Source organism: Lygodium microphyllum, chromosome 20 (genome assembly GCF_053477565.2).
Source record: "Lygodium microphyllum isolate KBCC chromosome 20, Lygodium_microphyllum_v1.1.10, whole genome shotgun sequence".
Taxonomy (NCBI): Eukaryota; Viridiplantae; Streptophyta; class Polypodiopsida; order Schizaeales; family Lygodiaceae; genus Lygodium; species Lygodium microphyllum.
The window spans coordinates 15,998,783-16,142,961 of NC_141154.1; the positions used below are offsets into that span (position 1 = coordinate 15,998,783).

At 44.3% G+C, this 144,179-nt stretch overlaps 1 protein-coding gene across 9 annotated transcripts; it reads left to right on the forward strand.

Moving 5' to 3' along the window:
- The first annotated feature begins 579 nt into the window (after window positions 1–579).
- CLC-D (chloride channel D) lies at window positions 580–114,150 on the forward strand. Of its 9 annotated transcripts, none has more exons than XM_087660930.1 (23): window positions 580–1,262; window positions 1,634–1,706; window positions 76,316–76,537; window positions 76,623–76,669; window positions 76,913–77,011; window positions 88,536–88,610; window positions 88,696–88,784; window positions 90,336–90,476; window positions 90,567–90,637; window positions 90,858–90,937; window positions 91,033–91,182; window positions 91,427–91,486; window positions 101,976–102,050; window positions 102,602–102,753; window positions 102,842–102,977; window positions 103,061–103,192; window positions 103,272–103,349; window positions 103,526–103,581; window positions 103,680–103,772; window positions 112,829–112,985; window positions 113,123–113,224; window positions 113,339–113,385; window positions 113,474–114,150. In XM_087660930.1, the coding sequence occupies exons 1-23, from the start codon at window positions 1,104–1,106 to the stop codon at window positions 113,508–113,510; spliced, it is 2,331 nt and encodes a 776-aa protein (XP_087517056.1). In that variant the 5' UTR covers window positions 580–1,103; the 3' UTR covers window positions 113,511–114,150. The 9 variants fall into 9 exon arrangements, with proteins under 9 accessions (XP_087517056.1, XP_087517059.1, XP_087517052.1 ...); XM_087660933.1 differs by having other exon boundaries at window positions 113,339–113,380; XM_087660926.1 differs by having other exon boundaries at window positions 580–859; window positions 990–1,262; window positions 113,339–114,150.
- The last annotated feature ends 30,029 nt before the right edge of the window (window positions 114,151–144,179 follow it).

Sequence of the window (144,179 nt, forward strand, 5' to 3'; positions counted from 1 at the left end):
CTTTTGATTGGCCAATTCACCCTAAATTGAGCGGTCCTTATCAAGTGTGTAATAGCCTTAGCTAAGAGCATATTATCCTCTTCGTTTGTTCAACATATCACAACAGGGTGAGGAGATACTATGAATGTGTATACCATCCTCTCCAAATGTACAACATTTTTTGTTGGGCACATCATAGCAGGCTCTCTAATAAGCAATGAGATTCTATAAATGTTGTACAATTGTAAAGATGCCTTTGGGAGGATAGAAATGGGAAGAAACTGGAGAAGGAAGGAGATGCTTAGAGTGTTGTAGAATTATAAAGATGTTTTTGGGAGGCTAGGAACAGGAAAAAGCGTAATGAAAACTTGTTAAGTTTTTTGAAAAGAAATATAATTACTTTGGATTATTCATGATTTATTTCATAAAAATTTTTGCATCTCTTAAGAGAAAGGCACATGAGAACCGCTCAATCAGGGGCTTTGAACTCTCACCTCTTACTATTCACGCATCTATTCTCACAATTGGAAGGTGAGAATTTTGCCACCCCTAAAAATTACTAGCCTCAAAAGCTTGGACCTTTAGACTTTATGGCTGCTGCCAGGAAATGTCACGTGTGATCAAGTTCTTTGGACACAAGGGACTGCGACCATCGACCGAGAGAGAGAGAGAGAGAGAAAGCAGCTCTGGTGCAGCTTCAGGGACGCTCATGATCGAATACCGCTCCTGCCGCGAGCTGCTGTAGCCTTAATTGGCTCACAGCCTCCAATCCCACCTCCCGCCATCGCTATCAGCATCACCTCGTCCCGGAGAGACCCGCTGCCGCTGAGATGGAATATGGATCACTGAGCAGGAAGTTATTGATTTGACGGATCTCCAGGTTAGGGTTTCGAGGAAACCTTGTTGATTCTTGAGTGCGTATAGCGGGATCTGTCCTACGGATCCATCCATCCCGCCAGGCCCCGCGTTTTTGCTATTGGCTTTGCCTGTGATAGATTGTTTGCTCACAGACCATCAAGGCCCTTCCCAGGGGGCTGAATGCCTTCATTGCAAGCCGGCTTGCTTCCATCAGCACCGACGTTGGTGCATCACTTGACTTGCTGTCGTTGGTGCAGCTCGGAATTATGGACGCCGAGCATGGTGCACGGTGGCCACGCTGGTCCCCACTCCGGAACTCAGATGCGGCCTTCGATGCCCTTAACAATGAGGATGAATCAGCATCTACGTGCATGGAGAGCCTTGATTATGAAGTCATCGAAAATGTTGCATACAGAGAAGATCAGGTGCGAGAATGAGAATGAACACATGCACACATGGATGCACACAGGCACAGCACATGTGTGCATTGGCACACAGAAAAGCACGCATATATATGTGTATACCCCACACCCCCCAACACACACACACACACACACACACACACAAATACATATGTTTATATGTATGCACATATTTTGTATGTGTCTCTAAGAAACCATTATGGAGGTTCATGGATCAGGTAAAAGGTTAGTTAAGATATCACTACTTTCTGGCTGATGCATTTGTGAGAGATGATTAGTATCTCAGATTAATTAGAGGATCGAGCATTTATGCAAGATTTACTCAGCTCATGCTTTTCTACATCTAAGATCTATATGTTTCTGAATTGGTGCAGGCTACGAGAGGAAAATTGCACTATGTTTCATACGTTACTCTCAAGTGGGTTTTTGTCCTCATCATTGGTGTAGGTGAGGGCTAACAGATTCTGAATTTGTTTTATTTTTGAAACTGCTTGTTGAGATAGCTTGATCTGGAAAACTCTGCATCTGACAATAGACATCAAAAGAAACCAAATGCTGCATTGCTTAATTTGGAGAATATATTGTAGAAGTTCAAATTCCACTTCTACATGTGTATGTATGTGGAAAAGCTATTGCATTAATGTTGAATGTACAAAAGCAAGTAGAGACTTGGGTGGACCGCTGCTCTAGATAATTAAAAAAGAGTTCACAATCCTCAACTGACAAGATTGTCGACTACTGATTGGTGCAAAAGCATTTTAAAGAAAGTGCATCCACTGAAAATAGTAGCTTTGAAAAGTTGCCAAAATGTGAATGCTTTAGACAGTCCAATGTGACTAAGAGTACTGCCCAGAGAAGAACTGAGCATAAACATTCATTCTCACACAGATGAATCCAAAAGATGGCTGGATCTAAATGAAAAGAAATGTGAGATGTTAGTCTGAAATGGCACTAATACAGCTCTTAATTTTCTCTTTGTGCATATCTGGCAAATGAGGTTACTGCAAAGAGCCTTAATTGCAACTACTTATCAAATTTACTCTTGATTCTACAAGTAGTATGGATTTATCAATAACCGCACACATTGTCCTTGCTTCATTTAGGAATTGTTTACCATTATGATATATTGACTTAATTTGTGATGTTTCTTACATGAAGAATTTAAGTGCATGGTTCCTCTTTTTCCTCTTCTCAAGTCTACTGCTTGCAAGTGGGAAAGAATGTCACCACATATTACTTGGAGAGAGATTCTTGGATGAAGAATACTTGCGAACACTTGAAGCTAAAAACCTATACCAGTGTGTCATGGTCAATTCCCTATTCCCACATGAATATGCCTAGTTTCCCTCTAGTGTGAAATTCTACTATCCTACAACACCCATATATTTACCAAAACTCAGAAACAAATGTACATTAGAAACCTAAAGTGGGTGACCACAAAAGCACATTGTGATGTGCTTGCCATGTTTTCAAGCAATTTCTACCATGGTGACCATAAAATATTTTCATGTGAAACACATTTTAGGTGATACATGTGTTAGGTGAAACATTTTTTAAGTGAAACACATTTCACCATGAAACATTAGTGTGCAACATTTCACCTCCCCATTCCACTTGAAGAGAGAGAAATAGTATTTGTATCCAAAATGTGTTGAATGTATATTTCTAGATGTGCTATTTTCTTGTTTTGTGTAGTGTTTCACTTATGATCTACCCAAGGGTGAAACGTTTCATGTCGATAGGCAAATGGGTGAAACGTTTTGTGGTTACCTCGATTTCACATTTCTACCAATTTGAGTATATCAACCAAACCTAGAGTGTAGTAGAGCATATAGTACATATAGACTTTGAAGTGAACCTACTTTGCCACTTAGAGCCAAAGTTTTCAGTTTATTTGAGTAATACTGCCCTTTTGAAGGGCCATTGATACCATCACTAAAGCTAGGCCTACACTACAAACTGATGGGATGTGGATGATGGTCTCAGATAACCAAACTATCACAAATAGGTAATTGTTGAGGATGCCAGCTCCATAAACAAAGAAGATGGTGATTGCCACCAACATATATCTTTAAAGTTGGTAGAATAGCTTTGGGACAGCTCACAAGAAGCTAATGCTGTGTAGTGAAGAAGCCACAAACATGCAACTATAGACTCATAGATGAAAATGGTAGTTGCCACCAAATTACACCTTTGGAGTTTGTAGAATGGGCTCATGACAGCTCACAAATCCAATGCTTTGTAGAGAAGAATCTCCATAGTCGTTTTGCAACATGTAGTTTTCTCTTCCCCAAGCCCATGTTGTGGGGATTGTACTCTATAAATTGCCTTTGAAGTTTGTGTTAGAAGTGGTGCAACATTGGAAGCATAAACATGTGTTGAAATAAATTGCTGAACACAAGACAAAAGAGAAGAAAAGAAAGAGAGAACACAATACAGATGAGAAACAGTGAGTCACTGGCTGTTTGGGCACCAGCACCGGCTCCTCTCTCCACGGAACCTCTGGGTGGTCAATTGATTGATTGAGGAGAAGGAGCCCAGAATATATAGGCATGAATAATGCCATAAAATATGTCAGGTCAGCCAACATTAATGCTGGCTGACTGGCATTAATAAATGCTATAAAGCATAAAATGCTACACAATAAAAATGCCTAAAATATCTACATAATGTGCCTAGCCCACAATACATACTCAGACTCACACATGAGCTGACATACTCTGCTAATAGTTTGATGGTGTTGCAAATGCCTTAGGAGCTCAAACATTGAATTCTCTCGTCAGTTTTCAATCTAACCTTCATACTACTTTAAAAAGGGGTGACAAATAGAAGAATAAGGGTCAATGCTACCATTGTGAAGGGGCATCTCTTTAAGGGTTGCAAGAAGCGAGTAGTGTTGTGAAAAGAGGAGGAGGAGAAGAAGAAGGTCAAGAACTCCTTCGGACTCTTCATCATCCTTAGTTTTTGACTTTGATTTTGCCAAGGGGCTTCCGACCTATGACCTCGATGTTCCTTCAAAGAGGGTTGACAAGCAAAAACAAAAGAAGATAAAGATGAAAAAGAAGAAGGGTCAGTGCTACCATTGTGGCAAGAAGGGGCATTTGCGCAAGGATTGCAAGATGCTAGTGGCATTACGAAAAGAGGAGGAGGAGGAGAAGAAAAAGAGCAAGGACTCCTTCGACTCTTTGGCATCCTTAGATTTTGACTCTGATTTCAGCCAAGCAATGAAGGTTGTGATATCCTCATCAATGTCGTAGCCTTAGTGATACCATCATTCCTCAATGCGAGAGGGAGTGCCAGTGGGCCGTGGTGGTGGAGGTTGGGGCATCTATGTCAGAGTGCAGCGATGCGGAAGCATAGGACAAAGACCGAGAGAGAGTGAACATAGAGAGAAGAGAGAGAAAAGGAGACAGTGTAATGCGGAAAATCTACAGTGTAGTATGCTGTATAGGAGTGCAGAAATATACACGGGGATAGAGGAAATATTTGCATGTGTCTCCGCCTTGATGACCTCGATCTCCGTCGGCTTGAGCGCAGTCAATCTCAGTAGACCAACTCTGACAGATCTCAAGATCACAATGAATCAGTGTGCCCCCAACTGGCTATATATAGCCAAGAAACAAAAAAATATCCTGCACTAGGTGGGCTGCAGTAAATGCAACCGACTGAAATAAAATAATGAAAAATTGTCCGACTGCAGTTGTTGACGTGGCACCTGCTAATGTGGCATCTTGTTGACATGGCACTCTACTCTGTTGTACTCTACTGATGTGGCACTGTGGCTGTACGACTGTCCAAGAAATGACTGTCTAACACCCCCTCTCAGATCCTGGACAGATCAAAAGACTTAGGGAGCGGGAATGCTGCCGAAGAAGAGCTTGGGAAAGTGCCTTCGTAAACAAATCTGCAAGATTATCCTTCATCTTGCGGTACTCCACATCATTGGTTCCATCCAGAAGCTTCTCCCGAATGAAGTGATACTGGATCTCAATGTGCTTCGTCCGGGCATGGAATACAGGATTCCGTACCAAGGCAATGCAACTCTCATTGTCGCACTGCAGAAGACTAGGACGAGTTTGGGGGCTGCCAAGCTCCTCCAACAATCTCCGAAGCCACACAACCTCACATGTGGTGGAAGACGCAGGCCGATACTCCGCCTCAGTAGAAGAAAAGGCTACCGTGGGCTGCTTCTTGCTACTCCAAGAGATGACACCTGTACCCAAGGTAAAACAATAGCCTGTAGTCGATCGGCGGTGGTCAATATTGCCAGCCTAGTCCGAGTCACTCCAACCTGCAAGAACAAGATTTGAAGCATATGTACCTGCTGGATAAGAAATCCCGAAGTCAGAGGCCCCCCTCAAATACCGAAGAATCCTTAGGGCAGCCTGCCAATGCACCTGTTGGGGTTCACTCATGAACCGTGCCAAAAGACCCATAGCAAAACAAAGATTAACATGAGTGTTGAGAAGCCAAATCAAGGATCCAATCAACTAACGGTAGTAGGAAGCATCCGTCTCGGGAGAATCGGAGTGTGAAGTGGCTTTCCAGTTTGGATCCATTGGAGTAGAAATGGTCCGATAAGTCTCCATCTCAAAATTCACCAAGAGCTCTTGAATGTATCTCTGCTGAGAGATGAAAATCCCCCTTTGAGATGGATAAATCTCGTGACCCAAGAAAAAATGAAGAAGCCCCAAATCCGTCATCTCGAACGTTTGATGTAAAGTTGTCTTGGTCTCGCGGACCTTTTGTGCACGATTCCTTGTCAGAATCAAATCATCAACATACAACACAAACCACACACAATCAACCTCGGAAGTGTACACATAAAGTTGCGAATCGGCCTTGGAGCGCCGATATCCCAACGTCGACTGAAGAAACGAGTTAATCTTCTCGTTCCATGCATGTGGAGCTTGCTTGAGGGCATACACGGCCTTCTTTAACTTGCAGACTTTTCCATTCGAGGACCCAAAGCGAGGAGGCTGCTCAACATAGATGTCCTCTTCCAAGTCACCATTGAGAAAGGCCGACTTCACATCCAACTGATAGACAGGCCATTGGCTATGGCCAGCCAAGGCAAGAACAGCCCGAATAGTCGCCATACGAGCAGTGGGGGCAAAAGTATCATGGAAGTCAATGCGTGGCCGCCGCTGAGCAAAACCTTTAGTAACAAGGTGAGCCTTGTGCTTGTCCAAAGAACCATTGCTAAGGTACTTGGTTTTGAAGACCCACTTGATGCTAATCACCTTCTTGTGAGAGGGACGATGCACAAGAGACCAAGTGCTATTCCTCTCAATAGCCTCCAACTCCGTTTCCATAGCCTTCCGCCATTGATCAGACTGTAAAGCCTCCTTCACTGAAGTGGTCTCTCGATCCTACATAACATGGGTCATTAAACAATAGTCAGAGCAAACAAGCTTCGTAGAATGTACCTGGTACCTCGGTGACTTCCGCGGTCCATCCTGTGTAGGGAAAGGATAGGCACGGAGATCGAGGTAGACAGACCTTATGCGCAGTGAGAGAGACAGAGTGTGTGTGAGTGAGTAGAGTAGAGAGTGAACACGTTTTTCGGTACAATGACAAGAGTACCACTTTAGGTTTTAGATAGATATATGTATGAAAGTACAATGTGCTAAGGGTGTGTTCACACCCGTGCACATATAAAAGGCACGATGGCCCTTTATTCCCAACAACCTTCCACCTAAAGGCAATGTGCCTTAAGAGGAGAAAAGAATTAACTAAGTCTAAGTATGTACAAAGCTGAAATAAATATATCTATCCAACTTCCATCATCTGTTGGCAATGAGCAAACCGCTTTGTTGGAAGACCCTTCGTAAGAAGGTTTGCAGGATTATCATCTGTATGCACTTTGACAAGCTCAATGCTCTTGCTATCAAGTACATCTCTAATGAAGTGATACTTTACCTGTATGTGCTTTGTCTTTGCATGAAAGACGGGATTCTGTGCTAGCATGATAGCACTCTAACTATCACAATGGAAAACAGGTAACTCTGTGATACCAAGCTCTCCCACCAGACGTGAAAGCCATAAAGCCTCCTTGTATGCCTCAGTGGCAGCTACATACTTTGCCTCTGTAGTAGACAATGCAACACACTTTTGTAGCTTGGAGATCCAAGAGACTGCTCCTCCTGTGAAAGTAAACACATACCCAAAAGTGGACTTCCTACAGTCTGCATGACCAGCATAGTTTGCATCCGTAAAGCCAACAACAGATGCCTTTTGCTTTCCAAAGCAGTTGCACAACTCCTTTGTGCCTTTGAGGTATCTCATAATACCTTTCATTGCATCCCAATGCTTCTTGCCAGGGGTTGCATATGTATCTGCTAACCACTCCCACTGCAAAAGCAATGTCAGGACATGTAGCAACCATAGCATACATCAAACTGCCAACAGCTGAAGCATATGGTATCTTGGCTATTTCAGCCTTCCATCAGATATAGGGCTGTTCTCTGCACTGAGTTTCACATATGGAGGCAATGAAATCCCAATTGTTTTCCCCCCCTCCATATTGAAACATTGCAAAACTTTGGAGATATACTCCTGTTGAGATAGATAGAGTAAGCCTTTAGATCTATCTTTGAGTATTTGCATACCAAGAATGTGATTTCCATCACCAAGATCCTTCATGTCAAAGCTGCCATGAAGACTTTGCTTCAATGAATCCAAGGCATGAGTATCCTTGCCAGCAATTAGCATGTCATCAACATACAAAACCAAGATAATCAGGCTGTCATCTGCTGCCTTCTTGGTATACAAGCAGTGATCCACTTGACTTCTATGAAAGCCTTGGGACTGCATGAATGTATCAAACTTATGATATCATTCTCTTGGTGCTTGTTTCAGCCCATACAAACTTCTTTTTAGTTTACGTACCATTTTTTCTTTCCCTTGTTCAACAAACCCTTCAGGCTGCTGCATATATATGTCTTCATGCAGATCACCATGTAAAAACGCAGTCTTTACATCCATCTGTATGAGCTCCATATCCTCAACTGCAACCAAGCCCAAAATGGTTCTCAATGTAGTCTTCTTGACTACAGGAGAGAAACTCTCATCAAAGTCAATTCCATGCTCCTGCTTGTACCCTTTTGCAACCAATCTTGCTTTGTACTTTGCTGAGGAACCAGAAGTGACCTTCATTTTGTAAACCCATTTGCATGGAAGGGTTTTCTGCCCTTTAGGCAACTGCACCAAGTCCCAAGTGCCATTTTTTTCAAGAGATTCCATCTCTGATAGCATGGCTTTATACCATTTCTTGCTGTCGTGTCTGTCCATTGCTTCCTTGAAGCAAGACGGTTCACCATAGTCTGTCAACATGACATACTCAACCACATTAATTGGACCAGGAACAAATCTGTCAGGTTGTCTAGTAGCCTTAGACGATCTCCTAACCCAATGGTCATTGTTTGTGTTAGCAGTCATGTTTGTCATGCCTTGTCATCTCCTGTGTGTGAGCCTCAGTCTGAGTCAGATGAGGACTTTAGGAGCTCTGACTTGTCTATCACTTGTTTTGACGGAGGAGGTAGCTCATTCTAGAGCACTCAGTTTATTGCATTTCAGTGCATTTTCTCCTCCAGTCGAGATTTTATGTGCATTTCCCGGGGCAGTTTCTGCATTCTTCAGCTTGCCTCACCTACCGGACATTGTCCACCCTTTCCGGGATTTTTCTGAGCATTCCTGGCATTTTTACCAGCATTAAATGCTGGTCGGACATATTTATGGCCTCAAATTTCAGGTTGGCCAGTTTTTGGGTTTTTTGGCTATTTATAGCCATTTCCCACTTGGCAGTCAGTTGTATTATCAACTTCCCTCCTTCTTTGGTAGGTGCACACTCCGACTCCGTCATCTTCCTCCGTCTTCGGTGTTGCCGTCATCATCAGCCTGATCTGGTGCCCTCGCTGACGCTTTGGGCTGCGTGTAGGGGCTGATCAGTCTACAGTTTTGTATTCAGCATTCATTACAGTCAGTGCAGATTTTCTTCCTTCATTTTCTGCTCTCTCTTTCTCCTCCTCTGTGTTCATGTTCTTCTTCCGTTGCGCACTCTCACATGGTATCAGAGCCTGATTGAGAGCACGGAGGACATACCCACTGAAGAGAGATACCTCACTGCTGCTGTCATCTAATCAGCAACTGCCCAGGCGGCCCCTGTTGGAGGCTTTTCTTCCTGTGTTTGCTGTAAACGCTGTCTTCAGAGGCTGCCACGTCATCCAGCGACACATCATCCCTGCGTTTTCCATCAGGCTGTCCCTCCTTCTGCTGGGCGACTCATCTTCAGCCTGCGTTTTGCAGTTCTGCTGGTCGCTACCACTCCAGGCGGCACATTTCCTGCTGGCGACTCATTTTCTGGCTGTTTCCTGGTGCTGGTGATCTCTTTTCTGGTGATCGTCATCAGTCATCTTTGCGTTTTGCAGATCCAGGTGTTTGTAGGCATTCTCAGCCTGCGTCTTGGTGGTTGGTGACCAAACTGCCGGTCATATTTCGACATCGGCACAACTTTCTTTGGTATTTTGCAGATTGGAAGATGTCTTTTCATCAGTTTACGGGCTTTGATGACTTAGATGACGAGCTTTTGTCTCGACACTCATCTGAACGGAGGCGTGATTTCTATCACGAGGACTGTCGTCCGGAGTCTATTCCTCTTTCCCGTCCTCCTTCTATTCATGTATCTCGGCGATCCCCTTCCAGTGGGCCGATGATGCAGCCTTTGGTACCCCCTGTACAGGTACCTGTACTTCCTCAGCTGCCCAAAGAGGACCGGTTGGATGGCTCCAACTTTTCTCTATGGTCCTGCAAGGTGGAGTGTATCTTGGACTCCTTCGATCTTTGGGAGCTTGTTTCTGTTCCTATTCCCCGGCCTCAGGTGGATCCCGCAGATGGGACATCTATGGATCGTGCAGCATTATGGGATCGGCTTAATTCTAGAGCCAGATCTTTCCTCTTTTTGAGTTTGCAGGATTCTGTCCTTGTTCATGTTCACAGGTTGAAGACTGCAGCAGACGTGTGGAGAAAGCTCGCGTCTCTCTATCAACAGAAGACGTTTTCCCACCGGATATCTCTCGAAAAGAAGTTGCGGATGCTCGCTATTGATGATAGTCCTTCCATGAAGGACCACATCAACAGATTACAGGATATGAGGGATGAGCTTGCATCCCTCGGTTGGACGATATCTTCTAAAGACATGGCTATGATTCTTTTGACTCAGTTGCCATCGCCTCGGTTTGATGTCTTCTACACTAGCCTTCTTACATCGAGGACCCGTGAGAAGCTTCTATGGGAGGAGCTATCCCTGCTTGTCTTGGAGCATGACGAGCGACTCAGAGAGGTCAGTGCTAGTGGATCCGACTCCACTAGAGCCTTTGTTGCAGGTTCGGGAGGACAGAAGAAGAAGAAGACGAAGTCAAAGGCTAAGAAGAAGGACAGTTCTTCAGGCTCTGACTCAGATTCAGAGAGACCGAAGTGCCCACACTGTGGGAAAGGGACACATCCCGAGGAGAAATGCTGGAAGAAGTACCCTCACCTTCGTCCGGGAGCGAAGGGTGGATCTACATCGGAGCCTTCTTCTACCTCTACACCAGCAGTTATCCATGAGTCAATGTTTCTTCATATCCATGCTTTGGAGGAGGATCCTTCTTCCATGGCTGCAGTGTCTTCTGGGCAGCCTTGGTTAGTGGACAGTGGTGCTTCGAGTCATATGACTCCCCGAGGTGATTTGTTATAGGATCTCCGTCTATCAAAGGGTTCAGTCACTGTTGATGACATTTTATCGGTGCCTATTAGTGGTGTTGGCACATTGCCTTTGTTTACCGACCGACCTTCGAGCTCCTTTTCACAGGAGCTACATGTTCCGGATTTGGGCCTTTCCCTCCTCTCAGTTTATGGCCTTACGAGGCTTGGCACACGAGTGATCTTCACCGAGCATGCCGTTGTTATTGAGGATTCTTTTACAGGAGTTGTCTTATCTTTAGGTTGGCAGGAGAACGGGCTTTACAGGCTCCATTCCCCTTCTTTGATGCAGGGTCCTCCAAGGCAGTCTATTGCTACACCCGTTCCGCTTGTGCACCTTCGATTCCACAGGTTTCTTCCCATCCCCCACCTTCTCCTCCGGTGGTTCCCTCGTACCCCCCATCCCTTTCAGAGGGGGATGATCTCGGTGATGTGGCTGTGGATTCCCTGGCCCCTAGTGTTTTAGAGGGGGATTCCCAGGATCGTGAGGAGCTCCTTCATTGGCAATCTTCATCGACAGACTTCATCGACCTTGGCATTCCTCTTGCCACCCCAAGATCCGTTTCTCCCTTGGCCTTCAGCCACATCCAGGATCTGAGAGGGGGTGTTAGCAGTCATGTTTGTCATGCCTTGTCATCTCCTACCTGTGAGCCTCAGTCTGAGTCAGATGAGGACTTTAGGAGCTCTGACTTGTCTATCACTTGTTTTGACGGAGGAGGTAGCTCATTCTAGAGCACTCAGTTTATTGCATTTCAGTGCATTTTCTCCTCCAGTCGGGATTTTATGTGCATTTTCCGGGGCAGTTTCTGCATTCTTCAACTTGCCTCACCTACCGGACATTGTCCACCCTTTCTGGGATTTTTCTGAGCATTCTTGGCATTTTAACCAGCATTAAATGCTGGTTGGACATATTTATGGCCTCAAATTTCAGGTCGGCCAGTTTTTGGGTTTTTTTGGCTATTTATAGCCATTTCCCACTTGGCAGTCAGTTGTATTATCAACTTCCCTCCTTCTTTGGCAGGTGCACACTCCGACTTCGTCATCTTCCTCCGTCTTCGGTGCTGCCGTCATCATCAGCCTGATCTGGTGCCCTCACTGACGCTTTGGGCTGCGTGCAGGGGCTGATCAGTCTACAGTTTTGTATTCAGCATTCATTACAGTCAGTGCAGATTTTCTTCCTTCATTTTCTGCTGTCTCTTTCTCCTCCTTTGTGTTCATGTTCTTCTTCCGTTGCGCACTCTCACAGTTTGCTGGCTGTTCTTGCAAATTTCCATTTTCAGCATGCTGTCCTGGCATTTCAGCCTGCAAATCAGCATTAACAGCTTGCTGTCCTAGCTGTTCCTGCACATGTAATGGCTCATTTTCATGGGCAATAGCTGGCTGATCATTTCCAGTATCATTTCTTGCATTTACAGGTTCATTTACAGCAGGTATTTGCTGCTGTACAACGGGCACATTTTGCTGTCCAAAAGGTATTTCTTTCCAGAATACAACCCTACGGACCTCCTCAGTCTTTTCGGGCTGTTTGTGCATGCGATCTTCTCGGAAGATAACGTCATTGCTGCGTACTATTTTCCTTTTCTCGGGATCCCACAATTTATACCCCATTTCACCCTCGTCACCATATCCTAGGAAAATGCATTTACAGGACTTTGGTTCAAGTTTGCTGCGCTTTTCTTTACGAATGTTCACAAAACCCTCGTAGCCAAACACTTTCAAATGAGCATACGAAGGTGGCTTGCCCGACCACGTTTCTTGGGGAACTACCCCCCCCCCCCCCCCCCCCGCCCCCAACACCCCAAAGACTTGTTTGGTGACCGATTAATCAAGTGAACGGCTGTCATAACAGCCTCTGCCCAAAAATCTGTGAGAGTGCGCAACGGAAGAACACGAACACAGAGGAGAGGAGAGAGAAAGCAGAGAATGAAGGAAGAAAGTCTGCATTGATTGAGACGAATGCTGAATACACTGAAATGGACAGAGCAGTCCCTGCACGCAGCCCGGAGCGTCAGTGAGGGGACCAGGACAGACTGGAAGCAATGGCAGCACCAATGCCGGAGACGGAGATGACGGAGGCAGTGCTGAACCTGCAGAGCACAATGCTGTAATGACTGGGGGGGTTGCTATATATAGCCCCCAGGCCAGAAAACTGGCCGACCTGCCAAATCTGGCCGACCTGGCCAGATTTGGCCGACCAGCCAGATCTGGCTGACTTTGGCCAGATCTGGCTGACCTGCAGAAAAACAGCCCAGTTTGGGCTGTATGACACCCACAGGCTGCTGACTAACCAGGACAGCCACTAAAATGACTGACAGAGCTCCTCTGTCTCCTGTCAGACTCTGACAGGAGCTCACAACCAGGAGATGACAGACTGAGAATGATAAAGAGCAGGCTAACACCCCCTCTCAGATCCTGGGAGAGTCTGAAGACCCAAGAACCGCAAGTGATGAAGCAAAGAAGCCTGAGGCAAAGGCTTCGTAAAAAGATCAGCTGCATTGTCCGCCGTAGGACAATAGACCACCACCAGCTCCGAATCCACGATCCGCTCTCGAACATAGTGATACTGAACCTCAATGTGCTTCGTGCGAGCATGAAACACCGGGTTCTTGGCCAGAGCAAGAGCACTCTGGTTATCCACACGCAGCTCCGTAGGTCCAGTCTGGGAAAAGCCAATCTCCGCGAGTAAGCGAGGGAGCCAAACTGCCTCCATAGCGGTCGAACATAGGGCCCGATACTCAGCCTCTGTAGAAGAAAGTGCCACAGTAGGCTGCTTCTTGCTGCTCCAAGAGACAGCACCGGATCCAAGGGTGAAAGCATAACCTGTAGTGGATCGTCTCGAATCCACATCACTTGCCCAATCAGAATCACTCCATCCAAAAAGGGTAATCCCATCTCCATACATGACCCCGAAGAATCGAGTCCCCTGTAAATAACGAAGAACCCGCAAGGCTGCCTGCCAGTGATCCTGGGTAGGAGTCTGCATAAAAGAAGACAATAAAGCCACCACAAAAGAGATATCCGGCCGAGTGTGAAGCAGCCAGATAAGAGAGCCGACAAGGCACCTGTAACGGGTGGGATCTGGAAGGGGAACTCCTGCTGTCAAAAGCTTGGACTCGGGGTCCATGGGGCATGAAATATGCTGACACTCAGCCATATCAAACTCCGAAAGAAGCTCGGAGATGTACCTGTGCTGCGAGATAAAAATGCCCTGTGTCATCTGATAGATCTCCAGGCCTAGAAAGAAGTGAAGGATCCCTAGATCCGTCATGTCAAACTCCTGCTGAAGAATGGACCGTTATGCTCCACCTGCTGAGTGTCGCTCCCTGTAATGATAAGATCATCCACATACAAGATAAGGAACACTGAAAGAGAATCCACAACTCGTAGGTAGAGGTTGGGATCATAAGCGGAGCGTGCAAAGCCACTCTGTAGAAAGAAGCGGTCAATCCGCTGGTACCAAGTACGAGGAGCCTGCTTCAAGCCATAAAGAGCCTTCCGCAGCGTGTAGACATGATCCTCCTTCCCCTGCACAAGAAAACCAGGAGGCTGTGAAACATAAATCTCCTCCTCAAGAACTCCATTCAGAAAAGCAGACTTGACGTCCATCTGATAGACAGGCCAACGGTGGTGAGCAGCAAGAGCCAAAAGAACTCGGATAGTGGACATCCTGGTTGTAGGAGCAAAAGTCTCGAAGTAGTCCAAGCCTGCACGCTGTGCAAAACCCTTGGCAACAAGCCTAGCGTTATGCTTGTCCAAGGAGCCATTTGCAAGATACTTGGTCTTAAAGACCCATTTCACACCAATCACTTTCCGTTTCGCGGGACGCGGAACAAGCTCCCACGTATGGTTTCGCTCGATGGAATCGAGCTCGGCCTGCATAGCCTGCCTCCAAATATCTTGTGCAAGAGCCTCCTCCACAGTGGAAGGCTCGGAATCCTGAAGAATCTGTGACATAAGAGCATAGTTCACACATAGTGAACTGTCCTGCTGGGCCTGTAAATGTGCTGATCGACGTGGACCTGTAGAAGAAGCAGGAAAGTGAGTAACACCTGAATCCTGCATGAGTCGGTGATACCATAAAGGAATCCTGAGAGACTCCTGCTGCTGTGAGGGAGACCGGGGGGTCTCGAGAACCTGCAAAGTACCCAAATCGGAGAGGGACTCCCCCTCACCGAGTGAAGGTAGATCCTCCGCATCTGAAGAAGGCTGTGTATCCCGTGAAGATCCCGAAGTGGCGGTAGAAGAGCTCGTAGAAGACGGAGTCACATCCACCAAAGGGGAAAGGGAAGCCGAAGGAGGAGGAATAGGGGGGGTGCTAAGGGGCATCCTGGAAGGAAGTGAAGGGAGAGAAGGTGGGGGGGGGGTCCGTCGATGACGAAGAAACATCTGTAATGGAACCATCAATCGGATCCTCAGAGGCCAAAGCCTCATCAAAGATCACATCCCTGCTCACCTCAACCTTCTACGTCGTCGGGTCGTAGAGCCGATATCCCTTCGTGGTCATACTATAACCAACGAAGATAAGCTTTCTCGACTTAGAGTCGAACTTCGTCTTCCTCTTCTTCTTGTCCACATGGACAAAAGTATCGTACCCAAAGATGCGAAAATGGGACACGGAAGGCTTCTTTCCAAAGAAAGCCTGATACGGAGTCATGTCCTGTAACGCCAAAGTCGGAGAGCGGTTGCGAATATGCACCGCTGTAGCCACCGCCTCACCCCAAAGGAAATGAGGAAGACTCCTATGCTCCAGCATAGATCGGGCCATCTCAACCATGGTCCGATTCGCACGCTCCACCACACCATTCTCGGATGGTGTGTTCGGATGGGAATACTCCACCCGAATACCATGATCCCTGCAAAACTGAGAGAAAAGGTGAGAAGTGAACTCGCCACCGTGATCAGCTCGAACGCCACGAACCTTGGAAGTTATTTGGGTCTCCACAAACACCTGCCACTCACAGAAACGGGAGTACGCCTCGCTCTTGTACTCCAAGAAATAAGGCCACACATAGCGACTAAAGTCGTCCACAATCAGCATCAAATACTTGGCCTTCCCAAGGGAGGCCGTGCCCATAGGTCCGCAAAGGTCGGTGTGAACCAACTCAAGCGGAGAAGTAGCCCTCCTAGAAGCAACCTGCGGGTGAGGCTGCCGGTGCTGCTTGCCCCTCAAGCAGCTAGGGCACAAAGTGTGAAGAGAAGGGAAGTCAGGAAGTCCCTCCACCATCTTCCTCCTAGAAGCCCGGCGAAGAGAATCGAGGTTCAAATGACCATACCGAGCATGCCAAAGCGGCCCAAGCTCATGGGAAGTCCGCGCAGCCAAGGCTGTGAGCGTATAAAGCCCACCCTCCTGTGTACCTGTCCAAAGAGCATCACCTGTAGAAGCATCCTCCATTGTGACTGCATCCTATGTAAAAATGACTCGGGTACCTAACTGAGTAAGGCCATGCACAGATAATAGGTTAAAACCCAAATCAGGGACATAGAGAACTTTGGTGGAGGAAGACCGCCTGTCAGAAAACATAGGTAAAGTCCCCACGCCTCGAACAGGGACGGTAGAATTGTCACCAATGGTGACTGTACCCCCTCTAGAACGAAGATCCTGAAGCCAATCCTGACGGAAGGTCATATGTGAAGATGCTCCACTGTCGACAAGCCAAGGCTTCTCCTGTGTGGTAGAAGCTAGGGCTGTATCCTCCTCAACAAAGACATGCACAAACGCAGATTCTGTTGTGGCTGGGGCGGCCTTCGAGTCCTTCTCCTTAGGCTTCAAATGGGGATACTTCTGCCAACACTTCTCCTCGGGATGAGTGCCCTTCCCACAATGGGGACACTTGGGCTTCTTCTCCTTCGCATCCTTCTTGTCCTCCTCCTTCTTGTCCTTGGCCTTCTCCTTCTTTTGTTTCTTCTTCTTGCCGCCACCTGTGCCGGCCGTAAATGCCTTGGTGGAGCCACTGGCTCCCACCTCTTTGAGTCTCTTGTCATGCTCCAAGACAAGCGGGGAAAGTTCCTCCCATAGGAGTGTCTCACGGGTCCTCGAAGTGATGAGGCTGGTGTAGAAGACATCATAACGGGGTGATGGCAGCTGAGTCAACAGAATCATCGCCATATCCTCAGACGATATCAGACGACCAAGAGAGGCTAGCTCGCCTCGCATATCCTCCATCTTCGTGATGTGCTCCTTCATGGAAGGAGAACCATCAAGACTGAGCATCCGCAACTTCTTCTCCAAGGAAATCTTGTGGGCAAATGTCTTGTGCTGATACAAAGACGCAAGCTTCGTCCACACTTCCGCCGCGGTGTGTAACCTGTGAACATGTACAAGAACAGAATCATGAAGACTCATAAAAAGAAAGAAACGAGCTCGAGAGTTGAGCCGATCCCATAAGGCTGCACGGTCAAGAGAGGTGCCATCGGACGAATCCACGGGGGGACGGTCGATGGGTGAAGAAACAAGCTCCCAAAGGTCAAATGTATCGAGGATGCAGGCCACCTTGCATGACCAGAGGGAGTAGTTGGAACCATCCAACTTATCTTCCTTCGGAAAGGAAGGGAGAATCGGCACCTGAATAGAGGGAATCAAAGAAGGCATCCGCACATCTGAAGCAGTCTTCACGGAAGAAACCTTTACGGTAGATGGAACCCTTTGAGATGCATGGACTGAAGAAGGACGAGTGCGAGGAGGTTCTTCCCGATGTCGAACCTCACGATAATATTGCCTCCGCTCAGAGGAATGATGAGAAAGAAGTTCATCCTCTGAGTCTTCAAAGCCTGAAAACTGGTAAGATATCTTCCAATCTGCAAAATACCAAAGAAAGTTGTGCCGATGTCGAAATATGACCAGCAATGTGGTCACCAACCACCAAGACGCAGGCAGAGAATGCCTACAAATACCTGGATCTGCAAAACGCAAAGATAACTGATGTCGAACACCAGAGAAGAGACCACGAGAACCAGGAAACAGCCCGGACAGAAGTCGCCAGCAGGAAATGTGCCGCCTGGAGTGGTAGCGACCAGCAAAACAGCAAAACGCAGCCTGTAGGGAGGTCGCCCACCAGAAGGAGGGACAGCCTGGTGGAAAACGCAGGGTTTCTGCGTCGCTGGATGATGTGGCAGCCTCTGCAGTCAGCGTGGGCAGTAAAACGCAGGCTGAAAGGCCTCCTGTAGAAGTCGCCTGGCAGTTGTTGATCAGTTGGCAGCAGCAGTAGGGTATCTCACTCCTGAGGGTATGTCCTCCGTGCTCTCAATCAGGCGATGATACCATGTGAGAGTGCGCAACGGAAGAACACGAACACAGAGGAGAGGAGAGAGAAAGCAGAGAATGAAGGAAGAAAGTCTGCACTGACTGAGATGAATGCTGAATACATTGAAATGGACAGAGCAGTCCCTGCACGCAGCCCGGAGCGTCAGTGAGGGGACCAGGACAGACTGGAAGCAATGGCAGCACCAATGCCGGAGACGGAGATGACGGAGGCAGTGCTGAACCTGCAGAGCACAATGCTGTAATGACTGGGGCGGCTGCTATATATAGCCCCCAGGCCAGAAATCTGGCCGACCTGCCAAATCTGGCCGACCTGGCTTTTTGTGAGAAGATTTCAAAGAAAGAGGAGAAGATTTCAAAGAAAGAGACTTTTTGTGAGAAGTCTGTGCATGTTTTCCATAAATACAATGATCACAATGCTCAAAATCAGCATAACGAAGACAAGGCAAGTAACCCAAACGAGAAAGCACTTTCATTCCTTTTTGACTCATGTGTCCCAACCGGCCATGCCACAAAGAAATACTTGGCTGCTCGGTCACGACAACAACATGGTTACACACACTAGATACATGAAGTGGATACAACGTATCACTCTTGCAACCTTTGGCAATAACCCTGGACCCCTTACAGATTTTCCATTTTCCATCACCAAGGGTGGTATGAAAACCATCATCATCTAGCTGCCCTGTGCTAATCAAGCTCTTCTTGAGCTGAGGTATATGCCGTATATGTTGAAGTGTAAAGACAGAGCCTTGCTGAAACTGTAACTGCACACTGCCAATACCTGCAATCTCACATGCATAGTTGTCCCCAAGATGGACAACACCATGTCGACCCCCTGTATACGCAGAAAATCACTCACGATGAGGGGTGACATGAAAGGAAGCACCTAAATCAAGAATCGAGGTATGCATGTCATCATCTATATTTGCAAGTAGAGCATGTGCACCAAAATGTGAAGAGACAAAGAGTACATCACTCCCACTATCACTGTCATGAGTGACTACATTCACCTATTCAATTTTTACATTGCTTTTCTTCGGCTGACTGTCCTTATTCTCTTCCTTGCAGTCATCTATCTTCTTGCATTTTCCTTTCTCTTTCTTCCATTTGTAGCAGTCACGTTTAAAGTGACCCTTCTTGCCACAATGATGGCATTCAATATCTTTTCCATGTGATTTACTGCGTCCCTTGCCATCATATTTGCCCTTTTGCTGTGATCTGCCCCAGTATGCAAAGCACTGGAAGACTTACTGGATGCATTGTTCTGCCGATTCATCTCTTCCATAAGTAGAGCACTCGCTACATCAGCATACAAAAGGATCACATTAGAACTGCTCATAGCAGTTCTAAATGTATCCCAACTCTCTGGTAGAGTGCAAAGCAAGAAAGTAGCCTTAAATTCCTCATCAATCATGAACTTCAAGGCAACCAGCTGGCTGATAATGGAGTTAAACTCACTCAAGTGAGTAGACATTGCTGTACCTTCTTTCATACGCAAATCCATAAGCTTTTTCAGCCAATACACTTTACTTGCAGCACTCTTCTATGCATATAGTTCTTCCAGTCTAGTCCATATGGCATATGTAGAATCCAAACCTTCAATGTTGAAGAGCAAGGCATCAGAAATCGATAGCTCTATGGTTGAGCGTGCAAGCTCATTCAACTCATCCCAATCGTCCTGATCCATGTCCACAGGCTTTGCTCCTTTAGTTTTAATCGACTTTGCCTGCTTCTTTTGTAACAGGATATTGTAGCATTGTTTTTGCCACACTGCAAAATTATGTGCGTCTTCAAGCTTCTTTATATGCATCAAATTACTGCTGTCATTGCTACCAGCCATGGTTTTCGGCTCAAATGTGACAAAAAAACCAGTAAATGCAGGCCCAAATTGTCACCCAAGTGACCAAGGTACAAACAAGTACCAATCAGCAATAAATGACCATGCAGAAGTACAGATTTCAGATCTGTAATTCAGTTTTCAAAAGCTTTAAACCAAGTGCTACAGCATTATGCAACTGATTACAGCTGTTCCAAAGGGCATGTGCATCACATTACATGAGAAATCCCAAAATTTCAGCTGCAATTTCTGTTGTACGCGTACTCGTGGGCATAAAATTCGACACGAACGGTCAAAAGCCCCAAAATTTTGTGCTCAAAAGCGTCAAACACACATCTGCATTTTCTCTGTCATGCATAGGACCACCGTCCAATTTTGCCAAAATAAAGCAATTTCAGCAAAACCCCCAAATTTCACCAAGTGTTGATGTTCAAATTGCGCGGAATTCAACCTGCATGTACATAAAATGACCAAATGTTGCACAGATTTTACCCAAATCGCAAAAGCCCCAAATTGCACGGGGTTCAATGTGTCTCAATGTCGAGAAATTGGGTCAATTTCAGCCCAATTTGTGCATGTATATGAAAAGCCCCAAATGTCGGGGACAAAATGTCACAAATTTCTGCAATTTTTGAGACAAATATCACTGCTGCATCTTGTTCGCATGAAATCTGGACAAATCCTCAAATTTTCCAAGTCCTGCGTGCACTAATTTCAGTGAAATTGAAAGAATTTCACTAAAATGTGAAAAGCCCCAAAATTCCCGGGCAAATGTGCACCGACTTTGCAAATTTTGAGTCAGATTGTCCAACTCTGTGTTGAGATCCCCAGATTCGAGAAAAGCCCCAAATTTCTGATCCGATTTTGCATAGATCTGAAGTGTTGTGCTTATGCGCGCGAAACCCCGTCAGTGGGTGAAGCAAATATTAGAGAAAAAAAAAAGGGTTTTTTTTTTTTTTTTTTGGGGAAAAAAACAATCTGATGGGTCAACGCCATCAGCCGTGCGCTTTGACGCCCGCTGGACACGGCCCCTATTCGCCTGTCCCTCGCACCGCGTCAGCTGGATGCCCTCGTCGCCCGTCGTACAATCGCTGTTCCCTGCAGACGTCGCACCCTCTGGTCCATGCCTGCCACGCTGTCGCCTGTGCCCGTGTAGCTGTCGCGTCCGTTACCAGTTTGCAGTCGTGCTCGTCAGCGCCTGCTGCAGTTCCCCAAATGTCGTCAGCAGCTGTCGCTTGGTCTCTAATGGACTTGCCGCCCAATCGTGAGCACCTGCGCTGGTCTTCTTCACGACTTGTTCGTTGGCTATTTGTATGCGACTTCTTCCTGCGACTATAGCCTCTGGTCAACAGCTTCTCGTCTGTCAGGCTTGCAACTGGTGACTAATGCTTGTGGCCTAAGCGAACCATTATGGCTTTGATACCAGTTTCTAGGGAGAGGACAGGCACAGAGTTCAAGGTAGATACACCTTACGCGTAGTGAGAGAGACAGAGAGAGTGCGAGTGAGCAGAGTAGAGACTGAACACGTTTTTCGGCACAATGAAAAGAGTACCACTTTAGGTTTAGATAGATATATGTATGAAAGTACAATTTGCTAAGGGTGTGTTCACACCCGTGCACATATAAAAGGCACAATGGCCCTTTATTCCCAACTGTGAGAGTGCGCTGCGGAAGAGGAAATACGAACACGGAGGGAGAGAGAGAGAGAGAAAGCAGAAAATAAGGAAGAGAAATCTGCACTGACTGAAATGAATGCTGAATACACTGAAATGGACTGATCAGTCCCTGCACGCAGCCCACAGCGTCAGTGAGGGCACCAGATCAGGCTGATGATGATGGCAGCACCACCACGGAGGAGAAGGAGTGTCGGAATCTGCAAGAAGATAAGTGACCAAGTGGGGAGGGGGGCTGCCAATAAATAGGCAACGGACAAACCCTAACCCTAACCCTAAAATGGGCGCAAACCCTAAAATGGGCGTAAACCCTAAAAGTGCCCTAAAATGGGCGCCCCACAACAGTGACCAAAAAGTGGCCGGGCAGCCAGTGGCTGCCCACTAAAAGAGGCCAAAAAGAAATACACATCCTAAGACAGCCAGTCAAGAGTGACTAGCCTCCCCCATCATCACACATGATAGACATGTCAGAGCTCCTAATGTCCTCGTCTGACTCAGACTGAGGCTCACAGGCAGGAGATGACAAGGCATGACAAACATGATTGCTAACACCCCCTCTCAGATCCTGGATGTGGCTGAAGGCCGAAGAAGAAATGGATCCGGGGATGGCAAGAGGAATGCCAATGCCGATGAAGTCCGTCGATGTAGACTGCTGCTGAAGGAGCTCCTCACAATCCTGGAAAGCCCCCTCTAAAACACTAGGGGCCAGGGAATCCACAGCCGCATCACCGAGATCGTCCCCCTCTGAAAGGGATGGGGGGTACGAGGGAACCACCGGAGGAGAAGGTGGGGGATGGGAAGAAACCTGTGGAATAGAAGGTGCACAAGCGGGAACGGGTGTAGCAATAGACTGCCTCGGAGGACCCTGCATCAAAGAAGGGGAATGGAGCTTGTAAAGCCCGCTCTCCTGCCAACCTGTAGATAAGACAGCTCCTGTAAAAGAATCCTCAATAACAACGGCATGCTCGGTGAAGATCACTCGTGTGCCAAGCCTCGTAAGGCCATAAACTGAGAGGAGGGGAAGGCCCAAATCCGGAACATGTAGGGCCTGTGAAAAGGAGCTCGAAGGTCGGTCGGTAAACAAAGGCAATGTGCCAACACCACTAATAGGCACCGATAAAATGTCACCAACAGGGACTGAACCCTTTGATGGAGGGAGATCCTGTAACAAATCACCTCGGGGAGTCATATGACTCGAAGCACCACTGTCCACTAACCAAGGCTGCGCAGAAGACACTGCAGCTACGGAAGAAGAATCCTCCTCCAAAGCATGGATATGAAGGAACACTGACTCATGGGTAACAGCTGGTGTAGAGGTAGAAGAAGGCACCGATGTAGATCCACCCGTCGCTCCTGGACGAAGGTGAGGATACTTCTTACAGCATTTCTCCTCTGGATGTGTCCCTTTTCCACAGTGTGGGCACTTCGGGCTCTCTGAATCTGTGTCAGAGCCTGAAGAACTGTCCTTCTTCTTAGCCTTTGACTTCTTCTTCTTCTTCTGTCCTCCCGAACCTGCAACAAAGGCTCTAGTGGAGTCGGATCCACTAGCACTGACCTCTCTGAGTCGCTCGTTATTCTCCAAGACAAGCGGGGATAGCGCCTCCCATAGATGCTTCTCACGGGTCCTCGATGTAAGAAGGCTGGTGTAGAAGACATCAAACCGAGGCGATGGCAGCTGAGTCAAAAGAATCATAGCCATGTCTTCAGAAGATATCGTCCGACCAAGGGAGGCAAGCTCATCCCTCATATCTTGTAATCTGTTGATGTGGTCCTTCATGGAAGGACTATCATCAATAGCGAGCATCCGCAACTTCTTTTCGAGAGATATCCGGTGGGCAAACGTCTTCTGTTGATAGAGAGACGCGAGCTTTCTCCACACATCTGCTGCAATCTTCAACCTGTGAACATGAACAAGGACAGAATCCTGCAAACTCAGAAAGAGGAAAGATCTGGCTCTAGAATTAAGCCGATCCCATAAGGCTGCATGATCCATAGATGTCCCATCTGCGGGATCCACCTTAGGCCGGGGAATAGGAACAGAAACAAGCTCCCAAAGATCGAAGGAGTCCAAGATACACTCCACCTTGCAGGACCATAGAGAAAAGTTGGAGCCATCCAACCGGTCCTCTTTGGGCAGCTGAGGAAGTACAGGTACCTGTACAGGGGGTACCAAAGGCTGCATCTTCGGCCCACTGGAAGGGGCTCGCCGAGATACATGAATAGAAGGGGGACGGGAAAGAGGAATAGACTCCCGACGACGGTCCTCGTGATAAAAATCACGCCTCCGTTCAGATGAGTGTCGAGACAAAAGCTCGTCATCTGAGTCATCAAAGCCCGTAAATTGATGAGAAGACATCTTCCAATCTGGAAACACCAAAACACAACAAGGGAAGGTTGCCGGTGCCGAAACACAAACACCAAAGGCTCCTGAGCTGGCCGCCTTGCACAGAACGCAAGGATGATGTCAAACGCAAATGCTAACGATGCAGTCACCACAGAAAAACAGCCTCCTGCCTCAAAACGCAGCCTGGGAATAGGTCGCCAGCAGGAAAAGAGCCGCTTGAAGATGGAACAACAGCCAGAACAGCAAGGCGCAGGCTGGAGGAGTGTTGCCCAGCTGGAGGAGGGCGGCCCAGGCTGAAAACGCAAGCAGGAAGAGGTTGGTGATGACGTGGCAGCCACTGGAGAAGGCGCCAGCAGCAAACGCAAATATGTGACACCAAAACAGGCCGCCTTGATCAAGGAGATGGTGCAGAAGGTGACGCCTCAGCTGTTGGAGACGTCTTGACCAGCAAACGCAAAGTTGTGGGTGTTCTCCCGCGTAAAACTCAGCTCCGTGTACTCTCCTTCGGCTCTGATACCATTTGAGAGTGCGCTGCGGAAGAGGAAATACGAACACGGAGGGAGAGAGAGAGAGAAAGCAGAAAATAAGGAAGAGAAATCTGCACTGACTGAAATGAATGCTGAATACACTGAAATGGACTGATCAGTCCCTGCACGCAGCCCACAGCGTCAGTGAGGGCACGAGATCAGGCTGATGATGATGGCAACACCACCACGGAGGAGGAGGAGTGTCGGAATCTGCAAGAAGACAAGTGACCAAGTGGGGAGGAGGGCTGCCAATAAATAGGCAACGGACAAACCCTAACCCTAACCCTAAAATGGGCGCAAACCCTAAAAGTGCCCTAAAATGGGCGTCCCACAACAGTGACCAAAAAGTGGTCGGGCAGCCAGTGGCTGCCCACTAAAAGAGGCCAAAAAGAAATACACATCCTAAGACAGCCAGTCAAGAGTGACTAGCCTCCCCCATCATAACACATGACAGACATGTCAGAGCTCCTAATGTCCTCGTCTGACTCAGACTGAGGCTCACAGGCAGGAGATGACAAGGCATGACAAACATGACTGCTAACACCAACATCTTGCGGTTCCCACTCCTCAGGGACCCCCTCGATCCCTGTATCTCGGAGTGTGTTATGGGCCCAATGAGGAGGAGGCCAGATCTCTCCCTGTCGCTCTCTATCTACTGAAGACTTGGGAACATCCACTGGCGGCAGCTCCACTGGGGTGGCCGGTGGAAGAGAAGACTCGGAATCAAAAGAAAAATCTCCATCAAGAGGCTCTGGCGCCAAAGGAACTATCTCGGGAGCCCAACTCTCCCCTGGATCTCCAAGGACGGGGTGCTCCTCACCCCCTATGTGGCCGGAACTTCCACGAACCACACATCTCGACTCGTGTAGACATTCCGCTTGACGGGATTTAATAGACGATAACCTTGGGATAGGGAGTTGTAGCCAACAAAAACCTGTCATTGGGAAGCGGCCTCAAACTTGTCACGCTGTGTCTTCGGGATGTGGACATAAGCGTCACACCCAAAGATTTTGAAATAAGAGACATCAGGCTTCGTCCCAAAGTAAGCCTCAAAAGATGTCATCCTGTCAACGGCCGAAGTGGGAGATCGATTGAGGATGTGAACGGCGGTAGCCACTGCCTTTGCCCACAGAAACTGAGGTGTCTGTTGGTGCTCCATCATGGTACGCGCCATCTCGATCACACTTCGGTTCTTCCGCTCCAAAATGCCATTCTCTTGAGGAGTGTTGGTGTTAGTAAATTCCTGGTGAATGCCCCTATTTGCACAAAAACGAGCAAACTCATTAGACATAAATTCACTGCCCTTGTCTGAACGCAAGGTCTTCAGTCACCGGCCAGATCGGTTTTCCTCAAAGAGAAGCCAATCCTTGAAGTGAGAGAAAGCCTTCGACTTCAATGTTAGGAAATAGGCCCATGCCATCCTATTGTAGTCATCTACGATCAACATGAAGTACAAGCTCCCCTTCAGGAACTTGGTCCTTATCTGGCCGTAAAGATCCGTAGATACAAGCTCCATAGGTGAAGTAGACCGCCGCGAAGCTTTGTTGGGAATCGCATCCCGATGCAGTTTCCCACAAATGCAGGAGACACATGGCTGATAGCTCACCACTATGTCCGGCAAACCTTGGACAAATGATCCGTACGACGCCTTTCGACAGTACTCATAGTTTAGGTGGCCAAACTGAGTATGCCATAGCATGGACTGTGTCCGAGAAGTAAGAAGAAGAGAAGTAAGAGCTGTAGAAGACTTCAATTTGTAGATGCCATTCTCCTCACACCCTGAAGAAAGATTCTGCCTTGATCCACGATCAAGGATTCGAACAACATCACTGTCAAACTCCACCAAGAGACCAAGAGAACAAATCTTATGGACCAAAAGTAAATGATACCCCAAGCTTGGCACATGCAACACCTCGGAAGTGTGGGTACCACCACGTCCATCTGGAATAAGATGCATCTCACCTCGCGCCGCAATAGACACAGAAGAGCTGTGTCCAATAAGAATTTGCCCTTGCGAAGGTCGCAAATGGGCAACACCAACGAAAGAAGAAGTCATGTGCCGTGAGGCACCATTGTCCACGATCCACTCTCGAGCCTAGGGAGCTGTCATCGTAGCATCAGAAGTCTTCGATGAAGAGTCCTCAATGATTGCTAAGTGTAGAAAAGCAGCTGATGAGGGTGTAGTCACGGCTTCAGAATCCTTCATGTCCTTCTTCTTGGTGTCCTTCTTGTCTTTGTCGGGGCAATCCTTCTTCCAATGACTAGTCTTACCACAAATATGGCAAGTCGATTCCTTCTCCTTTCGTTCTTGGATTTGTTGTCCTCCTTTTTCTTCTTTTGGTCCTTCCCCTTCTACTGAGAGGCTTGACCAACCAGTGCCTCCGATTTGGAAGCATTCTGTCCCTTTAACTATTCCTCTTGGTCCAAGACCATAGGAACCAACTCCTCCCACCGAAGAGTTGACTCCCGCCCTGATGCAATAAGAGCGGAATGAAAGGTACCGAATCGTAGTGGCAACTGGGACAATAAAGTGATCACCATGTCTTCGGAGGAAATAGGTTTTCTCGTATTTTGAACCTACATTTAAAGTTGCCGAAGCTTGTTGATGTGTTCTTGAAGCGAAGAAGACTTATTCATGGACAAGGTGCGCATTTGCACCAAACCCTCTTCATCAGGGTCATCCGGTTGTACATCTGGTCGAGCTCCAGCCATATCTCTAGAGCCACCGTCAAGTGCTTGATGCGAGCCATCACGACTGTGGTGCAAGACAGACAAAAAAAAGAACAAATCTTGGCATTCAGTTTGTCCCAATGAGGCTGGGCCTTGGTCAACTCTGCACGAGCATTGGAAGAGAGTTTGGACTCATCTCTAATCGAGGGCCTGTTAATCTCCTCCATCACCAGTTCCGCCAAATCATAAGACTCCAAAATGGCCAACATCATTACCCGCTAGATGTGGTAATTGTCACCATCAAGCTTCTGATCCAATGGAAGAGCCGGCAGGACAGGCACCTTCCTGTCCATGATTGCCCAGAACTCCAAATCAGTCTCTGTAGACATGTTCACCTGCAATGCCTGCACAAACGCAAAATCAGCTCCCTTTGACTGTGTAAACGCAGCCTTCTAGGGTTGGTTCCTCCGCTGCCGAAACCTTCTGCACCTACCGCAGGCAATGAAAAGGTAAAATCTGCAATAGAAGGCCTAAAACACAGCCTTTCTTCCCTTCGAACAGCAATAACCTGCAGCAAATTCACTAGTTGGACTCCTTTCTTGCACGCCCACGCTCGCTTCAGCCTTGATCCGATGCGCAGCCCTCCCGCTCGCCCTCGAATCCTGGAAACACAGCCTTGTGTCTCGCTGAAATCTCCTCTTCAGGTAGGTTCAGCACTTGGTCAGTCCATCTTCACCGCTTTGATACCATGTCAGAGTGTAGCGATGCAGAAGCATAGGACAAAGATTGAGAGAGAGTGAACACAGAGAGAAGAGAGAGAAAAGGAGACAATGTAACACACAAAGTCTGCATTGTAGTATGCTGTATAGGAGTGCAGAAATATACACGAGGGCAGAGGAAATATCTGTGTGTGTCTCCGCCTTGATGACCTCGATCTCCGTCAGCCCGAGTGCACTCAGTCTCAGCAGATCAACTTTGACAGATCTCAAGATCACAATGAATCAGAGTGTGTGCCCCCAATTGGCTATATATAGCCAAGAAACAAAAAAATGCCCAGCCTCAGGTGGGCTGCAGTAAATGCAGCCGACTGAAATAAAATAATGAAAAACTGTCCGATTGTAGCTACTGACATGGCACCTACTGATGTGGCATCCTGCTGACATGGCATTGTGGCCGTACGATTGTCCAGGAAATGACTGTCTAACAATGTGAGCCTCATCTTTATGTAGGTGTGGTGGGCACGATTGTGGCTTTCTACATGCACTGACTAAGTCTGGCAAATTCAAATTTTGAACGTGGTTTGCCTTTTAGGTTCATCATGGGATATTTGACAAAGAGCAGTCTTTGCTCCTAGTTTGTTTCCACATGAGGTGACACTTTGGTGGTTTGGCCGAAGGTAGGGAATCCATGGTTATGATGGTGCTTTCTATGGAGTTGGCTCATGACAAGCATTGAGATTCAACAATCTCTATTCTATGTGGTCAAGGATTGTTATGATTGACATCAATAGTAGTGTCTTTTCAAGGCACCTTGGTGGCGTGATCACCCACTATTTGGGTATCTGTGGTCCTATCTTATTGCCATTGTTGTATGTACTATGGTGCACCATTTATCATTGTATTTTTTATTGTACTTATCACCCATGATTTGAGAGAGGGTTTTAGCGAATGAAATGATCAAAGATTGGAAATTGGAGGAATCTATGCACACAAGAATGATGGACAAAGTATTATAGTGACAAAGCTCCTAGTGGCCTCATTTGACTCAAATTGAGGCCCATCTTCTTTATGTCGTTATTTTGGTCCTTAATGGTTTGGAAAATTTTAGCAGAGAGTTTTTGTAGAAGCATCTTGAGGGTCATTTGATGTGCCAATATTTGAGCTTGATAACAAGAAGACAATTTGGTCTTGACATTTGGTTGTAGAGTGAATACGCTTGACATGCACAAGCATGGAGTTGGGCCAATTTATGAAGGGATCTAGGATGCGTTCCACCTTGCATGACAACAGGGCACATTTTGTGCTTTCCAATTTCTTTGTCTCGTGAAGATGTGGTATGATAGACACCTGTATGAGAGTGGGGCCATAATAACAAGAGGAAGATCCTATGAGAGTGCACAACGGAAGATTATGAACACGGAGAGAGAAGGGAAGAGAGGGGCTGATATAAATGCAGAAAATAGAAGGAAAGAATCGGACTGATCTAAAGGGAGTGTTGAATACAGTGTGGATTGATATGTTTGCAATCATGTGTGACTTGTGTGGCCATCTCCTGCTTGTGAGCCTCTGTCTGAGTCATATGAGGACATTATGAGCTCCGACATTGTATTTGTTTGTCATTTTATGTATTTTAGACACTTTAGATGGAGGACACATTAGTGCATTTCTTTTTGTGCACTTTTTTGGCTATTTTTTAGTGGTTTGACCACATTTAGGGTTTTGCCTCTTTTTTGCTTAAACATAGGCAGCATGCCCTCCCACTTTCATTATCCAGTATCCGTCATTGATCCTTTGTGATCAGCGGCCCTCCTCATTCTCTCATCCCCCTACTACTGTCTAGTGCCCACACTAAAGCGTAGAGTTGCGTGTTGGGGCTGATTGTTGCAGCCTTGTACCTTCAGCTATTGCAGTCACATTGTTTCTTCTCTCTCCTGCGTTCTCTCTTTGACTCCTCTCCGTGTTCACTTTCCTCTTTCCGTTGTGCACTTTAACATGGTATCAAAGCAACATGTGGGAGCCAGAGATCTTGAAGAGGAGTGTGTTGTCCACAATGAAACTTGCTGGGCGCCTTCTACACGTGCTACAAATCTTGCATTTGGAGTCAAACAGGGCAGGATGGCCTGTTTCCATATACCGGTGCAGGTTTTCATTTTAGGCCTGGGGCAGCTGTTGGCAGGCTGGGTGGCTGCACTTGGGCAGCTTCTACTAGGCTGGGTGACCTGATTTTTGCCCATTTAGACTTGTGTTTCTGAGGCAAATCCCGTCTATTGCATCTTTTGGTTTGCCAGAATAGGCCCTTATATCACCTGCGTTTTCTTGCAGACAGCCCCTGGAATAGGCCCTGCATTTTTTGCAGGCAGTCGCCTCTCCCCCCCCTTTCTCGAATCTACATTTTGTTATTGGGTAGCCTCCTTTCTGCTAGGCGGCTGCCTTTAAGGTTGGGCGGCATCTCTTCTTAGTTGGGTGGCATTGTTCTCTGTTGGGCGGCTTGTTTATAGGTGGAAAACATCCTTTCTCTGTTGCATTTCGTACTGGTTGGTCTTTGCTGACTAGGTGACTTCTTTTTGGTGTTGGGCGGCCTCCATTGTGGGCCCACATTAGGGCAGATTTGTGTTTATTGCAGGGACTCGATTTCGAGGCACTCATGGTCCTTTACTAGCCCCTGAATTGGTTGTATTTCCTGGTTGAAGACTTGTTTTCCTCTGTATTTACTTCTCTTTCTCTGCCTGGCATTGTGTTTCTCCCTCCTCATCAGATACTCCTTGTCTATCTTGCCTTAGTCAATCTTCTTTTGTACCATGGCCCGATGGACCTTGATTATCTTGAGGATACCTCTTATTGGTCACCTTTATTCTAGTGGTAGTATCTTCTTTGTTTTCTTGGAGGTACTTTATTGAAGGACATCGATGGTTGATGTGTATGCTATGGAGGATCACGTGGTTCGGAATCATTTAGACTGACCACTAGATTATTACTCTTTCTCGTCATATTCTTCCGAAGCTTCTAGTCCTCAATTGGCATTGATGGCATCTCCTAAGTATGTGCCAGTCCTACCCTCTCTCTCGGCGTTTGACAAGCTACTAGGACGAACTACCGTCTATGGTCGTGCCGCATGGAGTGAATCCTCCATGATTGCAACCTTTGGGATTTTATTACAGTTCCTATATCTCGACCTATTGTGGATCCTCATGATGGTGTGACTGCGGATTTAGTAGCTTTATGGGATTGGTTGAATACCAGAAGTTCGCTCTTTTCTCTTATTGAGTTGTACAGATTTTGTGCTCGTGCATTTGATGTATTTGCACCACTGCAACGATTTGGAGGAGATTGGCATCTCTCTTCCACATCCAAATATTTGGACATCGATCATCTCTTGAGTTGGAGTTATGATAGCTCTTTGTCATAGATTCCCCTATGATGAGGGATCACATCCATAGGATGGAGGAGATTCGGGAAGAGCTTTCATTCCTTGGTATGGACATTTCCTGAGAGGACTTGGCTGTGGCATTTTTCTCACATCTTTTATCATCTACCTACGATGTATTCTACACCAATCTTCTCACTTCTCGTAGCCAGGAGACTCTTACTTGGGAGGAGCTAGTCCCATTGGTGCTTGAGTAGGATGTGCATCACAGTGAGACAGATTCTTGTGGAGCTTGTGCACATGGCCGTGCTTATGTGATTTTATCTATAGGTATAGGATAAGTCAAGCACAAGAAAGCGAAGAGGTAGAAGTTGGAGTCATCTTCCGACTGTGATACAACTTTTTGTGGGGAAGCGTAGAGGATATCTCACATGTCCTTATTGTGGGCAGACCTCGCACCTTGAGGAGAAGTGTTGGAGGATATACCCTCACTTGTCTGGGAGTGAAGGTTGGATCTACATCGGAGCCTTCATATACCTCTACTTCGCCACCTACTATTACCATGGCGTCCTTGTTTCTATACATTTATGAGGTGGAGGATCCTTCTTTGCTTGTCTTGTCTTCTAACTAGACTTGGCTCCTTTGATAGTGGTGCATTGAGTCCTGACTCCTTGAGGTGATTTGTTACAGGGTCTCTGTCCATCAGAGGGTTTTGTCACTGCTAGTGACATTTCTTCGGTGCCTATTAGTGGTGTTGGCACCTTGCCTTTATTGTCCGTCCGTCCATTGAGCTCCATTTTTAAGGCCCTACCTATTCCGGACTTGGGCTTCTCTCCTCTTAGTTCATGGCCTTCCTAGCCTCGGGACCTGTGTTGTCTTCACTGAGCTCGTTGTCTTTGTTGAGGATTCTTCTACAAGAGCCACTTTGTGATAGGTTGGTTGGAGAGGGGGATTATCTATGCTCTATTTCCCTTCCTTTGTATAGGGCTCTTCAAGGCATCTTTCTACAGCCGCACCTGTTCTCGATTGTGCGTGATTTTTCCCACAGGTTCCATTTCATCCCTCACCATCTCCTCTAGTGGTTTCCTTGTACCTCCCATCCCTTTCAAAGGGGGACGAGATTGGTGATGTGGCTATGGATTTCTTGGCCCTTCGTGTTCTAGAGGGGGACTTCCTAGGATTTGAGGAGTTGCTTCAAGGTTTCGAGTCTACTTTGGGCCTTTCTTTTATGTGACTACCCTTTTTATTTGTCATTGAGCCACCATCTCCTGCTGCTTGGCCCTTGATCCATGGTGTTTCCATGCAGGTTATGGTGCCTTCGATAGTTCCTCGCTATCATCTCATAGTTGGGCTTGAGGCTTGGCTTACCCATCCTTGGCTAGAGTTTTCTAGCATGATTCGTTCGAGGTCTCTGTATTTCCTTTGCCCTTTTGTGGGCTTCCGTTTGATCGGATTTTTCTATGGAGGAGGAGTCTTGCTCCTTGGCCGGCTTTCTTCATCGATAGACTCTATCAGCATTGGCACTCTTCATGTCACCCTTGGATCGGCATCTCCCTTGGCCTTTCACCATATCTAGGATCTGAGAGGGGGTGTTAGCAGTCGTGTGTCTTGTGTGGTCATTTCTTGCTTGTGAGTCTCAGTTTGAGTCAGATGAGGACATTAGGAGCTCTAACATTGTATTTGTCTGTCATTTTACGTGTGTTTGGCAGAGCACATTAGTGCATTTCTTTTTGTGCACTTTTTTGGCCATTTTTTTGTGGTTTGACCACATTTAGGGTTTTGTCTCTTTTTCGCTTATATATAGGCAGCCTGCCCTCTCACTTTCATTATCCATTATCCATCATTGATCCTTCATGTCAGCCAGCCCTCCTCATTCTCTTGTCCCCTTGCTACCGTTTGGTGCCCACACTGACGTGTAGAGCTATGTGTTTGGGCTGACTGTTGTTGCAGTGTTGTACCTTCAGCCATTGCAGTCACATTGTTCTTCTCTCTTCTGTGGTCTCTCTTTGTCTCCTCCTCTCCGTGCTCACTTTCCTCTTTCCGTTGTGCACTCTCACGTGATCAGTCCGTGCATGTAGCCTGAAGCGTCAGCGAGGGCAGTGGATCAGGTTGAGGATGGAGTGTGGGCTGAACCTGCAAACTGCTGGATGGGAATATACAGCCAAGCGAGGAGAGGGGCTGCTTAAATAGCAAGCACCCGGAAATTGGCCAACTGCTGCATAATGGTGCCGAAAAAACTGGCAGACCAGCATTAAATGTTGGTTGCGTGCTCAAAACAGACCGACTGATGCATGGGCAGCTGGATTTAAGCTGTGAATCCCAAATCCGAAGGCCAGCTGACACAGTGTGAACACACGGTGGACAGCCTAAAATTGAAATGCACTAGCTGGAAATAGAGGATAGCTAGCGTAAACACACTCCCAGACAGTCCCAAACTGGAATTCACTTTCATACAAGGGCTGGAAACAGTTAGAGCTCCTCCATCTCCATCCTACTCTAATGCATCTCACAATTAGGAGATGACAGCATGAAATAAAGCAGGTTGACACCCCCTCTCAGATCTTGGGGAGTGTTTGAAGACCGAACAACCATATATGATGAAGCATAGGAGCTTCAGATAAAGGCTTTGTGAAGAGATCTGTTGCATTGTCCTCCATTGGACAGTAGACCACAGCTAGTTTGGAATCCACAATCTGCATCGTACATAATGGGTTCCTCCTCCAAAGCTTCTAATACTATAGTTATCCACGTGTAGCTTCGTGGGTCATGCCTGTGGAAAGCCAGTCTTTGCCAACATTCAATAGAGCCGAGTTGTCTCTTCAATGGTAGAGCAAAGGGCATGATTCTTAGCCTCCATAGAGGATAAGACCATAGTAGGTTGCTTCTTGCTACTCCATGAGAGAAACTTGTAGTGGAGCATCACGCGTCAACATCTCAGTCACTCCAACCTACTAGAGTGGCTCCCTCTCTCTACATGATCCCATAGGGTCTCGTCCCTTGTAAATAGCACGTCTTCCTAAACAATCTAAATCTAAAATCCACTTTAATACAAGATTTGGAAACAATCATAGCTCCTTTGTCTCCATCATAGTCTAATGGATCTCACAATTGGGAGATGACAACATGAAATAAAACAGGTTGACACCCCCTCTCAGATTCTAGGGAGTGTTTGAAGACCCAACTACCTCATACGATGAAGCATGGAAGCTTGAGACAGGCTTTGTGAAGAGATCTGCTGCGTTGTCCTCCATGGGACAGTAGACTTCAGCTAGCTTGGAACCCATGATCCACATTGTACATAATGGGGTTCTCCTCTAGAGCTAGGATATTATCCACTTGTAGCTTTGTGGGTCGTGTTTGTGGAAAGCCAATCTTTGCCAACGTTTGGTAGAGCCAAGTTGTCTCTTGAGAATGGTAGAGCAAAGGGCATGATTTCTTTTTTCAAGTAAAATGTGGCTGATTATATTACTAAAAAAAAAAACGATTACAACGGAGTGCTCATGCTCAATAGACGAGTTGGAGCTGATGCAAAGTCACAAATACATCATGTATAAAAGTCTCTCAAGGCGGTTTGGGGGGGGATGGGGGCAAGAAGCCATGGAGGGGCGGTGTATCACCATCTGGGGTTGCCTGCCTGCATCACAAAAAATAGGTCCTGGCCGCCCCAAGTGCGCATGAAATGACAACGGAGCTCCTGTCAAGCTCTAGACTCGCCCTGCACTTGATCCCATTGGCTGCGGAGGGAGTGGATGATGGAGGTCCAGAGCCCTGCTAAGGTCGCCTGTACTGAAAGTCTCCGCCGAAAGCCTCTTGACACCGCGCTTTCTAGATATGCCATCCAAGAAGACTCCCTATGATCTCCCATACCTCCGAGCGGTCTATTGTGGGCTACAGTACCTGGGGGATGGGTAGAGCCTCCAAACCGACCATTGTGCACGACCTTGCCTCGATAATGAATATCCTGTCCTGCATCTCGGCCTCATACAGAAGGTGATGGCCCTGACTGACTGCCTGCGAGTAGAAAGCTCCCCATGAGATACATTCAAGGCTAGGTACTATACGGTGAAGGATGCGGCATGCTCCTCTCCACACGAGCTGCGCCTCCTCACATGACTAAAGGCAGTGCTTTGGGGTTTCCAGAGGTTGCTGTGTGCAGCGCTTACAACTTCCCTCCTTGTGCATATGGGCAAGCCAACTTCCCACCGCCAAGCCTCCATGTGCTACCAGCCACATAAGAAATGCGACACCCTCCTCGGCCTCCGGCTATCCCATAGGTGGCACCAGAAAGTTTGTCAAAAAGGCTTCGTGATGCTATGCTCACCCAGTGCCTGCTACGTGAGGGCGCTTAATCCATATTCTTCTGCATCAGTACGTGTCTGCCAATCTTGGCAGTGTATTCCAGGAACTTGGGTGGCTTCTTGGTGACCACAATGGCCGGCCATAGCCACTCTCTTGGATACCCCTCCAGCTCATCAAGTGGTCAGCCTCCCAGATCCAAAGGCGCCACTCCCTGAGCTCCTTCCAGAAAACATAGGGGTCCAGTCGCCATGTCTTCCCTTGAAGGCTCACCACCTGAATGCTCCTCTACGAAAGGGCGGCTATCCCCTCATCCTATTGCCCCCTGTCAAGGACCAGACGCCCCCTCTTCTGAACGGCGAAGAAAGTCCCCTGCAGGGTACCGCCCACTCTACTTGCCACCTGTAGCGGGTGGCTGCTGGTGAAAACCTAGCTGCCCATACCTCCCCGAGCCTCTATCGGCTCTCATATCGGGGGAGCAAGCCACTCCAGAGGTATTGCTGTGTCTATCTCCCTTCTCCTCAACTCCACTCCTCTCTGGCAGCTTGATACTCGCTGCAGTACCTCCTTGTCCACCATCCTGTATACCTCCCGTCATGTCCTGATGGTACGCGCCGGGCCGATCTCCCAACCAACCCACTGGATGTGGGGGCGCTCACCGATCTATGTCCCTTCCCGATCTTTGACTTGGGGGTTCCAGATCACTGGTTGATGGTCTATCTTTTCCTAGCAGCCTGGGGGACTCTGGATTAGGGCCTTACAGAGAGGCCTTGCCACACTCGGAGTAAGCTGCGTAGGAAAGGTGATCTGGGTTGACGTGAAGATCCATCTCAGGGATGGCCTCCACTCACCCCCAAGCCTCGGTCTACAGTCTTAAAGACCCTCCTGTAATAAGACCTTCTAGGTCTGCCCGCTTGGTGTGAGGCCGTGGACAACTAGCTTGCCCAATAGGGCCATACTCTGATACTCTGGGTCTATGATCCCAAGCCCTCCCTCTGATTGATGCCGTATGATGGTCGCTCACGCCACCTTGGCCTTGGAATCCTTGGAGCCATCCGACCCTGACCAAAGGAAGTTCTGCACTAGGCGGCGAAGCTACATTATGCAGGGTGAAGAGAAGCACCAACACGAGGCGATGTATGAGGCCGTCGCTAGGAGGACTTGGTTAACCACCCGGGCTCAGCTGGCTAGAGAGAGGCAAGCCGTGCTCCAATAGGTCAGTTTCCTCTGAATAGAATCAAGGAGAGAAAGAAATTGCTGGGCAGGACTGATGTCGAGTCCCACATGGAACCCTAGGTACCGAATGGTCTGCCTTTTGCTCACCCATCTAAATCCCAGGTGGACGCCCCAGTTCGTGCTAGAGTCCAGGTCTGTGAGGAAACCAACTGACTTTCGCCAGTTGATTTTTGCTCCCGGTGTAGAACAAAACACGTCAAAAACAGCCAGTCTCTCTCTCCAGCATCAACTCATCATCCTCTATGTAGAGTGCTTTATCATCTGCATACTTTGAGTCTAACAACTCGGTCTCCTCTCTCACTGGAAGTCGGAGGCCAGGTAATCCGCTCACACGTGACTTGAGGAAGTGAGACATGGCCTTTGTAAAGAGTAGAAACAGGTATAGGATGGGCAGCCTTGTCGAACCAATCTCTCCAGCCAAAACTCCTCCCCTTGCCTTCCGCCTATGAGAATCCTGCTGGTGGCCGATCTGTAAAGGGCAGAGAGCCCGCGAATCCAGACCTGGGGGAAACCCAACCTTACCATGGTGCCCTCTAGGAAATCCCAGTCCACATAGTCATAAGCTTTCTCGAAATCCAAGAGTAATATGGCTAGTCTTTGCCCATTGTGCTGAGCCCATTCTGTCGTCTCAAAGAAGATAAATACATTGTCTAGGATGCTCCTATCGTGGACAAAGCCTGTTTGTGTGTCATGGATGATGTCTAGAAGCATGGGGCGTAGTTGCCTACCAATCATATTTGTCAGTGCCTTATAGGCTACTGATGATAAGATGATTGGTCTCCACTGGGAAAGCTCCAACCGGTTTCTGCATTTGGGGAGAAAATTGATAAGGCCTGCCGAAAGACTCCTTGGCATTTGTCTTGAAGTGAAAATCTCCTGGAAAGCCAACAGTAGGGGGTCCTTCACCACTTTCCAGTAGGTAGTGAAGAAGGCCTTAGAGAGGCCATCCTCTCCCAGGCATTTCTGCCCATCTTGTGTATGGAACGCCTCCTCTAGTTCCTTCTTTGCGAAGGGGGCTAAGAGGGAGCGTCCCATCTCCTCTTTGACGAGGGACGGGATGTGATCCCAGACCTGCTGTCTACATCTTTGTCCTCTAGCTGAGGTTGTCTCCTGCTATGGAAAAGACACGTGTAATAGTCGGTGGCAATCCCCATCACCTCGTTTGGGCTAGAACGAGTTCTCCCATACTGATCCCGAAGGCTGCATATCTGCTCTCCTGCGGGGCGAGGTTGGTGCACTTGGAAGAACTCCTTGCACATCGTGTCTCCCTTCAGCGTCTAGAAGGCTGCTGAGGTGCGGAAAGAGAACTCTGAGTGTGTAAATGCCCCGAACAACGTAGTATGCTTAACAATTATGATATTCACTTGTTTTCGAGATTTAATATAAAAGAGAATGAACACTTAAAGCTGAAAATGAAAATTACTCACAAAATTACAGCCATGAGAATGTAAAAGTAATGGAGACAAGATTGAGGGTTGAAGATGGGCAACAAAACCCCAACCCCAAAACCCCCCCCTCCCCCGAAGGAATGTATTTCTGCTCAACCCAAGTCCCTTAGGGAAGAGCTCGGTTACAATCAACTCGAGAGTGAGGAGAAGTAATTCTCACTCTCACAAGATCATGCAAAGATGTACAGACACACATGCATTATCTATTATGCAATGATAAGAACTGATTTCTTTACAGTATGAGAGAAGAAAGAGGGGAAATCAGCCTTTCTTCATCTTTGATCAGCAGTACATGGATAGGGCTTGCTTCTTGTTGCTAAAATGGAAGAAAGAGCTCAAGAAGAAGGTGCTGTAATGAATTTACAGGCTTGCTGTCCTGTAAAACAGCAGTGATAGAAGAGGGAATATGGAGGAATTTGATAATGGAGAAGTGGGGAATGATGATGGGGATGGATGGGGCCAGTTTCTGGCTATCTGTGGGTGTTGTACATGAGTTTACAGCAAAGAAAAATGATGCTGAATGAAGAAAAACGAGCTCTTATTTATAGGAGAGGGAAGAGCTAGTACAAAAGGGGAAAGTGGAGTAGCACAAGACAAGTGTCTAGCCACATGTCATGAGATGTGACAAGTGGTGGGACACTTGGAAACTTGTGTGACAAGTGTCTTGACACTTGTCTATTCTCTATGGCCTTCCTTTTTGGGCTGAATACTGTCAAGAATAGAAACAACCAAATTTAGTAAGCACAGTCAGAGTACAGAATTTACTATTTTTAGAATGACATCCCTATTTTTTAGGACTACCATTTTTAGGCTAATTCGAGGCTCCTAAAATTTAGGGACCTCCTAAAATTTAGAGACCCCCCCAATATGGGTGTCATATGAAAGCTTTTTTCGTGTGCATCGCAAAAACGGTATCAGAATCTTCATGTGACTTTCCTATGCAAAGAAATGTGCATTTCAAGCTTTCAGCCCACACATGTACATTGTACAAGCATTTCATGATCATGCCATCTTGTTGATTGTAACTGTCTGTTCTGGCGGATCTAGCCCACACTTCAAGGCATCAATCCTTTCTGTGTGCCAGTCTAACCCTGATATGCGTGAGTTCTGGTCACAGGCGCCCAATCGGGCCATATAGGTGGAAGTGTGAACTATCTTTTCTCTAACCCACCGCCTGGGTCCACCATAACCTGTGACCACTCATCAGTGGCCGGCTCCAATGCACTTTTCTTTATATCTAATTAGTGCAAAGGAAACAAATTTAATAAATCATTATATAGACAAATTAATGAAAAAGGATACAAATTCTGTTTCTATAGAGTTGTGACAGAGCGCCTGTCCTGTAGGCTAGCAATGGCTGCTCGCGCGTGCACCTTCTGTGCGTGGAGGGCGGGATCCCTTGGTGTCTCATGTAATAATCTCTGCGTAGCTGCAAGGTCCCGTCGAAGTGCTTTCTCCTTCTCCCAGCTTTGTTGCCTGGCCTGTAAGGTTGCCTCTTGGCAAATTCTGCTCGATTCGGCTAGGACCTTTGCAAGCTTCTCTTCTATCCGGTCCCTCCTGCCCAACTCTCTAGTCTAAATCTGCTTTATCTGTCTCGTCACCTCCTCCCTCCTATAGATCGAGTGAGAGATCTGGCAGGATCGCGTGTCTAGGGCAGATGCTGGGGGATCAAGTGTCAGGAGAATCGAGCAATGATCGGACAACGTGGTGCCTGCCAACTGCTCAATCTGGCCTCCAGGAGAGCCTCCCTGCTCTCCCACATAAAACCTGTCTAACCGCTCCAGTAGAACTCCACCTAGCCATTTGTATCCCCAAGAGAAGTCCAATGACCTCTCCCTCTTGTGGAAGGCCGGGTATCTCTAGGCATTGCATGCTCCTACTACCAGCAGAAAGACCTCCCATGCCTCTTGCTCCTCCCCAGCCATGCCCTGGTAGTTTCTGCCTCTGCCCTGCTGGTCCTCAAAAGCCTCCAAGTTGTTGAAGTCTCTTCCAACGACCCAGGAGTCCACCTCTGGGAGTCCATCTGCAATCTCTACCCAGAGCCTGTTGCGTGCCCTAACCTTCGTAGGGGCATAGACATTGAGGATTCCAAGGCACGAGTCCCCAATATCCAATTTGATCCATAGAACCCTCCTTGCCACTATCGTCCCGTGGTCTTGTGCATAGGCGGTGAGACTCGGGCCAATAGAGGTGCATACGCCTTCACTCCTACCATGGGGACCTTTGGAGTGCTCCTAGTAAGTGTGTGAGCTGCCCGGGAGTACCTTTCCTACCCGCTGGGCCTAGGTGGGGGTGAGCTTGTGCTCTTGTAGAAGTAAGATGTCGATTCGTCCGGCAAGGGCATGCTGCAGCTCCTGTCGAACAATCAACTTCCTGGAACCACGTGCCCCACTGTAGTGGAGACTATTCACATTCCAAGATGCAAGGTGTAAGCTCACGGGGAAACTTGTGACTGACAGAACAGGCATCTGTTCGGTGTGGAAGTTGCAGATGAGGAGGAAAAACTACGAGGCATGCAAGTACGCTTTGCCGCCGGTGTGGATGGTGAACTCCAGTCCCCCATGGTGGCCCTCGGCCGGACCATAGGGGTGATAGATGCTCCAGGTGATACCATCAATGCATCTATTAGCCATGCTGAGAGTCGTGACTCTGTACACTGGTAAAAACGGGCTGCTTGTACCATGGGCCACTCGATCACATCCCTCGGAGCTCTCCACTGTGGAGGGGCTTAAAAGATAATGCTCAAGTGTGGGACCTTGGCACTAGCCCACTAGTTAATGCCCATCATGCAACCAGGCCACTGTTGTGCAAACAATGCTAGTCCTTCTTCTCCCATCCACTGGGAGATGTGGTCTGCCACCCGACTCTTCAACTCCTCTATTTGTGTAGTCCTCCAATCCCGTATGTGAGAGGACTGAAGAAAAAAGGTGCAGTTTGGTCTATCGAGTGGTGCTAGTAGATGGACCTTGCCCCTCCTTGACTTACGAACCACGAAGATCCCTACCTCTAGAGGTAGTGGGAACTCTTTGTGCTCCGCAACTCTTTAGTAGGACCATGGGCCATTTCAGAAGAACTCCTGTGGCAATAGTTGTGCCTGTCTCGGGAAAGTGTGACAGGTGGTAGAGGCGGATGAGCTGGTGGCTATGTGGGAGGGGAAAAACTGCTGGTGCGAGGAGGATGTAGGGGTGTGTGGCTCTGGGGGGGATCACTTGAACCGGGTGTAGATTAGGGGGTGCTCGGTAGGGGAGGTGGTGGGGGGGGAGAGGATCGAGGGATGGTGGGATGGACAGAGGTGCGTGGCGGGTGTTGGGGAGGGGGGGGGGGGGAAATGGTGGCCCTGGAAAGGGGGGGCTGTGGGCCAGGGTCAGTGGGGGTGGGTGTGGGGGTTGTGGGATCTCAGGTGAGGTAGTCTGTGGTGCGGGTGGTGGATGTGGGGGGTTGCGGTCATGTTGGGTGGGGCGGGTATGGGGGGCTGTGGAGTGCTTTGCTGAGGGGGTGTCGCTCGCCCACCTGCTCCCTGTTGTTGAGGTTGGGTTTGAGGAGTTGGCTGCGCCCCCCCTGTTGTCTCCCTCTTTGTTGTCTTTGGACCCGTGTGAAGCCATTGGTGTCCACCTGCGGGCTTGTCGGCAGAGCCGCCTTGGCTTCGAAACGTGTACAAATTGATGCCTAATGCCTAAAGTCATGGCAACGCAGGCACTGCCCTGGTTGCTCAGTCACAATGACCTTCTGCCTAAAGGAGTGACCTCTTGCCTCAATCTCCAAGAACTTTGGTATACTCTTTGTGTCTTTCACCGCTACTCGTACCTTTGGGACTCTTGTAGCTGTCATTGCATCTGCGAAGGATGCAAGAAGAACTGTGCCGAAGAGCCATCCAAAGTCCTCCACTAATTGGCGGTACTCTACTGACTCCCAGGGTCGGGGTTGGAGTTCATGTTGTTGCTAGATGGTTAGCTCCTGCGGCTAGTTGATAGCATTTTGATCCTCATGTAGTGGCATGGGCTCTTCAGGAAGTTGTCGTGGCCGTGCTTGCGCTCTTTACTAGGCTTGCTCCACAAGTTTTCATCTTCTTCTTTTGGTAGCAATGATGCATTCGGGGACTTGGGCACCCTTTGGCTCTTCTAAGGGTAGGTTAGGCAAGGGTGGATTGGGTTCTCTGGTTTGTGGTTCTTCTTCGAATTCCTGCTTGAAGTCTGGCCTACCATAAATAAGTTTCATAGTTTTACTTTATATTGTTGATTGCAGTGTTCTCATCAGGATGATAGTTACTCTTGTGGTTGGAGAGTAATTGTAAATGCCAGAAGATTGGTTCAGTTTATTTATCTCAATGATGATAAACTTATAAAGGTATTGTGAAACATACTAAACTTTAAGATAGAGTTTTATTGAAACATAAGGTGCCTAGATGTCTGAGAAATCTGTTATGGAGCGCAAATGTCTCCACTGTGAAGCTGCTATACCAGGGCATCATGTGAATGACCCCCTTTGTGGAGGCATAGGGTGCGCTCTCCACTAGCTCACGAGCTGCATCCGCAGAGGTGAGTCGAACCATGAAGATCCCTTGGCCCATGAGGACTGCCTCCGCGATCTACGTTGTGCCAATGTGCAATGTGGAGTGGAGCCAGTCCCGCAGTTGGGCCCTTGATGGGGAGTGTCCAACGACCTGACCAAAGATCACAGTTTCTTTCAACTCCAGCTCTATGGCACAGACGGCTAAGAGCTGTTCCTCAGAGAGGATGATGTGCAAGGTATTTGACTAGGGGGCACTCGCAAAATGCATCGGCGTCTGACCAGAGGTTTCCATTGCGCGTCCCTGCTAAGAATCTACCTATCACGCTGCAATGCTACCGGGGGGGGAGTTGTTGCAAGGGGAGGGAGCAACTGAGGGGGGGGGGATTGCTGTTATTTTCTTTTAAATTTTTTTAAAAAAGCTGGAGGCGACGGCACAAGCGGGGGTGATGGCCAGGGGGCGGGGGTGCGCATTGGCGGGGGATGATGGCCAGGGGGCGGGGGCACATGTAGATGCGGATCAGGGGGCGGGGGCATAGGTAGATGCGGATCAGGGGGCGGGGGCGGAGGCTACAAGTAGGGGGACAGGCGGGATGATGGCCAGGCAGGGTGGGGGGGCAAGCAAGGTGGGCGACAGGAAGGGGGACGAGGAGGGCGAGTGACAAGCAAGGTAGGGCGACGGGTCACAGGCGGGGCGATGGGCGGAGGCCACAGGCGAGGAAAGGGGAGGGGGGCTCCAATAAAGGCACCGAGCAGGGTGGGCGTGGGTGTGAGCGAGTAGTTGGGAGGCAAGGTAGCAGGCGCGCGACGGCAGGGAGTTTTTCGAGTGATCTCTTTATGATGAGGTGTAGCAAAGGGCATGATACTTAGCCTCCATAGAAGATAAGGCCATAGTAGGTTGCTTCTTGTTGCTCCATGAGAGCAAAACTTATAGTGGAGCATCATGCATTGACATCTCCAACCCAATTTGAGAACCTAATAGAGTGATTCCCTTTCTATACATGATCCCATAGGATCTTGTCCCTTGTAAATAGTAGAAGATGTGCAAAGCGGCTCTCCAATGAACTTGCAAAAGAGTCAAGTACCACCACATAGGAGATGTTCAGCCTTGTATAAATGAGCCATAGATCAATGATCCAACAAGGCACTTGTAACGAGTGGCATATGGAAGGGGATCATGTGTAATAGATAGTTTGGACTTTGGGTCCATGGGGCAGGAAATGGGCTTACTTTGATTCATACCAAGCTCCAAATGAAGCTTGGAGATGTATTTGTGCTGAGAAATGAAGATAGCCTAGGCCATTTGATAAATCTCCAATCTCTAGAAGTAGTGGAGGATGCTCGAATCGGTCATGTCGAATTCCCGGCATGGATCTCGTGTATGGTCCACCTCTTGTGAGTGGCTACTTGTAACGATTAGATCATCCACATAGAGGATGATCAAGACACACAGCTAACCCTCATAACGATAGTAAAGTTTGGGGTCATGGTTTAATTGTTGGAAGCCACTTGAAGGAAGAATTGACTAATATACTAGTACTAAGCCCTAGGGGCTTGTTGAAGGCCATAGAGCGCCTTCTACAAGCGATTGACATGGTCCTCCTTTCTAGGCACATAGATGCTTGGAAGTTTATCTTCATTAATCTCCTCTTGGAACATGCCATTTAGGAGGGTGAACTAAATGTCCATTTGGTAAATGTTAGTAGACATGTGACTTGTATCATCATCTCTTACCTGCAAGCCTCAATCTGAGTTAGACAAGGACATTAGAAGTTCTGACATTGTTTTTGTTTGCCATTTTATGTGCTTTAGGCATTTTAGATGGAGGGTACATTAGTTCATTTCCTTTTGGGCATTGTAGGCTATCTTGGGCGCCTGCATTATGGGCTTGGCAACTTAATTATCATCGCCTATTTATAGGCGGCTTGCCTTATTCATTCATTGCATTCATTCTAATCAGCCAACCCTCCTCATTCTCTCTCATCCCCCTGCTATTGTCTGGTTCCTACATTCACTCTTAGTGGTCTGTGTTGGGGCTGAACGTTGCAGCCTTGTACCTTTCAGCCATTGTAGTCAGTTTGTTCCTTCTATAATGTGTTGATTCAGTCTTCTTCTCTCCATGTTTTCTTTCCTTTCCACTGTGCACTCTTACATGGTATCAGAGCCATGCACGGAAGCTGGAGATCATTAAGGAGCAGCAGTTGTCCACCTTTGCAACCAGTTGGTCGACACTTTCAGGCATGAAGACCCCACGTTTCATCATCAACCAATGCAGGGCAGCTTGTTTTTAAGCTTCTTAACTACTGCATTTTTTGTAGGGACATGCCATGCCTAGCTTGCATTTTGTACAGATCATACCTCCAAGTGCTACACTTTACGGGTGGGTCCCTTGAATTGACTTGGGCAGCATCCTATTGACTTGGTCAAAGCTGCGTTTGCTAGTGCTCGACACACAGAGGTTGCCTTGGTGTATTTTTGGATCCATTCGGAGTACCACACGCTCTCCAGCTCATAACCTCTGGCTTGATCCTAGAGATATGAGAGTTCGAGGTTCGCTATTCATTCATTGCATAGTGTGTTTGTTGCATGAGCATTGTATATTCAATAGTCATTCACTTCTTTATTCATTGCATTCACTGTCTTGGAGTTACCCGAACCCTACTGTGTGCTATGTTTATCAATTTGTGCTTTGTCGTATGATTGGTTTTGTGTTTTCTACGTTTAGAGCATTTCTTCACAGATCCCTTCTGCACCTTGGTCTTTGCTTGGGTCGGTGGATTTGAATCGGAGTCTGAGAAGGAGGATGACTCGACGGAGGAGTCCACATCATGCTTCTTCTTCCCATTCTTCTTTCAGAAAGTTGCTAACTCTTTATAGTCCTTCCGCAAGTGTCTCTTCTTACCATAGTGATAACACTAAGCCTTGGACTTCTTGTCGCCCCACTCTGAAGCTTCAAGAGTCTCAGCAGAATCTCCACAATGAGATAGAAGCCTCCCCTATAAACGCAAAGATGTCTCATGCTCAAGCAATATCAGGGACATGTGTGTGAAGCTCACCAGAGTAGATGATGTTATGCCCTCAAAGCATTTACTACATCAAACTCTGGGGGGGCCTTGTAGAGTACCGTTCCCATGAGATATGCCTTTGGAAGGGCAAATTGAATGTGTCAAAGCTAGTCCTGTACGGTGTACATGTGTAACATTGATGAAAAATGATTGAATGGTGTCCTTAGCCTTAAACTTCGTTTGCTGAAGTTCTCCATAAAGGGTTGCAACACATGGTGGAGGGTGCCTCGTACAACATTTGAAGCTTCAACCATACTTTGGAGGTCCTGCAAGAGGTAATTGCTGATAGAACTTCTTTAGAAATACATTAAAGAAGAGCAGAATAGACACGCAGATAATCCATATCCCATGCAAGCACACCTTCCTCATGGTTGTTCTCATCAAAATCTTCAGGAATTGGAAAAGGAATAGGGTGATGGACAGCAAACAGCAGTCACCAGGCTGTAGACAGTGTGCAGCAGTTAGAAAATGTCAATGATCAGGCAAGGGCAGACCTCTAATCGGCAGAAAACAATATCAGGAGCGGAGATCTTGAAACGTGATACCATGTTAGAAGTGATGCAGCAATGGAAGCATAAACAAGTGCTGAAATAAACTATTGAACACAAGACAGAAGAGAGAACATAGAACATTGGAAAAGAAGAGAATTCAAAGATGTACTTCGGAAATGGAATCCATATATGAAACATGAGATAGTCGCATACAATAGTGAGTCACTAGGTGTGTGGGCATTGGCATTGGCTCTTCTCTCCACCAATGTATATGCACTGAACTTGCAAGTGATGAATGAGAAACTGTGGAGGAGCTTGAATAAATAGGCTGGAAAGAATGCAAATAACGTATCAGGTCAACCAGCATTCAATGCTGGTTGGCCAGCAATAAATGCCCAAATATGCATCATATAGGCCACAATAAAATGCCTAAAATATCTAGTAATATTAGGCATGCTCAAACTCACTCATAATCTAACAATATTGCTAACAATGTTAAGGGATGATAATAATTTGATGTAGATGGGCAGTGAAGAGAGAGTGACAAACAACGTAGATACTTAAGGAGAGAGAAAAACTATGGCAAGCTGATGGCAGCAAAAATGCAAGTATGATGATGTGGCCGTTTGTACGGCAGCCATAGATCACAAACGTAGTAGTTGAGTAGTTCGCCAGCTTTAGGCGAAGTGGTTAATCAACAAACATAGTGGAAATTGATGTAAATTGTGCAATGGAGGTCGGAAATAAGCACCGGACTTATGTAGACAGCAATGGGCAGCTTCGGATGATATGTCTTCCAGAATGGGGTGTGGGCAAAGAAGCTAGAGAGCTTGAAATTTCCAAAAACGAGATTGAGAGAGAGTGGTGGTCTACGTGCCTATTTATAGAAAGTTTGGGATAGCCAAATTAGGGTTTTGCATGTGGGACATAATAACTATTTAGGATCGCATTTCTTTTAAAATAATAAGGTTTCTTCATTAATTAAGCATGTTTTGGGGCTATTTAAGTTAGGTTAATGTAGTTTTAGCTCAACACCCCCTCTCAAGCCCAAAACTAAGCCATGAGAAGTAAGCCTTTGTATTTAAAAAAAAAGAAGAAAAACTCCAAGGTGTCCCATCCCAAAGTAGCTAGGGCATTGGGCAAAGGGTGCCAAGACGATAAAGGCGATGGTTATCTTACCAAGGGAGTCCAAGTGATCACTCAGAGAGGACAAGGCATTGGACCAAGGGTGCTTGTCGGTTGGCCAGGGGCGTGCTAAGTCCTGCAAAGGTGGATGGAATCAACAATGGGTTTTTTTTAAAAAGGGCTTTGTTTAGAATGGTCACAAGATTTAGCATTAAGTGAGGGTTTCAAATCAGTGTTTGTTCCATTGAGTCACTATGCTCCAAAGTACAGGAAGTAAGGATGGAGAGTATAATGTGTTTGATAGTAATATAGGACTGTCTTCTGCAGACGCCCCTGTGAGCTCTGTCGATCCTCTTGAGGAAGCACGAGAAATCTCTGTCTCTCCAACCAACCACGCTCAGGAAGATGCTGGAGTGGAACCCCGTCATGACTCCTCTACCAGCCGTCATTACCTGGTGAGTTATACTATTTTTATGACTCACTTACTTTCTAAGCTCCCCTTAACCCTGTACGGGCACCCAAGGCCCCCGGACGGTTATCTCTTGCGCTTGTTTCCCAATAAGTTACATTTATTGATGTAACATTTCCTCTCCCTTAAGAATTGGTTTTGTCGTCGAAAACGATACTTGAAAGGTCTAACTGTAAATTGGGAAACCTTTTTCTTGAAGTGCTTACTCGCTCCCATGTTGAGCTTTTTTCTAAATAATCCCTCCATTTTACGAGACATTCTTGATAAATAGTATGCCTTGTTCGTCTATTACGAACATTTAAAATTCTTTCTGGTTCATGTGGAATAGATTGGTCACCTAATAGCTTCTCAATGTTATCATTTAATATTAGATTATCCATATCACCCAGCTTCTTTCTTAGCTTGCTTACATGGAAAACTGGATGTGTTTTACTACCAGCAGGTAGTTGGAGCTTGTAAGTCTGTTTCCCCACCCTCTTAAGTATTGTGAAAGGACCACAATACTTGGGTGAAAGCTTTGGACATCGTCCCGTTTTCATGGTTTTCGTTTGTTCAGGCACTTTAAGATAGACCAGTTCCCCTTTCTCAAAGGAGATGTCTCATCGGTGAGGATCTGCATAAGCTCTAGCTCGGTCTTGAGCTTTTTTAATATTTTATTGAGCAAATTTTAACATACTATTCATATCCTCCAAAAAATCCTTTGCTGCTTGAACCTTTTTCTTATGCAGTCCTACTGCATGAGGAGCTCTAGGTTGAGACCCATACATTAGCATAAATGGACTATATCTAGTGGAAGAGTGTTTGGCACTATTATATGTAAACTTTGCTATTGGCAAATATTTTTCCTAATTAGTGTGCCTTTTACTTTCATATGCTCTCAACATATCTTCAAGGATTTGGTTAATCCTTTCAGTTTGCCCATCAGTTTGCGGGTGTTCCGCTGTGCTCATGCTAAGTTTAGTATCTAACTTCTTAAATACAACACATCAAAATTGACTATCAAAATTTCTATCCCGATCAGAAACTATATTTGCCGGAAGGCCATACAATCGGTATATGTTCTCTATGAATAATCTAGCCAATTTTGGTGTTTTAACATCAGCTGAAGTTGGAATAAACCTAGCCATTTTGGTTAACCTATCCACAATCACCCACACAAAGTCGTGCCCCTCAGTATTCTCGGTAACGCGACAATAAAGTCCATGGAGATACTCTTCCATTTTCCCGAAGGAATCTCTAATGAGTGGAGAAGTCCTCCCATTTTCAATCTTTTTAGCTTTATTAACCTGGCATTTATTACATTTGACCGCATAGTCAAGGACGTCCTTTTTCATTCCAGGCCAATAGAACTACCTTTTAATAAGACTATAAGTCTTATTAACTCCTGGATGTCCTGCACTAGGGGTATCATGACACTCAAAAGAGTATCTGGTGTCTTATTTCTTCATCTTTCAGAACACATACCCTACCCTTGTAGAGTAAATAACCATTATCAATGGTAAAATTCTTCCACTTGAATCCCATTTGAGCAACCCCTGATGCTCTCGAAGATCAGCTGAAATCAGCCTTTTCCATGAAAGATTTGGGGAATGCAAAGCATATATTGGGCATGAGGATTCGTAGGGATAGAACGCAGAAATTGCTGTTCTTATCTCAAGAAAAGTACATTGAAAAGGTACTGGACAGATTTAACATGGCTGAAGCTAAGCCTCTCGGAGTACCCTTACCTCCATATCTTAAGCTTAGTAAAGCCAACAGCCCAAAAGATGACATGGAAGCCAATGCTATGAAGGGAGTCCCTTATGCATCAGCTTGTGGCTCTCTTATGTATGCTATGGTAGCTACTCGTCCAGACATTGCTCATGCAGTGGGAGTTGTCAGCAGGTTTATGTCAAATCCTGGCAAACCACATTGGGAGGCTGTCAAGAGTATTCTTAGATATCTAAAGGGTACACAAAGAAAGTGTATTTGCTATGGGCAGGGTGCACTTAATCTGCAGGGTTATTGTGATGCAGACATGGCGGGTGACTTAGACACTCGCAGGTCCACTAGCGGGTATGTCTTTACAATTGCTGGAGGGGCCGTCTCTTGGTGCTCCAGGTTGCAGAACATCGTCGCACTGAGTACTATTGAAGCTGAATACATATCAGCTACTAAAGCTTCTAAGGAAGCTATATGGTTGAGCAGACTCGCAGAGGATCTCGGCATGTCTGTGAGTACTCCAGTGTTGGGATGTGATAGCCAGAGTGCTGTGTATCTGGCTAAAAATGCCATGTATCATTCACGCACAAAGCATATTGATGTGCGATATCACTTTATCAGACAGATTCTGGAGGATGATATAATCACATTGACCAAGATCAAAACACAGGACAACCCTGCAGATGTTCTCACTAAAAGTCTAGGCAAGGCTCAGCATGAGCATTGCATACGACTAGTGGGAGTTGGTTAAAGGTTCACTCCGGACCTTTAAGTGGGAGGTTGTTGGGATGTAAAGGTCCTGTATTCACCTCCGTGTATTTTACACGTGTATTGTTATGTTGTACATGTGAATGCACCCTTATAGGCCCTAAGTATAAATACATTTTATTCTTTGTGTACCAATACATTGTTGGTACACCCAAATCTGTTTGTCACTCTTACTCTCACTCTCACTCACCTGTTCACTTCCTCTGTCACAAATCTTCACGCTTCCGCTACCCGCGTGCTCCAACAATGTGGCCCAAAGGTAGGTTGCCACATAGAAGTTGCCATACAACACCTGTGTTGTACATCCTTGTGCAAGACCTCTAAAGATTTATATTTTTCATGCCCCTTTAATTCCAGGGTCTGCACTACATGGATTTGTTTCTCTTTTCCCTTGCCCTTGTCCTTATCCTTTCCTTTATCTTCCCCCTTTTTCCTTTGAGGGCAATTCCAAGCAGCATGGTTAGGAGATAGGCAATTGAAACACAACCTTTCTTTTTTGGCCTTATCAAAGTCATCTTGACTTAGCTTTGGCCGTACATATTGTCTTTTCAAAGGGTTGTTTCTTACCTTTAAGGAATGGCATTTTCCTCTTTGATTTGCGTACAAATTTTGAGGCTTCAAATTCCTTACTCTTGGGCTCTGTATCAGTGAGACTAATGAGTGCACTTGGACGCGTATTATTTTCATTGATTAATGCAAATTTAATTGCCCCTTCAAGCGTCTTGGGTGAACTCCTTTTCATTTCCTTTTTACAGGCCTTATCTAGTTGCCTTATAAATCCTGGTCTTTTGAAATTTATCTATTCCTTCCAATTTGAGGATTATCTAACGATACTCCTCGAGATATGTTAGTAAAGGTCTTCCCTTTTGTTTGACAAAATCCCAATCTTTCCAATTTCTTTACATTTCATTTTCAGGAAGGAATTCTTTCAAAAAGACCGATTCAAATTGAGCCCAAGTTTCAAGTATTTTATTTGCCTCCTTTAAAGTTCTCCACCATTTATATGCTTTTGGTCCCAAAGTTAGACTGGCCTCGAGCGCTTGGAGATGCGGTGGAGTATTCTTTAATTTGTGCAAATCCTCCCATTTTGGAGGAAGTTAAAGATGTTAGCAACCATGTTTGTCATGCCTTGTCATCTCCTGCCTGTGAGCCTCAGTCTGAGTCAGACGAGGACATTAGGAGCTCTGACATGTCTGTCATGTGTTATGATGGGGGAGGCTAGTCACTCTTGACTAGCTGTCTTAGGATGTGTATTTCTTTTTGGCCTCTTTTAGTGGGCAGCCACTGGCTGCCCGGCCACTTTTTTGGTCATTGATGTGGGGAGCCCATTTTAGGGCATTTTTAGGGTTTGCATCCATTTTAGGGTTAGGGTTAGGGTTTGTCCTTTTGCCTATTTATAGGCAGTCCCCCTCCCTACTTGATCACTTGTCTTCTTGCAGATTTCGACACTCCTTCTCCCCCGTGGTGGTGCTGCCATCATCATCAGCCTGATCTGGTGCTCTCACTGACGCTGTGGGCTGTGTGCAGGGACTGATAAGTCTCCTTCCGCCTTCCCGTTTGTATTCAGCATTCATTTCAGTCTGTGCAGATTTCTCTTCCTTATTTTCTGCTTTCTCTCTCTCTCTCTCTCTCCCTCCCTCCGTGTTCGTATTCCCTCTTTCGCAGTGCACTCTCACATGGTATTAGAGCCGAAGGAGAGTACACGGAGCTGAGTTCCACGCAGGAGAACACCCACAACCTTGCATTTGCTGGTCAAGATGTCTTCCACAGCAGAGGCGTCACCTTCTCCACCATCTTCTTGATCAAGGCGGCCTGTTTTGGTGTCACATCTTTGCGTTTGTTGCTGATTCTATGGCTGCGTTCAACCTCTGGCGGCACTCCTCCAAGCTGGCGACCTCATTTCTCCTTGCGTTTTGAGGCAAGAGGTTGTTTTTCTGTAGTGATTGCATCGTTAGCACTTGCGTTTGACATCATCCTTGCGTTTTGTGCAAGGCGGCCAGCTTAGGAGCTTCTGGTGTTTGTGTTTCGGCACCGGCAATCTTCCCTTGTTGTGTTTTGGTGTTTGCAGATATCAAAGATGTCTTATCATCAGTTTACGGGCTTTGATGACTCAGATGACGAGCATTTGTCTCGACACTCATCTGAACGGAGGTGTGATTTCTATCACGAGGACCGTCGTCCAGAGTCTATTCCTCTTTCCCGTCCCCCTTCTATTCATGTATCTTGGCGAGCCCCTTTCAGTGGGCCGAAGATGCAGCCTTTGGTATCCCCTGTACAGGTACCCGTACTTCCTCAGCTGCCCAAAGAGGACCGGTTGAATGGCTCCAACTTTTCTGTATGGTCCTGCAAGGTGGAGTGTATCTTGGACTCCTTCGATCTTTGGGAGCTTGTTTCTATTCCTATTCCTCGGCCTATGGTGGATCTACTCGCAGATGGGATATCTATGGATCGTGCAGCCTTATGGGATCGGCTCAATTCTAGAGCCAGATCTTTTCTCTTTCTGAGTTTGCAGGATTCTGTCCTTGTTCATGTTCATAGGTTGAAGACTGCAGCAGACGTGTGGAGAAAGCTCGCGTCTCTCTATCAACAGAAGACGTTTGCCCACCGGATATCTCTCAAAAAGAAGTTGCGGATGCTCGCTATTGATGATAGTCCTTCCCTGAAGGACCACATCAACAGATCCCTCGGTCGGACGATATCTTCTGAAGACATGGCTATGATTCTCTTGACTCAGCTGCCATCGTCTCAGTTTGATGTCTTTTACACCGGCCTTTTTACATCGAGGACCCGTGAGAAGCTTCTATGGGAGGAGGTATCCCCACTTGTCTTGGAGCATGAAGAGCGACTCAGAGAGGTCAGTGCTAGTGGATCCGACTCTACTAGAGCCTTTGTTGCAGGTTCGGGAGGACAGAAGAAGAAGAAGAAGTCAAAGGCTAAGAAGAAGGACAGTTCTTCAGGCTCTGACTCAGATTCAGAGAGACTGAAGTGCCCACACTGTGGGAAAGGGACACATCCCGAGGAGAAATGCTGGAAGAAGTACCCTCACCTTCGTCCGGGAGCGAAGGGTGGATCTACATCGGAGCCTTCTTCTACCTCTACACCAGCTGTTACCCATGAGTTAGTGTTCCTTCATATCCATGCTTTGGAGGAGCATCCTTCTTCCATGGCTGCAGTGTCTTCTGCGCAGCCTTGGTTAGTGGACAGTGGTGCTTCGAGTCATATGACTCCCCGAGGTGATTTGTTACAGGATCTCCGTCCATCAAAGGGTTCAGTCACTGGTGGTGATATTTTATCGGTGCCTATTAGTGGTGTTGGCATACTGCCTTTGTTTACCGACCGACCTTCGAGCTCCTTTTCACAGGAGCTACATGTTCCGGATTTGGGCCTTTCCCTCCTCTCAGTTTATGGCCTTACGAGGCTTGGCACACGAGTGATCGTCACCGAGCATGCCGTTGTTATTGAGGATTCTTTTACAGGAGTTGTCTTATCTTCAGGTTGGCAGGAGAGCGGGCTTTACAGGCTCCATTCCCCTTCTTTGATGCAGGGTCCTCCAAGGCAGTCTATTGCTACACCCGTTCCGCTTGTGCACCTTTGATTCCACAGGTTTCTTCCCATCCCCCACCTTCTCCTCCGGTGGTTCCCTCGTACCCCCCATCCCTTTCAGAGGGGGACGATCTCGGTGATGTGGCTGTGGATTCCCTGGCCCCTAGTGTTTTAGAGGGGGATTCCTAGGATCGTGAGGAGCTCCTTCATTGGCAATCTTCATCGACAGACTTCATCGACCTTGGCATTCCTCTTGCCACCCCAGGATCTATTTCCTCTTCGGCCTTCAGCCACATCCAGGATCTGAGAGGGGGTGTTAGCAGTCATGTTTGTCATGCCTTGTCATCTCCTGCCTGTGAGCCTCAGTCTGAGTTAGACGAGGACATTAGGAGCTCTGACATGTCTGTCATGTGTTATGATGGGGGAGGCTAATCACCCTTGACTGGCTGTCTTAGGATGTGTATTTCTTTTTGGCCTCTTTTAGTGGGCAGCCACTAGCTGCCTGGCCACTTTTTTGGTCACTGATGTGGGGCGCCCATTTTAGGGCATTTTTAGGGTTTGCGCCCATTTTAGGGTTAGGGTTAGGGTTTGTCCTTTTGCCTATTTATAGGCAGCCCCCCTCCCCACTTGATCACTTGTCTTCTTACAGATTCCGACACTCCTTCTCCCCCGTGGTGGTGCTGCCATCATCATCAGCCTGATCTGGTGCCCTCACTGACGCTGTGGGCTGCGTGCAGGGACTGATCAGTCTCCTTCCGCCTTCCCGTTTGTATTCAGCATTCATTTCAATCTGTGCAGATTTCTCTTTCTTATTTTCTGCTTTCTCTCTCTCTCTCCTTCTGTGTTCGTATTTCCTCTTCCGTAGCGCACTCTCACAAAAGATGGTATCTTTATTTCTATTTTTTTCCTCCCCATGAAACTGAGGGGTTTTATATCTTTTAACACTGGGTTATCCCTCAACTTTTGGTGGGGTTCCCTTGGGTCTTGCATAGTCACATCTACATCTTTTGATGAAGATGGAATATGTGAAGTCTCTATCTTACCTTTATTCCTTTCTAGTAATAAAGCTAATTGGGATTTTATTTCGGTGAGTGCTTGAGTTAGCAACTCCATTTGAACCCCCTGTACTTGCACACGAGCAGTTAAATCATCAAATTGTTCTCGTGTAGCAAAAAATTCTTCCTAATGTTCTTCTTACATTTCAGTTTCATGGGGATCCACCATAGGGTGGTCCCCGGAACTAGAGCCTTCCGTTGCCCCCCCTCTCTCTTTCCCCTCCATCTATACACTAGAATTGGGAAGAAAATATAAGAAATTTGTAGACAAAGGTGGGGTACTTCTGTGATTACAAAGGTAGGACAGATGTCGGCGACCTCTATAGCTCAGTGGTAGAGACGATGTGAGGAGTGGTGCGGCTTTCCTTAGATCTGTACTAGTTGTGTGCAGGTTGCGTGGCACAAAAAACAAGGCCTATCGTCAGAAACGCTGGATTAGCGTGTCACTAGACACGGCCCTGAAAATTATGAACAAACTGGGCGTGCCGTGGCTGGAGTAATGATTGGCATGGCTCGTGTTGAGGCAGCACGTGGCCGAAACGGCTAGAGGCGGACCGTGGCCCAACTTGAAGCAAAACGTGATTAGAGTGGCGATTGATGTGGCCCGACTATAGTCGCCAGCGCGGAACGTGATCGGAGTGGCAATTGGCGTGGCCCGACTACAGTCGCGAGCGACCCATAGCAACAATACCAGTTTCCAGTCGCAATTAAATCACCCGTTTCCAAGTTCCCTACTGTGATACCAGTATAACGTGTGTGATAGTAATATGGGACTGTCTTATGCAGATGCCCCTTTGAGCTCTGTCGATCCTCTTGTGAGGAAGCACGAGAAATCTCTCTCTCTCCACTCAACCACGCTAAGGAAGATGCTGGAGTGGAACCCCATCGTGACTCCTTTGCCAGCCGTCATTACCTAGTGAGTTATACTATTTTTATGACTCACTCACTTCCTAAGTTCCCCTTAACCCCGTACGGGCGCCCAAAGCCCTCGGATGGTCATCTCTCGCTCTTATTTCCCAATAAGTTACATGTATTGATGTAACAGAGAGCCCCACTACCTTTAGAAAACAAGCAAAACAATTCCACATGCTAATAGGATAAGTGCCTAGTGATTATTTAAGAGGTTTGTGTGTGTGAATCATATGGAGAATATGTGGAGTGAGAAGCAAGACAATGTGGAAGTAAGTAAGTCAAGCAAAGCCAGCATGCAAGCATAGGGGGAAAAACTGCCTTAGGAGATTGCCATGTACAATGCCATGAGTATAGGGGATATGGATCTGGAGTTGACCACTCCAAGGGTGACCAAAAGGGAATAAATACGCATAGATGCATGTTTACATGAACAGAATGCCAATGCATGGGGTAATGCAAAGAAAGATGTAATATTGCATACTCATGCAGAATGCAATGCAAGGATGCCACTTAGATAGTGGCCTTGCAAGGGAATCGTTCACTTGCCCATGCACCCTTTTACAATCATGTCATCTTGATAGTGGGGATGAAGTTATAAATGGCTATAATGTTAAAGATAAATAAATATTAGAGAGTTAAAAAAATTGTAAGCCTCATCACCGTCACTATCAAGAGAAGAAGCCGCCTCCTTGCAATGTGTATGGATGTGAGACACGAGTCTTGGGCGGACTGCCCTTAGCCTTTGAAGGAGAGGGCAACTCAGAGTGGGAAGGGGACTTATCAAGTCGTTTCTCAAGAGAGGCAACACATGCTCGATGATAATTGAAGTCCACAACAGTAGGATGGGCAGACATTTTTGACAACTCCTTAGGTGTAGAGGGAATAGAAGAATTAGGTGCCATGTGAGTAGTGGGTCTACCTTGCTGTCTCCACTGTAGAAGGGGGGGAGGGAGTGCCCGCAGCATACGGGCTTGAGACAGGAGTCTTGGGTGGACTACCCTCAGCCTTTAAAGGACACTTGTCGTCCAAGTGACTAGCCTTTTGATAATGTTGACAATACCAAATTTTTCTTTGGTATATTTTGTCAACCGGGTTTAAATTTTGATGGGGAAGTTCATTGTGACTCACTAGCTTGGTTTGGATTTGGATGCTGATTGGAAGGTCGAGCTTGCTTGCCCTTCCCTTGTTGCTGTTGTGCTAACTTAGCCACTTAAACAGCCCCAAAACATGCTTATTTTAGGCTTATTTTAGCCAAAACCCTAAAACGGGGAGCGGATCAAGAAAGCTAAGTGGGAGAGGATCTAGAACCCTAATTTTCTATAAATTGGCAGCCAGTCCTCCACTCTTTTACAATCTCGTTTTTGCAGGTTTCAGGTATTACCAGCTTGCTGCCCACACCCTGGTCACGGAGGACATCTCAGCCCTCTGTTTCTGCCTGGCGACTGACTGCTGTTTATCTGCACTGCTGTCGTACAGCCTGCCACGCCAGCAAACTGCTGCATTCGTAGGCTCCAGCTACCGCCCTGACAGTTTTCTCTCTCCTTCTGCAGTCGCTGCAGTCTTTCTCTCACCTGCCTGCAGTCGTTTTTAGTCTCTCTCTCCCGCAGGCTGTCCTACCTGCGTTTTCAGTCTTTCTCTCTCTTGCAGGCTCCGTTTTTAGTCTTTCTCTCTCTTGCAGGCTGTCCTGCCTGCGTTTTCAGTCTTTTTTTTTTTTCATAAAAGGTAATTGTATTAATTACGGAAAAAGGTACAAGATTACATGATTACATGATTACAACAGACACGAGGGCCCTAGCCCAACCTGTGGGAAATCCCCCGTACTAATGTACTAAAAAGGTTACACCAATCATGGCAACGACCCAGAGGCAATTGCCATATGCCAGGGATGCAAATCCTCCCGAGGGAGCAAGTCGGAGTGTCGGATGAGATCTAGCTGCCAATGCAAGAGCCCTTTAAGCCTGGCAATATGTCTCGGTACATTAGAGGCCGAATCAAAGAGAAAAGCATTGCGCATGGTCCAAATGTGCTAGCATCCCCAGTATCTGAAAAAGTGAAATAAGATCTTCATATGTAACTGTGGCGGTGTGGGGTACTTTGGGCGCACAAAAACCCAATCGAAAGGAGTTAGTGAGGACCCCACCACTGCGCGCCAGATTTGCGACAAGAGTGACCAGATATTCTTGGCGAGCGGGCAAGAAAGAAAACGATGTCGGGCCGATTCCGCAGTAGTGGTACAGAAGAAACAATTGCCATTCGAGATTCGACGCTTGGAAAGGGCCGAGGCAAGAGGAAGACCACCAATCATTACCCGCCAAAGAAAGACCTTGCATTTGAAAGGTGCCTTATTCAGCCAGCCCTCCATCAGCGTTGCTTGCCACCATGACAGCGATTACCGCAGTCCCCAAACAGTATTAGCTTTCACACCCATCCATTGGTGATCTTGAATGAGAAGATGATACACCTGATTAGTAGAGGCCTTTTCCAGACTCAACCGACCTGCAAGGTCCCAGTCCTGCCAAGGACGATCCACAGCCAGGGCAGGAAAGGGTTGCCTACCCTGAAGCTCCGACAAAAGCTTTCCCCATAAACCACGGTATCCGCGTGGGATCCTGAAAAGTCTCCGAGCAGTCCGAAACGATGCGAGAACATTGCGAGTGGCAAGGGTAGCATCCGCAATTGAAGTCACACCTAAACGGGCCATGCGGTTAAATCTCGGTCTAAGCTGATGTTTGTCTTTCCATGAAAGTAATCTCGATACTGCCAACAATTCCAGCTGAAAGGAGTTAGTCTGCAAGCGGTCCCCTACTGGATGCCAATGGGCCTTTTGGAGCACCACTTTCCAAGAGCCGACCAAGTGCAGTAACAAAGAGGAAGAGGGACTGGAAAATCGAGAGTCAGCATTAAGGACATGCCACCAGGAGGCCCGAAGCCGTGTGTTACCATGGCATAGCCCGCTGTCCTCAAGAAAATAACGGGCTATGATGGTCCACGGGTGATGATCCACACACATGGCACGAAAAAGAGACCAACGAAGAGCCAGCATATGAGTTTCTGCATCCAAAATAGCTCCACCACCCATGCGTTTAGGGGTACATGTATGTGACCATGAAATCCACGAAATGCTTGCCTGCAGTGAATCCTTCTTCCATAGCATGAAACGAATGGGATGAGTAAGAGCCTTCAAAGTAGTAGGCGTCCACGGCAGCAATGGCAGGAAATATGTTAGCATTGGTAGCATAATTGTCTGAGCCACTTTGAGGTGGACATGGAATGGCCACGCTTGCGACTTCCAATACATAAACTTCGCCGCCAGTTTTTGTGAAATCCACTCCAGTAGGTCCTTTGGCCGTACATCCACCCCCAATGGGTATCCAAGATGCCTGACAATGGAGCCACGGGAAACCACCTGGCCCTGCCAGCCTAATGACTGTAAATCAGGCTTTGTGCAACTGAGAACGGCTGACTTAAAGGCATTGATGCGAAGACCAGAGGCCTGACCAAAGAGCGTCCAAACATCTAATGCCTTTCGAATGTTGTCCCTGTCCGCCCGCAAAATCATAAAGGTGTCATCAGCCAAAGATTGGCTAATGAAGTGCTGCCCCAAAGGAAGAGACAATCCTGCCAGCTGAGCAGAAGCCGCCATTGAGGATAACATTGAAAGGACCGGGTGAGTCGCCAGGGCAAAGAAGAGAGGACTCAAAGGGCAGCCCTGTCTGACCGAGCGTGCAAGGACAAATGGCTCTGTAACCCCACCATTGAGCATAACTCTTGAAGAAGCCGCCGCACTAATGGTGTAGATCAATCGGGATATCCGGGTACCAAAGCCCATAGCAGACATAAGATCTGCAATGAAAGACCAGTCCACATAGTCAAACGCCTTTTCCAAGTCCAATTGAATCAATGCCACTTCTGACTGGAGTGCCGCGCATAGTCAATAGCCATTTGCACATTTAAGATATTATGCAGAATGTTGCGGCCCTTAATGAAACCATATTGGAGAGGATGCACAATAGTTGGAAGGTGCTTGTGAAGCCGATTCGCCAGTACTTTGGAGAAGATTTTATACATCGAGCCCATCAAAGAAATTGGTCTCCAGTGTTGCAGCTTTGACGGCGAAGGGACCTTTGGAATCAGTTTGATAAGGCCTTCTTCCCATGAGGAAGGCATGACCCCTGTTTCCCAAACCTGCTGAAACATGACCACCAATGGCTTCACCAACTGCGTGGCCGAGTTCTCAAAGAATTCATTAGTGAGACCATCCCAACCAGGACTTTTATCCTTAGGCAGGTGCAACAAAACATCCATAACCTCCTCCTCGCAAATATCCGCCTCCAAAGTGGCTTGCATATCAAGTGGAACCTGCTGGCGGACCAGATGATAGAAGACCGAGCGGGCATGCGTAACCTGGCTAGAAGGCGAGGGAGAAGAACCAAGAAGTTCCATAAAATAATTTCTACACATATTGACAATGGTCTGCGGATCAGAGACCATGCGACCTTCCGAATCTTGGAGTCTAGTCATATTTTCGCGAGCCGGAGAAGCATGCAAGGCGCGAAAGAACTTATGAGACTGGCAGGCACTATCTTGCAATGTGTCAGTCAAGTTATGCAGCTTGGCCTACTGATAAGATTTCAACTGAAACACTTGAATAAGATGGGCCAAACGCCTCTCCAGTGACAACAGAAAATCATCATCTGGGGAATCCACGAGCAAGGAACAGACCAACGCCAGTAAGTCCTCTGCTGCATGTCGACGTCGCCGACAAAGAGAGGCATGATGAATCCCATACTGCCGAGCAACCCGCTGCACATTAGAGAGCAGCCGTGCAAATGAAGCCAAGCCCTCAGAGGCGAAGTCGAATAAGAACCTCTCAATCAATTGCTGCATATAGCCCTGAAAAATTGGATGCTTCAAATAAGAGGAGTTGAAACGTAAAGGGAGCCTATCCAGCAACTGCATAAAAGGTGCAATAGATTGTGCCCGCATCTCAAGCTGAAGGGGGAAATGATCCGACAACGCATATTGCTGCAAGACCTTCATTTCCAGCATCTCGGGAAGAAAATCATCCCCCTGCATGATATACATTCGGTCCAACCGCGACCAAGTAGTTGCATATTGTGCGGAATGAAAAGTAAACCCTGAAAAAGAAGGGTGAAGCCACGACCAAAGATCTTGCTTAAGCACGCGCAAAGCAAAGGAATTCCACACCCGGCTTTCCGGCGTATCCATTACCGAATGCCCTGAAGTGGACTGAGAAGAGTCAACACAGATATTGAAATCTCCCATCAAAAACCCCCTTCGGCCAAGTGACATGGAGCCCTGCAAAGTCAACCAAAGATCCTGTTGGGATGGGGGATCATTCGGAGCATAGAGGCCCAGCAACCATAAAATCTCTCCTTCAAATAAGACTTCGATTACCAGAAAGCGGCCCTGCACATCATTTTTAACAAGAACAGGCTAGTATTTCTCATGGACAATCATCAGCACGCCCGAATAGTGCGTAGCATGTGTCCCTGCATAAAACAGACGGAATCCATGACAATCCACAACTTTTCCTGCTTCACCGTGACTTTTGTGCTCAACTGCACACAATACATTCCACTGGTTCTCATGCAAGACAGTCCACATGGCATGTTGCTTATGGCGAGAGCAAATGCCTCGCACATTCCACGTGGCTATCTTCATATATCTTCAAAAAAAGGAAGTCAGGAACGAGGCGCCTGTTGCCTCGATTTCACCTTTTCCGCGAGAGCATCTAGGACACCCTCATCCACAAAATCAGCCAATACTGCAAACGAATTCTGGCAACCTGCTTTAGAGGTAGAAGGAAAATCCACTGCCTTGGGAGTGGGGCGGGGATAACACCGATCCCAGGGTGTAATCACATTATCTTTTGTATTAAACGCCAGCTTAGCAGGTGGGCCCTTGGGGCCGTCTGTATAGACTCTCCTTGTAGATTGATTGCGGGGGGCAGATGGGGCCATAGTACGCGCAGCCTGCTGTGAAGTGAACAATTCTTTCCTGCGCATATACGTGCGCACGGAATCCTGTGAAGCATTAGGCCCAGGATCCGCCAGGCTTGCATCCAACTTTTTATCTTTTTTTTGACGTGCCTCAATCCAATCAATGCTACGGGAATCCAAACCCAGGACCTGTTGTTTGCCTTTATCCACGACATTAGGTGGCTGAAGGGCCGCCTGTGTCAGGGCATCAAGCACCATGTCATCCTTAGGCAGCACAACGTGCGCATCCTCGGAAGACGGCTGCCTTTCAGGGCATTCAGCCATAAAATGCCCCAATTTACCACATGAAAAGCAGTGTCCTGCAAAGTTGCTCCATTTCAAGCGAAAATGCAAAGGATGCATGCCAGAACAATTGAGGCGAAGCCACGCAGGCCTTTTCCTGGCCGTGTCCCATAACATGCATAAACGGTTTCGATTCATAGCCCTGAGGCTTGGGGGAACCAGCACTGTTCCCACAACTGCCATCGCATCCTTCAACAATGGCCAATAGATCGCCGGACAATTTTCCACTTCCACCCATACCGGGCATTCTCGTTGAAGCAAACGCTGGAAATCGCCCATAGGGCGCCATGGTACCACATGGACCAAGCGGCGATCAAAGAATAATGGCAACTTGGATAGGAGCTGAGCTCGATGTGTTTCCGATTTCAACAGCACCTCATAAAAGCCGCGAGGGCCAAGGAAGATCTCAACACACTCCCCTTGCAATAAATGGTGCAACCATTGGCGAATATGTGAAAGCACTGGGATCCTGCCAGTGAAGAAAAGTATAACGGCACGGTCATAAAACATCGAGAAGGACCGCAAAATTGATTTCGGGTCCACCGTGGCTTCCAGCACATCATCAGTTCCCGCGTCAGAAAAAGTTTCATTATTATGCTGGACATAATCGCCAAGCAGAGTATTGGCAAAGTCCAGCAAATGCTCCCAGTCAATCTCATGCGAATCCACTGGATCAGAGGCAAACTGCGCATAGGAACGTTCCTGAGGACCCATTGGCTCGTCAGAAGTATGCTTGGAGTGTTTGCCCGCAGGCGGCAGTTCAGAACCCGGAGGCATCTCCTCCGTGCACGGCACCATATCCTCCGGCTCCTCTGTATCGGAATTAGGGCCAAGGGCTGCCACCGTCCGGTCTAGAAAATCCATATCCAGGCCAGCCATACTGCTGTCTTCTTTTTGAAGAAGTCGTCAGGCGGCAATTGTCAGATGGGTCTCCAAGCGGCGCGCAGGTCTAGGCGATCCTCTCTCTCACTCTTGGCTTCCTTAGCTAGGGTACGTTGAAGCCTGCCCGGACAGCAGGTCTGTTTCTGCCTAGGGCAGAGCTCTATCTCTCTCTCTCTCTGTGTGTGTGTGTCTCTCTCTCTCTCAGGCAGCAAACACAGTACGGATGCCAGATGGGTCAACAGCTGGGGTGTACTGGTTAGCGGGATAGCTGGCGAAGCCTGTTGAAGAGGCCGGGCGTGTAGCACGTGATCAGCGAAGAAGAGAGTCAACGGTGTTGCAGCGAACGGGTGGTCAAGCGACGGGGATGCAGGGAATTGGCGAAGAGGGTGCAGTGAACAGGCGACGACGCAGGTCCATAAGTCAACGGGGAGGGGGGCATCTCTTGCAGGCTCCGTTTTCAGTCTTTCTCTCTCTTGTAGGCTCTGTTTTTTAGTCTTTCTCTCCTACAAGCTGTCCCGCCTGCGTTTTGTTCTAGTGCCTCCGCATCAATCGGCACTCATTGGATGCTAACAGCGTACTTCTGCCTACCCACCTCTTTCCTCTCCTTCTTACTCTTATCAAGCACTCTCACCTCCACCATCTTTCCCATCATCATCTTACTCCACCCACCCGACACCTCATGGTTCTAGCTCATCTTCTGCCAAGAATGCATTTAATGACAAGACTCGTTTTAACGGGTCAAACTTTACTACTTGGTTGAATTTGATGAGACATGTCATTGATTCACAGAACCTATGGGATCTAGTGCAGGGGTTGGAACTTCAACCCAATCCCACATTTGTCCCATACGAGGTCGTCCGCTCATGGAAAGCTACGAATGCCTCTGCTATTGTCGAGCTGATGCAGAGCTTATTGCCAGAGTTTCATTCTCAGCTTCAGCATTTTGACTTAGCGTCAGAGCGATGGGCACACTTGACTAACCGCTATGTGGCTCGAGATAGGACCCGTCGTATTAATCTTGACCATGAGCTTCAGCTTTTCAAAATCACTGACCGAGATAACTTGAAAGTCAAGTTGACTGAGTATTGGCGTCTCCTCGCTGAAGTCTTTACTACGGGGCCTCCCGAGTCCTCTGATGATCGGGTCACATTGTTCCTAAATAAACTCCCCAAGAAATACTTCAATTTTGTGGAAGGAATAGTTTCAAAGCCTACCATGTCTACATTCTATGAATTTGAGTGTCAGCTGATGCGTTATGCACGGTTGTTCGATCAGTTTCATATGAATTCCTCTTCAGAGGGGGACTCTTTTTGCTCATTCTTAGAAAGGGTAACAAGGGAAGGGCAAACCAAATCAAATCTCCACTCTAAATCAAAATCAAACTCAAAAGCTAAATCAATCTGGGGATTCTCAAGGAAACTCCCAGTCACAACTCAAACCTGGGTGGCAGAATGTACCTAAAAAGAATAGGTATTGTTAACATTGTCAAAAAGCTAGCAATTTTGACGACGAGTGTCGATCAAAGGTATGAGGCACAACACCAAAACCTAAGTCTCAGATCCCCGCTCCTCAGTCGGGCAATCCCCAGCAGGGAAGGTAGGGTGATGACAAGGGCAGTTTAAAGGTCAGACTCACTACCACCGCACAGTCATCTCAGTCGACAACGTTCTTAACTCCAGAGGGCTTGTTTGACTGGTCTGCAAAGGCCCATATCGTCTCCATAGAGACATCAGATACGAGTCTCGTCCACATTTGTGAGTTGCCTCCCGACGAGGTTACTGCAGAGGCCCACTCGTCACAGCCGAGCACTTCAGCTTCAGTTTGGATTTTGGACAGTGGAGCTACACATCACACGACTCCTATAGAGGACATTTTCCGTACCCGAGCCCCTGCAGCCGTGTGGGTCCGTGTAGGAAACAACTTCTTGGTCAAGATTCAGGCTCAAGGTTGCGTCAGTTTTGCCACTAACAAGGGTCTGGATCTGGCTTCATTGGACAATGTATATCATGTCCCTCAGCTTGGGGTGAACTTGTTATCTGTTGAGCAGCTTTGTCGGTTGGGGCGAGCAGTTTTCTTTACAGCGACCATAGTCGAGGTCCTTGACTCTCTGACCGGTTTAGTGATTGCTCGCGGTGAGGCACAGCTTAATGGCCTATACCACATGACACACTTTCTGATCGAGCCGACCGCCAAAGGCTTCGCATTCCATAGCTTCTAGGCCTTAGCCACATCTCGGAAGCCTACGCACAATGAGCGTCTTTGGCATTTTCACTTAGGGCATCTTGGTTATGACTCACTACTTTATGAGTTGTCACGCTGTGAGTTGGTTGAGGGCCTTTTAAACCTGAAGCTAGCTTGAGATGTCTGTAAAGCTTGTCAGCTCGGGAAGTAGCACCGTACCCCATTTCCTCAGCAGTCTACATATAGAGCTGAGGAGCTTCTTAGATTGATTCACGTTGCTCTTTGTGGGCCGATATCCAGTGCTGCTTTCAACGGCGCGCTGTACTTCTTTTTGATAGTGGATGATCATTCTCGATACATGTGGGTCTACTTCCTCAAGTATAAGTCAGATGCTTTCACATATTTTTCTGCTTGGGTGCTGTAGATTCATAACTAGACTGGTCGTCGTGTTGGGTGCATGAGGAGTGATAGCGGTGGTGAGTTTATCACCCACGAGTTTTTTGAGTTTCTACAGACTCTTCCTCTTAGAATGGAGTCGTAGAGTGTAGGAACGGCACAGTCATGAAAACGGCATGCTCTATGCTGTTCGCAGCAGAGCTTTCTGAGCGCCTTTGGGTCGAGGCTGTTTATACTTCGGTGTACATCCTCAACCAGTGCCCGAATGCAGCTCTTCCTTAAAAAACCCCGTATGAGGCATTTTTTGGCTCTCGGCCTGTTATTTCCCATTTCAGAGTCTTCGGGTGTCGTGTGTACACACACACGTCTGATGACAAGATAGGGAAGCTTACTCCCCGAGCTGATCTCCTTATTTTTGTGAGATATTTCTTTGAAGGGAAAGGCTATTGTTTGTTCGATCCTCGGACAAACAAGGTGATCGTTAAGGTGGGATGTCATCTTTGACGAGAGGGATATTGTGCAGTCTTTTGAAGTGGATTCCGATCCACTTCCTTCTTTCACATCATGAGAGATAGTGCCTACTGAGCTTGGTCCACTTCTCACTCCTGACATTCCCACAGTTTCTTTACCTCCCAGGCCCCCTTCACGAGACCCGTTACCTCGTTGGTACTAGCAGACCATGCGGGATTCGGGGATCCTACCATCGGATTACACTCCGGAGGGACCTAGAAGATCTTCTCGGCTTGCTCCTCAGGCATCATTTGCATCGCTGTTTACAGCTAATTACATAATGCATTCTGAGCCGAATACTTGGCAGGAGAAAGAAAGCACCCTCAATGGCGAGAGGCCATGGAAAGGGAGCTAGAGAGTATTGACCAAAATGAGACTTGGACATTGGTGGATCGTCCGAGCCACAAGAAAGTCATCGGGACAAAGTGGATTTTTCGGACAAAGCTAAAAGCTGATGGGACTTTAGATAAGTACAAGGCTTGCCTTGTAGTGCAAGGGTTTCGACAGAAGCACGACATTGATTATGAAGAGACCTTTGCTCCTACTGCATGGTTGACTTCCTTTCGGTTGCTACTCGCGCTCGCTGCTCACCACGGCTTGCCAATATATCAGATGGATGTCAAGAGTACCTTTCTGAACGGATACTTGGAGGAGGAAGTCTATGTGGAGCAGCCACCTGACTCTCTCTCAGGGAACCCTAGGGATACGGTATTCCGCTTGTAGAAAGCTCTTTATGCGCTAAAGCAAGCGCCGCGGTCTTGGTTCCGTAGAATGGATCAGTTCTTACAGACTCATGGATACCATTCTATCCCTTATGACTCGAACTTATATGTTCGATCCACTTCCTGAATGGATACTTGGAGGAGGAAGTCTATGTGGAGCAGCCATCGGGCTTTCCCTCAGGGAACCCTAGGGATACAGTATTCCGCTTGTAGAAAGCTCTTTATGCGCTGAAGCAAGCGCCGCGGTCTTGGTTCCATAGAATGGATGAGTTCTTACAGACTCATGGATACCATTCTACCCCTTATGACCCGAACTTATATGTTCGATCCACTCCAAAGGGGGTTAGCTATATCCTGCTATATGTTAACGACTTACTCATCACAGGTTCAGATTTTGCTGTCATAGCGGAAATTAAGACTCAGCTTAAAGCTACATTTGAAATGACAGACCTTGGTTTGTTGTCTTATTTTTTGGGGATGGAGGTAGTTCGTTCTGGAGGATGTATTTTTGTGTCATAGCAGAAGTACACACTTCAGCTTGTGGAACAGTACACTTCGGATTAGACACGGCCAGTGGCCACGTCTATTGATCCTACTGTCCCCTTGTCGAAGGATACCCTAGGACAGCCCTTCGATACACACACCTATCGTTCTGTTGTAGGAAAACTTCTTTGGTTAATTCACACCAGGCTAGATTTAGCTTACTGAGTTAGTATATTGAGTCAGTATTTCACAGCACCTAGGATGTCACATTGGATTACATGTCTTCGTGTGTTGCGTTATTTGCGGTGTACTTTTTCTTATGGCTTGACATATGATTCTGGTTTATGTTTGTAGAGATACCCTGACTTTGATTGGGCAGGAGATCCTGACACCCGGCGGTCCCATGGTGGCTATCTCTTTACCTTGGGCACGGCTCCCATTTCTTGGTTCAGCCGTAAGCAAGAGACGGTAGCGGCTTCCACGGCTGAGGCTGAGTACTGGGCTCTCTTCGATGGCACCACCGAGGCCATCTATTTGAGGAGTTTACTGGCGGCGCTTCATTTTCCATGTGACTCTCGCACAGTTGTCTACTGCGACAATCAGAGTGCCATTGCCCTTGCGGGCAATCCGATCATCATACCACGGACACGGCATGTGGGAGTTCACTTTCACTTTTCCAGAGAGTAGGTTGAGCTAGGCGCTATTCGCCTAGAGTTTGTGCCTTCATCAGATAATTTTGCAGATATCTTGACCAAAGCGGTCAACCGACCGGTTCTTCAGTACCTGCTACCTAGGATCGGCTTGGGTACACCCTCCTCTACTTCTTTAGCTTGACGGGGAGAGGGTGCTTCCCTCTTGCTTTCCCTTCCAGTTTGAGAGGGGCCGGCTCCTAATCTTGATCGTGACAGTGATGATGCTTACAGTTTTTTAGACATTACATTCACTTATTCTTTTGTATTGTGTTATGGGCATTTGTAACTTCATTGGCACTATCAGGATGACTTGATTGTAAAAGGACACTTGGATAAGTAAAAACTTCCCCTGCGAGGGCACTATCCCAGTGGCACTGTTGCATAGCATATTGCATGAGCATGACATCTTGCATCTCCCTTTGCATTACCCTATGCATTGGCATTTTGTTCATGTCAATGTGCATCTGTGCGCATTTATCCCTTTTCGGTCTTTTGGAGTGGTCGACTCTAGGATCCACCATATTCGTAGCATAACATATGGTAGTTCTCCTAAAGGCAGTTTCCCTATCCTTGCTTGCTTTGCTGGTCTTGCTAAGCCCACCGTTTTTTTTGCCTCTCACATATTCAACACATGATTGGCATATACACTCACTTTTATCATCCTTAGGCACTTATCCTCATCAATGTGAGGGATTGGCTTGCTAGTTTTGTGAATAACTTGGGTTTAAAACTCTCTTTATCTTTTTCTATCTGTCACTTAGTCAACCGCTGTCCCTATATTACTCATGTATTTTCAAAACACTTTTCAAAAAGAAGAAAAAAAAGAAAAGAAAAGAAAACAAACAAGTCTATTGTTGATTCCATGCGTCTTTGTAGGCCTTGGTAGGCCCTTGGGTAGCTGACGAGCACCCTTGGTTTGATGCCCTGACCTCTCTGCGGTGATCACTTGGGCTCCCTTGATAAGATATCCATCGCCTTTGTAGTCTTGGTAGGCCACTGGGCAGCCGACGTGCACCTTTTGTCCGATGCCCTAGCTGCTTTGGGTTGGGACGTCTTGGGGTAAATCAAAATTTAGGCTGGCTTGGCCTTCTTTTCTCGCTCTATTTTGGGCCTGAGAGGGGGTGTTGTGCTAAGAAATGCACTCAGCCACTTAAACAGCCCCAAAACATGCTTATTTTAGGCTTATTTTAGCCAAAACCCTAAAACGGGGAGCGGATCAAGAAAGTTAAGTGGAAGAGGATCTAGAACTTTAATTTTCTATAAATTGGCAGCTAGCCCTCCACTCTTTTACAATCTCGTTTTTGCAGGTTTTAGATGTTACCAGCTTGCTGCCCACACCCCGGTCACGGAGGACATCTCAACCCTTGCTGTCCATTACTGTTTCGTATAGTCTGGCACCTGTTTTCAGCCCTCCACGCGCTGATTGCTGCTGTTTCTGCCTGGCGACTGATTGTTGTTCATCTGCACTGCTGTCGTACAGCCTGCCACGCTAGCCAACTGCTGCGTTTGCAGGCTCCAGCTGCCACCCTGACAGTTTTCTCTCTTCTGCTGCAGTCACTGCAGTCTTTCTCTCACCTGGATGCAGTCGTTTTTAGTCTTTCTCTCTCCTGTAGGCTTTCTTGTTTGCGTTTTCAGTCTTTCTCTCTTGCAGGCTATGTTTTTAGTCTTTCTCTCTCTTGCACGCTGTCCTGCCTGTGTTTTCAGTCTCTCTCTCTTTTGCAGACTCTGTTTTTTAGTCTTTCTCTCTCCTGTAGGCTCCATTTTTAGTCTTTCTCTCTCCTCACTGTGCTGTCTGCATCAGATCTAGCTTCTCACTGCTGCGTTTGCTGGTGTTCGATATCCAGAGGCTGCCTTGCTGCAATTCGGGATTTGTTCGGAGTACGACACACTCTCCAACTCATTACCCCTATCCTGATCCTAGAGATACAGGAGTTCGAGGTTCAGTATTCATTCACTGCATAGTGTGTTTGCTGCATGAGCATCGAATTATTACTAGTCATATCATTTCATTTATTCACTGTGTTCATTGTCTCTGAGTTACTATAACCCTAACTGTCACTAAATTAATTGCTTATTACGCATTTTCTATTTAATAAATTCATATCAATAAATTAATGACTGATTTTTCTTTAAGTGTTGATGATGATCTAGCATGGCCATGAGACCATTTAGAGACCAGTATTCCTAGTGCATCACTTAATGGGGTGATCAAAGCACTGTGACGGGGATATTTGGTACAGGCAGTACAAGTTATGAAGGGAAAAAGAAGTGTCTGCCAAGTGTAAGAGTGTACACAAAAACCAAGGAGTTACACATAAATGAAGATGGATTGAGTTCTAAGAAGAGGAAGTGCATTAGCATTGTGTTATGTATTTATGTGTGCATCCAAGGACGCCTAGGAATGTTTTACTTGTGTGTAATGAGCATTGCATTCATTTGGGGTCATCCTCTCCCCTACAAGTCAAGGTTTAAGGACTTTGCTTTCATTAAGAAAGACGAGAGAGGGGATTCTCTCACTAAGAAAGACAAGAGAGTGATCCTCTGGAAGTGAGGAGAGAAGTGATTTTCTCTTTCTAAGGTCTAAAATGACACAAGCTTTTGTGTGGAATTCAATCTTAAGGTTGAAGCCCAAGGCAATCTAATGAACTCTCCTTATCTATGACTTAAAGTGGTTGCATGGACCACAAGTTAAGAGTACAGTTTAAAAAGCTGTCTTTTTGGAAAATCCATTTTTAAAATATCTCGCGATAGAAAAACGATCTCTAAAAACGGGCCGCGTGGGTTATCGAAAGAACGAGATCTACAACTTTTGTATTGGACGTTTTTTCATCTAAACAACGCACAAAGAGATATCTCAAAATTAGTGCTGCAGAGTGGAACAATCACATCTTGCATGAACTACAACTCAACTCTCTCTCCAAGAAGAGAAGCTCTTGAAAGCCTATAAAAGAGGAGGCTCTCTTTGGGTGTGAGAGAGGGGTGAAGGAAGTATCACTTTGCATGTATCCAAGAGAAGAAGAGAAGGTGCAAGTGCTGCGGAAGCCATGTTGAAATCAAGTGCTGTGGAAGCTCTACTGAAATCAAGTTCCAAGAGGAGAAGAGAAGGTGCAAGTGCTACGGAAGCTCTGCTGAAATCAAGAGCCAAGAGGAGAGCCCTACACATATTGTGCAGGAGAGAAGGAGACTCAAGAAGGATCAAAAGGTGCCAACTTCCAAGTTGTGCAAGTGTTAGCCGGTTGTATACCGTGCAAGGAACCGTGATCTTGTTTCCAAGATCTACAAGTAAGAATTGGCTTATGTGTAATGAAGGAGCTTGCTCCTTGTCGATAATATAACTCCACAAGGGGGGGGACTCTCCCATCTTTCAGTCCCTAGTGTGTTGCCAATTTCTCTATTTCTCTCTCTACATCTTTCTTTTCTCTCATCTACTCTCCCTTTGTGCAAACATAATATTCGCCATATATATTTTAAGTATATAAGAAAGTCGAGCGTGTATCTCGGATTTTATAACACTAACCCTAACTGTGTTCTTTTTATCAGTCTATGCTTTGTCGTACGGTTTCTGTTTATGTTTCTATGTTAGGGTATTTTTCTTTACAATTGCTCCTTTGGAGAAGATGCAACAAAGGCTCCTTCTGTGGAGGATGTCCCATGAAATTGATCGAACAACCGAGAGTAACGCAGTAGCCGACACTCAAACTCATAGAACGTGGGCATTCGAGGCTGTGAGATCACCTGTTGCACAAAATGGAAAGGTTTCCGTAGCACCTTATTAAGGAACAATGTAACTTGATCGTTAGAGGATTTAGGGACCCTAGTGGTTGAGAACTCAGCAAGTAATCGCCGATACTTAACTAGCTTGACTTTCAAGTGATCCTTATTAGTGATGGTGAAGTTTTGAAGCTCATGATCTAAGTTGATGCGATGAGTTCAATCTCGTGCCACATAGCGGTTAACAAGGTGGGCGCAATGCTCAGAGGCAAAGTCAAAGTGTTGGAGCTATGAGTGAAATTCAGAAAGAAGACCTTGCATCAACTTGACAATGGCTACGGGATTTCTACTTTTCTAAGAGCAACAAACCTCATATGAATACTAATGGGGGCTAGGCTGAGGTCCTTGTCGGAGGACAAGTTCCCACAAATCTTGGGAATCGAATACATGTCTCATCAAATTGGATCAAGTGGTAAAATTTGACTTGTTAAAATGAGTCTTCTTTGAAAAAGCATGCTTGGTGGATGAGGATGCATGGAAAGCTGGGGGGAGGGGGGGGGGATAGATGGGTGGTGTAGTAAATGGAGGTGGATAAAGTGGATTTGGTGGAGGGGGTTAGGAAAAAGATATGTTGTGAGTGTCCAATGGGTGCCGATTGATATGGAGGTACAGGAACATGAATGTTTCCATAAGATGCCGATGCGGAAGATGGAGGCATGGAGACATGTAAGCCTTGTCGAAATGTTGGTTGGGGAATGGAAGAATGACGAATTGGCCCACTAGGTAATGTCATGGAGGCAAACTGTGGTATCAATTGGGGCATATTCAGATATTTTTGGGATGCACTTCCAAAGGGGATACCCAAAAAGTGTGTGTGGGGGAGGCTTGAGCCTCCATCATGGAGACACTATTCGGATAGGGGGAAGGTGTCCTAAAGGCTGTGCCCAAGTGTGTGGAACCCCCCAAGGTGCTGTGTGGTGGAACATGTGATGCACTTAATGGAGGCTGAAAGGAAGGTGCAACGGAATGTGAGGGTGGAATGGGTGGAAGCCCAAAAGGATTTGTGATGGGTGTGGAAATGGGAAATAAACTGGATTCCTTTTGTCCATTAAATGCATGAAATTGAAAAGATGATTGTGATGGGGATGTGGATGCATCTACTTTAGTTTGACCATGAGAAACGAAATCATTTGAAGGAAAAGTAGGTGAAGGGATACTTAGAGCTTCTGCTTTCAATTGAATATCTTCTTTTGAGTTAAAAAAGAAATGTGTCTTTTTCATTGCTCCTAAACCAAAAATTATTATGGATAGTCCCTTTATCAAGAAGATCTCTTAACACTTAAGAAAAAGAGAAATCAACATGAAAAGATGTGTTCGTACCTGACATTGGAGTAAAGATGAATGATGGAAGTGGTGTATATGCCATACTAGTTTTCACTTGTGGATGGCCAGTCCGTGGTGGAGATTTCATCTTTTCTGCATGGTCATAAGTTCTATGCATTGAATCTAAAGAAGAAAACTCAATCTTACCTTCAATCTATTGCTTAGCCCTATGCATAAGAATGAGATCGTTTTTACATCTGAAATCTCGTATGCTTGGTTGACTGTATGGTAGTCTGAAGTCTCTCTAGCTATGGAAAATCTATCAAAGGAAAGTTGGGAGGCTTATGATTGATTGTTTTTGGACATGTTTGGTTGTGGAGACTAAAGTGGTGTGGAAGTGTTCGAAGTCATCTGACCCTTTTGTTGTTCTTGCTTTTGTAGATGAGCTTTTTGATCAAAGTCCTAGGTATCTCAAAGAGAACTTGGCTTTGATACCATGTGAATAAATGCTCTAAATGCAGAAAACACAAAACTAATCGTATGACAAAGCACAAATTGATAAACATAGAACATAGTTACGGTTAGGGTAACTTAGAGACAGTGAACACAACGAATAAAGAAGTGAATGAGTATTGAATATACAGTCGTCATGCAACAAACACATCATGCCTTACTTTTAAAGTTATTGGCTTTGGCGTTGCACCTTTTGTCCATTAAATGCAATAGATGAAGATGTACCTACTCCAAATTGACCATGAGAAATAAAATCATTTGAAGAAAAGGAAAGGGAAGGAATACTTACAAGTTCTTCTTTTAGCTTCTTAACTAGTTTTGAGTTCGTAAAGAAATACCTATCTTCCTCATTACTTAGAAACCAAAGGTTGTTTTGAAGAGTCTCTTCTTGACAAGCATCCCTTGATCCAATAGGAAATAGAGAATCAATTAGCATAGAATTTGACATAATGGGGTTCATACTTGGCACTGGAGAAAATATGTACTGTGGAAGAGATTTGCGGATGGCTAGTCTGTATTGGAGATTCAAAAGGTCCTGCTAGATCATTAGTTCTGTGCACTGAATCTAAAGGAGACAACTTAGGCTTACCTTCAACCTCTTACTGAGCCCTATGCACAAGGATGAGATCATACTCAACAGTAGAAATATGGTATGGCTTATGGACTCCATGGTGGTTCGATGGTTCTCCACCCATGTCAGATTGGGTAGTACTAAGTTGGAAGGCCCACTCTTGATCGTTTTTGTCCATGTTTGACTATGGAGATTGGAGCGGGGTGTGAATGCGTTTGAAGTCATCTAACCCTTTTGTTGTTCCTACTTCTGCGGATGAGATTTCCGATCAAAGGCCAAGGTTTCTCCTTAGACAGTACCTAGCTTTGATACCATGTGAAGAAATGCTTTAAACGTAGAAAACTCAAAACCAATTACATGACAAAGCACAAACTGCTAAACATATAACACATTCAAGGTTAGGGTAACTTGGAGACAATGAACACAATGAATAATGAAGTGAATGACTATTGAATATACAATGCTCATTAGTAAACACACTATGTAGTGAATATTGAACCTTGAACTCTCGTATCTTTGGGATCAAGGCATAGGTTATCAGTTGGAGAGTGTGTCGTACTCCGAACAGATCTCGAAACATAGCAAGGCAGCCTTCGAGTGTCGAACAACAGCAAACTCAGCCAGGGAGGTTGGATCTAAAGTAGACAAGTAGCAAGGAGAAAGAAAGACTAAAAACGTAGGTACCTGAGGAGAGAGAAAATTTGGGTGACAATTGTAGGATGCAAACGCAGCAGAGAGAGGAGAGAGAAAGTTAGAGCAGCAGTCATAGATAGATGCCACCTAGGGGGAGAGAGAATGTTAGGGTGGCAGCTCTAGATTGTAAACGCAGCCTCCAAAAGGGTGTGCATAGCTGGGCAACAGAAGGAATTAGCAAAATGCGAGTGTAGGGCAGCCACCGGAAATGGAGGAGCCTCCGGATGCAATTGCCAACAAGGATGAAGGAGATGGAGGCTGAAATCATGCACTAGATGGTAGTGGATAGCAATTGGAAGCTATGACCGTGATGTGCTCTGCGAACGGGGTGTGGGAAGTAGAGATACGGCTCCTAAAACTTGCAAAAACGAGATTAGAGAGAGTGGTGGCCTGCATGCCTATTTATAGAAAGCTTGGGAACCCAAATTAGGGTTTTGCATGTGGGACACAATAACTTTCTAGGATTGCGTTAAAAAAAGAAGAAGGTTTCCTTATTAATTAAGCATGCTTTGGGGCTGTTTAAGTCAGGCTAATGCAATTTTAGCTCAACACTAGACAAATCAATGAAATTGACATGTGTTTGGGTTCCAAAACTCAAAACAGACAGGCCAACAATGTGGAGACGACGATTGTAACCAAAATTGGAAAAATGGACAGAGCTCCCAAGTGTCCCTCACTAACTCAGTGCAGGCTCACAAACAAGAGATGATCATGACCACTAACATGAAATGCAACTTTACCAAGCTGGAAAGCAGACCTCAATGGCTGTAAACTGATCTGCTGTTAATTCTAGTACAGAACACAAGCAATCTGAGAAATTTCAGGCTGAAAACATAAATATCTGGTGCTGAAAATCTGTTGAGAATGTTCTTCTAAGATGCTATTCTAATCTCTGATATGAAATGTGGTATATGTGCATGAAAATATTGGCTATTGATGTGATATGTATGTGTGAAAACATTTGCTGTTAATCTCAAATTTCATACTCGAACCTGCACAAATGGATGAGGGAAGCCAGGATTTAAAGGCTTAAAGGCGAAGTTCTGATACTTTGCAAGTTATGCATATTGAATTGGGCTGTAATATTAGATGCAGTAGGTTGATTCTTGAAACACTAAAAATTTCTATAGCAGGTTACTAGTATGATGACCACATTTTGGCATATTGTTTTTCATGAATGAATATTAGCAATTCTTTGGATTGTTTCCCAATTTTATGATTTTCTGGTATTAAGATTCTTGAATTGTGGGATCTTAGTATTGTACTGGATTTGAGCTATGTCAACGCAATGGTGTGAATTGTTTTGCTCTTTGGGTTGTGCAGCCACTGGATTCTCTGCATTTTTTATAAATCTTGCAGTGGAAAATTTCTCTGGATGGAAGTTTGCTGCGACCTTTGCTATCATGGAGCATTCCTATTTTGCTGGATTTCTCGTGTACATATTGTTCAATGCAGCCTTGGTGTTTTCATCTGTATTTATTGTCACACATTTTGCACCTGCTGCAGCTGGATCTGGTATTCCAGAGATTAAAGGTTACTTAAATGGTAAGGTGGCTCCTGTATAAGCTATGGGTAGGGAATTTCTTATTGCGTTCTAATAAGACTCTGGATCTTGCTGTCGTGCTTGCAGGTATAGACACTCCAGGAATTTTACTGTTCAGAACTCTTGTTGGAAAGGTAATTCTGATGTGATGTAATGTTCAGGCAGCTGTGTTACAGCAAGTTTTGCAAGTCTATCAAGAGATCACAGTAAGGATTTGAAGAATAGGATGTTCTAGTGTTTATGGGCAATGTCTATGTATATTGGAGCATTTTTTAATGTGTAAGAAGCTTAATTATAAGGAAATTTGCAAGGTGAGAGGTTATACACTGTCTATTCAACTGTTGCCTTTCTTACGCTGTTTTCCGTATGTTATGCAGATATTTGGAAGTATTGGCTCAGTAGGTGGCGGTTTGGCTCTTGGTAAAGAAGGGCCTCTTGTGCATACAGGTGCTTGCATTGCATCTCTGGTAGGGCAGGTATGTGAGTGACCTGTGCATGTGGGGTGCTGCACAATGTAGTAATCGGTTCATTGTGATTTTTGTTTGTAATATGATGATTCATTGCAGTTGGTTTTGTAGTTTTACAAATATTTATCAATTTTAAGTATTCGTCTTAGAGAGCATGCGGGCATTATCTGTATTTAGAAGCTCAGCAGAATAAACACATGTTGTTATCTTTTTGTTCTTTGGATCGCTTAGCCTGCTCACAGATCCTAGAAATATAATTGGGATTAACTGAGTGTTTAGAGTCTTATACCTCAGGATGTCTGTCACTGGCTGCTAGTTGGAGCTTTTTGTGGCTTGCCCCCTGCCTGACGTGTGATGTACTACATCCCATCATGATGGAGCTAGTAACAAGTTTCTGATTATTCATCACAATTGTACTTTACAGCATTACTTTTTACATGATACTCGAGGACATGTATTGTTGTTTGTATTGATTTGTCTTATGTGTGTGTGGTTGGGGGAGGGGATTATATATTCGTGTCACTTGCGCACACTCCCTCTCTCTCTCTCCCATGCAGGTTGTTGAATTGAACAAAAAAAACATATAAATGCCACATCACCAGCCATCTGCTATTTTTGTGTTGCAGCCGTACCATTTATTTATCTCTTTTCAAAGAAAAGAAATTTCTATTAATAACACGGCGAATAACCTGAGGTAAAATGCAAAGTATAAGGAACTTTGTGAAGAGTAACTAAGTACATCCCAAATACAATGGTTGTGTGAACAACCAATCCGGTGGGTTGTAATACCAAACCATATGAGGGACAATATAGAAGAAAGTGCTTGAATCCCATGTCCATAGAAAAGCCTCTCTTCTCTTCCTCATCCTCTAAGAGCTGCCTTTCATCATCTCCTATCTCCTTTGGAGAGTGTGAATGATCTTTGTCTAGAGCTTTGATAGAGTCTCTGTTTTGGATACATCCAAAAAGTCAACGTGGCTGCATCTCGCAGTCCAAATATACCATGCTATGATATTGACAATCAACTCCCATTTGTGGTAGTGTCCTTGAGTCCATTGTGCCTATGAAAATTTGGAGTGAGAATCTTGCTCAGATGCTGTCCAATGATGAAAAAAGAGTAGCTCCCCTGAACATCCTCATAGCCACATGTTGGGTCTCTATCTGTCACCCATGCTACAAATCCCTAGGTAGCTACCATGGTCTCTGCTATGCCGTGAAAATGCTATCTTGAGGGCTCCCCTCCAAACCTCGTGGGATCTAGGGAAATCCCATAGGCAATTTCTCTATGTCTCTGTTGGATCATCTTATCTCACGTATGCTATTGGGTCCCTACCGTATCCAAGCCATGTGCCAACTACTAGGCTCCTGTGAGCTACAATCCATAGGAAGAGAGATATCTTCCTAGGCTTGAAGCTATCATACAACCTCTTCCAAAAGTCACATAGGAACTTCTTTGCAATCCCCCCCTCTATGCCAATGGGGAGGCTATTGGCTGTGCTTTGATCAGGCTCATATATATTCTTCTCCCTAGCTTGGTAGTGTAGCCAAAAAATTGCAAGGTCTATCAAGGAACGGGATCTCTCCACACCCACTCTCTTGGATTCCACTGTAATCTTTGTAGAGGACTTCTCTAGTAAGCCCAGTATCTCCATCCATCAATTAGACTGGTGGTTGGTGGGTTTGGGTCTGGGTCAATGTGCCACTTGCTCTCAAAGTGAGCCACTACTCTCATCTTCTGTTTGGAGCATCCAATGAATGTTGCTTAGTCGAGGTCCTGTTGTTGGAGACAACCATCCTCCTAAACCATAAAAGTAAATGTGTTGTCTATGCTAGTTGTAGGAGCATAGATAGCCCCCTTTGTTGCCACTCTTATCACAAAAGTGGCTCTTGTAGAAGAATCCTCAACAAAAAATGACTGGTTCGATGAAGACAACACGGGTCCCAAGTCTAGGAAGGTCGAAAACTAAGAGATAGTGGAAGCCCAAGTTTGGAACATGGAGGGACTCAGAAACAAAGCTTGATGGATGGTTAGAGAATAGAGACAAGGTACCAACACCACTAATAGGCACCAAAGAAATGCTACTAGTGTTAGAAGTGGATACAACAATGGAAACACAAATAGATGTTGTAATAAATTGCTGAACACAAAGATAGAAGAGAGAAAAAACATAGAAGAACATTTCAAAGAAGAGAACTTAGAAGAATGCTTAGGAAATGAAATCCATATACCAAACACAAGAATGATGTGTACAATAGTGAGTCATTGGCCCGTTGACAAAGGCATCGGCTCCCTCTGTCCATGGAACCTATAGGTGATGATGAAAGTGTGGAGGGAGCCCTAGATTAAATAGGACAAAAAAATGTAATAAATGGTAGTAGATTGGCTATCATTTAATGTTGGTTGGCCAACATAAAATGCCCAAATAAACATCACATAACATAGATTTATACATGAGCTTTCTGGACTAACACCCTCTCTCAGATCATGGGTGATCTAATACAATACAATAATACAAAGATAAAGTCTAATCATAGTCCATACAACAAAGAATCACGAGAATAGAACCATGGATATCCAGGTAGGCAGTGGCCATCCTAGCACCAAGGTGCCTTGAAGAGAACCTAATGTCAGTGTTGATCGTACTAGCTCTTGAAAAATAAGGAGTCATAACAAATTACTGTGTTTGTCAATAATGTCTCACAATAGCACACAAGACCATCTTGTCAAAAATGCCTTTGAACATACGTGACCATGGATTCCGTGCCTTTGGCCAAGACCCCAAAGTGTCTCCTCATGTGAGCTCGGACTAGGAGCCAATCTTGCTCTCTATCAAGTAATAGCCCATCATGAACCTAGATGTCAATCCCAGCTCTAGGATTTGATGTTGTCGGAATTTAGTTGATGCGTCAAGGATATCTCTCTTCGGAACTTGTGTAGCTGCATACGTGTATATATGAGGCTCACTGGCCCCACCAAACCACCCTCTCACTCCCTTTCTGGCATTGGAGAGTCATGAGAGATGACCACATCACTTGTACTAGAAAGTAGGAGGGGTTGCCAAGCCTTTCCCTCGCGCCTTGGCCTCGGCCTTGGTCGGAGGATTCGAGTTGGAGTCGGAGGAGGCAAATGACTCATTGGAGGAGTTTGTATCCTGCTGCTTTTTCTTCTCCTCCTTCCTCAAAGCTGCTAATTGTTCACAATCCTTGTGAAAGTGTCCCTTATTACCGTAGTGATAACACTGGGCCTTCAACTTCTTTCTTTTGTCACCCCTCTCTGAAGCTCTAAGGCCTCATGAGAACCACCAAAGTGTGATAGATGCCTGTTTGGTAAACGCAAAGACATAGCATCGAGGACATTCGTAGAAAATTGACGGGTGTCAAAGATGTCTGAGCCCGCAAAGTATTGGCTACTTCATTAAATTCCAGAGGGAGCTTATAGAGCACAGTCCCCACAAGACGAGTCTCTAGAAGTGCAGATTTCATGTGTCAAAGCTAGTCCTGTACTTGTGTGACATGAAGTAAGAGATTGAATAATGTCCTTCAGCTGGAGCTATTCATAAAGGGTGACAACACGCATAGGTGAAGAACCTCGTACAACATTTCAAGCTTCGCACAAATTGCACGAGAAGTCCTATAAGCGGTGATTGCCGAATGAACCTTTTGGAGATGGAAGAAGGTAACAATATGCATGGGCATCATCAATATCCCATGTGAGCACAACTTCTTTATAATTGTCCTTGTCAAAATCAGTTGCAAGAGGAGTAGGATGCACAAGTTGCTCACAAGCTCCAAATACAATGTACCATAGCTGCTTCTACACAAACTAAGCTTTCATAACAACACTCCATGTGAGATAATTAGGGGCAGGTAATTTCTTAAGGGTGGAACAACAAGGGGGGCCATCTAGAGGGGATAGGAATAGAAAATAAAGGAAAAAAGAGAAGAGAGAGTACAACGAACCAAGAGTACAAAGTGCACAAAAATAGAGTTCACATGTAGTGTGGGATCACAAAATCCGCAAGAAACGAGAAGAATCAGCTAGAAGAAGATAAACAAGCAGAAAATGCTATTGCCCAGCTTGTAGGAGCCCAAGAGGCCGAATATATAGAAGCTATAGATCAAAACACAGGGAGAGAAGAGACATTAAATGTAGTCGTTGTAAAGAAAACTGCTAGGGTTTGCATTGAGGACACAGAGTGTACGACCACGACAGAAACACAAAGAGAGACACAGACATAGAGGGCAAAACTCAAATCCTAAACGCAAAACTCAAAAACTCAAACCCTAAACTCAAAACTCAAAACTCGAACACAAACAGAAGAAGGGAGAGAGAGAACACAACTCTGAAGTGAATGAATGCTGTAAATGAATGTAAGAGTGCACAGTGTGCTCAAGGGCAGAGCAATGTCGGAGTGTGACGCCCATCGAAGACGGATCCCAAGTCTGTGACCACCAGTCGGAGTGTAGAAGTGCTGAATAGTGAATGGCAGCAGACTGGTCACCAAAATGTAATAGTTTGGAGGCTGGAAACTGGTAAATGCAGCAGTGTACCACCGATCAGAGGCTGGAAACTGTGCACAGTCTACTGTAAACAGTAGGATGAAACAATGTCCGATGTCGTTGCCGATGATTGGATGATCAGATCGCAGCAGATGATGATGTCGCGAGCAGTTGACGTCAGTATGGATGAAGGCGCCAACAACAGGAGCAAACACGGATGGAGTGGCACCAGTTTCGAGGGTTGGACAGCCGTGTGTGAGGAGGCTGATGGCTGAAATTTGCACGTGGAGTGAGAAACGTGCACAGACAGAATAAGGCTGAATGGGGGCAGCGTGTTTATTTATAGATGTGGAAGGGTGTCCCAAAAATTAGGGTTTCCACTGAACTCTCTCGAACCGCTCCTCGTTTTAGGATTTGCACTAAACTCTCTCGAACCGCTTTCCGTTTTAGGGTTTGCATTGAACTCTCTCGAATTCCTCCTCATTTTAGGGTTTTTACTTTAAAAGAGCATTTCTTAGTGTGTTTTGGAGCTGTTTAAGAGGCTAATCAACAAATAATGCATATTTTAGCTCAACACCCCCTCTCAAGCCCAAAACTGAGCTGAAAGGTTAGGCTAGCCATTGTGATGTTTAGTGACCCTAAGGCGTCCTATCCCAAAGCAGCTAGGGCATCGGACAAAGGGTATACGCCGGTTGCCCAGTGGCCTACCAACACTACAGAGGCGATGGTTATCTTACCAAGGGAAATCCAAGTAGTCACCCTAGAGAGGACATGGCATTGGACAAAGGGTGCAGGTCGGGTGCCCAATGGCCTACCAAGCCCTACAAAGGCGGATGAAACTACATGGAACTTTAAAAATAAAATAAAATAAGTGAGGTAAATGTTATGGGATTTGGTCGATTGAGTAAAAGTGACCCAGAAGACGGGAGTAGGTAGGGTACACCCAGCACATCACAAAACAGAACAAGCTAATCCATCCACTCAAGTTGTTGATGACGAGGAAAAATAGGTGATGAGATATTTGTGTGATGGAGGATGGTGGTGTGGTAACAACAACCACCGGTGGAAACACCCTAGGATCTGCTTAAGTGGTGCTTTGTACAATGAGATGCAAAGTATGCTACATGTTGAAGAATGCTCATGCAACAAGTGCCACTTCGACAATGTCCCTCATGGAAAAATTGTTCACTTGCCCGAGCGCCCTAGTACAAAGATGATGAAATCATGCAATGCAAAGGGTAAGGTACAACAGGGGGAAGAAGCCGATGTTGAAGACAAAGTGCTGAAGCCTGTAGAATACCAAGGAGGATAGGAATTCCCCTCTCAACCTGGATGTAGATGCCAAAGAAGGAAGAGAAGCCTGATGTTGGTCCTCGTATGGTGCCGAGAACCATAAGGAATGAAAGAAGAGGAAGTGGATGAAGTGGATAAAGCACCCGCTAGAAGAGCAAGGAAGACGTCACTGCCATGATAGCATCGAGAGAAATGCTGCACAATCCGGCTCGAGAGGGAAAACCGCCATGCTGGAAGAAGAGCAAGCACTTCTTTGATGATGAAACCATGAAAGGAACGGTAGTATTCCCACGTCTCTAGCCTAGGTAGGACCAAAGCAATTTGCAAGTTAGCCCTACACTGAAAGACAAAACCCTACAAAAGAGATGAGAATTTGCGAACACAGAGGTTAGTGGTGAGATGCTCCAAAGCAAAACATAACAGAAAGAAAATCTAACTCAAAAGAAATGCAATGAATGTATATGTGTGTGAGTAAATGCAGCGGAAGTTAAAGCAATGGAAAAGCTAAGGACAATGAATTCTATGGGTCTGACTCTTAGAGTGCGAAAAATGAATGCTAGACTGACCTAGGGTATTCGAAAGGACCTAGAGACATGCTAGTTTAGGAAGGTGGCCACCGTCGCGTACATCCAGTAGCAGGGCGCTGCTAAGACAACGCCTGACAAGATGGAGAGGAAGGTGAGATAGATGCATAAAGTGCAACGGGATCAGAACCTGCAAACCAATCAGCGAGTCCCTTAGGGGTGCTGAAGGAGCAGATGAAGCAGGAGTGGAAGGCATAGCCCCAATGGACCGTGCAGTCGGAGCGGTCTGCTGAGGCTTTTTAGGTGGAAGACCTTGGGCCTTGGAGCAACACTCCTCGTCCACATGGCTTGCTCTCTGGCAATGTGTGCAAAACCGGTTTTTCTTATGGAGTTGCTGCTAAATAGGTCTAGATTCTTTGGTTCCATCGGAGGAAGAGGAGTCACCCTTTGATTGGCTTGCCTTCACATCTTGCGAGTTCTTGCCACTGGTGGTTTTTCCTCCCAAAGAAGAGGCAACCAATCCACTCTGCTCTGAATAAGGCGATGAGGATTTCTTGTGGACTTGATCATGCATCCTTGCGTAACGTAAGAATTGGCACTCAAACTCATAGAAGGTTGGCAATCTAGGTTGGGAGATGATGTGTTGAATGAAATTGAAGTACTTTTCAAAACTTATTCAAGAAGAATGTAACCTGATCGTCATCTGACTTCGGAGAGCCAGTAGTAGTAAACTCGGCAAGTAACCACCTATATTCAGCAAGCTTGACTTTTAGATCATCCCCTTCCTTAATAGAGAACTCTTGAAGCTCAAAGTCGAGATTGATGCACTGAGTACAATCACGAGCCGCATAGCGGTCGAGAAGGCGACTCCAATGTTCTGATGCGAGCGGAAAGTGCTGTAACTGAGAGTGAAACTGAGGAAACAATCCTTGCATCATCTCAACATTGGTTGTGGCATTGCGGGCTCTCCATTGACGGATGTAGTCAGGGTGAGGTAGTTGAGGGTCCGGTATAGGCTCTAGACCAATGACGAGGTCTTTTTACTGTAGATGAATATGTGAGAGATATTCAAGAGTCTTTCCAAAAGATAAAGGAAGCTATATCTGCTTCGCAGCACAAGCAAAAGAGGGTTGTAGACAAGCATAGAAGGCATTTGGAGTTCAATATTAATGATTGTGTTCTACTTAAGCTTACAAACACTTGGTTAAGGCTTGTTGCATGAAATTAGACCAAGTGGTGAAATTCGACCCGTTAAAACATGTCTTATCCATGAAGGCATTCTTGGCCGTTGCAACAAGAGTGGTAGTGCTCTGAGATGGATAGTGTGAAAAAGTGTAGTGTGGGTAGGATGGGGGAGTAGAGTACACTTGGGAATGGGTCCCAGAATGTCCACTAGGCATGTGGGTAGTGTGCAAGGTGGATCCATAGGTAGGGATGGGTTGACTAGGCATAGGTATGGTAGCCACATGAGGAACCCAAGGAGATGGGATGGGAACACGGGGAGTAGAAAATGGGAATCTCTACATAGGTGTACCCTAAGGCGAGTGTGAAGATGCACCATAAGCGGAGGACGAAAACCGCTGCGCATGAGTGGTCATGTGAGATGGGAAGCTAGGGATAGTGAGGGGGATATCCATCATAGTCGACCCAGGAGTTATGAGTGTGCTCCTTTGCTGAAAGGTGAGAGGCAATCAAGGTGTGATATAGAAGAGGGTGGGATGAAGGGAAGTGAGAAGTATGTGTGATATGCTCAAATGAAATTGAAGCTGTAGATGTACCTGAATTTCGTCTGCTTCGTGAGCCCCCTCTATTGAAGTTTACATACGCAAAGCCATTCGGCTCCTGTACGTCAAAAGAAGAAACAGACGATGGTTTTAATTCATGCAACACAAAAGAATTGTACAAACGTGACATTGGACCTGGTTGAGATGATGAAGATGGATCGCCAAACCTTTCAAATGCCGTATGTCCTCCATGATCGGAGAGGTGGCCAGTCTCACCAACTGGTCTGAATGTGGTAGTAAAACTGGTAGGAGGGGTGTAAACATCACCATGCTTGTTGCGATAGTACTCCTCAAAGTCCTTCTTTGTCATGTTAGTGAAATTTAGTGAAGGTGGAGTTTCCTCCTCCTCACGGAGTCCATAAAGCCCTCTTAGGGCCTCCAATGATGGAGAAGCTTGATAAGACATCATAGGAACTGGAGAAAAAGGTGTTTGGGACATTGCGATTTGGTTAGGAGTCGGATTGTGTGCCTTGCATAAAGACTAGCTCTCCACAATATCTGCAGGATACTTTGATACCATGTGAAGAAAATTGCTAGGGTTTGCACTGAGGACACACAGAGTATACGGCCATGACAGAAACACAAAGAGACAGACATAGGCACAGAGGGCAAAACTTAAACCCTAAACTCAAAACTCAAAACTCAAACTCTGAACGCAAAACACAAAACTCAAACACAAACATAAGAAGGGAGAGAGAGAACACAACTATGAAGTGAATGAATGCTGTAAATGAATGTAAGAGTGTATAGTGTGCTCAAAGGCAGAGCAATGCCGGAGTGTGACGCCCACCGGAGACGGATCCCAAGTCTGTGACCACTAGTCGGATTGTAGGAGTGCTGAATAGTGAATGGCAGCAGACTGGTCACCAAAACGTAGCAGTCTGGAGGCTGGAAACTAGTAAATGCAGCAGTGTACCACCGATTAGAGGTTGGAAACTGTGCACAGTCTGCTGTAAACAACAGGCTGAAATAGTGTTTGATGTGGTTGCCGATGACTAGATGATCAGATCGGAGCAGATGATGATGTCACCAGCAGCTGATGTCAGCATGGATGAAGGCGCCAACAGCAGGAGCAAACACGGATGGAGTGGCAGCAGAAGTCTCGAGGGCTGGACAGCCACATGGGAGGAGGCTGATGGCTGAAATTTGCACGTGGAGTGAGAAACCTGCATAGACGGAATAAGGCTGAATGGGGCAGCCTGTCTATTTATAGATGTGGAAGGGTGTCCCAAAAATTAGGGTTTCCACTGAACTCTCTCGAACCGCTCCCCATTTTAGGGTTTGCACTAAACTCTCTCGAATTTTTAGTGCGTTTTGGGGCTGTTTAAGAGGCTAATCAACAAGTAATGCATATTTTAGCTCAATAGTCGCAAGCTGTCAAATGAGTCAAAAAATAAACAACGCAGGCAACAGGGGATTAAATGCAGTCAACGCAGCTTGTAGGGGGAGTGCAGCAGCAAAATGTAGACGTCCGATGGGTGAAATCGCCCGGAAACTGGTCGCCCAGCAGTAGACAGTTGCCTGATCAGTAGATCTGTAATGTGCAGATAACAACACGCATAATGGAGATTGTGAAATCGGATACTATGTTAGAAGTGGGTGCAACAATGGAAGCATGAACATATATGATATGCCGTAATATATTGCTGAATACAAAGATAGAAGAGAAAAGAAAACATAGAAGAACGTTGCAAAGAAAAGAACCCAAAAGAATGCTTAGGAAATGGAATCCGTATACCAAACATGAGAATGATGCATACAATAGTGAGTCACTGGCTCGCTCTTTCCATAGAACCTATAGGTGAAGGCTCGTCCACTTGATAAATGTGTAGAAACTCAAACTTGGTGGAAATTGTGAGTGTCAGAGTAGAGGTAGACAAAGGCTCTGGTGTAGACCCACCCTTTACTTGTAAATGAAGGTGATGTTATATCCTCTAGCACTTTTTCTTGGGGTGTGAGGTCTTCCCACAATGAGACACATGGGATATCCTCTACGTTTTCCCACAAAATCTATATTAGAGCCAAAAGATGACTCCAATTTATTTATCTTCCCTTTCTTCTACTTGGCTTGTCCTGTACTTGGAGATAAGGCCGGCATAAGCATGGCCATGTGCATGGGCTTTGCAAGAATCTGTCTCACTGTGATGCGCATCTTGCTCAAGCACCAATGGGACTAGCTTCTCCCAAGTGAGTCTCCTAGGTACGAGATTATATTCGTGTGATAGAAGATGTGAGAGAAGTGTCACAGCTAGGTCCTTCAAAGAAATGTCTGCACCAAGGGATGCAAGCTCATCTCGAAGCTCCTCCATCTTGTCGATGTGATTTCTTATCGTAGGGGAATTGTGAAAGAAAGTTGTTGTAGCTTCAACTCAAGAGATAATCAATGCCCAAATGTCTAGATCTGGAAGAGAGATGCCAATCTCCTCCAAACCTTTGCGGTGGTGCGGATATGTCTAACATGCATGAGCATAGAATGTGTACAACTCAAAAGGCGAAAAGAGAGGGCTCTGACAATCAACCGATCCCATAAAGTTACTGAATTGCAGTCACACCATCATGAGGATCCATGGTAGGTTGGGGTATATGGATAGTGACAAAATCCCAAAGGTCATAGTCGTTGAGGAGACACTCCGTGCGGCACAACCATAGAGGGTAGTTTGTCCCATCTAGCTTGTTGAATGCGGGTAGAGAGGGTAGGACTGGCAGTTGCTTAGGAGATGCCATCAATGCCAATCGGGGATTGGAAGCCTCAGAAGAAGATAGCGGGAAAGAGTGATAGGATGGTGGGCTGTTTAAACAGTCCCAAACCATGTAATCACCCAAAGCATACAAACACGCTAAAAAAATGAAAAAGAGAAGATTGAATGGCCAACTAGGAAAGCCTGTGTATGACTGTGGCATGTCACATCACACGTTTGTGCATCGTGTCATACCGATACATGACACGTAGTTTAACCCTAGCCCATACACAGCATTAAGTAAACCATATTGCATTTGCAGAGTTTGCAAACTCCTCTTTAGTTGCACCATTAAAAGAGGGGTTTGCAATAGTCCAACCACTAATAGATTGCTTCAAAGCCAAGTTGACTTTTGGTTAAAAGATAACAAGGTTATAAGATTGGAGGGTCAGGTTGAAAGATGATGAATCTTGCCCAAAACATTCTTCTGTTTTTTCAAAACACGTGCATGAACTGGACGAATGGAGAAAACTTGGGAACCAAGAGATGTGTGATATTTAAGGAACACTATCCATGACCAGCCTTTTTTGACCCAGTCCAGCTAAATTCTCAGGATAAGACACATGTATTCAAGACATGAGCTCTTTCGTGGAAAAGGCATAAAATGAATTGTGCAGTTTTGTGGAAAAAGACATCAAATCACTTGAGCCATTTCTTTCGTTGATATGCTAGAATTTGTTCTGTTTGTGGACAGGGAGGTTCTACAAAGCACTTTTTGAATTGGAGATGGCTGCGGGTCTTTAAAAATGATAGGGACCGCCGTGATCTGGTAAACTGATTTTTAAAGCCAATGCTTAGCGGTATGTTTGTCCTAGTTTGTATAAACCTTATTGTTGTTTAACTTTGAAGTGCAGGTTACATGTGGATGTGCAGCAGGTGTTTCTGCAGCCTTCAGGGCTCCTGTTGGTGGTGTTCTATTTGCCCTGGAGGAAGTTACCTCTTGGTACAAATCTTACTGATAATTTCTTATATCTCAGCCCCTGTGAAATTTATGCTAGATATGTAGCTCTGCATAATCTGTGGAACCATTTTACAATGTACACTCTATGCTCAGTCGAGTTCAGAGTTCTCAGGTGCAGCTGAATTTTCCTTTTTTCCCCTAAGACTTTTGTGTAGCATTTCACAAGAAGTGAATGCTGCTTTGTCTGGTCTTATATACAACTTGTAAATGGTTCATTGAAGGTGCTTGGATCTGAATCACTTTGGGTTTAGGATATACAATGTAGACATTTTAACTTCAGCACGTTCACTTCTTGGGCACATGTGAAAACATAAGGTAGCTACTATTGTCTGTCATCAAGGCATTACACAGTTATACTTTGTATGTCCTGTTGTTTTACTGCCTTCTGTATGGTGGCTATACAAGACTTCATAGTTTGACTGAACATTCTCCCTTGCAAATGACTATCTTGAAAATGACCACGTTTACTTTTCCTGAGCAACCTGAAAGCACAGTTCTTGTCAAGCAACCTAGATTCAAGAAATGTGCTTTCTCCTTGTACATGGCCATGAACTAGCTTTTGTAGGTGTATAGCAGCTAAGAAACACGTTTCTCTCGGTTTGAAACTTATGAAACGTTTTTGAGAGTAAAAAACGTGGAGTTGATTTTTTTTAAATAAAAAGTTGGAATCCAAAACATAGTTTTTTTGACAAAAATAGTTGGGCAATGTTAAATATGATAATGATGATGTGTAATGACTCGTGAGGGCTCAAGATTTTGGAGGAGAGTAATTTTTTTGTGATTTTGTTTAGTTATTGGATTTTGTCAATCTAATATCTATTCTTGTCTTGAGAGTTGATTATTATATGACTTTAGTCTCATTCATGAGTTATTTATGATATATTATGATTCATTCTTGATTTTGACATTTTGTCAGTCTGTTTTGAAATGAGAATCATGATATTGCAACTTCACTCTAATCCATATTGTGGATAGGCTATTTACATGTTTATTTCAATTTTCGTTGTATGATATATATGAATCATAATGTTTGAGTTCTAAACCATAGTATAGCTTGCCCAAAGACTAACTTTGACATAAGTGACAAGTCAATAATGGATCATGGATGTGTAACGTATTATTCTCAATTGACTCTATTATCACTCAAGTTGGCCGTTCTTTGTTTAAGAGAGAGTTCCATAGAGGTTTAGAACCTATTTCTTTAGTCAAAACTATTAAGAATCCCTATATAAGAAAACTCGCGTTTTTTATTTTATCCCCTCTTGAAAGAAGCTTACGAAACACGTTTCCAATGTTTCGTTTCTAAGCATTTCTGATGTTTCTGGCTGCTATGTGTAGGTGGTCTCCCTTGTTACTTTTCTAGAGTTTTTAAGATGTTTTCTCCCATATTTCCCATATTAAGTCAATATCCTCTTTACTATATTTCATGTGAATGTTGCATGGGCTTCTGTTCTCTCTTTCCCTCTCTGTCTCTCTCTCTCTCTCTCTCTCTCTCTCTCTCTCCTGCTTAAAAGTGCAATAATTCCTTTGCAGGTGGAGAAGTCAGTTGCTTTGGAGAGTTTTCTTTACTTCTGCTGTTGTGGCAGTTGTTGTGCGGTCTGCCATGGGTTGGTGCACACATGGAAATTGTGGCCTTTTTGGATCTGGTGGTTTCATAATCTGGGATATCTCTGGGTATGGTTCAAAACCATCATTTCTCTTTCATGGATTGCTCTATGAACAGCTTTGAAGTCGGTTCTTAATTTAGTTATATTTTTCCTGCAGGGGCCAGGATGATTACTCGTTCTACGAGCTGTTTCCAATGGCTATGCTAGGTGTAATTGGAGGACTTCTAGGTCTGTTCTTTTTCTCTGTTTTTAATGTGTAATAATAAGTACTGTTGGAGTTCACTTAGAGAATTTCTAAATGCCTAGTTTAGTGTCGTTGGAAGACCTAAAGGTCTTTTGTTTCCTCATCTTGCATATTTAATGTACTACCAGTGCTCAAGGTCTGAGTAATTGCAGCACAAAGTTAGTGTTTGACAAATCTTGACATTAAGGTCCTATGTGACGGTAGGTGCCCTTTTCAATCAGCTTACATTGTATATATCATCATGGCGTCGTAGCAAGCTCCACAAGAAAGGGGATCGTGTTAAGGTAATGCTTACAATGCCTCTTATGGTCTTACCTTTCTGTTGCTGTAGTATTTTACTGTGACACTAACGTAATTATCTTTCTTTGCAACCTTGCAGATCATAGAAGCTTGCCTGGTCTCATTGCTCACTTCAATCCTGTCATTTGGCTTACCGCTCTTAACCAAATGCACACCTTGTCCAGATGCGGAAAAATATCCAGACATTGCGTGTCCTCGTCCTGAATCGACATATGGCAACTATGTGAATGTATGTGCTTGAATCTGGATACAACTTTCTCAAAGCTTGATTTTTGTGTAATCATGAGAGTTGGTTCTACCAGAAGCTCACATTTCAGATTTCCCCTGCTATTAAAACTTTACAAGCTCTATTCGTAGATGTTACATGCTATAACTGGTGTGCTTTTGTTCAACTGTCTTTAGAGCGGTCCTGATGTTAAAGAAATCTGTTTGTTTTTGATGAACTTTGGACTGGCTGATGATCTTTTGTGCAGTTCCATTGTTCAAGCAAGAACGAGTACAATGATCTTGCTACGATCTTTTTCAACACACAGGTACATTAACCCCAATCTTGTAGGATTGGTGTAATGAAGAAGTGGAGTAGTATCCATGCAGTGACAAAGTCTTTTTGTAAATATTTTGTTTTTAAACAATGAAAAAAGAGAGAAAATTAGAGCATACCTTCAGTTTTTTGTTTTACGGAAGCTACACTTAAGTAGCCAATTTGTTACAAGAGTAGGCTCCATCAACCATTGAGACATGTCGCATCAACATTTGCCCTAGAGTAGAGCTTCCATGCTGTCATCACTGCTTACATCACTACAAGAATGTGCTCAACAGTGTACTTCCTCTCCATTGAACAATGCACTGTGTGCTATGTTGCCATGCAAACATAATGGAAACATAACATGGAATTATAGTCTATTATGACGGCTCCTGTGGACCAATGAAGGTCATACGTATAAGATGAAGTAATAGAAAGGCAATTTTCTGTATGCCGAAGGGAGGGGGATGCAAATTGATTTGATAGGTGAGAAAAGGGAGGTGGAACAAGGGAGGAGAAACCAGAATTGGAATTGGAGCAAGGAGATAGTGCAAGTGGAGAAGGAATCTTTGAGGTAGTTGGCAACCGACCTATTAGTATACCATGAGGGATCATATCAACAACATGGAGTAGCTTCAGACCGAGTTGGTGATCTAAGGGGAGGTGGTTGCATGTGAGGTTATGGCAATAACATGCTTATTTATCTTCCCTCTGTTTAGCAATGAAAATAAGGCATGAATTAATTTTAAATTATCTGAATTTTTGGGTTACATTAACTTCTACAAACAGCCTCAAATATTTTTAAAGTGGTATGAGAAAAAGCTCAGAAGGCTTGATAAAAGGCAGTTGTGGGCATTCCCATCATTATTCCCAGTGCTGGCTTATTCTCATTGCCATCATCATTTTTTCTTCTTCCTACACGCATTACAATTTACGATCTCTCCCCACTGCTGCGTTTTCTCAGTCCTGCCCTGTCTAGTGACCTCAACATGCATCAGTATCATCCTCACTCCATCGCCAGGAGGACCTGCTGCTGTTTGGGCTGTTGGGTGTCATCAATGTTGCTCATTTGGGACTGACTGTTGCTGTCTGAGTCTGTCCACTGCTGCATTTTGTACCTATGACTTGCTGTCATCATCAATGATCTGTCTCTGCCATCCAGAGGTCTGCCCATTGGACAAGTCTACAATGCTAGTTCGTGTTCCATTGCTCTCAAGTTGATCACTGCTTATACACCAAGAAGACAACAGATGGCAGCCTTATTCTCTTGGTTTTGTATGTGGATGATATGCTGATTGCAAGCATGGATGTTCATGCCTTGGTCTCCTTGAAGCAGAGCTTACGAGCTTTGATATGAAGGAACTTGGTGAGGCCAATCATATTCTTGGCATGCGTATAGTCAGGGATAGATCGAAGGGTCTTCTCTATGTGTCACAGCAGGAGTATGTTACTATTAACTAAGATTTTGCAGTGTTTCAAAATGGAGGGGGGGAAGCTATTGATGTACCATTACCTCCATATGTGAAACTTAGTGCATATGACAACTCTACATTTGATGATGGAAAGGTTGAGATGGCCAAGATTTCTTATGCTTCAATTGTTGGTAGCTTAATGTACACTAAGGTTGCCACATGTCTTGACATTGCATTTGCGGTGGGAGTGGTTAGTAGGTACATGGCATATCCTAGCAAAAAGCATTGGGAAGCAGTGGAGGGTGTCACAAGATATCTTAAGGGCACAAAGGATTTGTGTATTTGCTTTGGTAAGTAGAAGTCATTTGTTGTTGGCTTCACGGATGCAAACTCTGTGGTCATCCTGATTGCATGAAGTTTACTTTAGGATATGTGTTCATGTTCACAGGGGCAGCCTCTTGGATATTGAGGCTGTAAAAGTGTGTTGCATTGTCTACTACAGAGGTAGAATATGTGGCTGCCACTGAGGCATGCAAAGAGACTTTATGGATTTCACTTCTAGTGAAAGAGTTTGGTATTACAGAGGTTCCTATTCTCCATTGTGACAGTTAGAGTACTATCATGCTAGCATGGAATCCTGTATTTTATGTAAAGACAAAGCACATACGTGTGAAGTATCATTTTATTAGGGATGTACTTGACAGCAAGAGCATTGAGCTTGTCAAGGTACATACAGATGATAACCATGTAGATCAAGGTACATACAAATGATAACCATGTAGACCTTCTTACGAAAGGTCTTCTAGTAGAGCGGTTTGCTCATTGCCGTCAGATGATGGGATTTGGATAGTACATGTGTATTTAAGCTTTGTACAGATATAGGCTTAGTTGATTCTTTCCTCTATCTTTAGGCACGTTGCCTTTAGGTGGGAGATTGTTGGGAATAAAGGCTCACCGTGCCTTTTACGGTGTTTGGGTGTGCACGCACCCTTACACTCGTACTTTATATATATTATCAAAACCTAAAGTGGTCATCTTGTCATTGTACAAAGAACTTTGAGTGTCGTGCTCTCACTCTTTTTTTGCTCACCCTTTCTACTCTGACTCTGCACTAAACCTAATTTGTACTATATCTCAACCCTTCACATTTGCCATCAAAACACACACACACACACACACACACACACACACACACACACACACACACACATCTCGTTTCCGCATTTCCCTGTTTTGGATCGAGGCTAAAACTCCATTTTGCAACTTTGTGCATTTCGTTTGTTTGTTTCTGAAACTCTTGCAACTAGGGTAGGCAAAGGCTTGCCTGTGCTTCTTCCTCATTCGTGCTCTTTGGGAACTTTAGGCAGACCAACTATGTGAGAGGGGGTGTTAGTAGTCATTGTCATCTTTTAGTCATGAGCCTTATATTGAGTTAGAGGGACATTATGAACTCTATCTAGCTATGGTCACTTAGGCCAGTTTGGTCCGATTTCAGTCCTTTTTTGACTAGTGCTTAGCAAAGAGACACTACTGATATAGATTGCGATGAACACAAAGAACACGAAAGAGAACAGCAAGAACGCAAGATCTCAAAAAGCATAGACTCTAGACATGGAATCCATATGCTCAAGGACAGTACAATGGGATTTCTTGTGATTGTGTTTTTGTTTCAGGGGATCCAAAACACCACTTTACGCAACTATGTTGCCCCCACAAGGCCTCTTGTTGAGTCACTACCAATGAATATGTCACCAATAGGGTAGCATATGGCTCGTTGGAGAGTAAATATATTTCTCTCACACACACATACACACACACACACACACACACACACACACAGAGACAAAGGTCCCGTTTCCACATTTCCTTGCTTTGGATTGAGGCCAAAACTCCATTTCGCAACTTTGTGCATTCCGTTTACCTGTTTTTGAAACTCTTGGCAGCTAGGGTAGGCAAAGGTTTACTTGTGCTTCTTTCTCATTTGTGTTCTTTAGGGGCTTCAGGCAGACCAACTATGTGAGAGGAGGTGTTAGTAGTCATGGTCATCTCTTGGTCATGAGTCTTATATTGAGTCCAAGGGACATTATGAACTCTGTCTAGTTGTGGTCACTTAGGCTAGTGCTTATTTTAGGGTCCATGATGCATTTTGCACCAAATCTTTGGTCACGTGTCTATTTATAGGTGATGGTAAACTGGCTAGGATGAAGACAAAGTACAGGACAGATTGAGTGCAGAGAGAAGAGAGAGTTGAAGGAGTGAGAGCACGACACAATTAGTATTTGGTATAATGACAATATGCACCACTTCAAGTTTTGATAATATATATAAAGTACAAGTGTAGAGGTGCGTTCATACCCGAATACCGTAAAAGGCATGGTGAGCCTTTATTCCTAATAACCTCCTACCTAAAGGCAATGTGCTTGAAGGTAGAGAAAAGAATCAGCAAAGTCTATGTATATACAAAGCTGAAATACACATATACTATCCAACCCCCATCATTCGGCGGTAATGAGCAAACCACTTTGCTGGAAGACCTTTCGTGAGAAGGCGTGCAGGATTATCATCTGTATATACTTTGGTAAGCTCAATGCTCTTGTTGTCAAGTACATTCCTGATAAAATGATACTTCACTTGTATGTGCTTTGTCTTTGTGTGAAAGATAGGATTCTGTGCTAGTATGATAGCACTATTGACTGTCACAATGGGGAATAGGAACCTTTGTAATACCAAGTTCTCTCACCAGACGTGAAAGCCATAAAGCCTCTTTGCATGTCTCAGTGGCAACCACATACTTTGCCTTTGTAGTAGACAATGCAACACACTTTTGCAGCCTAGATATCCAAGAGTCTGCTCCACCTGTGAATGTGAACACATATCTTGAAGTAGACTTCCTGTAGTCAGGATGACCAATATATCTGCATTCATGAAGCCAACAACAGATGACTTCTGCTTACCAAAACAGATATACAAATCGTTTATGCCCTTAAGATATCTCATGATTCCTTTCACTGCTTCTCAATGCTTTTTGCTAGGATATGCCATGTATTTGCTAACCACTCCCATCGCAAATGCAATGTCAGGACATGTAGCAACCATAGCGTACATCAAGTTACCAACAGCTAAAGCATAAGGTATCTTGGCCATTTCAGCCTTTCCATCATCAGATGTAGGATTGTCATCTATGCTAAGTTTCACATATGGAGGCAAAGGTACACTAGTGGCTTTCCCCCCCTCCATATTGAAATGCTGCAAAGCCTTAGTGACATATTCTTGTTGTGACAGATAAAGAAGACCCTTCGATCTGTCCGTGAGTATACGCATGCCAAGAATGTGATTGGCCTCACCAAGATCCTTCATATCAAAGCTATTGTGTAAACTCTGCTTCAAGGAGTCTTAGACATAAACATCCCTACCTACAATCAGCACGTCATCCACATATAAAACCAAGAGAATAAGGCTGCCATTTGTTGCCTCCTTGGTGTATAAGCAGTGATTAACTTGAGAGCAATGGAATCCCTGAGATTGCATAAATGTATCAAATTTATGATACCATTCGCGTGGTGCTTATTTCAGCCCATACAAACTCTTGTTGAGTTTACATACCATGTGCTCGTTCCCCTTTGCAACAAAACCCTCAGGCTATTGCATATAGATCTTCTCATGTAGATCACCATGTAAGAAGGCTGTTTTTACATCCATATGTATGAGTTCCATATCTTCAGATGCAACCAAGCCTAAGATGGTTTGTAAAGTAGTTATTTTGATGACAGGAGAAAAGATTTCATCAAATTCAATTCCATGTTTTTGCATGTATCCTTTAGCAACTAGTCATGCCTTGTACTTTGGCAAAGAACCAGAAGTGACTTTCATTTTGTAAACCCATTTGCATGGTAGCACTTTCTGCCCTTTAAGCAAATGCACCAAATCCCAAGTGTCATTTTTCATGAGAGATTCCACCTCTGACAACATAGTCTTATGCCATTTCTTGTTGTCTTTCTTTCCATTGCTTCTTGGAAGCATGACGGCTTACTACAATCTATCAATAGGACATAGTCAACCACATAATTGACTCTAGGAACAAGCCTGCCTAGCTGTATTTGCACTCTGGTTGATCTACGGATCCAATGGTCAAGATTTGCTAGCTGTTCAGCCTCTAAATCTGCATTAACAGCTTGCTGTTCTGCAGATTCAGCATGCTGTACAGCTGGTTATGGTTGTTCCAAAGGCATCTCTTCTTGCTAAATTTGTGATACATCATGGGCAATGTCTTGCTGATCATTTTCAGCATTATTCCTTGCATTTTCAGTGACATTTATAGCTAGTGTTTGTTGCTGTCTAACGGGCATCCTTTACTGTCCAATCCGTACATCCTCCTGGAAGACAACCCTTCTGACCTCCTCTGTCTTTTTTGGCTGTTTGTACATGTGATCTTCTCGGAAGATATCATTGTTGCGTACTACTTTTCTTTTCTCGGGATCCCATAATCGATACCCCATCTCATCTCCATCACCATATCCTGGGAAAATACATATATAGGACTTTGGCTCAAGTTTGCTGTGTTCTTCCTTGCGAATGTGCACAAATGCCTCGCAGCCAAACACTCTCAAGTGAGCATACGAAGGTGGCTTGCCCGATCATGCAGAGACCCCTCCCAAGGACTTGTTTGGTGATCGATTAATCAAGTGTATGGTTGTCATAATAGCCTATGCTCAAAATCCATGAGGTAAAGCAACATGTGATAACATTGTACGGGCCTTGTCTTGAATGGTCTTGTTCATACGCTTTGCCTCACCATTTTGGGGTGGATTATGAGGGGCGGTGAGCTCCCTTTTAATCCCTTTGCTGCCATAAAAATCATGAAAGGCTTTGGATACATATTTCCCACCATTGTTAGAGCGAAGATACTTTAATGTCTTGCTGGTCTAATTGTTAGCAAGTGCCAGGAATTTTTTATATTTATCCATGGCATTGTCTTTGCAACGGATTGGATAAACCCATACTTTGCGTGTGGCATCATCTACAAAGGTAATGAAATACTTCTTTCCCCCTAGAGATAACCTTGGCATTTGACATACATTTGAATGTACCAACTCTAAGGGTGAAGACTTTGGAGAAAGAGATTTCTTATGTGATGGTTGAGCATGCTTACCATAAATACAATGATCACATTGTTCAAAATCAGCATATGTCAAAGATGATAAATAATCCAAGCGAGAAAGCACTTTCATTCTAGTTTGACTCATGTGTCCTAATCGGCTATGCTACAAAGAAATACTTGGCTGCTTGGTTATGGCGACTGCATGGGCATATACACTAGATACATGCAAAGGATACAAGGTATCACTTTTGGAGCCCTTATCAATTTTCCATTTGCTATCCCCAAAGGTGGTGTAATAGGATTCATCATCTAGTTGCCCTATGCCTCTTGAGGTACATGCCTTACATTATGCAAAACAAATATAGAGCCATGGTGAAATTCGAGTTTCACATTGCCAATGCTTGTAATTTTACATGCATAGTTATCCCCCAAGTGGACAATACCACGTGTACCACCATTGTAGTAAGGAAACCACTCATGGTGTGGTGTAACATGAGAAGACACACCTGAATCAAGTATCTAAGCGTGCATGTCATTCTCAGAATCTGCAATCAATGCATGTGCACTCAAAGAAGAAGCAAGAACTACATCACTGTCACTATCATTCTCATGAGTGACCACATTTACCTCTTCTATCTTCACACTGCTCTTCTTTGCAAGCTGACTGTCCTTTTTCTCAGCCTTGTGGCCTTTAGTGTTTTTGTTTTTGCCATTCTCTTTCTTCAATTGAAAAAAGTCCCGTTTGTAGTGCCCTTTCTTGCCACAATCATGGCATTGCACATTTTTGCCACGAGACTTGATGTGTGCTCTATTTTTAGAACTGCCCTTTTACTGAAATTTGCCTCTAGTGTGCAATGGATTAGAAGACTTGTTTGCTGAATTATTTTACATGTTGAGTTCTTTCATCAGCAAAGAACTTTCCACATCAGAATATAACAACTGAGCATTTGAGTTACTCAAAGCTGTCTTGAAAGTATCCCAACTTTTAGGCAAAGTGCATAGCGAGAAAGTAGCCTTGAACTCATCATCAATATAGAAATCCAAAGCAATCAGTTGACTGAAAATGGAGTTGAACTCGTTCAAATGTACAGACATGGCTGTACCTTCCTTTATGCAAAGGTCCATTAACTTTTTAAGCCAATAAACCTTGCTGGCTGTACTTTTCTAAGCAGGACAATTCTTCAGGCCTTTGCCACATTGCATATGTTGAATTCAGCTTCTCAATGTTAAAGAGCAAGCTGTCTGACATTGAGAGCTCAATGGTAGAGCATGCAAGCTCATCCAAATCATCCCACTCTTCTTGTTCCATACCTGTTGGTTTTATTCCCTTAGCTTTGATGGGCTTCACCTGTTTCTTGTGCACCAAGACATTGTAGCACTGTTTTTGCCATATTGCAAAACTATGTGCACCCTCAAACTTCTTAATGTGCAAAAGATTGCCGTTGTCACTGTTTCCAGCCATAATTTGCAGCACTTAATTGACTTAGAAGTCACCAAATGGAAGCCCAAATGTCGCACAAGTGACCATGGTACACTGCAAATACGAACCAGCAGTGAAAATCCAGAGATTGCAAAAATTTCAGATCTGCAAATAGATTTCCAGAATTAGAGAGTGTTTGTTGCTGCACTCCACAAGCAATTACAGTCACATTTAGAGGCCAAGGTACCAATTACATGTGAAATCCCCAAAATTTGACTGCTATTTCTGCTCCAAAAGCATTCATAGGCACAAATTTGACAATTTTGGTCAAAAGGCCCAAATTTTCAGAAGGAAATCCGTCTAGATTGCATCATTACATGTACCCAATTGCATATACCAGCCAATTGTTGCACAAATTGAATAAATTTTTTAAAAGCCCCAATTTTCTGGGTCCGGTGTGCAAAATTTCAGTGAAATTGAAAAAATTTCACTAAAATATGAAAAGCCCCAAAATTGTTGGGCAAATGTGCAATTTCTGAGTCAAATTGTCTTGTCTTGCATTGAAGTCCCCAAATCTAGGAAAAGCCCCAAATTTCTAGGTCAAAATGGCACACTGTGCTTGTACATATGAACGTCCGGCAAAGGGGAGAGGGAAAAATTGCAGGAAATAATAAAAAATTGGCAAAAAATGTCTGTTATGTGCTGCCCCTTATTTGCATTGGCTTTTCAGGTGGTTGTGCGTCCCAACTCCATTGGCTGCTGGACCTGTTGAGGCTGACCGTGCATGTGCTGTTTCCTGTCGCCTCTAACCTGTGCACCTTCACACGTGACTGCCGCCTGCCGCCTGAACCAGCCCGTCGCCTGGGCTGAATCGTGGCACTGTGACACTTGCCTCCAGTCCGTCGCGTGCTCGCCCAACCTGTCAGCTGCTCGCTCAGCTTGTCAATCATGGTTGACACTGACCTATAGTCGTTGCAGATCCTGTCGCTTGAGTGTCTGGTCGAGGCTGACCTATGGACTATTACTTGCCTTGGCAAGCATGCACCCCTTTGCCCGCTATGATACTAGTTTGATGGCGGACTTGCTAGGATCGAGACAGAGTACAGGACAGACTGAGTGCAGAGAGAAGGGTCAGTTGAAGGGGTGAGAGCACGACACAATCAATATTTGGTACAATGACAAGATGTACCACTTTAGGTTTTGATAATATATATAAAGTACAAGTGTAGGGGCGCATTCACACCCGAACACTGTGAAAGGCACGGTGTGCCTTTATTACCAACAATAGGGCACCCTATCAGTAGGGCAACTTCTCCAATTTCAGTCATTCTGTCTCCTACTTTCAATTGTCACAGTACTAATGCTCTCATTGTAGCTACACTCTGTAGCACATGTATGGACATCTTCTATATCATCATTCTCTAGTGAGTTCTTTATTGCCTTCATCATCTTCAGCATATTGTCTTTCTGTCCCTGTGTTCCTTTCTCTGTTGCGACTTTGATAGACTCATCACTGGCAAAAGACAGCAAGCAGTCTTATAGGGTTACTTCATTGTTGTTGAACAGTCCACACTGCAGCAATACTCCCATAACACAATGAAAAGTGATTGATAAACTCTACAGTTTGGCATTCAGCTGTGTTACCATAGGTAGGCCTTCAATTTACATGGTCTTTGAGCACCTCATGATGGGGGGATGAGCCAAAACACTTCAACTGTAGAAGCTAAATTGACATGTTCTTTGAGAACCTTGTGATGGGAGAAAGAGCTAATACACTGGTGAACACATATGTTGAGCACCTTGTGATGGGGAGCAGCATCAAGAGAAAGTAGCCCTCATTGCACCTGACAAAGTTCTGCAGACAGATGCAAGGCCACATGAGGTGCAGTTATTTGCACATGGTCAACATGGCCTGTGTAGCAACCTGAAGTCAATAAGTAGCCATCTTCATAATTTAATAGCTAAGTATGGCACCATGATAGAGTTGGAGACACTGATAACTGAAGAGGCCCTATCAGAATTGATAATGCAAGTTGTGTAAGGTTTCCTTTAGCAGGTACTGTTGCTAAATATGTAATATGATACTCAAAAAATGGGCTTCTGACATGGAGGAGTCTGTTTCTGCTTCAGTGCCATTTAGCCAAAACAATGCTCACTTGCTGTCAAATTTGAACTTATTGGCATCTGATCACTTAAACTCTTATGTTGTTCATGTATATTGTTCCTTTTTCACTATGATTTGTGTGAAGGCAAATGTATGTGTGTGAGCATCCATGTGACAGTGATTACACATGTAAGTTGAGGTCTTGAACTGAATTAATGCACACTTTACCTTCAGTAAAACCTGATGGTTTTGAGTTTCCTGTCTGGTGTTGAATGTTTTTAGGAGTGCTGACTTAGCTCTTTCCGCCCAGTTCCAATATTTGCTCAAGTTTTCATGTTTTTAAAAAATGTGGTTGCAAATGTGCTACTTTTTTCTCTGTTCTTACCATGGGGCTTTTAGTGGTAACTGTGTTTTAAACTTTTTGGTCTTTTAATAGTCCTGATTATGCCTTTGTTTTTCTTTTAGGATGATGCCATTCGGAATCTCTTCAGCACCAAGACAGTGCATGAATACAGTGCAAGCAGCCTCCTCACTTTTCTAGTATGTACCTTAAGAATTTTATTTGGTGGAAATGCACTTGCCTTTTATGGTAAATGTGCATGTCTCTCATAATTGCATGTGTTGATATCACACGTTCACGTTCTCTTATCAAACTTTAAAGTTATTAAAACTGAGAATGCCCCAATTATTAGAAGGAGAACATAGATTTTGCAAAATTTGCTAATTTGTAAGATTATTGAAGGCACGTTTTTTGTTGTTGTAAGATGCTTAAATTAGCATGATATGTTACATACAATGCCTTTTACCCAAAGAATCACAAACTAGGTTCAAGTTCCAATTTACATATATCAAGGTTGCTAACTTGAATTCTCAATCATTTTTGACTCATGAATTGGGTCAGCCAATTTATATTGAAAAGCACAAGTATTGTTTTTGCAAATTAGACACAACAAGCTTTAAACAAACTGAAACTTTGTTTATATAAGTGAGCCTGTCCAATGAAAGCCCCACAAAAGCCTGACACAGATGTGGATAAATCTTGGGATAGAATGTTTAGTGTGAATCAATGACTCTTTGTTTCTTTGTTGCAGGCAATGTTCTATTCTCTTGCTGTAATAACCTATGGCACGGCTGTACCAGCAGGACAATTTGTGCCTGGTATCATGATTGGAGCTACGTATGGACGGCTTGTGGGGATGTTTGTTGTCAACGTCTATAAGAAGCTGAACATCGATGAGGGAACGTATGATACTCAGCTTGGATATTATATTGCAAATGCTTTGCAGCAGACATTGTTGTGGTGCTTAACAGTGTTCATGTTGTGGCCATAGGTATGCATTACTTGGGGCAGCTTCTTTCTTAGGAGGTTCAATGCGAATGACAGTTTCTTTATGTGTAATTATGGTTGAGATAACCAACAATTTGAAGCTTCTTCCACTTATCATGCTTGTTCTTCTGATCTCCAAGGTAAGAACAATTTGCACCTTGTGCTGGTTTTGTCTGTAATGTCTGTACTTCTGTGTTGTAACCTGAAACTTGGTGATCCACAGGCTGTTGGTGATGCCTTCAATGCAGGCTTTTATGAAGAGCAAGCTCATCTAAGAGGGATCCCCCTTCTTGAATCAAGACCTAAGCACTTTATGAGAAAAACACAAGCCAAAGAGAGTTGCCAATCTCAGAAGGTACAGTCTGTTAAAGCTTCAGCCATTTCTAATGGGTGCAGTTACCATAATTTGTCTAATAGTGTCTAAAAATGGCCAGGTTGTCTACTTCAATCGTGTCTCAAAGGTTGGCCATATTGTTTCCGTGCTCCATAGCAACAATCATCATGGCTTTCCAGTAAGTCTGAAAGAGAAATTACCGTCAGTACTTTGATATGTTGCAAATTTGCAGTACTATGAATACAATATGACTAACCCTTGAAAGTTCAGGGATTCTTGCATGATCTTTAGTTTGTTCATGTTTATGGCTGTTATCTGATTTAATATTCCCGTTCACTGACATTATTATGGCAGGTTCTTGATAAGCTACAAAATGGAGAAAATGTTGTTATTGGTCTCATTTTGCGGAGGTCTGTTAGATTTTGAACACTGGCACTAAGCTTGTTAAGAGCATCCTAAAGGTTCAGTTAGTTTTAACCATAACATACACCAATTCGTATGCTTGCAGTTATCTGTTGGTACTTCTGCAATCGAAGACAGATTTTCAGCATAGTGACAAGCCTGATGATAATGGAGGACGTCCATTCAGGTTGGCACAAAGGTTCTCTTTCTATTTTTTCTGTGGGGTGCATGCAAGACATAAAAGTGTCTGAACCAAGTTATGTAGATGCTCTGGCCATTCAAAAGCTAGAAAATACTGAAAATTAATGTGGTCTGCAGTGAGAGGAAGGAGAGGGAAGTAAGACACTGTACACGAAAGAACATTCCCTTGTAGATCCTGCCTGGACACAGCATGACACGAGCCGCATCAGCATAACATACGAAACATAGAATCAAGCTCACCTCCCAGCCAGAGAGCCAAGCTCACATTACAAGGATTAATGTCCTATACCACCTCCCACACCATCCTGATGTATAGATGAGATTGTGTAAGACCCTAAGGTCCAGATGCAGTCATCATTGAAGGGGGTACAAACATGCTTTAGTGCTTTCCTATAGGGTTCCTTAACTATCCAAAAGTAATGGCCGACTTAGTGGCCAATACTGTGCGCGCTCATTTTGGATGTCGTAGGCTGTCACAAATGAGTTGAGCATGGGCATGCTCGATGGTTCCCTCATGTACACATGCAGAAGAAGCATCAAATACAATCATACATGAACTTGGAGACAAAGACATCATCCAAGATTTCAGCCATGAGACCTCTCTGTAGTAGAGGCCCAATGTAATAGCCTGCTGTATATTGTTAAACTGGACCACCACTAGGTCCGCAATCCCAAATAGAAACATTGTAAGAGGAGCCAACAAGGAAAGACTGTGCCTCATTGTGATGGGCATCAACATGGCCTTTCTAAATCTTGAGCTTGTAAGCCAAGAAAGACACTAAACAGGAGCATTGATTGCCCATTATTGCCACTCTCTCATGCCCCTCTTTGAATGAGCGCATTACAAATTGATAGAAGTACCATATGCCTTGTGACAAGTAATCCACCTCAGCCATCAATGGGCTAAGGAGAACAAAAGATGAAGGAGTGTGATTATCCACTACATATGCAACTGCAAGCACCACTACCTCGTAAGTCAAGTGGGGGAGGAGAAAGCAATGATGCCGGTGTTGTCACCACCAAAGAGATGTCTTCCTTGGCTGATGTAGAATAGAATCTTCTTGGAGCCAATGAGAATAGGAAGTTGGGATAGCTTTCAAAATTGTACATTTTCAAAAGTTGAAGCAAGCCAAATAAACTCTCAAAGACCAAGGTTGAGTACCATAGCACTCCATGAAATCTCCATGAGGAATGTTAGATGCTAAACGCATACTTCAATGATAATGTAACCATAGAACATACATTCGTGAAAATATGAGAAGGTTACCTTGGTGGAGACAGCTGTCACCAGTGGTGTGGATATTGTTGCAAAAAAAGTGGAAACTGAAATACAAAAGACTTGAGTCAAGGCACATATCAAACAGCAAGGGAATACAAACCAAGAGTGTAAGAGTGCTTGAAACACAAAGCCATTTACGAAGCATATGTTAAGTAGGGCCAAGCAAGAGGACAAATGAGAAGGCAAACAAACAATAAGCCAAGGCATGAATAAACGTCAAGAAATTGCAGAGTTGTCAGGTATGAAAATACCATGTCAAAATGACTAAATGACCAGAGAGACAGCAGGGTTTGCGAGGGAAAATAGTGTGTGCATAACAAACGCAGAGAGAAAAGTAACATAGAAGATGATGAAAGATGAATCATGCCGATGAAGTGAATCATAACAAACGCACTAAGGAAGCCCTGGAGTACAGGAAGACTGCTGAAGAAGCCTCTGAGTCTGCAAACGCATGATGGGGAGGTGTCGCGTGGAGTAGGGAGATTGCTGTCGAAGGGTGAAGAGCCTCTGAATTTGCAAACGTAGGGATGAAGAGGTACCTACAAGAAAGGAGACAGTCGATGAAGCCTTAGTCTACAAACGCAAGCCTGATGATGTGACTCCAGTTGCTGGGAGTGACACTAGGTGGTGAGAATGAGCCAGATGCTGAAAATGTAGATGAAGACAGCCTTTGGGAGTGAAACGCTAGCTAAGGAGTGACGTTAGAAGGGTGGGAAGCAGCCATGAACCAAGTGCAAGGTGCAACTGCCCCTGATGAAGGTGATGCCTGTTGGAGAGAGACGCCAAATGGTGAGGAATGTCCCTGGCAGCCAAATGCAAGGTGGATCCGCCAAAAGGGTGGAAGATGATGCTAGATAGGGTGGATGATGATACCAAGATAGTGTGGACTCCAAACGCAAGGTATAGGAGCATAGAAGATGTTGTCGCCAACAATGGAGGATGGACATCAACTGAAAAAGGATACACTGCCACCATAAACGCAGCCAATTGGAGATGAAGGTTGGCGTTAGGAGAGTGTGGAGATGGTGGTAGGAGAGGAGAGAGAGAGATGATGATGAAAGTCAGAAGATTGACGAAGAGAGAGTGGGAGTGATGGATTGAAGAATCAGCCATAAGGAATGAATGAGAGAGTGGCCTATAAATAGGCACAGGCAATCTAGGTTGGAGATGCAATGCTACATGCTGAAGAATGCTCATGCAACAAGTGCTACTCGGACAGTGTTTCTCGTGGGAAAATTGTTCACTTGCCCAAGTGCCCTAGTACAAAGATGATGAAAACATGCAATGCATAGGAGGAATGTCGGACTTTGTGTGATGCCGAGAACCATAAGGATATGCTTATACTCGATCTCAAGAGGTGGCTCCATGTTGACGAAGGGACGAAGAAGATCCATTTTGTAATCTGAGAATACCACCTGAAAGGAGACCTTTGAAGATAGTCAAGAGATTGGATGAGCTGTAGAATCCGAAACGCAACCTCGAGAGAGGAGCCACTAGCTCCATGACTCCATGTTGGAAGGAATATGAAGACCTAGTCACCAAGTCACTTTGTTGAAGATCCAAGGGCCTTGATCTAAGTAGGTCCTCTAGATCGTGGGTATGAGTAGAGGAAATGATTGCTCAAAAGAGTGTCACTCCTCAAAAGTGAAAGGTGGTAGTGTGTGAAGAACTTCATGGCACATAGAGTCCCTCTTTGAATTAGGAGTAGAAGTAGGAGCCCTCTTTGAAGTTGAAGAAGAACTGGAAGCCCCCTCTGAGGGCAAAGTAAGAAAATCCCCCTTTGAATCTGAGTGTGAGAGAGAAAGGGAATCCAACCACTCTCACGGACTGCGAAGCATCGGATGATGAAGGAAGTGTCGCCAGATGTGCTGAAAAAGGTATCTGGGGCTTGGAAGAAGCCGGAAAGCACCCAGAAGTGGCCTCTCGAACTTGAGTGGAAGAGGGTGGGGAACAGTCGCGGGCTCTTAGGAGAGTGGACTATGGAGATGTGGGCCATGGAAGCTACTCTACCCAAAAGTGGGTGGGAGTTACCTCCGCGTAGTGGGGTAGTCTCAAGGAGGGCTTATCACCTCGTAAGGTCTAAGAGTCTCCATGTGCTCAAAAGGACTTAGTGCGCATCAGTTGTGGCTTATTGCCTTGGGCATAATACTCCGATATTCGATGCAGAAGGATCTCTATGGCCCAAAAAGGAGAAGTGGCACAAGAAGTGCCACGTGGGAGACACATATACTGGGGGGGGGGGGGGTGGGGAGCAAAGGTCGAAGTTCATAGTCTTTGGTGGGATGACCGTTCGCGCCGCAGTAGTAGCACCCAATAGAAGGGCAATCTGTCGGTGGAGATACCATGGTACATGGGTGGTAAATTGGAGAAGGGAGGGTGGGAGGGAGAAAAAAGATATCTCCCAATGCGCAGTAGAAATGATAGAGAAAACAAATGTTGATGCCAAACCCGCCACTGGTCTTTGTCTACTTTGATGAGGAGGATCTTTGTGGCTCTCCGAGCACCTCTGGCTTTGATACCATTCCAAAATGACTAAATGACTAGAGAGACAATAGGGTTTGCGAGGGAAAACATAGTGTGTACAGCAAACACTGAGAGAAAAAAGTAACACAGAAGATGATGAAAGATGAATCATGCTGATGAAGTGAATCTGATACAAGGGTGCCGTAGTACAAAGAAAGCCCTGGAGTGCAGTATGACTATCGAAGAAGCGTTTGAGTCTGCAAATGCAGGATGAGGAGGTGTCGCCTAGAGTAAGGAGATTGCCATCGAAGGGTGAGGAGCCTCTGAATTTGCAAATGCAGGGATGAAGAGTGGTACCTACAAGCAAGGAGACAATCGATGAAGCCTTCATTTGCAAACACAAGCTTGATGAGGTGACGCTAGCTGTTGGGAGTGACGCAAGATGGTGAGAATGAGCCAAATGCTGAAAATGCAGATGAAGACAGCCTTTGGGAGTGGAACACTAGTTGAGGAGTGACGTTAGAAGGGTGGGAAGCAGCCAGGAACCAAACACAAGGTGCAATTTGTTAGAAGACAGGCATAGGAACCCACTATAAGCAAGGGAGTATAAGGGCAGATGAGTGTGAATAGCCCTAGGGGTAGGGGAAACCCTAACCCTAGCTTGGCAGAGGCTATATAAATAGCCTATGGTTCACTATCAAGTGTGGGAGAGTGTATCCAAGTTGTACTCTAAGCAACTTAGTAAGCAAGAGTTTGTTCTTGTACTTTGAGCTCTCTTCTCCCTCTTGTGCACACATTCCAATGCTGCAACTTTGGTTTGCAACATGGTATCGGAGCCTCCTCTAATCCCCTCAGCTTCCTATACCCTCAGCTACCACTAAGTGCACATGAGCTATCATCTCCTTCATCTTATCCTTCTTTCCTCCATACCTCCTGCAACCTACCTCCATTGGAGGACTTGGGGAGGACAAAGGAGGCCATATCAGCTCGTGCTTTCTTCTGGAGATCTCTTCCCCACATCAGGGCGCAACTCCTCGTCAGGTCTACCCCCAACATTGTCCACGAGTGAGCTTGGCATTGCGTGGTTTCCAAAATAGGTGCAGTTTTCTGACAGCGCGAAATCTGTAATGCTGCGCACGCAGCAGGCGACTCAATCCCAACAACCATCTTGGGGCTTTGATAGCCCCCCTAGTGGGCTATCCTCATCTACAAGGGTTCTTGGAAATTTGCTCTACAGAGAGAGATCTCTGACAAACCCTAATTGTGTATCCTGTGGAATCCATAGCCAGCAAGCTCTAAGCTTGACATTTTGTCATTTTTTTCGCTCTGAGCTTCATTAACAGTGATTCTAATCACTGAAGCATATTCTCTGAAGCTTATTCCAGATTCAAAAGCTCTTGGGTATGCTCAATGGACATCACTAAGTGTATTGGGAAGCCGACTTCCAACCGGCTTTCATTCAAGCATTTCACTAAGCTTGACATTAGTGTTTCTAAACACTAATCATGAATTATCTAATTATTTTCTTGGTGGGTATTCACTAAAATCTAGTGAGTTTTTTATTCCTCTTCGTATATTGTTGTAAGGTTATGTGTACAATTATAAACACATAGACCATCATACACTAGAAGTGTATTGCATACCGTGAGTGACTTTGTTTCAAGTACACTGGTCAATGAAATCAAAAGGATGAGTGTCATTGTACTCTCCTCGGAATCATCAGCAACAAGCATTGAGATCATAGACCAACCTTGTCCAACACAAGTTTCATCCACTAAGCCATACCACAAGGAGGAGCGTGAAGTCCAGTCTAGGTTTACTTCATTAAGACCTAAAAAGACTATTAAACCTCGGAAGAAGTTTGCACATAAGAAAGGACCACCACAGTCATACTTTGAAATATTACATTTATATGATTTTCAGCCTTTCTCTTCATTGCAACTTTGATTTCAAATTGTCTGATTTGCTTCCACATTTAGTGGAAAATTTGTAAGGGACTGGACACTGCCCTTGTCCTAACAAGTGGTAAGACCTTCCCAATGACCACAAGATATGGTGATGTCCATCTTCAAATTCGAAAGTTTGATGGCAAAGATTTCCACCCATGGCAGGTACTTATAAAATACAAAATAATGGAGAGAGGGTATTGGCCTCTCATTCAAGGCAGTAGGGCTGTAAACTCTGCAAATCTGGTTGATATAGAGGATGACCAACGTGCTCAAGCAATCATAATGTCACACTTAGATGAATCCTTGATTCATTATGTTGATCAACTAAACACTGCTAAAGAAAAATGGGATGAGCTTGAAAAGCTCTATGGAGCCACTAGTAAAAATACTAAAATCTTCCTTAAAATTGAATTCTTTAGCTTGGAATATCGATCAGGAGAAGATTTGGGAAAATTCATCTCTCATATGAAGGGACTTATGGCACAACTTGCCTCTGTACAAGCTCCAACACATGAAGAAGATGGTATTGCTATTCTCCTAAAAGCTGTAAAACAGGTGTTTCCTACTCTTGTAACCACTCTCACCAACATTCCAGATCCTACATTGGCAAGTACCATTCAATCCTGTTTGGATGAAGAAAAGAGGAACCACAAAGAAAGCAGCAACAATCAAGCATCTTCAACTTCCCGTGATCAAGTATTGGTACATACAGCTCTCACTAGATGTTCTTTCTGTAAGAAAAAATAACATCTTGTAAACAACTGTTGGAAGAAGTATCCCAAGAAGATGAAATGTAACAAATGCAAGAAGACAGGGCATATCACTAGTAAATGCCCCAACACTCCTGATATACCCAAAGAATTGGTGGCCAACTATGCCTCCAATCCATCTGAAGATCGGTTGTTTTGACTCTTTAAATCATCTACCTAAAACACTCTTGTAAGCCTGATTTATAAAGGCATCTCGAGAAGGGAGGGAACATCTTACATGCCTTGTAATCCAATGCCACCATGACATTGAGGGTGGGTGTTAGAAGACAGGCATAATAACCCACTTTAAGCAAGGGAGTATAAGGGCAGATGAGTGTGAATAGCCCTAGGGGCAGGGGAAACCCTAACCCTAGCTTGGTAGAGGCTATATAAACAGCCTATGAGTCACTATCAAGTGTGGGAGAGTGTACCCAAGTTGTACTCTAAGCAACTTAGTAAGCAAGATTTTGTTCTTGTACTTTGAGCTCTCTTCTCCCTCTTGTGCACACATTCCAATGCTGCAACTTTGGTTTGCAACACAATTGCCTCTGATGAAGGTGATGCCTACTGGAGAGAGATGCAAGATGGTGAGGAACCTCCCTGGTAGCCAAACGCAAGAAGGTGGAGCCACCAGAAGGGTGGAGGATGACGTCAAATAGGGTGGATGCTAACGCCAAGAGAGTGTGGATTCCAAACGCAAGGTATAGGAGCATAGAAGATGCTGTTGCCAACAATGGAGGATGGACGCTAGTTGAAGAGGAGTACACTGCCACCATAAACATAGCCAATTGGAGATGAAGGCTGGTTCCAGGAGAGTGTGGAGATGGTGTTAGGAGAAGAGAGAGAGAGATGACAAAAGAGAGTGTCAGAAGACTGACGAAGAGAGAGTGAGAGTGATGGATTGAAGAATCAGCCATAAGGAATGAATGAGAGAGTTGCCTATAAATAGGCATAGTTAGTCTAGGGCGGTGCCCCTTTTTGGGGTTGCAAACCCTAAATGCAAACCATAGAAACGCAAAAACGCAAACTACGGGTGAAGGGTTTCTCAACACAGAAGGTACGATAACCTACGGTACAAAAAAATATGGTACTAAATGGTATCTTAAGATTTTATAAGGTATGGTACAATATTAGTACATTTATTATCTTGGGTATTTTGTACTAAAGATTATAGAATAAATGTGTAAAGTCTAAATAGCAATGCTATTAGAGTATACAAGATGATTACTTGAGGGTCACATGCCAAAACCTCTATGATATATGCCTCATGCGCAATATGCGCTACAACATTCAAGTGCTAGGAGAATCCCGATAAACAAAAGACCTACGGAAAGAGCAGTGTCCACAGTCTTTATCAATGAAATATGTAGTGAAGAGCTCTACAAGGCCTTGGCAGGCAACTCAAGCTTGCAGCAAGACTCGCTAACTAGGGTCTTTGAAGAGGTCATAAGAGTGGATAATCAGCTTAAGGAGAGGAACTCTAGGAGCTCAAGCTGTGACGAGACTAGCTCTAGAACCTGAAAAGGGCAACCACATCCAACAAATGGTCGGTTCCAAGTAACCAGGATAAGGGAAAGAGTACTGGCCACCAGCACCAGGAGCTAGTAGAGATAAAGATGGAGCTAGCGAGACTACAAGAGATGATGAGGAGACCTACGCGGCCACACGTCCAATGTGTGTATCGTGGTGGAAACCACTTGTCAGCTGAGTGACAGGATCCTAGGTCCTGGACATGCGCCAATTGCAGATGGGACTAGACACAATAGGCATAAATGATCATACAAATAAGAGAAGTGTAGGAGAGAGATAGAGAGAGAGAGTGTGTGTGTGTGTGTGTGTGTGTAAGGTTGATACTCGAAAAAAGCGGGGTTGGGGAGGTGTGGCAAAAAACGCCCTATTTTTTTGTTTGAAATCATATTAATATGTATTGTATCATACCGTACGGATCAGTCTGTAGTACGTATGGAGACAACCCTGAGAAATTGATAACATAGGCCATATCATATGCAAAGCAATCTTCACTGCTGGCTCTTGAAACACCATGCGCGCAAAGGTACAAATACATGTTGATTTAGAACTACGCAGGCAGTATCGAGAGCAATATAAGAGGGACAGACATCAAGCTCACACATAGCCATACCAGCTCACCCAAGTTTGGGACCAGCAACATGTTGGCCAAGCTCCCATTTCCAATGAGTGGTGTCCAGCCCACAGGTAGAGAGGTAAGGGAAGTTATGAAGATGATTTCTTGTGAGATTACTGGAGTTTGAGACTTCTTAATGGTTGCTACTAAAGGTTGTATTAGAAGGTCCATTTGTTTGAAGTTAGTGCTTTCTCTTTGTTTGCTCAGTTATTGAACAAGTGGCATGTTCTCTCCTTTTAACTTCTTTTCCTACAAGTATTCTCATTATGATCCACAGTTTGTGTTTGGTGGAGGACCATCATCATTTGACAGACCATGTGTGCTTTTACATAATCATCATTGTCCCTCTAAGAGCTGCCTAATGTCCACCAAATAGTAAAGAGAGACGAGTTTTGAGTCCAGTTATAATTTGATTGCTACAGCACTAATGTAATTCAACTCACAGCTATACTTTTAATACCTGTGGTACAGGCATAATGTGACAGAATTTGTAAAGCCAGTATCAAGCAAAGGTCTTTCAGTAGAAGATGTCTCTCTCTCCTCTGAAGAGATGGAGATGTATTTGGACCTCCAGCCATTTGTTAATCCGTCTCCCTATATTGTCCCGGAGGATATGTCTCTTACAAAGGTAATCCTGTTATAATTAGGAATTTCATGAAGAATGCAACTGGTGACTAGTAGTTGGAGCATGTGCTTATAGTTTTAATGGTGTAACATCATGTAATCATAACATCTCGATCAAAATCTGGTTTGGCCCTCTGGTAGGTTTACAACCTTTTTCGGCAGCTTGGACTCAGACATGTTCTTGTTGTTCCTCGACCTTCAAATGTTGTTGGAGTGATAACACGAAAGGACTTGCTTTCTGAGGTGAGTTGCGCGCCCCACTCCCCCCCCCCCACACACACACACACACAAAAGAATCATGCAGGAGTTCATCCTAGATATGTGTTTCAACTTAATTTTTGGTCCATCATGTTTCAGCCAAATGAAGAAAAAGATGCTCAGGAGCTCTCTGCTGTCAGAGTAAGGTCTAGCTGTTGCCATAAACTCAATTTCATTGTTAGGTTGAACATATGCATATTTTTTTGTTCTGTTTAGCTAAAACTGACCGCACAGTACATATGCAGATGAGGAAACCCAATCCTGTACTTGAGCAGCTTTTGAGATAACAAAGTTCTGTGCTACGGTACACTTTTTGCATTTGCACTGCCATTTTAACTACAGGTATCAGATCGAGGGCTTTTGGCACACTGGGAAGAACAGTCAACAGCAACTGATTCCAGCAAGTGACAGGATGCAAAGAAACTGTACAGCCAATTTTGACAGTGCTTGCAGTTTGGCAGTGAGTGTAATATTGCTCCACTTTTCTCCTCAGCTTACATTCTTTAGAACCCCATGGGATGAGAGGTCTTATGATTACTCCAGTGCCATCCACATTATGAGTGGCAACAGGTAAAAAGGGAGTTAAAAGAGGGGGGGTTATTAGGGAGAAATGAGTCATAAGCAATGAAATGTATATCCATTATTATTTTTCACTACAAAATAGAAAAATCATAAATCATTCTTTTCTCCAAGTTTGATATGATGATTCTCATAGGGCTTGCAGCAAAACTGAGTAATGAAACAGCTGCTGCGCATCTGAAAATCCTCCTAATCATCTCCATGTCATCCTCTTATCTACGTGTGTATAAACGCCCTGGTTTACCACTACATTATTGTGCTCTCAAATAACACCCCTCAACCGGTTTAAGCTAAGCATTCTAATAAGAGGCTTGTAGTAGTCTTCGCGAAACAAATTGCTAATGTTCATGGGGTATTTGATCTCGGTTTCTTTGAACGTATATAATATTTATTTTGTCTTTGAAGTAGATCATAGCTTAGTAAGAAACAAACCCCCCCCCCCCCCCCCCCCCCGATGCACTTGCACTCATTCGCTAACTCGTAACACGGTACAAAAAGGTAACAAAATATGTGAGAGCAAGGTATACTCTTGTATTATTCAATGAAAGAAATAGTATAACATAGGTATGTCCTAGGATTACATCGTTGTGATATTGCACATATGAGGGTTCATCATTGGGTATTATCGATGGCTTCTCTCAATGCCATTCTCGTCATGTCATCTTCTACGTCGACTTATCCCTCCCTCGTCAATGTCGTCCTTTCCTTTCGCCTCGGCTTTGTCCTCAACCCCCTTCCCCTAGCCACCTGTTTGGAGGCGGTTAGGGAAAGGGGTACTATTTCCTCTTTTTCTTAGAGAACTCGAGATATCCTCATCTTGGAAGATTAGAGAAGACAAGCATTAATGGGGCTTAAGGTTTGTGGGTTAGAACCCACCATGCTTCTGTTGCGCTACTCGTAACTCAAGTAGTGCAACTTATATTATCGCAATTAACCATAGGTACAAGAGTAGGATTTATTCTGTTGAGGATATATCTACGAACCATACATTAATCAATTATGCATAATTATGAAGTTTTGCTCTGATATCAATTTTAATGTGTCCGTCTATCGGTTGTATAAGCACGTTTTAGCGGTTCAGCGAGAAACGAGTCTAAGTATCGTTGTCCGATGCTTCCATGGAATGTTTCGGGGTTTGTTGCTTAGGGTTTTTCGAATCTGTCTCACAATGGAACGTTCGCGGTTGAATCCATTAGGATCGACTTGAAATTTGGGTTAGTAGGGGTCAAGGTCTCTTACAAAATTTTAGTTTCGGATTTTGAATATCTTATTTTACGCAAAGATACCTAATCCGAAGTAGATTCGTACCGCACTCGGTTCAAAGAGAATGGAAAACGAGAGGAATATGTTGCTCAATTTCTTTGTCCGTAGGGTATAGTTTCATTTGAGTCCCTCAAAACGACATGAATCGGGTTTTAACTTAATAATACTTAAAGATCGAACGATGGTAAAACCTTGTTAGAAGCCTCTCAGCTTTAGTTTTTTAATTAGGTCTTATCATAATTATGTGTGATATTTAAAATCAGCTTCCTTAAATAGGCCTTTTAGGGAATGGGGTTTGTTTGCGTAATTTATGGCACAGACACAAAAACAGAGTAATTAGTTTTTTTGACAAATAAGTTCCTTAACTTATCTTCGAGTTAATCTTTGCCCCCTATCCATATATGAGAAATTATGTATCCCTTTTGTCGAATAGAAGTACTTTTCTGTTTTGCAAAAGTAACTGGTCCAAATCACATGGCATCATAATTTTCATCCATTATTTAGAATAGGATCTTTCGACGCCCTATACATTGGGCTCATGGCAGTCTACAACTCCGTTCTGGACTCCGTAAGGGGGTGTCTAGAGCTCCACTGATCCCAAGTGACCTAGGAGTGAGAGACAACTTCTGTGGTTAGTCTTTTCACTATGACATTTGGTCCATGAATCGAGCAGTGCTTGCGGTGTAACCTTGAAGACGATCCACTTGCATAAAATATCATTTCTTAATTAATCCAATTAAGAACTTAGCACAATCTTATCAATCGGCCTATTATCATTCTTCACAAAAACATTCCTTTATTTCCATGGCAACTTGTCATCATAGATCCCTGCCATGCATTTATCATTAAATACAAACACTCGAAATAATCATCCAAATTTTATCCCACCATCAGTTTAATGCAAAAGCACTTAGGACGTTTTTCGATCATTCAACAAAAACAATTGTATTCTTTTTCAAACATTGCAAGAATAGTTGCGATAACCTTTGTATCGCGTATTTACTCTCCCCCTTGGGACTAGGAGCGGTTTTATATAAAATTTACTTAACATACCCTTCTTTCGGCTAAGGCATATGTTAGGGGTTTTTAACATTGTATGCGATGTAAATTCTATAAGTCACTTGCATTGTTTGATAACCCAACCTTGAATTGGATTGGTGGAAGTCATAGTTAACAGATGGATCTTAAGACATCTCAGTTTCAATCCCTCGTGATAAATTACTTGTACTAGCTCCTAGTGAAGTCATGAAGTAATATGAAATTATTTCCATAAATTGAACATGTTTAGGCATAATGTGTAAATACTTGATAAGATAAGTGTTAGATAATCTCAAGTAAAGTGGACTCTAACATGTCTTGCATTGAACTAGAATCTAGGGTTTCTTGTTGTTTGGGCCCTTGGCTAAGCACTTTTGAAGTATCCAAATTTTAACTAAAACCTTGTATTTCTCGAATCTTAATGTCATATAACTTTGTCAATTATGCTAGTTGTAAACCTTGATTATGCTTTAACTTAGTACTTGTATCCACAATCTTCTAGTGTTGTTCTTTTAGTGACTATATCACTCATAACCCTTGACTAGTTTCTCCTTGAAATTGCGCTATCAGCAATTAGGCCGTATTCAACTAAGTTGGGTTGAAAGGAACAATCAGAATTTGAAATTATAATGATAGAAATAGATTGAAGCCATTTGCGTATACCGAAGTGATATAGCCTATGACTTACGAATAGGGAAGAAGGTAATTGATACATGGGTATTCGAAGATGGCTTAACCATACCCAACGTTGCATTCGAATTGATGGTATCGCCCGGACCGATGGGTTCACTGCTGGATGCGGGATTTCCATTGGTGCATGTCATCCTTCGTTTTGGGGTCATATTTCGGCTTGTAAATCTCTTTCTTTCCATTCTCGTTGGAGAAATGGGGTGCGGGTGACTTCCTTCTGCCGCGATGGGAGGGGTTAGGCTTGCAGATAGGAGGGGGGTAAACACGTGTGGTCACCCTCTAAGGAGGGGAAGGGAAGGAAAACCCTCAGAGAGTTTCTCACACACACACTCTCTCTTTTTCTTATTATCTTTTTCTTCGCCTCTCTCTCCCTCTCTTCTTGTCCTCTCTCTCTCCATCTCTTCTCCTCCTCTTCTCCTCTCCCATTCCCTATCTCTTCTTCTCCTCTCTCTCTCCCTCTCTCTTCTTCTCCCACTCTCTCTCCCTAGACTTTTTCTTATTCTTCTTCTTCTCTCTCTCCTCTCTCTCTTCTTCTCCTCTCTTTTCCTCTCTTCTTCTCTTCTTCTTCTTCTTCTCCTTCTCTTCTCTCTCTCCCCCTTCCCTTCCCTGCCTCGTCTTGGTTCCTCATCTAAGGCTTCATATCTTTTCATTATGATTGGGGGGGGGGGGGGAGGGGGGATGTGGGAGCTTTCGCTCAACCGCCAATACCCACGGACCACTTATTGTTTCAAGCGTTCCAAGCGAGTTCTAATGGCCATCTCTCATCTAGCCGACGCACCGTCGATCCTACGAGTGTAGTGAGCTTACCTTGATGCTTGATCGAGTACCCTCCTCTCTTGTCCTCCAGTAGCTCCACGATTCTTGATGCTAGCTCAAGCATCCTCAAGCCTTCTCCATCTCCAAGCTTCATTCTCCATAGCCACGCGCGCAAGAGAAGAGAAGAGAAGAAGGGAAGAGGAGATGGTGAAGAGCTTCACCCTCTTGATCCCTCACTTCCACACATACTCACTCCCTCACACTCTCACACTCCCTCTCTTGAAAGTACACACAAGCAAGAAGGAGAGAAGAAGAGAGGAAGAAGAAGACTCTTTTTGCCACACACCCAAGAATGAGCTTCTCATTCACTTTTCAACTTCATATACAAAACCCTAAATCCCCTTTGGGCAGTCATCCCCTTTTTTCCTTTTTTACATGGCCGGTTGTAGCCTAGGTCCTTTTTTTCATTTTCCACCACTCTAATTTCATAATATTCCCAACTAATGCGTACAATTTACACAGGAGCGAGCCTGGCGCTCTTTTACAAGGATTCGGGAGCGCTTTCATATTTAATGGTATGTCTTTTACTCTTTTGTCGCCTCAGGGCGACACTGAGACTTTTTTGAGGGTCGTGCCCGAACATTTAAAAATTTCAGGGTCTAGTTACCGATCAAGGCGTCTTTTTCGCTATTTCCTTTTTTCTGCTCCTCTGTGCTGTGGGAAACACGGTAATATTACCCCCCTCCTAGCCAAGTGCCAGTCCCATGGCACTGCGATGGGGAGTAGTGGCTAGTTAGGATTGCTGCGAGGCGGAACTGGTGGGTGGATGTCACCTCTTCCAAGGTGGTTGTGTGAACGAGAGTTGGAGTTTAGTGAGGATGACCAGGAGAGGTTCCGGCGTGCCTTAAGCTCCATGAAGATGGTCGACATCTTTCACACAGTTGTGGCGTCTGTTATGTAGCCGGTCGTCCCTTGAGCATTAGAAATGCTTGAAGCAATAAGCAATCCCTTAGGAGGATGGTATTGGAGGGATTTATTTTGGAGAAGCCCCCCCCCGAACTCTGTCTTGACAAAGATATGGTTTGTCTTCGTATTGAAAATCTGTGTCGTTGATTTGAAGGTCTTTGTCTTTGAGTTGAAAGTCTTCAGTACGGCATTGAAGATCTTTAACTCTGCATTGAAATTCTTTAGGCTTGTGGAATCAATAAGTGATTCGTAGATCTTGAGGCGTTGGGGATGTGTCTTTGGAAGATGAGGTTCCAAGATCTATGCCAATGGCAGATCTATCTTGTCTTGGTTCAATCATGGTAGCCATTAGCAGGCAGATGGTTGGATGCCGGCACATGGAAAGAAGTTTTGGTCATTAAAGGGTGCCGCGAGTGATCCTCTTCAGCGGAGTAGCCATTTCTTGAAACTCGAACATAGCCTGCAAGAAAAGTAGTACACTCCCTAAGGAGTGTGTCTGCCTCTCTGTGTAGTGTGGTGCTCGTGGCAGTGGAACTGGGAGATGGGTCTAACCTTGGCCAAGCCCTTGGTAACGTTCCACACTTGAGGACACAGTTTGTGCGTCGTTGGATGTGCGGTGCAAGGCTTAGGGTGATAGGTTTGAAAGTCCTTCCCTTGATGTGCCCTAAGTGTGAAGTGGGGAGGGGGCTAAGGAAAACCCTAGGTGCAGTCACTGTGGTGCATTTTTCTTTTTTTTCTTTTTCTCCTCTTCTTCTTTTTTGTTTTTCTTTTTTTTTTGGAATTGATAAATAGGTCTAATTGTCTTAATCGAAATGAGGAGGGGAAGGGGGTCGGATAGATTTGCTCAAGAACTGGCGACTTTGCATGTAATCTTTCAGATTCATGCGGACATGAAGAGAAGTGGTGGAGAGGAAAGGGTGATTGCACCTAGTGAATTGGTTGTCGTTCATATCTTTTAGGAGGGCTAGGCAAAAAGAGGGAAGGAGACTAGCCCTCATCATAAGACGAGCCATGGCGCAGTTGTCTATAGCATTAGGATCAAAGAATAGGGGAGGTAGGCCGCGCTCTTGTGGAGTCGGGTCCTGCTTAAGAAGTAGCCTAAGTAGCCTAAGATAATTACAAGTCGTTACAAAAGCAGAGTCAGGACATGAGAAGAAATCCGCAAGAAAGCGCGTCATAGACTCATCTAGGCTTTCGATGGTAAGGAGAAGGGCATCCTCGAAGGATACTACAGTGGAGTTATAAATAATTGGAAAGTCGTACCGCCCGTGGAGGGTGGCATCAAAATCCACCCCTACCCTTCGAGGGTACGCCATGTAGGTAGGGTTGTTCCGCTCAAATGACAGGGTTTTACAAAACGCCATCCAGGCGAGCATGCTGATGTCGCATACTCGCCTCCTCCACAGGGGTTGGCTTTTGTAGCCATGTACAGTGTGTGGGACTTCAAAAACTTTATTTTGCCAGTAGTCGACTGCTTTTGTGCCCCAAGAGGTTGGGGTCTTTTCTCGCTCTTCTAGCCATCTTTGCCCCAACCGGCCACCGACTGCGATTACCTCGTCCATCACCTTGAGCGGCAGGACCCTCCGCAGACTGTTGGGTAGGAGGAAACTAAAGGAGAATGGATCCTTTCCTAGTTCATGTATCTCCCACAACACTAGTTCTGCTTGGAATCCTGCGGGAAGATCATTAGGGCACGGTGGGAGAGGTGCGGACGGTAGCATGGCTGGTTTGGCTCTCAGCTTTTTCCTGGCTTCCTTCACCAGCTTTTTGAGTCTTTCCCTTAAGGCGGATTTTCTTTCCACAGATGGGTCCTCTTGTGGTGGCTCTTGAGACTGCGGCAAGGGGGGTTGTGGGACTACATCCTCCCTGAATCGATTCATATCGATTTCCAGTTCAGCTTCCTCTCCCTATCGTTCTACGTGTGCTGCTTCTTCCTTGAATCCGAGGGTGTCGATTTCCTGGGGGGTTAGGCCGACCAACAATAGGTATTTCCGTTAATCATCCAAGCTCGGCCTAACCTCCGCAGGTAAGGGTGGCATTTGCAATCCAGCGTGTAGGGCTCTCTGCGCCATGTCGAGCTTTCTCTGCGTCGCCTCCAATGACTCTCCTTGCGCTGCGTGGGTGGCGTCCAGGATGGTGCCGAGGAAGGCCTTTTGTTGAGTGCTGAAGGCCACTTGGGCCGCTTCTACCTTGCTCTCTGCGATGATTTTCTCATTTTTTGCCAGAGCAAGACGCCGCGCCAGTGTCTTCACCCTCTTTTCATTGTGCGCAGCCCACTCCTTTGCTCTTTTGTTCATCACCTCCAAGCTCTCTCCTTGCTTTAGGATTAGCATCATGAGTTTCTGCTCATAATCTTCCAATTCCTTGACTAGCCTCTCTTGCTCTTCTTTTTCATAGGTTAGCTGGTCTGTCAGGCGCTCGATTTTCTCTTGCTGTTTCTTCATGCCTTGGTTTCTCTCTTCGTCCCTAGCATTCAGCTCAGCCACAAGTACATCAATCTGAGTAGATTTTGCAGCAAGCTCCTGGTATTGCACTATTAGGAGCTTGTGCTCCCTTTGCATTTTTACTAGCTCCTGTGTCTCGTTTTCGAGGTGCTGCCTCCAGTACTCCTTCCTCTCATCCTTAGCTTTCATTTCTTGTCTAAGATTTGCGATCTCCCTCTGCTGCACTGCTATCATTCTCGTTTTATCCAGTTGGAAGGCGGCCACTGATTCCTTCTCGGCCGCCAACTCAGCCACGGTTATCTTGCGTTCCTTCTTAGCTTTCTCCAATTGGGAGAGCAGCTCGGCGACGTATTCGTTGTAATTAGCCAATGGCATCATCGTTGTGTGGATGGGCGAGGTTGAGACTTTGACTTTCTGCCTTTTGGGCTCTGCCTGGACTCTGCATTCGTAGCTGGCCTCTTCTGTCTTGTGGCTGTGGTTTATGTGCTCTGTCCCTGGCCCATCTCTTTGTTGATGAAATACTGTATCCACGCCACGAAGTTTGACACGTTGGCACTGGTCGCGATGCTAGGGGTGATGGTGGTGGGTTCAGCGAAGGCACCAGGAGGGTAGGAATCGGATGAATCGGGGCCTTACCCTTGCCCTCGGGGACTGGAGGTGGCACAAACTCCGGCACCTGTGTGCTAGACTTTGGCCCCTCTTCTCTGCGTGGGCTCAGGTTTTCCAGTTCATCTGCTTGGCTCTGTTGCTTGATGGGCCGGCGGGTGGCTTCTGCCAGGTCCTCTTCCTCCTTCCTTCGTAGCTCTTTCTCTTTCTCATCCGCCTTTCTTTTCCTTTCCTCCTCTGCTTTTCTCTGCTCTTCCTTCTTTTTTCATTTTTCTTCTTTTTCCCTCATTTTCTTCTCTTCTACTTCTTGGTTCGACGCCTTCTTTGCTTTCTGTAATTCTTCTTTTTCCTTCTCCTCCTCTTGTCTCTTCGTCCTGTCTCTCTCCTTTGCTTCTTTTAGGGACTCTTTTTTTGCCCTTTCCAAGTCTTCTCTCTCCTTTTTTCTGCCTTCGTCATCCTTCTTCTTCCTCTGCGTCGTCTTCTTCTTGGGTTTCCTGGTTGTCTTTTTGGTAGTCTGTCTCCCCTCTTCTTCTTCTGTTTCAGTTCTGTTGGTGGACCTATCCCCTGTCATGGTGAGGAGGCGACCTCTCTGGTGTTTCTCCTTCTCCTTCTTTCGTCTCGTGTGCTTCCTTCACTGCCTCCTGGATGAGTGCAGTCAAGATTCCTTCATACCCGATAAAGGAGGCTTTGGAGGAGGCTTTCTTTCTTTCCGTAACTTTGGAAGCCGGAGATTCTCCTCCTACTGGTGTACTTCCCAGGGCCAACGCTTTGGCCGCTTGATCAATCGTTTTTCGCACGTACCCATTCCAATCTACTTCGTCTAGGGTATGGGCTGCTATATTCTCCAGCACTGGTACGCTAATTCAGTGCATCAAGGAATTGTAACGATGGTTGGAGAAGAGCACATGTATCAGCTTGGCCTGCAACCTGGCTTCTGTGTCAGGGATGTCCTTGATGCTTATGCCGTCATTTGTGAGCATATCTTCCCTCTGCATTTTCAGCATGGCATAAACATCCCTTTTTTGCTTCCTCTCCGTCTTTGGTACCATCCCAAAGCCTTCTCCACCAAGGCTGGATCTAACCGGACCTGTACCTACTTTGCACCTTCTCCTCTGCCCATTGTTACAATACCGCATTCTTGGTCTGGGTTGTATGTTCTGAGGAACTCCACACACTTTAGGTGGTCCGGCTCCTGTGAGAATTTTTCAAGATACTTTGTGAGGTTGCATTGTTCCACCACCCTCCTGGCTGCTTCCTCCTTGGCCACCACGACTTCTATGTTGTGGATGGTTCAGAATTTGAGCTGGCCAAAGGCGTGGTTCTCTAGATGGATGAGGTATTGCTCCCTTTCCTCGTCTGTGAATGAGAGTCGATGGGCGCGGTCTTGCTGCGACATTTTATGCTCTTGCCATAAATCGTAACTTCCATTAGTATTTTCCACATATCAATTCGCTGATTGCGGGAAAATAAAAACTCCATGCTTTTTGAATGAATTTCTTGGGCCCTCCATCTTCGCTAGAAGAGATGGTCTCCCCTGGTGGCCGTAGTTCAGATGGCGATTCGGTCCTAAGTATTGATGTCGTTCTTGGCTGGGCTAGGCCTGCTTGCTCAAGGTTTATGACTCCTATGCATTCCAACCAAGCGCGATCACATTCCATGCGCATGACTCCTCGCTCTACTCTAAGGGCATGCCTTCCCTCTCATCACTGAAAGATTGGCAGTCTTCGTATTCGTTGCTGGGATCTTTGTCATCCGACTGCTCGTCGTCTCCTAGGGCTCAGTATGCCTCGTGTCATCGGTCAAGAATTAGGGCCCAGTTATACATGAGGTTTAAATCGTGCACCTTGGTCCATTGCTACTTGGATTTCTCTAAGAGATCGTGGAGTGGTTTGAAATTTGCAGCTGGGTTGCCAGCTAGCTGGTTCGTTAGGTATTTCAGTATCCCCTGGAGTTCTCTTTTGTTGGATGGCACTTGGAAGGTGATATGCTCAAGCTTTCCCCGGTGGCTCCCTGCCATCATGCAGATTGGTGCAGCGAGTGCTTCATTAGACTTGTCGATCGTTTTGATAGCCTGCTCATATGCCTCATGATCTGAGAATGGCAGGTCGATTGTAGCAAGAACGTGCATCCAATCCCGCTCATCCTCTGGGCATGGGAGATACTTGGTCAAGGGACCATAGGGCTTCTTGACCTGAGTGTTTCCCTTGAGCATAGTAGAGATGGCGTCTAGGTCGACTGGTGAGGTCTTCCAAGTGTCCATCTATATTCTTACGGCGACCGTTCTATTGCCAAGGAAGATCAAGCCGTTACCCCAATCTTCGATGACTCTAGCATTGCACATCCAGGGTCGGCCTAATAGGATATCATAGTCCACTCCCTTCATGACTATAAAGTCGACAGAGAACTAGACACATGCGATCTTCACTGGCCAATTCTTCAGTACCCCGAATGGCTTCACTCTCATGTCGTTTGCTAGTGTGACATTAAACCTAGCATCTTCGACAGGCGAGTTTCCCCAAGTCTGAAGCATTGCATGGCTAAGCACACTAACCCCAGTTCGCGTGTCTACGATTCTCTTTCTTGCTGTGTCACCTAGGGCTAGGACCGTTAGGACCGCGTGTATCTCAGAGCCTTTCCAAAAGGCGTTGACATGCAAGGATTTAGGCACGGAGTGCATCGTCAAACTTGGCAAATGCGTTTTTGCATCGTGGACTCGAGGGTCTGCCGTGACATGCTCTTGTGATCCTTCGATCCATTGCTTAAGGTCTTGCCATAGGGTAGGGTGTTGCTTAAGCAGCTCTCCCAGGCTAAGTGTTACAGGGGTAGTCATTATCGTGGTCAGGAGATCGTTAGATACTCGTTCTTCCCTTAGCCTAGATTGTCCATGCCAATGGCCGCGGGGGCTGATCTGCGGCTCTGTCGTGTCAAGGCTTTGTCTTATCGGGCCTGCTTGTGGCGCAGTTGCTTCTGCTGACTTAGGTTGAGGCACGCTGGAGAGATCATCCATCTCGTCCTCTATGATGGGCTTAGCGTCTTTGAGATGCTGTTGAGCCTCCCTCACCCATTCCTTCACCTTTTCTATGGCCTCCAATTGTCGCTTCGGATGCGGGTATTCCCCTACCTTAGCGCTTCCTTTTTCGGCTGTCTTAGGGGCTGGAGTCTCTGCCTCCGCGTCTGAAACCTTCTTTCCAGCAGGTAGAGATGTAGCACTCTCGGTCTTTAGTGCCACCTTAGCTTTTGATCTCTTCTTTTTCTGCCTGTGGCTTTTCTTTCCTATCCAGGTTGCGTCAAGATTGCTAGGTCCTGGCAGAGAGATGCCGACCTGCTTTGTTTGGGCTCGGGTCATAACTCGCAATGGAATAGGTGTGGCCTCCCCATCGGGGTTTTCGACACCAAACAGCCCAATGGGACGGATGGTAAGTTGGCTGAGCTAGAGGACGGCTTTCGCTTTGAGTAGTCTATGAAAAGATGGGTGATTCCGCACTGCGTACCTTTGGTCAGCCTTGTCCCTGTTTTGCTGCTCTCTTTCAGGGCAGCGTGATGAGACATGACCGGGGTGTCCGCAAGCCTAACATGTGACCAGATCCTGCGGCTGCCCTCCTAGGCCTCTACCTCGTCCTCGTCCTAATGCCATCACCGGCACAGGTTGATAATCCATGAGGACCGCGTTGCCCTCGTTGTCGTGCGAGACGTAAGGGTATATGTAGGTCTCTTCATTAGTCGGCTCCTCCACGTCCATTCTAGGGGCGGTTGGTTTCATATCCTTAGGCACGGGAAGAGCCAATGGGGCTCCCCTTCCGAAGAATGGTTGCGGCCAGTTCGCTAGGTAAGGCTGGCCGTAGGGTTGCGAGTATGGAAGTCTTCTTGGTAATCTACAATGCATGACATCATGGCCGAACCTACTGCAGTTAGCACAAGGTCTTGACCTAGAGTCTTGACACTCGACCGGCAAGTGGTTTCCGCCACAATGCACGCATTGGATGTGCGGACGCGTTGGTCGTCTCAACATGTCTTGTAGCTTGGCTAATTCCATCTTGACCTCAGCCAAGCCTAAGTCTGTCTCGGTGGCCTTCCCCTTATCTTGGGATGATGGGATTGACCGCTTACTAGAGACTGACGTTCTCTTTGAGCTTCGCGGGTTGGTCTCTTCTAGATTTGAGCTCTTAGAGCTACTCTCTTTCAGCTAGTTATCGACTCTGATGGCTTCCTTAAACACTCTAGCCACCACGTCCCGCTGCAGGCTTGAATTGCATGCCAATGCCTTATATAACTCCTCATCTCGAATTCCGCTGATGAATACAGTTGAAACTGCTCTGTTAGTCGGTCTCTCGCCTAGAGGGATTCTCTTAAAGAGACTCCTCACATGGGTCACATAGTCGCGGATGTCCTCCTTTTCTTTCTGCTTGATGTTTATCAAGTGTACTAGCTGGTTATCGGAGTATTTGGGCTCGGCGAATCTCTTGACGAAGAGATTCTTGAGATTATTGAAGTTGGCTCGCTCTACAACGTCCAGGCTTGTATACCACATCCTACCCTTGTCGCCTAGGCAAAGTTCGAATGCTTGCGAGCATTGGGTTTGGTCGTTGAGGCCGTTGGCTTCGCAGACTTACTTAAACTCATCGAAAAGCTGTATGGATCATCATGCGGTTGGTACTTATCGAGTTACTTGGCAACAATCGGTATTTTGGCCTTGGTTTGTCCCTAATCCTGTAAGCAGTGGCGTCGTTAGTGCGGTGGCACTCTACTCTACTGCGGTGTTATCGAGTAGTCGTTTCACGAGAAGCTCACCCAACGTCAAGTCTCCCTCCAGTGCTCTCTCATGGTCCGTTCGGTTTCGGCCAGCCAAGTTTAGTACTTGCTGCACCTCATGCAGCTCCATGCTTTGCCTTTGGCTCCTAGCATGCTGATCCCTATTGTACTCAGCTATTCCCTGCAATGCCTTGCGGGCTAGCCTTCTCTCCTCCTCTAGATCTGCGACGATTACGTCTGCTATCCTGCCACGGTGTTTGTACCAGGCGTGCCCATCGTAACTGCTCACCAGCTGCTGGATAGCATCTGGGAATACACTCAAATCGAGCTCCTCATGAGATCGATGGTCTGAGCTTTCTTCCGTCATGGTCGAATTCTTGCCGTTGTCGATCAGGTTGAATAGACTTGACAGATCCTCGTCGTTGGCGTTCCTTGCTTGGTCCTACTCTGTGCTTTGATGGTTTGTCTATATCCTGAGTCCTCTCCTATCGATGGGTTTCTTGAGTGTTTTATCTGAGTGATTTCCTTTGGTTATTGAATACATACCTCAATTTATGGTCACTCGATGAGTGTGTCGTTTCTTGTGCACTTGTGCCCAATCAAGCTTTCAGCTTTCTTAAGTGTACTTCAAGTGCGGAATTCAATGTGAGTGCAGCACGCAATTCCTGAGCGTCTTACACATGTTTGTTTGGGCCTGATAGGCTTGTAGGTCCATTTTCTGGCCGTTTTGTTAGGGTTTAGGGTTTCCTTGTATGTTGCCTTGTTCGTTTTCAGTTGATCAGGTTTTACGGATCAGTGGCTCGCGTCTAAGTAGTTGGGTCTCACAATTGTCCACTTCTAGCTGCTAAGCGGCTGCGCACTACAATTTCTCTTATCTTGTGTGCCAGAATCAAGTTTTGAGTGCCCGAAGGGATTCGACAGTTTGCGTTGCTGCGTATTTACCATGTCATGTCAAATTTCTGAAAAATCTGACAAAAAGTTGCACTCGGACCAACTGGTCCGAATTGTAGGGTCCGAGTAGGTCACTCGAACGGGCCGAGGCACAGGGTTGAGGGCTGATTTTCCGGGTTTGACTTGGACAGTTTTGACTTGGACGGTTTTGACTTGGACGGGCCGAATGGCGAATTTGGACAGGGTGATTCGGACGGGCCGAACGACGCTTGACCGAGGGCCGAATTTGAGACTTGGACGGGCCGAGGCCGGATATGCCACGTGGCAAAAGCTTTGACTCGGACGGTCGAGTGGGTTGACTCGGACAGTTACCTCGGACGGTCCGAGGGCTGAGTCGGTCCGAGGGCCGACTAGGGTTGGCCAAGTGGGCCGAGTGACAAGGGCCGAGGGCCGATTCAAGGACTCGGCCCAGGAGAGGCCACTCGGACGGGCCGAATGCGGCGCACGTAACCCGCACGAATTAGATTTCGATCGTTTTACCAATTGTAGGCCGGCGCCATGGTCATGCACTTCCAGATCCTATCTAGGGAAGTGGAGGGAGAGGTTTGTATACCTGAACGGGTCGGTAAGTGCGTCGGTGATGCGATCAAATCGACACGGGCTGGAGCTCTCTCTCTCTCTCTCTCTCTCTCTCTCACTGAAATGGCACAAATGAGCTCTCTTTTGGCCTCCTGGCTCTTATATGCCTCCCTAAATGTGGTGTTGATGCCTCCGATCACTTGCCGATCTTAGGCATCATTAGCGAGCATTTTACACATTTTGCATGATTTTTACCCTGTTCTGTCCTATTTTGAGATAGTAAACCCTACCCTTTTCCGATTCGATTTCCTAACTCTAACCTACGCTAAATGCAACAAAGATCGAAGGCAAAAAATTGGAATAGATTCTCCATGCTTTCCAATCATCAAACAACCAAAATATCCCAAAATACTTACTTGTTTTCAAGATAAAAAACACCCAAACTTCCTATCTATCTCAAGCTCTGTTTTGGGGATGAGTACCCTACTTCGATGCTCGATATGAGATGCACAAGTGCTCAAGCTTGAATCCGTTGGTCCCGGCAACGGAACCAAAATGTGGGAGCTTTCGCTCAACCGCCAAGACCCACAGACCGCTTATTGTTTCAAGTGTTCCAAGCGAGCTCTAATGGCCATCTCTCACCTAGCCGATGTGCCGTTGATCCTATGAGTGTAATGAGCTTACCTTGATGCTTGATCGAGTACCCTCCTCTCTCTTGCCCTTCGGTAGCTCCACGATTCTTGATGCTAGCTCAAGCATCCTCCATTTCCAAGCTCCATCCTCCATAGCCGCGTGTGAAAGAGAAGAGAAGAGAAGAGAAGAGAAGAGAAGAGAAGAAGGGAAGAGGAGATGGTGAAGAGCTTCACCTTCTTGATTCCTCACTCCCACACACACTCACTCCCTCACACTCTCACACTCCCTCTCTTAAGAGCACACACAAGCAAGAAGGAGAGAAGAAGAGAGGAAGAAGAAGACTCTTTTTGCCACACACCCAAGAATGAGCTTCTCATTCACTTTTCAACTTTATATATAAAACCCTAAATCCCTTTTGGGCGGTCATTCCCTTTTTCCCTTTTTTACATGGCCGGCCGTAGCCTAGGCCCTTTTTCCCATTTCCCACCACTCTAATTTCATCCTATTCCCAACTAATGCATACAATTTACACATGAGCGAGCCTGGTGCTCTTTTACAAGGATCCGGGAGCGCTTTCATATTTAATGGTGCGCCTTTTACTCTTTTGTCGCCTCGGGGCGACACTGAGACTTTCTGAGGGTCGTGCCCGAACATTTAAATTTTTCAGGGTCTGGTTACCGGTCAAGGCGTCTTTTTCACTATTTCCTTTTTTTCATTTTCCGCTCCTTTGTGCTGCGGGAAACACGCTAACAGGGGACTTTATATAATGGGGGGTGATGGGCCGTGCCCTTGATGTTGTCGTCATTAACACCCATCATCATCACCTTCCTCTCCACTTTGTCCTCGCCATTATCGATGGCTCCCCTTGACGCCATTCTTACCACGTCATCTTCTTTATCTTGCACGTCGACTTACTCCTCCCTCGTCGATGTCGTCCTTTCCTCCCACCTTGGCTTTATGCTCAACTTCCTTCCCCTCGCCACCTGTTCGGTGGCGGCTGGGGGGTATTATACTTATATTTGTGATTATGGTATTCATTGTATTAATGACATATAGTCTTGGTTACTTTTATTTAATGATATATCTGGATTAATGATAATGATCGATTTAATCTAAATTTAAATTAGTAAAAAGATTGTCACTCATCCCTCCCCCCCCTTTTTTTATCCATCATGCCTTCAAAAGATAGGGTTAAAGCTTTTGTGAAAGCACTAGTGTCATTGTACTGGATTTTGTAAAACAAACTTTGAAGAGTAAGAGATACAATTTGAAGGGCATCGATGTAGAGCCTTCTGAAAGTAAGACATGTGACGGTGTGTTTAGAGGAGAGAATTCATATAGCTTGTGGCACCAATAGGATGTCCAATAGATAGTGCTCCACCACTAAGAAGACTTCATTTGCATGTTCATAATTTCAAGTGATTTTGGACAGCTTATCCAAAAAACATAATGTCTAACCCATGGATTGTTGCTAGGATGTGAGCACAATCTTAATTCTTTACAAATTGTTTTTCACACCAAGCTGATTAATTGTATTTACTAATTTCTCTGTGTGTGTGTGTATGTGTGTGCCATGGATATAAAAATTTGACCTTCAATAAGGCATCCAAGCTCTCAAATCATATCCATATTAGTGTTTAACTCTTTCCAAATAGATAGAAGATGGATTTTTACTATTATTAGCAAAGGCAATTGAATCACCGTGCAACAGATAAAACATGGAAAAAGACAATATGAGAGCTCGTTCATCTTTGCTTTGAAGGGTAGAATTCGAGATTTCAAGCTTGGAGTAAATAAGAATAGCATAAAAGAGATATTGATGTAACATGTATTTATGCATAAAGAGCTATATTTGAAACTTGAAACTTTAAATCTTTCAATGTATAGACTAAAATGTAAGAATTTGATTCTTAAAGTCTTTTTTGTCTTGAACTTGGTTTAAGGTTTTTCATCATAACATTTGTTTATCTTATAGATGTCTATCTCTCTAATCTTGAGAAATGGCAATCAATCGAGTCTATTGTTGATATTATTGTTGATATGCATGGTGTGATTGGAGAAAAAATGTACAGAGATAGAAAGAGGAGAGAGCTTATAGAGAATGTAATATTTTTTAATGACCATTCATATATTGTCTTCATGTAGTGTAGCTAATGGGGATGATTTTTTTTTTTGGGTTAGATTTTTCAATCTTTGTGTGACATTTATTAAGTTCAAATACTAGTGAATGTTATAGATATAAAATGTTTTTTGAGATATAGAGAGTATTAAAATCTAATATTTAAAGTAGGCTAAGCAAATTTACTTTGTTCATGTCTATTAATATATTTGTTGATTTTTTTTAAAATACTAAGATAAGAAGATTAAAGGCCATGCTTTCAGTCAAGAGACTAATATATGATCATATCATACAATTTATTGATAAAGGTTAGGACACTACGACAGAAGAAAAAATTATATATAAGATAGATCAGGACTCAATAGCTTGTACATATATGGTTGCTACTCAAAATTCCATACTTAGCTTTAATTATAGTAGACATCGTTATATTGATGGTAGTTTGATTACTTTAGACCAAAATTTTGATAATTTTAACAAAGATCTTATTAGTGGATCTTGATGTTTGGTTTAATGAGGACATTATTGCAATCCTAAAGATTAGATCATCCTGTACACTACATTAAGTGAGGATGAATTTACAGAATGAAGATATTGAATTACCATGTTTATTTTTAATTTGATTTAATAAAAAATGACTAAGTTTTTATATTATATTATATTTACTTAAGTGTATAGTTGATTTAATTTTTGATTAATAAATATTTATAATATTTTTTATAGATATCGAGAAGAGAGAAAAATATACAATGCAAGGATATTGAAAAAAATATGTTACTATCAATATAAAATATATGTACAACTTTTGTGGTAAATATTTATTAGTCATCTCCATGACTTATATATACAAGGACTTACAAGTAATGAGGCAAAGCTACTTATTTTTTTGAGGATTTTTCTTCGGAGAAGAGATATCCTTTTTAGGAGTCCTTTTGCCTTTCTTTGATGCTTTGGTTTCCTTAAGGTGGTGAAGGCATAACTTCATATGCTCTATAGTTACATGCATCACCTTTTCTTCATTGTTCAAGCTCCCACTATTGTCAGTTTTTGGTTTTATATAATTGATCATTATGTGCTTCATGATCTTTTCTTACATATCAAACATGCTCACTTATATAGCAATCCCTTGAAAATTATCATACATTTGTATGAAAAGATTTTTACTTTATTATTATTATTTTACAATGGACTATATTATTATCATCAATGGACTATTTTGTAATAAATCTCTACTTCAAAGTTTAGTATCTTTCACATTACCTTTACAAGTTTATTATCAATGAGATAAATAAATTTAGCCAATCTTTTGATATTTATAATTACTCCCCAGCCACCATAAGAATAACTATCATCCTAATGAGGACAATGTAATTAATAATATAAAGCAAAACTATGAAACTTATTTATGGTAGTTTATAGAATATTTTTTCTTATTATGTTTCAACCATATTAAGCAATATCTTACCATAACTTGTCTATATTGCATTATTACAAGGAAATCAAAAGGCATGGGGGAGGCTTTTTATCTGGTACTTCAATCAATCTTTCAACAGCTCTATACTAAAAGGATAATAAAACTTAGAGTACTTGCAATAAAAAAAGATCAAAATATTTAGAGTACTTTAAAAAAAGATCAAAATATTAAGGAGACTTTGGATTATATAACTTACAACTTAGCATTTTCATGGCTTCCTTTTAAATAACTGATGAGAAAACATTTCACATAGTCTATTCCAATTAGGCTTCAATGAGAATCGAAAACAATCATACTTTAATGATTTAGCAAAATTAAATATCATAAAATCTAACCAAATATCAAATTACTTACTTTTCATTGTATGGAATTAGAAGGAGCTCTAAAATGTCAAAGTCAATTGGATTGAATCAATGATCAAATGCATTTGCATCAATCTCACTTATATAGTATGGGATAGGTGGATCAAGAACCTTAATTTTTTGTTGTATATCAAAGGAGAGCTCATGCATTACATATATAATAAAGGAATGGATATAGTGAGCATAAGCATGAAAAATCTATTGCTAGAAAAATATAGTAAGTAAAAAGAAATTTGAGTATATTATACCTCATCCTACCAAGAAGAATAGAGTCATTTACTTCTCTCATTTTATTCTTAAGGATTTGAATACAATCAAAGTAAAAAAATATCATATTAGATCTTTTGTTAATATCACCAGGTAAAAAGAAAGAGACATTGAAGCCCTCAAGATCAACCCTTTTACGAAGGATAGATAGCTCATTTTCAAAAGATGGTAGCTACTCTACTTCCTTTTCTTCTGCCTTCTTTCTTTTATATTCTCTCCATTTATTTGTCTGTTTTTTTGTGGCATTTTCCTCTTTTTTATGTTGTATTGTGTCTTTTTCATGGGTAACATATTCAACCTTAGGACTGGGATCATCTTTCTTTTTTGTATATGGAGGTATATTTAAAATATTGAAAGTTTTCTCATCAGTAAGGGGGGAGACTAGCTTAAGGACCTTCAAAAATCTATATCTCAACCTCCTAAGAATTATCATGTCTTTGTCCATAAGTATAAGATTATGTGCATGAGAAGCACATATATAAGAATCTTGAAAAAACTCAATTAAAAAATCTTATGGAGCTTCCTAGATACCATTGAGAGGTGTTCTTGTCTATCTAAAACTATCAAGATTATGCTTGTCACAAACTTCTTTGACAAGCTTTTGAAAGGGCAGATTTGGAATTGCATTATTGAGAGCCTTCATTGCACTTCTAATCTCCTTCAAGCATCTAACATGTTGTGAAAACTTTTCCTTGGCTTTGATTTTCTTGGAAGTTTAGAAGGCTCGGAGGATTCATAGATCTTTGAAGTAAGGCCTCTAGGATCAACTTTCTATTTTATTGTAGTAGAATTAGTTCTAACCATCTGAAAATTTTAAAAATAAAAACAAAACTCAAAATTAGAGGACTGTGAAATTTGATGTATGAAATGTGAAATAAAGACATGTCCATGACACAGAGAACCTCCATTTTCGCATTTTATATGTCGAATAATAATTTTTGGTTTTTCTCAAATAAAGGAGAAAATTCATAAATGAAAGATAATATAGAGTTATACACGTAGAACCACGCTCTAACTAAAACATATGAAAATTACATTACTATAGAGAAATAATTACCAACAATAGTTTGGGTAGTCAACAAATTACTATAGAGCGAAGAGTTCTATGAAACACAAAAGATCTCTCTAGTGCTATTCTCGTGTTTTACAAGTTTGACTAGTAAGAATTAATGGAAAAATTGAAGTTATGGGAGAAATATATCATGTTTTGAACAGTAGTAGATTATAGGCAGCTATAAGAAATAAATAAAAGAATTTTGTGCATTATATGTGTAATAAAGTCTTATATTGTGTGTTGGGTATTGGAAAATTTTGCATTGTGATGAAGTTGCTTGGTGTTGGTGAAGTCGGAGCAAGAAAGGAGCTTAGTGGTTCAAAAATTCTTTTTAAAAAGGACATTTCTTCGCAGTATAATGAACGATTTACTCCACATGTGTGGCAGGTATCTCGTTGTCGCCTCAAAACTTATGCCACATGTCATTAATCTTTTCGAATGTTATGACACTTTTATGGCATTAGTTTTTGGATGAAAGGAAATATTTTTAAGCTTTTTTTTTCTAATTTAAATATAGTCTTTTCTAATTAGTGTATGGTACCTCTTGAGCGAGTTCCTAGGCAATCATTTGTAAATAAATACACGTTGTCAAATCACATTAGGCTGTTGTATACACAACCTTTTCTTCTCTACATTTTTTTTTCTCTCCCACAAACATACACCTTACACATCGTAAGCTAACAATATGTGTGCTCTTGAAGAAACCAGTTCACGCTCTCGCAAAGTAATACATTTCTAAGGTAACAAACTTCTATTGACTATTTCTCTTATGCATAGGCGTTGTGATTCATTCTTAATTTTGTTGGAATCAATATAAATGATTGAATAATTTATTTTAAGGACGTAAAAGTAAGGAGTCAATCTTTACTTTGTGTTAGTTTTTTCATTGTTGAACTATATATTTTATTTGATCAAATGCGATAATAATCTAGAAAGATTTTTTGAGATCTCTATAATGGCGTTTCATAAATTGTGGAAAAATCCATGAAGTTTTTTTTTTTGCAAATACGAAATGAAATGTGAAAATTGATGCCATGCTTTGCTGATTGGACTATAAACTCATGTTTCATAAGTCAAGGTTCCTTGTATTCCTAAACTTGTATTGTTGTTTCAGAAGTTCATTCTATGTGAGTAATCAGGATTACTAAAAGGAAGATTTCTCTAGAGAGAATTGAAGAAGAGGATTTGGAGGATATATGTGATGAGAAGCTCTTTGATTTTTTCCATGCAACTAGAAATTCATCCAGATTCAACTACATTAAAGATATGCTCAATGTTCCCTTTGATTTGTAAGAGCTCTTGAAGGATCTTGAAGATAAATTGAAGGATTATAGGGAGTGTTATGATAGACATGTGCAGCACGGCCTAGAGATTGAGGGATTTGTCCATTATAGTGATATAGTGGAAGCTACCAATGCAACTAGAACAACTTTGCAAACAAGGTTTAGCTTCATTGATGAGAAATTCAAAAAGTGAGAAGTGGATCGCCCTTTTCATTAGGATTATCATCAATGTCTTCTTGTCCACAAGGATGTTGAATTTCTTGTAGATCTTCAGTATATGGACATTTTTTCTTTAGATATAATACAAGAGAGGAAGATAGAGGATATTGCAAGTAAAGATAAAGAGGTTGAAGAGAAGGGAAAAATGTTTAAGGAGGATGTTGAGAATCAACTAGTGTAGGGATTTGATGTTGCTCTATTTAAAAGTGAGAATATTATAAAAGTGAAAGAAAAGGAGATTGATTGAGTGCAGAGATTGAAGAAGGTCCTCTTGGTTTTGTCCCAATATTTTCCACTTATCTCATCAAGAAAAAGAGATATGTATTGCTAAATGATATACAACATCTTTTTGATCTTAGAGAAGATTATTGCTTAGCAATCCTTGCAAGATGGAGACAAATTGGTAATAATTTCATAGGTTATGAATAGAAATTGATAGTAAGTCTTAATGTTGAGGGAGAGAATTTTCAAGACAGCTTTGTAGTAGCCTTCATTCATGTATTAACTAGATCGTGGAATATGAAAAGGAGGGACTACCTACAAAAGAAGAGTTCTAACAGGTTCAACAAAGACTTGGTATTGATAACATGGAGTATGAAGAGAAACTTAAGTCTCCATTAGAGGATAAACCAAAAAGGTCAATAAATTTTTATGATGATAGTCTTCTTGAAGAATATGAAAACCCTAAGGTATGAAAGATATTTTGAGATATCCATTGAGGTTTATATTAGAGTTTGTTATGTATTATGAAAAAATATTATAGGATATTTATCTATTGACATCTTACACTATTATGGTTTATTGTGCAGATAGAAATTGAAGATCTAGACAACTTTCTTGGAAGAGCCAAGGGCTCAAGGCCATTTAAGCTTGGCAAAAGTGAAGGCATTGGTCATTATATTGCCAGGTTAAATAATCAAATAGTTGCAATTTATAATAGCAGGTTGTCAAGCTCTCCAAGCTTGCTAAAATGATGGCTTTGAAAACAATCTCCAAGGTGATTGGATCCAAGTATTCAATACCAAGTTTTCAATAGAGAATCATATAATTTTGGTGGAGAAGGAAGAAGCTATAAGAGTTTTTGGCTTCATGCCTGGATATAGTGGATCGAAGGTAGGATACTTAAGAGTTATTGGCTCTTACTTGCTCTCCCATATAGGTGATGCCAAGAATCTGAAGCTCCTTCTAGGCTGTAGGAAGCCAAAGTTCTTGCAATATAGAGTTCTTATTGAGTGGGATGAAGCAAAAGATTCCTCTAGAGACCCTAGTGAGTTGCGTGAAACTAGGGACTCTTTTGTAATAGAGTAGGACTAAAAGATATCAAGGGTTTCTTAAAACCCATCTTTTTCCATCTCTTTGTATGAAATTCTTTGCTTTACACAAGAGTTTAAATTCCTATTTTCTTCTTTGGGTGACAATTTGTATAGTCAATGTTGCCAACGATGATGTATAACATGATGTGGTTGTGTCTTTGAGTTTGAATTTGTGCCAAACTTGTCTATAGAACTATTAGAAGACCTCTAATAAATTGCTTGCTTTGTATCTTCAATCTCCATGACTTGTGTATCTAAAGTATTTTGTTCTTGCTTAATAATGTGTTTTTTTAATACCTTGGATTGATTAGATAGATAAAATATATTTTTTTAAAATATTAAAATTAATTTTATTTCGTAAAATATTTTTTGTCCCTAGGATCGCTTACATGGCATTTTTGAGACTTCAAATCTCCCCTAATGCTTTGAGAATTTTCTCATTATATCACTTTGCAATATTGTTAGTATGATTATCTCCTATTATTATGCTTAGCATATTTATGTACAAGTTTCCAAAAACATTTTGTCTTGAACTTATAACCATAATTCTTACAATTGGATACTAATCTACCCTTGACTATCCTAAGTGATTACTAACTATGATACATTTGTTAGTTTGTACATTTGCAAAGATAATGTGTTGAGCCCTTTCTTCTACTTGTTTGCAATAGCTATCCAACATTGGATTACTAATTTCTTCATATAATCAATATCATCTCTATACTCATTGTCAATAATTAATCTAGTTTGGTTAAAGGTTACCTTATGGTTTATTGAATTGTTTTTAGCTTAAGAACCCTTGTGAGGGCACTATATCCATATGCACAAAGGTTTAGTATCATTGGCTTACATGTTGCAAACATCTTAACTTTATTACTTTCAAAAGGTTGTTCAAGAAACTAAAAAACTAAGATAATGAAGTCTTTATTAGTTGAACAAAAATGTCACTAATAAACTTGTCTAAAGATACTAATTCAAGAGTATGTCTTAGTTATTGCCATCATTGAGTTTCTTTATGAAATATCAACCATTGTGCCATTACTGATACTTGATATGGGTGTTGAGAAATGGGTTCAAAGTTGAGTTACTTTGATTAACCACCATGATGCATCAATACTCTTTGTAATTTTGGCACAAAGTCAAGTTGCTTTGATTAAATATGTCATACCAATTCTCATGTCAAATGCATGCTCTATTTCTTTAGGTAGGATCAAGGTTGGTTATCTTTAAACAAGATTTAGGGGTGGCAATGTCATCATCAAACTTATAATCAAATGCATAGATTGAAATTTAGGAAATAAGATCATACATACAGGTGGCACTTACTATTTAGTACTTGGTTGATGCATGCTATTTAGCACTTAGTCGATGCATGCTGTAATTGTTAGTATAACTATGGAATATTGCATTGATATTTTCAAATGAGTGAGATATCTGAATGTTGGAAGATAGGCACTAATGATTGGAACCAAATTCTTAAGTAGCTTTACTGTATTTTTCTAATGCTCAATCATAACTTAGTACCCTTCGACATGCACACATTCCCTCGTAAGATAGTGTGTGTGAACAGGGGGCTTTGAGGAATAATAATGCTAAGGTTAAAATAACCAAAAGCTATGCAAGCTTAATAGTTTTTATTAATCACTCTTTTTCTACATGGTTTTTTCCAACATCGTCTTCATCTTGTCCTCCACTCATCGTCATAAGAAAAATGCTGCCATGAACAAATTAGGCACTCTATGGCTAAGCATACTCAAAAGATCATCATGAAGATTTGAAAGAGTATGGAGCATATAGTGCTCTCAATGCAACCTTATTTAACTACGAAATTCAACATTTCGTGAGACATCTTGAGTTGGTATCTAAAATTGATCAAGTGGTTGAAAAAATGGCCCATTCATTTTTTAAACAAAGGAGGCTATTGATTGTATCCCCCAATCAACTAAGGAATCATTGGATACACTTATAGCCCAAATATCTCAATTGCTAGCTTCACAATTGGTTGATAAAGAGAGAAGATATAAATTGAAGTTAGATAGCCATTTTAGCCATTGAATTTGAATTCATAGTAGGGTATTATTAGAAGGAAGGGTTTTCCTAATAGCAGCTTTGAGGCGGAAGAGCCCTCTTAAAGAAATGAGAAACCAATTGCAAGCATTCATGCTATGAATTCCCAATGATTAAAAGGGTAGCAAAAAATAAGCATATTTTAGCTTGCATTCCAAAGGAGTTTCTCTAATAAATTGGATCCTAGTGGAAGTTATTTGGATCAACATTATGATGCACAATAAGCTTCTAATGGACAATAAATGTTTAATGAGAGAGAACTTCTTGATTTGACCAAATACTGTTAGAAATCAAGCTCACCGTTAGTGTATCTTCATCTATGACCGACATCTATGACAGCTAGTATGTACAGCTGTCTACATGTGACTACATTAAATAAGTCGGGTTAGTAGTCAGTCAGTGACCTAACTAGAGTTAGTCTGTCTAGTCTACATTTATACTAGGTCACTTTATCTTGTAGAGTGTGTGCTTTTCAGTTTAGTGTGTGGAACATGAAGGAATGAGCTTGAGAGCCTGAAGGCTCATGGATATGGTTTTTTCCCTGTCTCTCTCTCCTCTTTGAACATGGTATCAGAGCATTGCTAGGTTGAGCTCTCTGGAGTAGGAGGGAGTCAAGAAGAATTGAAGAAGCTGAAGAACAAGGTCTTTTGAAAACAAGAACAGGCTGCCATTACTCTGTCAAGGTATGCATTTGCTCATCTTGGACTCCATACTTTATCACAGTGGTTGAGGCCTTTCTGGGAGCCTTGGTGGACATCCTTGAGCATCTGTAAGTGGTCATTGAGCCTCATGATGAGGAGGACCAGCTGACAACAAGGCCTAGAATTCTGCGTGATATGCGCTTGTTGATCTGGGTGGACTGCAACCTGTCAATCTTCAGTGGAGCACCTGGACAAGACTCATAGAGCATGTATGCTCACTATTGAAGGTATCTAAAGTGTACAAGAAGTAAATGCTTGTGTGGGAGCTCTGTTATGAGCTGGAGTAACAGACACAGACCTGTAATCAGTTATGAACTGCTGTAAACATGAATGGACAGCATGCATTCAGTCATTACTGACATACATGAGCCTTGTACTACACTCAGAAGGCATCTTTGGAGCACAAGAATGTGTCAAAACATGTATACATTGGATCAAATGTCTTGGAGCTGAGATTTCTTGCTCAGAATACTCAGATCTGAAAATCATTGACAGGGCGAAAACTGTCATATACAGTCAATGACAAGGATTGTGCATTACTGAAGCAATACAGGTCATCTTGGGGGTTCCATCATCTATATGAACTGACCTATACATGTTGAATGTATGGAGGATTGAAGCAAGCAATGAGCATCATTGAAAACTGAATTCTGAAGCTGAAGTAAATGCAGTTACACTGTCCTAGTTAATTACAAACAGCTCATGAAGTTTATGCCATTGGTCAATGAAGACAGGTTGTCTATGCCTACTCAGATGCTCATGTATTGAACTTGACACTACAAAGTAAATGTATGACATGGTCGCAAGACATTTTGGAGCTGCTTGGAGCTTGGTATGCTGAATTTTGGTTGACTGCAACCTGCAACTAAATTTGTTGACACTTGTATGTGCTGGTTATGCACTGTTCTGTGCCTCTATGCTCATGTCTTGACTGCCAAATGTACTAGTAGCTACCTGGGAGATTTTGGAACATGTATGACATGATTACCACTCAGTTTTGGATTTGAAATTGCTGTTGGTTACTCACAGTTTACAGTTTTTAGACTTCATGTATGTACCCTGGCAGTGAGGTTACAGAAGCTTAAGTTGAAGCAAACACATAGCTTATGTATTGACAGCTATATCCATAGTTGAGACCACTTGTTTGTGGGTTGTTTTGGGGTGTTAGTGGGCTGAAATACCCTGGTTTTTTTCTGCAATTTAGTGCAGAAAACTGTTATAAACTGTTACGGACTAGTCATACTTATTGGTCTGCAGGGAGTCAGGCACTTGATAGACAGTCTATTGCATCATGGCTAATGCACATGGGACTGACAATATCACTCAGATAGTTGGAGAGAAGTTGGATAATAAGAACTTTGCATTATGGAAATTCAGAATGAAAAACTTTCTGGTTGGCAGAGGTTATTGGGATCTATGTACAGGAGATGAAGTTGCTCCTGAGTTGCCTGCACACAATCCAACAAATGAACAGAAAAGAGCCTACATGCTATGGAATGAAAGAGCATGCAAGGTGCTGCATTGGTTTTCTTTATGTATATTTGATGCTATGGTAATTCAAATCACTGGATGTGAGACTCCGAAGGATGCTTGGGACATACTGATGAAAAATTATGGAACCATGACATATGCAAGGAAGATCCAGTTGAAACAATAGTTCAACAACATGTCTAGGAATGGCAAGAGCATCCAGGCGTATACCACGGAGATTAAGACCATAGCTGATCAACTTGCTACTATTGGCTCAAGTGTATCAGAAGATGATATGATTGCTGTTGCTTTGAATGGCTTAGGCAAAGAGTACAAAGCTTTTGACACTTCCATTTCTGTCAGAGAAGAGCCCTCTAGCTGGGAAGAGCTAGTTGCCTTGTTGCTGCATGAGGAAGTCAAACTTGGTTTGAATATAGGTTCCAGTGCATCTTAGAGTAGAGACATTGTGTTATACTCTAGCTAGTATGGCAGAGGATCTAGAGGTCGTGGTTCATTTCGAGGTCGTGGTGACACTCGTAATGCTTATGGACAGCAGCAGCAGCAGAGTAATTGGCATGGTGCAAATACACAAGGCCAGCGTGGATCTGGTGGGTTTAGAGGTAGGGGGAGATCAACCCGAGGTAGAGGTAGTGGATCTGGTTCATGGCAGTCATCTGATAAGTCCAACAGGGACAAGGACTGCCATTATTGTGGCCGGTATGGGCATATTGCAAAGGATTGTTACAAAAAGCAGGGAGATATGAAGGCAAAGGGCAGACAGCATGGGCACTATGCATCTTCCAGTGGTGCTCATGATGGGCCAGTTGATAGACTCTTTGCCATGCAGCATGTATCTAAAAATGAATCGAGAGATGATAGAGATAACAGATGGTACATTGACTCTGGAGCGTCAAACCACATGACCCCGCATGGAGAGTGGTTTGATGAGATGGTTGTAGGTACACATGGTCATGTATATACTGGGGATGACACCCAACATGACATAAAGCATAAATGGATTGTTCCTCTTATGATGCCTGATGGCAAGAAGAAAGGCCTGCATGATGTATTACATGTACCGACCATAACAAAGAATCTGTTGTCTGTGGGTCAAATGGCAGAACAGAATTTGCAAGTGAGGTTCAACAAAGATGGGTGTTTCATTGAGGAGTATGGAAATGGCTGCAAGTTAATTGCCAAGGGCAAAAGGGATGGCAGGATGTTTACATTGGATGCAACCATTCCGGGACTCAAGGCAGCCATGTTTGCTCATGATGAGAGTGCCATTCGGGATGTAGAGATTTGGCACAAGCGGATTGGACATGTCAATGTACAAAAGCTCAAATCTATGCAACAGAAAGAAGTAGTACTTGGATTACCTAAATTCAAGTATAATGATTTTGGTCATGTATGCCTTGCATGTCAGTTTGGGAAGCAGGCACGGTTTCCTTTCATGAGACATGTAAAAAACAGCACTAGGCCTTTACAGTTGGTGCACTCTGATGTCTGGGGTCCTTCACATAATGCTTCTTTTGGCGGTGCATAGTATTATGTCTCATTTATTGATGATTTCAGCAGGTACACTTGGCCTTACATTTTGAAGCATAAGGATGATGTGTTTGATGCATTCAAAGACTTCAAGAAACATGCTGAAATGAATTGGGCTGTTACATATCATGCTTGAGATCAGATGGAGGAGGTGAATATGTCTCAAACTACTTTGACAGGTATCTAGCTAAACATGGGATCAGAAGACAGCTCACATGCAGTTACACACCGCAGCAAAACGGTGTTGCTGAGAGGAAAAACAGGGTTTTGATGGAGTCAGCTAGAGCTATGTTGAATGAAAAATGTCTACCAAATGGTTATTGGGCTGAAGCAGTGGTGACTACTGTCTATGTACTGAATCGAACCCCTACAACAGGGATTCATGATGTCACTCCGTATGAACGGTTGTATGGTCAGAAACTTGACATTTCACACTTGAATGTATTTGGCAGCATTGCATATGTGCATATACCGGATGAGAAGAGGAAGAAATTGGATCCTAAGGCAGTGAAAAGTGTGTTTATCGGATATCCACATGAACGGAAAGCTTATAAGTGTTATGTACCTTCTACGCATGAGACACTCATAAGCAGAGATGTGGTATTTGATGAGTTAGCATCCTGGTATGGGAATCCTGTGGCAGTGCCTACTGATGGCTCACCCAGTATGAGTCATGCTGAAAATACTCCTGCAGAGAGTACTTCCATGAGTGGTCAAACAGGTGATGTATCATCTACAGTGAGTCCTTGGACAGGACGATTACGGAGTCGCACTACTACATCCACTGACATGGATATGTCAGTAAGGGGGAGAACAGATAAGGGAAAAGAAAAGGTTTTTGAAGATGTAACAGGTCCACTCACTGCACGTTATGATTCATCTAGCAGTGACAGCCTAGACAGTGAATGGGGGATTCCGTCTGTTATGACACCAGGTGCTAGGCAGAGCTATTATGTGCCGCCTCATGAGAGGCAAGCTCACAGTGAGCCACAGCTCAGGAGATCAGAGAGGGTTAGATGACCTGTTGACAGGTATACTTACACTGGATATTCAGCCCTTCATTATGCTTATATGACGAAAGTAATAGGTTTTAGAGAACCAAGTAAGTTTGATGAGGCAGTTGCAGATGAGAATTGGCGTGCTGCTATGGATGAGGAATATTCAGCTTTGGCTGAAAATGGTACATGGGATTTGGTACAGTTGCCTGAGGGCAAAACACCTATTGGATGCAAGTAGGTGTATAAGGTAAAATGTAAATCAGATGGATAATTGGAAAGATATAAGGCCAGGCTGGTTGCAAAAGGGTATGCGCAGCAGTATGGTCTTGATTATGAGGAGACTTTTAGCCTTTTAGCAAAGATGGCTACAGTTAGAACTGTGATTGCTTTGGCAGCAGCTAGAGGCTAGAAACTATGGCAGATGAATGTAAAGAATACATTTCTCAATGGAGAATTACAGGAAGAGGTTTACATGGAACAGCCTGAAGGCTATGTACATCCAGAATCCAGAATTTCTAGCACATGTATGTCGGCTGAAAAAGGCATTATATGGGCTGAAACAGGCACCCAGAGCATGGAATGCTCGCATCAGCAGTTATTTACAGCAACATGGTTTCCGATTGGGAGATGCTGATCATAGTCTGTTTGTGAAGAAGACAGATAGTGGCTATGTTTTCCTAGTTGTCTATGTTGATGACTTAATCATTACAGGAGATGATGAAAATGGGATTGCAGAAATAAAGACATGTTTACAGGCTGAGTTTGTCAAGGATCTTGGAGAGCTGAAATATTTTTTGGGGATTGAGGTTGTTTCTACACCTCAAGGCATATGGCTGCTACAGAAGCAGTATGCTCATGACATGTTACAGAA

Excerpts from the sequence above, each read along its gene's own strand:
- CLC-D (XM_087660925.1), top strand. The coding sequence starts at position 1,104 with ATGGACGCCGAGCATGGTGCACGGTGGCCACGCTGGTCCCCACTCCGG. Across the intron at positions 90,638-90,857 it reads TGTAATTGGAGGACTTCTAG|GTGCCCTTTTCAATCAGCTT; the intron begins GTCTGTTCTTTT and ends ATGTGACGGTAG. Across the intron at positions 103,350-103,525 it reads ACAATCATCATGGCTTTCCA|GTTCTTGATAAGCTACAAAA; the intron begins GTAAGTCTGAAA and ends TTATTATGGCAG.